Source organism: Dryobates pubescens, chromosome 1 (genome assembly GCF_014839835.1).
Source record: "Dryobates pubescens isolate bDryPub1 chromosome 1, bDryPub1.pri, whole genome shotgun sequence".
Lineage (NCBI taxonomy): Eukaryota > Metazoa > Chordata > Aves > Piciformes > Picidae > Dryobates > Dryobates pubescens.
This window is the reverse complement of record NC_071612.1, coordinates 15,756,146-15,900,324: the sequence shown is the minus strand read 5'-3', so window position 1 is coordinate 15,900,324 and position 144,179 is coordinate 15,756,146. Positions and strand designations below refer to the sequence as shown.

At 38.2% G+C, this 144,179-nt stretch overlaps 1 protein-coding gene across 1 annotated transcript; it reads right to left on the bottom strand.

Annotated features, from left to right (window-relative positions):
• Nucleotides 1–31,113: 31,113 nt before the first annotated feature.
• FAT1 (FAT atypical cadherin 1) lies at nucleotides 31,114–119,311 on the bottom strand. The gene is made up of 29 exons (XM_054161748.1): nucleotides 116,027–119,311; nucleotides 90,701–91,015; nucleotides 75,404–75,465; nucleotides 71,595–71,924; nucleotides 70,915–71,125; nucleotides 68,780–68,848; nucleotides 66,606–66,745; nucleotides 62,383–62,658; nucleotides 61,957–62,167; nucleotides 56,118–60,185; nucleotides 55,292–55,488; nucleotides 54,104–54,257; nucleotides 52,569–52,802; nucleotides 50,925–51,314; nucleotides 49,421–49,635; nucleotides 48,891–49,028; nucleotides 48,450–48,593; nucleotides 46,162–46,359; nucleotides 43,009–43,810; nucleotides 41,975–42,106; nucleotides 41,709–41,872; nucleotides 40,891–41,353; nucleotides 40,229–40,382; nucleotides 39,885–39,995; nucleotides 39,030–39,661; nucleotides 38,644–38,781; nucleotides 36,570–36,629; nucleotides 33,792–33,827; nucleotides 31,114–32,829 (listed from the first exon to the last, which is right to left on the bottom strand). Exons 1-29 carry the CDS (start codon nucleotides 119,292–119,294, stop codon nucleotides 32,201–32,203), a joined length of 13,941 nt encoding a protein of 4,646 aa, XP_054017723.1. The 5' UTR covers nucleotides 119,295–119,311; the 3' UTR covers nucleotides 31,114–32,200.
• Between the last annotated feature and the right edge of the window lie 24,868 nt (nucleotides 119,312–144,179).

The following is a 144,179-nucleotide window of genomic DNA, read 5'->3' as shown; positions in this document are numbered from 1 at the left end:
CCTGCTCTGGCAGGGGGGTTGGACTCAATGATCTCCAGCGGTCCCTTCCAACCCCAATCCTGTGATCCTGTGATTGATGTAGATTGTCCCAAATTATTAGCAGTGTAGTGAGTGACAAGCAAAGCTGCTAGACAGCTCACTCTGTGTTTACTGCATAGTTGTGTACTGAGGGGACAGAACTGTGACTGTCTTCTGCTTCCTCCAAGTCTGTGTTTAAAATGTTAATAGAGTAGAGATTTTCATGGCACTAGCATTTTATAGTGTTCTGACAACACATCAGAACTGCCATACATTCTGGACACAGTTCTAGACCCTGCCTTGTACATACCATTTACTTCCATTAACTGTAGAAGCTGAGAGAGTCTTGAAATTAAAATTCTGTTAAAAAAACCCAAACCTATCTGCACATTCAGATAGTCAATTGTTATTCGTTTCTCGTGAGGCTATTTCCTGTTTATATATGCTGTTACAGTGCTTCGTTACTTAGCAATCTCTGAAGTTCATACTGCTTCCAGTTTACCCATTACTCTAGCATCCTTGCTGTGCTAACCAAATGCAAGCTGTGTGCTTAATACTTCAGTCTGTATTACAATGAAGGAAACACCATATTCCTTTAACAGAATATGCAAAATGGTCAAAAATATGAGGGATTGTCTTCCTGGTTATATATATATTTTTATAGTCTTTGAATATTCTGCAGTCATGTTTATTTTAGTTTTTTTCTCAGAAGCAACTTTAGCACCTTTCAATATTCCTTTGTATTCTCTTCCATGACCGTTTTCTCAGAATGAATGAATGTTTTCTTTGGCTTTCCTTTTGTTTAAATATGGAGAAGAGAGGGAACATGTTTTGAATTGAAATCTCTGAACTGGAAAAGGACTACACAAAGACCTGAGTGCAGTAAAGCTTCAGGTATTAAAATCCAGTCAGTATGGTTCTTACCAAGTGTAGAAAGACAGAAAAATGCATACGAGCTCAAAGAGTGCACAGAGGAAGCTAACATGGAAATGATTGAAATGAATGGGAAGAACTGAGATTGATTGGCATGAAGCTAGATGAGAATGAGCCAGGAGTTGAGTAAGGTAGGGTAGGGTGATGAGTGTGAGGAAGAGAAGAGGTTAAAATACTTAGAGTGGGAAAACATAAGATCATTGTGTGTAGTCAATATTCTAGTTTTAGGCTGTTAATATTCTACCCAAGTCAGTGGAATATAACTTGACTGAAACAGTGATGACACAATTCCATGATGTAGTGCTTTGGACCACTTGACAATCAGCCCTTTTAGAAACGTGGAAACAGGCAATTAGAATTGATGTGAAAAGACTGAGACTTAATCTGACTTAAAATCATCCAGGGCAGTAGCAAGCATTGAGTGTTTTTTGATAATATAGAACCTCACAACAAAAAGAATCTGTAACATAATTGCTCTTAAAATTTATTCAGCAAATACAGACATTTTCTTCATCGAGAATATTTTCAGTAAAGCAAGAAAGAGACCTTTAAACAGTCTCATCTGTCTGCAGTGTTTCCTAAAACCTTTTCAGTCTTGCATCTACAAATAACAATTTATTTTCTTTTGGGTTGTTTTTTTTTCTCCTTTCTTTTGGGTCTTATTGTTCATTTGTTTCTGTTTGCCCTGACAAAGCTTTCTCAGTATTCTCAGTGATCCCAAAGTCCACAAATATGATGTTTTCCTCAAATGACTAAATGATAATCAGATCAGAGTTCCTTTAGAAAGGATTCAACATATTTAGTACGATTCAGTAATCAAACAGTGATTTCCTTTTTCAAGAGAATCCATTGCTCTTCAAAGAGACAAGTAACAGCTCTGAGGAATGTTTCCTGTGTGTGGAAAAGATGTGATACATGCAGGGGACAGAAGTGCTCTCTCTATTGTTGTTGTACCTGAATGTATACTTAGGAGACAAGGATGCATGAGGGGACATTTCTGCCTTCACAGCAAGGGCTTGGCATCTTTTCTCAAACTTCTAATCATGGCTGTATGGAAGTAGTTAATACTATTCTGGACATTTAAGAGGAGACTGTCTCATTGCGGGGTGGGGTGGGTGTATTTGGATAAAAGCTGTAGTGGTGATGTGAGCCCTCAAGAGTTTACTGGAGTCAATGGTCAGCACTACATCACTCTGTCATACGACAGGTAACATGAACTGCATCTTGTGATTCCACACATCCTATTCAGGGTCAATGATATTCATTGGGTCTGCTGATTTATGCATCCTCACAGCAAGATATGTGCATGGGTCTGTGCTTATCTAACAGGTAACATCTTGCAGCTTTATTTAGTATTTATGTTATCTCCCTGAACACATCCCCATTCTCCTGCTGAGAAATCCAGTTTGTTTGCCCAACTTTACCCCAGTCCTTGTGCTTAGCCAAGGAAGTTCTCTTCAGTTTTTAACCAGTCTCACCCTGAAATATAATTTCTGCACTTGCAGTTTTTCATTTCACTTCCATCCTTAAATCCTTAGCCTATGATGATAAGACAGAGGTGTTTATTAACTTGTGATCTCTGCTTCTTCAGAGGATACTGTTTCATGGTAATTATTCTCCTCTTCCAACAAATCTCTAGCTTTTGTACAGAAAAGATGAAAAAAAACCCAAACCCAAAACTCAACAATGTGTTGATCAGTGAGTCAATAAACAACACTCATGGTACACACAGTCACTAAGGGGATGCCATTTAAATGTATTTGCTTAGAAATTTCACACCAGTGATCCACAATTAACGCTTGAAAAAATATTTCTGGTTTTACTGAAACTGTTTTGTGTTCTAAAACAAAAGAATAAAGTGACAATATGCAAATCAAAACTGCCTGCAAAGACAGTATGTGTGGTAATGAAAGTGTCAAAAGTAATCTGAATATCTTTGCCCCTTGGGAATTGTGGTAGTTACCACAACCTGTATTTATTCTCACTATTTTTTTCTTAAGTACCCAATTAGTGTCTATTCATGAATGTGCTGCAGACTATTCACATGAGTATAATTACTTACAAAGCTTCCAGGCTAAGTTCTTATAAACTATTTTATTTAACATAAGAATTCATAATATTTGTAACTCAACCTGTGATATAATACTTAGTGATTCTTTTTATAGCTATAAAATTCTTTCAGAGCTCTTGAAAATATGCATGAACATTTCCTTCTCTCTCTGTGGAAAACCTCAAGTCAAAGATGGAAAAAAAAATAAGGAATTATGTAAATTGAGGAGACATAAACTGTTAACAGATATTTTCTTAATTGTTGTGGGTTTCAGCAAGTTAGGAGGTTTTCTCAGCTATGGGAGTTGCACGCCACTCATGCAGCTTCTTTGTTGAATACAATTGTAAAGAAATATCTAGATTACGATTTCACATAATCTTTGAGTAATTTACTTTACAACCCACTCCTCTTTTCTTTTTCCCTTTTTTTTTTATCCTTTTTTTTTTTTTTTTCCCTCCTGTCTAGTGTTCAGGATACCTGAATAAGTTTGGGCTTTGAAACTAAAATTCTGCAGTTTGCACTACTTTACTATTGTTACTGGACTCATTACACCTTGCTTGCTCTAATATACTTTAAATGCAAACTGTTGGGATTTGATTAACTTTAAGGCAGCCTTCTTAATTTTCCTTGTAATGCCATTCCATTTTCTTGGTTTTAATTTCATATTTTCATTTCATATTTTCTCACATTTGGAACGATACCCTTTTATTTCTAGATCTATAGCAAGAGAGAGATAATCATCTTTGGAAGTTATAACCAGAAAAAAAGAGGTGACAAATCTAGAAAGACACTCTCTCTAATCTCTGGATAATCTTCTAAACTGCAGTCCCAGCTTGACTGTATTCTGTTGAAGTCACTGACTTCAGAAAAACAGGCCTTCAGAAACATGTTTCATCTACTGCACGTTATACAGCCTGCACATCGTGCCACAAATAGTGGAGAGCAAACAATCTTATCTCCATATGTAACATGAAAGTTACAAGTCTTCATCACTTGCATTAGCCAAGGACATGGAAATAGCAACAGCAGAAAGTCAAAGTCATTAAGCATGGCAATATGTAAATTCTAGCAATAATTAAAGCCAAATTGAGCAATTAACACCTAAGTTTTGTCCAATAATTGATATTTTGCCTCAGACCTAATAATCTTTTGTTGACTTAGCTTTTGATTAACTGTAGTTTGACTGATTTTGTTCACTTCTATTAAGCCCATTTTCCATGGCAGCTTTTTAAAAATTAAGCATTATCATTTTTTTGTTTATTTAGAATCCTATTAGATGCAATTATTTTCAGGTTTTACTGATAACAATTACTACAAGTAAGTATTAAAATATTTTAAATTAAAATAGCTTTAGTTGCTTGGGGATTATAACAAAGAATGACGGCAGGCAAAATGTAATATGGGTAATTACGACTGACATGTAGATTATGCAGTATCACAGTAGATGCTGGCTCTGCCCTGTGTCACTGAGGAAAATAAACAGGCATCTCATGGTACAGTCTGAGAAATAAAATTAGTTCAAGCTTGGCACATATATAAACTTAGACGTAGAAAAGTCTAAGTCTAAGAAGAAAAGCCATGCTACTATATTTTTTTTACAGAGTAATAACAGAAGCAATAGGACAGGATAAGTGGAGAACATTTTGACCAGGCAGAGAATCCAAATGAGAGAGAAATGCCTTAGATGGAACTTATTTTAGAAGTAGAGGCCCACTTGACAAGGTATATAAGAAGTCCCTTGTTGTTGCCTGTGAAGTCACCGATGCACCCTTGAGTAAAAACAATATAGTAACAATTTAGAGAAAACAACTCCATCAAAGCTGTATTTTTTTTTTTCAGCAGCTAACCTGTTAATAAAGCACCTATCTATTTTTTTTACCAGAAAAGTTTGTTTGCTTTTTTTTCCATCATAGATAACAGACTTAGGAGAAATGCTAAGAAATTATCTGATTATCCTGTGAAGGATTCAGTCAGATTGATTCCTGACTTATTTTCTAACTTACTCTTCCTTTCAGGGATGGATGGATTTATTTCTCACACTATCCACAGGATGTTGATTATAATATTCCATTATCCTATAGCTGTGAAGATTTTCCTAAGATTTATGTTTGGTTTTGTTTGAAATTAAATGCAGACTCTGTTCAGAGCTAGTATTAAAAAATCAAGCCATTACATGAGCCATGAAACCTTAAGTGATCGTGGTTCCCCACAGATATGTTTTACTTCCCTGTGAGCTGTTCCCATCTTCCTTCTGTACCCCATGACACTCCAGGCAGGTCAAAGGCAGTGGAGTTTGTGGCTAAGCTACACATACAACTGTAGGGAAAGCAGGTATATTACAGTGAGCTGAGTGTCTTTATGTCTGCTGATACCATTCTAGCTTCTCTGTTGCTTAAAACTCATAGAACATGCCATTTTAATTGAAATTGGTCAATCAAGGAAGGGAGGTCATATCTGAGAGAGATGTAATGCAGAATTCCTTATTTTATAAGGAAATCAGGAGAAAAATTATCTGCAAGACCAGCTCCTTAATTACAGCATCTTATTATGATACAGAAACCAGGTCTGTGATACAGAAAGTTCAGGTCTTACTTCTAGCTTAAGGCACTCTCCATTGCTCGAGACAAATCATTTAGTGTCTGCATACCTTAGTTCTCTATCTGTAAAACTGAGATAATTATGAATTCTGTCTCACATTTCATATCTATTTTAGTTGTCAGCTTTTTAGGATAGACACAATCTCTTGCATTGTACTTAAATTGCAATTCAATGTAACTGGATCCTCTAAGCAATGCTTAGGTGCTCAGCAGGTGCCTTAGGCCTTTTTTAGGGCAATTTGGCAAAAGGGTGGGCAAATAGTGTAGCACATTCACTTTTTTCCTTTGGTCTACACAAATCACACCTGCATACCTTATGTTTTGGGGATATTTCTCAAATGGGCTGAGTGGTTGTGACTACTAACATTTAATTTTGACAAATAAGCTGGTCTGTAGCACTACACTGTAAGAGGTGAATGCCAGTGATTAGGAGTTGTAGTTATCGTTTGTGTGAAAGATAAGGAAACCATGCAGCTGTTAACAAGAAAGGAGATTTCCAAAGCTGCATTATGTTTTGTTTCTTTTTAATAATAAAGCATCAAACAAAAGAGACTAATGCATAACAAAACTTCAGTGGTATTGAACACCGAAGTTGATGCTAAACTCCAGGAGCCGTGACATCATACAAACATATCAGCCCCTAAACCCTTGTTTTTCTTATGTCTGTTCCACCTGAGTTATTTGATAAATGTTTACCATTCAGTCTTCTATATGAAATAAACTGGTGCTTTTCATCTGGTTGATGGATCAAAGCAATGTTCAAAGAAAAAAAACAACCCTTTTATTAGCTTTTTGTAGTTAATTCAGCTGACACAATAGGAAAGTAATAGAGCTGGAAAATGGCTTGCCCTTTCATCTTTGAGGTTACAGCTAGTGTGTGTGAGTGGTGGAATTATTACTAGTTTTAATTGGTCTGCAGAGAGATTTTCTTTTATGTATCTGGTGACCTAGCAATTTATTTGTGGACTAAATCCACTTAAATTAAACTTTGGAGACCAACTACCTGACTAATAAAGAAGTCAGACATAATAGTACTTAAAATGTTTTGAGACAATTGAATTTGCAGATATTTCATTATAACTGGAGAACTCTTGTGATTTTATGGGAGAACAAGTTATCTGAAAGCAAACACCACTTTCTTGCTCTTCCAATGGTATGGAATAAGTTGAGCACAATGCCTTTTTTTGTTTGTTTTATTTGGTTTTTTTGGGGGGGCAAAATATACTTAGTGGTTCATTTTGGTCAACTAAATTACCTTTTCTTGCTAATATATCTTGAGGAAATTGCCCAAACTACAGAAGGTAAAAATCTGGTTGCTGGGTAAGTCAAAGCTAAATAAAAACTTACAAAAGGACAAAACATTTGGAGATTTGTGTGGGGATTTTGGTTTGCCTTTTTTTTGGGAGGGGCGGGGGGGAGGTTGTGGTTGTGTGTGTGGTTTTGGTTGGAGTTTCTTTTTTGTGTCTTTTTTGTGTGTGTTTGTTTGGGTTTGAGTTTTTGTTGGTTTTGTTTGTTTGTTTTTCTGGGTGTGCCTTTTTCTGACAGCAGTTTGAAGAAGGTTATTTTGTTTGAGTCACAATTTTGAAGTAGTTTGTTACATTTTCATACGTGTTTGTATGTAATCTCTATGAAGTTCTTTCAGTGCAATTAACCAGCCCTTCTATTGATCTTAGAGGTCTTTTCCAGCCCAAATGATTCTATCATTCTCTGACTTTATTTTTGTCTTCAAGGTTTCTGGTGCTGGGGGCTTTTTCTTACATGAGGAAATGGATTGGCAGGTTGAACTCCCCTACAGAAATATATCCATCGCTGTGCCTGACATATAGATTTGTTACTTATGAAGAACCTGCTCTCCTACTATACAAGATGGATTATTTGTTTGTATCTCTTGCTTTGAGTCTTTTCAGAGTTAATCATTCAGGCCCTGGTCTCAGTAGTATTACTTGGGGTCAACATACACTTTATGATGATTTTTTTTTTTGGCAGTCACAAATTAACCCAGGTAAGAAAATGAACAACAAAAAAATGTTGTCTGTTATTATTACCTGTAACTGTCATAGAATCATAGAATCAATAAGGTTGGAAAAGACCTCAGAGATCATCAAGTGCAACCTGTCACCCAACACCTCATGCCTACTAGACCATGGCACCAAGTGCCACGTCCAATCCCCTCTTGAACACCTCCAGGGATGGCAACTCCACCACCTCCCTGGGCAGCATATTCCAACAGCTAACAACTCTCTCTGTGACGAACTTTCTCCTCACCTCAAGCCTAAACTTCCCATGGTACAGCTTGAGACTGTGTCCTCTCGTTCTGTCACTGGTTGCCTGGAAGAAGAGACCAAACCCCTCCTAGCTGCAACCACCTTTCAGGTAGTTGTAGACAGCAATAAGGTCTCCCCTGAGCTTCCTCTTCTCCAGGCTAAACAATCCCAGCTCCCTCAGCCTCTCCTTGTAGCGCTTGTGCTCAAGTCCTCTCCCCAGCCTCGTTGCCCTTCTCTGGACACGTTCAAGTGTCTCAATGTCTTTCTTAAATTAAGGGGCCCAGAACTGGACACAGTACTCAAGGCGTGGCATAACCAGTGCGGAGTACAGGGGCACAATGACTTCCCTGTTCCTGCTGGCCACACTATTCTTGATGCAGGCCAGGATGCCACTGGCCTTCTTGACCACCTGGGCACACTGTTGATACAGAGAAAAGATCTATTGTTAGTAAAAAGATATTAATTTTTGTCTTATCACTGAAATGAATTATTACCAGTTGAAGGGAGACATTTTTTTTATGTATATTCATGCTAAGGTATAACAACATTCAGTAAGTCAGGAGCTGAGATTTTCCTATTATTTATTATTATATCTTAATTTGGTATAGCTCTGTGGCATCTAAGTAAAACAAGTGTCAGGCTTAGTTCACTGTGCATTTGTCTTATGCACTGTTAGTAATCTTTTTGTCAGTGCTACTAATGCCTCAGGAATCCCTAAGAAAGTTCAGCATGTAGCACTGGACTACCTTAGTTTAGGGGCTGTCAGATTTTGTGATATTTAGAAAATTTTAAGGAGGAAAACAAAGAAACAGTGGAAATAGATTTGTAATTAGAATGGGTGGCTCATAAAATCCTTGGCACATTTATGAAAACCCTTATTTAATTGGTGTGCCTTTTTTGTGATTACAGGTATTTTTAGAGTAACAGAAAATTAAGTGCCGTTGATGTCACAGTGTTTATTCTTATCAGTGATTTTCATCCACTCTAATGTGATTTGTTCAAATGAAAATTCCTTCCCAAATTTGGCTGTCACCCTTTCAGTGATTACTAGAATAATTTTCAGATCTGTCTCACCCATTGCCACACTTTTACTTACAGAAAAATAAAGCTGTGAGCAGTAGCAGAAGAAAGAACATTTTTCTTATTTAAATATGTTTAAATCTGGAAGCCTGGGGTAAGTATAGTCTCCGTTCCCAATCTATCAAAGTCACAAAATACCAATAAATCTGATGGAATTGATCACTGCATCACAGAACTGGGGCTAAAACATGGGCGGCTCTTAAGGAAGAGAACAGCGACTTTCTCCTCCACTTCCTTCTCCCCATGTGGTTTTTGCAGACGTGGCAATCACTGTATGTAGGGTGCACTCCTACTGTGCAGTGCAGAAAGAGCAAATGGAAAACCGCCGAGAGAACAGTCAGGGCAAAATTGCTGTATTTTCCTTATAGACATACCCATTACTGATGAGTCCAGAGAGTATCTCTGCCTTATTTTGCTCTGTACGTAGGGGAGACAACCTAGATTTTTAGAGGACTGCCTAGGGGTGTCATGAACATATTTTCCCAGTATTTTAAGGCATATTCTGATGCTTGTTGATGAAATTTCACAGTTGGGGAAAACAACAACAAGAACAAGAAGAAGTAGTTAGTTTTTCTCATTGGGTCACCAGCTGCCTAATACCGCTGTGTGACTTTGTTCAGGTTAACCTGCATTTGCATGACCATGTTGGATGTGTGTCATTTCCTTTAACGAGCATGCATTGTGTGCTTCTGTTGCACAAATGGCTTGTTTCAGAGACAAGTTGGAGGAAGCAGCCTAGAAAATATGTTGTCGCTGAAGCGCAAGGTGAACTTCAGTGTAGCGGAATCAAAACTTATCATAAAGATGATAATATGTGTTTGCAGTCTGCTGAAAAAAAAAATAATAAAGAGTATGTAACATACTGTCTGCAGTGGGTAATACAGAAGACAGGGGGAGGAAGGGATATTTATTGATTTCTATATGTTCATTTTCTCCAAATTCCACTCTGAATTTAGGTAAAAAGAATAAAGCATGCATCCAAATATTGGAAGTATGCGTAGACTGAAGAGAAAGGGACCCTTAGGATTACACAGAGCAGTGTATGGAACCTGTCATTTGGAGACCTGGGTAAGAGGAGTCATTGTGGGAAAGGAGGTGGGAAGAGATCATACAAGCTGAGCTTGTTACTCCATGCACTAGAAGTGAATCAAATAATATGGGGGTTAGTTTTTCAAAGCAAAAGTTGGCACCTACTGCTGGTTTTCCTGTGCTGTAGAGTACATTTTGCCTTGCCTTGCCTTCCTTTTCCTTTTCCTTTTCCTTTTCCTTTTCCTTTTCCTTTTCCTTTTCCTTTTCCTTTTCCTTTTCCTTTTCCTTTTCCATTATATTATATTATATTATATTATATTATATTATATTATATTATATTATATTATATTATATTATATTATATTATATTATATTATATTATATTATATTATACGTGTCCAGAAAAGGGCAACAAGGTTGGTGAGGGGCTTGGAGCACAAGCCCTATGAGGAGAGATTGAGGGAGCTGGGGTTGCTTAGTCTGGAGAAGAGGAGACTGAGGGGTGACCTTATTGCTCTCTACAACTACCTGAAGGGGGGTTGTAGTGAGACGGAGGTTGGTCTCTTCTCCCAGGCAACCAGTACCAGAACAAGGGGACACAGTCTCAAGCTGTTTTACACAGAGAGAGTGATTGCCCACTGGAATGGGCTGCCTGAGGAGGTGGTGGGGTCGCCGTCGCTGGGGGTGTTCAGGGCGAGGCTTGACAGGATGCTTGGTCGTATGGTTTAGTTGATTGGGTAGTGTTGGATGATAGGTTGGACACGATGATCTCGAAGGTCTCTTCCAACCTGGTTAATTCTATTCTATATTATATTATATTATATTATATTATATTATATTATATTATATTATATTATATTATATTATATTATATTATATTATATTATATTATATTATATTATATTATTGCTCTTTACTTCAGAACTGGAAACTCTTGCCTTGCCTTGCTGTTCCTTCCTTTTCCTTCCCTTCTGGAAATTATTATGGAGACACTTTTCAAGGGTGACTCATGGTTTTTTTCTGTGTAATCCTCAAAGGGCAGCCATGGCTTCAAAACTGTCCTTTGGGAGATCAAGCAACATGAATGCACAGTATCTTCTTTGAGTATGACATTGGAAGTGAGAACTGAGTACAGTACACTGGGAGTAATATAGTGTATAGAGAATATTAAATGGGATTTGAAAGCACATTTTGGATATTAGACTCTAAATGTTAGGGGGTGGGGGGAAGGAAGAGGGAAGATTGCATATACATGGAGCCAAAAGTGTTTGCCCCTCTGATCAAAATCTTAACAATCTGGTCAAGTACAACAAAGATGTTATTAATCCAGCAAAATAGCTTAGTAGAATAATGAACTCTTGACTACATTAAGTTAAAGAGGTCTCCTTAATAGCAACTGTTATGCTAGAAAATTTACTAATATCAGCCCCTTGTCTCTGGTGGTATACTCATCTTTTTGATGGCCATTTGTATCTTACTGTTGATGGTGCAAGCATCTCTGAAGTAGAGGGGGTAGGGATGTCAGAGCAAATAATTTTTGCTGAAGTTCATTGTGTGAAGGACATGGGATGCAGGGAATTACCTCTTTTTAAGTCTTGGAGTCTGGCCTCTCACACTGATCTCACACAGTATTTCTGGTTCTCAAGCCAAAATGAGTCAGGCAACAAGCACTGATTACTGCACAACTGTGAAACCAAGATACAACCAGCTCAGCTCAAGGTACAGGAAAACCTGAGACCTTGCATTGAGTGTAAAGCCTGGGACCTTCCCTGGGTAATGGAGAGAACTGTTTTTGTGGAGCTGCAAAGGGGAGTTGTGGGATTTCATGTGAGCTCTGCAAGACCCCAAATTCCACACTCATATCCATGATATGATAGGTGTCTCCGAGCTCACACTGAAGCAGAATTTATTGTGCCCATGTTTGGTAAGGCCATCTGAGTTCTATATCAAGTTTTCTTGATCAATGCATGTTTTGCTCTTAAGAGACAAGCATAATTTTGATTCAAATCAGAGAACCTGTGTTGCCAGACACTTTGCTTGTGCTTCTGGGGAAGGTCTGTTCCTGTGGAAAACCTAGCTGCCAGAGCCTGACAGTTTTGCTGGAGTCATCTTGTTTTGCTGTATGGAGCTGATGGACAGATGAAATAGCCCAAGGGAGGTAAGTTCTCTTTTTATGGTACTTTCTGGTTGTCTAAGTTGGAGTGGCAGGTTGAAAAATCTGGAAAAGCTTTTTTCTCACATGCCATATCTCTTTATCAGGTGTCTTCTGTTTCCATTTGAAATCATTTTGACATGTAGTAATTTTCTTTTAAGAGGCAAATACCCTTTTCAAATTAGTATGGAAGAAGTAGTACTCAATGACTTAACAAAAGCTTCTTTCTCACTGCCTAGGCAAGATCCAGCTTTTCCTTTTCTCTTTTACTAATTTATGATTACTGCAGCATCTTCAGACTTGCCAGCTGTGGTATAAGTTTCTGCTGTGTTTGAATGAGCTCTGCAGACCTGCATAAAAATATGCTCAATAAAAGCAGGTACAAAAAAACCCTCAAAAGTAAGATGATTTTGGTAACTAGACTTTAAGGTGACCTTTTTGTGGATACTACTGCTGGGAGGATCTACTTGAGAGAGAATGGAAGCAGATGTGCTTTCAGAAATGTGCAATTCCTGTCATGCTGGAAGGGGTCAAATCTGCTGGGGCTGAAGATGTCTTAGAGACCCTGCCACAGCTTCATCAGGAGGACAGTTGTACTGATGTCAATATTGCAAGAGATGAGGTAGAAGAGGAGGGATATGCCTTGGACAGGTGCCATGTTCCCTTTGATCTTACTGCCTTTTCTGTTGTATTATTCCTGACATCTCTCATGTTGCTTTTGGTAATAGCAAATGAAGTAACAATACAGTTATTAGTTAATCTTCTGTTTGGATATTCATGACTTTAAGAGAAAGTAAATGTTCTTGGTATTAGTGTGAGAACCGTATTATGGCTTAATGGACACATTAAATGGACACACTGGGAACATGTGTCTTGCAACCTTGTATTCTAAATCCCTTCTTGCACTCTGGGAACTGAACAAGAAAGAAGTAGATTGCTGAGCTAGGAAAGAAAATCCAATGCTGTATAGGAGACAGTTTGAATTAGACACATTTATGTGTCTAATTGTTATAGTTATACATTTCTGAAATCCGGAAAGAGGAAAAAAGAGAAAAAGCAAACAAACAAACCCAAACAAAACCAAAATGAAACTCCCAAACAAACAAAAACCCAAACCAAATAAACAAATAAACAAAAACCAAGTGGCTGAATCAAGGGAAAAGACTTGGCTGCTTAAACTCAAGTAAACAGTAGAATCAGGGAAATAAACCTAGTATAAATATATATTTAATCAATAAGCCAGGCATTTTCCATCTCTTATTACTCTATATGTTATTACCCTTCCTTTTCCTCCAGTGCTCTAGAGGAAATTCTAAAGCATGACAGATGACCCTTAAAGCTTAGATCAATATGTACAACATCAGGCTCAAGAAAAATCTTTAAACTAGGCCCTAGCTTTATTGTGACATGTGCTATAAGAAACACAATTTCTATTGGAAAGGCTCTTTGTATGTTTCTCTCAAATTACCTTTTGTGTAACACAGTGTATGTGGTTATAGGCTACATGAATACTTTGAGGATATAGGTGTGTTTTTAAATGGACTATACCAGTACATATTTATTTTCAGATTGTGTGAAGTGCAAGAGCAGTCTTAACATTTATGAATGGCAGCTTGTAGTTACAAGAGTCCAAAACAACAAATAACTTGTGTCACCTTGTTTTTTAAATCCTGTTACCAAGGAAGTAAGGTTTTGTCCTCTGCTGAAATCGCTTGCCATGTAATAATTAGGTCTTGTAAGAAATAACCCAAACCCTATAAATATTTATAAAACATTGTGCCATTTAATTTATCTTGTAATACACTGAGTTCCTCCTGATAACTTGCAGAATTTCTAACACTCTGCAAAGCAGACATAAGCTAATTTGACTGCAGAATGAGAGGTGTCAATGTTCAGGTAACAGAGTGGTAGTGAGAACTGGGAGGGAAGGTTATCCAGGCCAGGTGCTCCTCAGTGAGAGGTATCAAACATAGCAAGTACAAACCTGAACCCTGTGAGGTTGATGTTGTTATTGTAACTGCTGCTCAGGTGGAGGATCTGCATGTCTAAAAAGATGGGCTACGTAGGCAGCAGCAGAAGTGAAAAGAGTCGGGTGAGGAAGGAAAAGATGTGGATGAATATGTTTGTGTGCTGGAAGGAATGAAGCCTGTGGGAGGCATCCAGATTATTTGTCTAGAGTACTTTAATGTCTTACTGTAGTTAAGTTTCTGCGTTAATGGAGCCTCATGTCACAGGACATGCATCTGTTAGCTTGCAAAGAGAATAGAAGTCCAATTTGACTATGGTGAAGCAACTGAGTTAAATACATAGAATAGAATAAACCAGGTTGGAAGAGACCTTCAAGATCATCGCGTCCAACCCATCAACCAATCCAACACCACCCAAGCAACTAACCCACGGCACCAGTCTAGATGGTGTGGTGAGCAGAGATAAATGTGATTGGCTTCCAGTCACAAGCAGTGTTCTGGGGGTTCAGTACTGCAACCTGTTCTCTTTAATATCTTTATTAATGATCTGGATGAGGATATTGAGTGCACCCTCACTAAGTTTGCAGATGACACCAAGCTGGGTGGCTGTGTTGATCTGCTGGAAGGTAGGGAAACTTCACAGTTGATCTGGACAGAAACAAGGTTAATTATATGAGGGTCAACAAGGCAATGTGCCAGGTGTTTAAGACAAGACTGGATGAGGCACTTAGTGCCATGGTCTAGTTGATTAGTTAGGGTTGGATGATCAGTTGGACTTGATGATCTTGGAGGTCTCTTCCAACCTGGTGGACTCTGTGAATTTTTTTTTTTCTTTTGTCCTGCACCTGGGTCACAACAACCCCATGACACTCTACAGACTTGGGGAATTGTGGTTGGAAAACCGCTACTTGGAAAGGGACGTGGGTGTTTTCGTTGATTGTCAACTGAATATGAGTCAGCAGTGTGCCTACGTGGCCAAGAAAGCCAGTGGCATCCTAACTTGTATTAGAACACTGTAGCCAGCAGGAACAGGGAGGTGATCATCTCCCTGTACTCAGCAGTGGTGAGACCACACCTCAAGTATTGTGTTCAGTTCTGGGCCCCTCACTATAGGAAGGATATTGAGGTGCTGGAGCATGTCCAGAGAAAGGCAACAAGGCCCAGAGAACTAGATCTATGAGGAATGTCTGAGGGAGCTGGGGTTGTTCATTTTAGAGAAGAGGAGGCTGAGGGGAGACCTCATCACTCTCTACAACTGCCTGAAGGGAGGTTGGAGTGAGGAAGGCGTCAAGCAACAGGACTACAGGAACGGTTTCAAGCTGTGCCAGGAGAGGTTTAGGCTGGATATTAGGAAGTAATTCTTGGCTCAAATGGTTGTCAAACATTGGAATGGTCTGCCCAGGGCAGTGGTGAATTCATTCTCCCTGGATTTGTGTGGATGTGGTGCTCGGGGACATGGTTTAGTGTTGACCTTGCAGTGCTGGGTTGAAGAATGGACTAGATGATCTTGAAGGTCTTTTCCAACCAAAGATATTTTGTGATTCTGTGATTTGAAGATGTTATGTCCAAGGAGGAAGAATGTCACAATGATCTCTCATTGGTCACAAATTAGAAGGAGGAAGGTGTGTTTGAAATAAGGTAGATGTAGCCTGGAAAAGAGAATACAATTTTTCTAAGCAGATATCTATGAAAAGTAAGAAAACAATTCCAAAACCTTTTTGAGTGAGTTACAGGGTGATAGCAATGTCTCACTGGTTTGTAGAGTGACACAAAACCAATGGTGATCTTTTTCAGGAAAAAATGTGAATTCTCTTTTTTTGCCCTCTAAACACCCTTGTTCATTTAGCCATTTCTACTCTTCTGCAGGTAACTCACAATCTGGCTTTGGGATATGGAGTGCTTGCTTTTTGTTGGTAAGCTCAACTGTCGTCTCACATGTACTCCTTGGTTTGATGTTGCAATGCTGAATGCTGTACAAGCACAAGGTAATGGAGAGGTGAGGGCAGCAGAGCCATTTTGTATTGGCTGGGACTGACTGTGTTACTCTAAATAGTGCAATATGTCACTATATTTGGCATCAGGAGGTCCCATGTGTTCTTGGTTGCACTTCCAGCCACATGCAGAGCTGGTTTTTTCTTTTGGGTTTTTTTGTTTGGTGGGTTGGTTTGGGATTTGGTGGGGCTTTTTTGTTTGGTTTGGTTTTGTGGTTGGTTTTTGTGTGTGTGTGTGTTGTGTTTGTTTAGGATTTTTGTTTGGTCCCTTAGAGGATTTTGTTGGTGGATTTGAGGAGTCCCTGAAAATGTAGCATCCATTTATCTTGTGCTCTCCTAGCATAGTGCTGTATCCTAGCATAGCTCTGTATCCTTTCATATAGAGGAGACCTTCTGGACACAATTTGACTGTAAGGAAGCTATATAACAACCAAAAGTTTAAGAAAAGGATGTTTTTCTGTACTTAATGTAGTTGTCCCTTGAAACTACATGCTATAAAGAGTGGGTCCTGCAGAAATGTCTCATATTTATGTCTTTATCAATTTAACTTTCAATATCAAAGTACCACAGTACATTAGAGGTTGGAAGGGACCTGAAGAGATCATCGGGTCCAACCCCCCTGCCAAAGCAGGATCACTTATGGTAGTCTGCACAGGAATGCATCCAGGTAGGTTTTGAAAGTCTCCAGAGAAGGAGATTCCACAACCTCTCTGGGCAGCCTGTTCCAGTGCTCTGTCACCCTCACTTGTCTTATTACTGTGCACCACCAAAAAGAGCTTGACACCCACTCCTCAGATATTTATACACATTTATTAAATCCCCTCTCAGCCTTCTCTTCTCGAGAATAAACAGCCCCAGGGATCTCAGTCTCTCTTCATTTGCCTGTATCTTACTACTGTAGCTTTTTCTCCACCTCCACTTTTGCATATACTTTTCAGGGTAATTTTTTCTGTGGATGTATTTGTTGTGCACTCTTAAGGTTGCTGTTTTGCCATACAGTAGTAACCAAATATTCTTTGCAACAGTACAGAGCATTAGGAATTACAGCAAAGAGTCAAAGAAACCCTGAGATGGCTTTCACCTCTCACTGAGCAATGCAGGGTATTTAAAACCCAACATGGACAAAGAAGCTATTACAGACCAAAAAAGAAAGACATCATACACACACACACACACACACAAAAGGCACGTATGGGGAGGAAAGAAAGCTCACAAATATTTCATGTGATATTTTATGTCTTCTAAATGAAGCAACAACTTCAGAGCATGTACTATAAAAATACTATGTTGTTTGCAACCATTAGATTTCTATTTCAGGGAAGCTGTTCAGCGTTTGATGTCATGTAGAACTGTAAAACTTATCTGGTGTGAAAGAAAATTTGTTGTTAAAACCAATGAACTGTGTGTTTTAGAAGATGAATCAGTCACAAGAGAGCAGATGTTAACACTTGTGAGGGTTATTTGCTGCCTGGCAGAGCTGGAAAGTAGTGAACTTTCAACTTGATTCTAAAAGTTGGCATACATGGCAATGAGCAAACAAGGACAAAGGGGAACAGTTCAAGATGGGGCACAATAAACAAGTAAACCTGTACATTGAAAAATATTATTACTGTTGACCTAAATTCATCTGAAGTAAATACAGGAATAGAATTTCTTTAACAAGCTAGATGATCCTAACAAGGGTATCTGCCAAAGGGAAAAAGGATGAATATTCGAGGACAATGTGGTGCTGTTTATTTTTCTGTGAAGACAGCAAATACATGGAAATCATAGAATCAGCAAGGTTGGAGAAGACCTCAAAGATCTTCAAGTCCAACCTGTCACCCAACACCTCATGCCTACTAGACCATGGCACCAAGTGCCACGTCCAATCCCCTCTTGAACACCTCCAGGGATGGCAACTCCACCACCTCCCTGGGCAGCATATTCCAACAGCTAACAACTCTCTCTGTGACGAACTTTCTCCTCACCTCGAGCCTAAACTTCCCATGGTACAGCTTGAGACTGTGTCCTCTCGTTCTGTCACTGGTTGCCTGGAAGAAGAGACCAAACCCCTCCTAGCTGCAACCACCTTTCAGGTAGTTGTAGACAGCAAAAAGGTCTCCCCTGAGCCTCCTCTTCTCCAGGCTAAACAATCCCAGCTCCCTCAGCCTCTCCTTGTAGCGCTTGTGCTCGAGTCCTCTCCCCAGCCTCGTTGCCCTTCTCTGGACACATTCAAGAGTCTCAATGTCTTTCTTAAATTGAGGGGCCCAGAACTGGACACAGGACTCAAGGTGTGGCCGGGCCAGTGCTGAGTACAGGGGCACAATGACTTCCCTGTTCCTGCTGGCCACACTATTCTCGATGCAGGCCACAGTGGTGAGAAGGATGTGTTCAACCTGGAGATTAACCAGGGTGGCAATTCAAACCCGTTCTCATGGTTGAAAGAAATATATAGAGGCTTTAGGCGAACTACAGGACATATATTTGGAAAGGAATTAATCTGTCTTATTCCAATATCAACTTTTGTTTCATTGTATGATTAATAAGGCAGAGAACTACATCTATGAGTTGCTTGTACAGAATCTGCTTCTTCACTTTTAAACCCTTCTAAGTGAAGCAACAAATCTAGTCCAACCCCCTTGCAGTGTGCAAGGAGATCCTCTACTAGATCAGGTTGCTCAGAACCCTGTCAAGCCTGACCTTGAATATCTTCAAGGATGGGGCCTCAACTACCTCCCTGGGCAACCTGTTCCAGTATTCCACTACCCTCATGGTAAAGAACTTCCTCCTAATGTTCAACCTGAATCTGTTCTTCTCTAAGTTTGAAGCCATTGTCCCTTGTCCTATCACTACAGGTCTTTGTAAATAGAATACATAGAATACATAGAATACATAGAATAAACCAGGTTGGAAGAGACCTTCAAGATCATCACATCCAACCCATCAACCAATCCAACACCACCTAAACAACTAATCCACGGCACCAAGCACCCCATCAAGTCTCCTCCTAAACACCTCCAATGACGGTGACTCCATCACCTCCCCCCGGCAGCCCATTCCAAAGGGCAATCACTCTCTCTGTATAGAACCTTTTCCTAACATCCAACCTAAACCTCCCCTGGTGGTTTCTCTCCATCCTTCTTGTAAGCCCCTTCAGGTACTGGAAGGCTGCTGTTAGGTCTCCCTGGAGTCAAGTCTTCTCCAGGCTGAACAACCCCAGTTCCCTCAGCCTGTCCTCCTAGGAGAGGTGTTCCAGCCCTCTGATCATTTCCATGGTCCTCCTCTAAACCTGCTCCATCAGGTCCATGTCCATCTTATGCTGAGCTGGACACACACAACTCCAGGTGAAGTCTCACCAGAGCAGAGCAAAGTGGCAGAATTCTCTCTCTCTATCTGCTGGCCACACTTCTTTTGATGCAGCCTAGCATGCAATTGGCCTTCTGGGCTGCAAGTGCACACTGTCTGCTCATGTCCAGCTTCTCATCCACCAAAACTCCCAAGTCGTTTTCCACAGGGCTGCTTCCTAATTCTAATTCCATTACTGAGAGTTTTCACTGGCTCAAATAAATCTAACTCAACAGCTGTTTGGTGTCAGTTTGCTTTTAATTTACTCCAAGAGAATTTTTGAATTTTAGCATGACCTCCCCTGCTGCTCAGGGTTGGCTTAGGATACCAGCTTGTGACAAAAAGCCTTTATTAATATGCTTTCCTGTTTAAGTCCTTGTTACCTCAGAGCAATAAGCACTAAGCACTAAGCACTGCCTCAGCTCTGCTGATGTCCAGTTCTCTAAAATGGGAGCAGGACTTCCTCTCTATAGCTGCACCGACATTGTATTGTTGTGTAAACAGCAAAATGAACTGAGGTTCAAACATAACAATGATCTGTAACTCTAGCTCTGGTAGTGTGTTGGGTATTTAGCTCATCTAAGCAACACTGAACACAGCCAGATGTATAAACCAAAAGGCTGTGTGCAGCTCCTTCAATCTGAGAGGCTGATAGCTCAGCTGTTCCTTAGCTGATAGTAAAAAGAGAATAGTATAGATATTTTTGAACTGATAGGTTCAACACAAGGAACCAGTCTGGTGTTGTGATCACACATTGAATGAGAAATCACAGTCATCTTGAAATCCATTCATATTTTAATTCTAGCTAGGAATAAATACATTTTAGATGTTTCAGAGAATATTTACAAATCAGCTTCAGACTGCAGTTCTCTCACTGTCATGCTGGTTTTGGTAAGATAAATAAAGGGAGCATAGCTCTAGGTGTGTCAGACCAGATCTATGCAGTGCTGGGTGATGAGCTCTCAGCTGTGCAGTCTGATGTCATCCTAAGATTTGAAACAGAGTTTTCCCTTGGGTGCCTTTCATCTGTCCAGTGTCATTCAGGTCAGATCCTGACTATGACTGCAACTGTCATGCACATTACTTTTAAGTCTTTATGTATTTGTTTTCCCTAGGGAAGAGTTTTCCTTGGTAATTTGTATACCAGGCAACCATGACAGTCTTGCTGTGTAATATCCAGTTTCACTAATTCAGGCTGGCATGCCATCTGCACTATTTAAAGGTCAGTTCAAGTGTTGTAATTCTGTGGCTTCTTAATAAGCAGCGTAGTAGCGCTGCACTGATCCTTGTTCCCCGGTAGCAGGAACTGTAATCCAAATCCTGTACCTAAAAAAAAGAAGGCATCCTCACCTGGAAGAAACCAAGATGTCTTATAGCTCAGGAGCTGCTACTACATTTCTCAACACTCAATTTCGTCTCTCTGATCTCATGAATTTTGCTTCATTGAGATGCATGCAGCGCTTTGCCAACTCGCTTGTCTTGTTTATAAGGGTTAACAGCGGCCCCTTGTGATCATAAAGGAAAGCTTTTGCCATTGAGGGTTTCCAAGTAAGCAGAGCAGGTTAAACAGGCTCCCAAGCTGCTGCTGTGGCATATGGCTAAATATGAACTCTGAAGGACAGCTCTGTTTGCTACCTGTAAGGTCTACATCTGATTTAGGGGCAACAGCTTTGGTCACAGTGAACAGCAAAAGGAACGACCAAATGATAGAGGAAACCTTGCAAATCTGTCTGAATGCAATGTCAGACCTCTAGCTTCTCCCCAGCATGCCGAGCACTTGCTGGGATGTACCCTGGAAAATAGCCTAGAGATAGAGTTAGGGAAGTGACAACAGACATAACTGGACTTCCAAAGGCCAGAAATGTGAGCAGAGGTATTACCTAGTGTCACAGAGAAAAGGCTGGGGAAGAAGTGACTGGCCAACAGTGAGTACTGTACTAGGGCACTGGCCTCCATGGTGTCTCAGCAAGAACTGAATTCTTAAAAAAAACTCTGAGACTCTTGCTGTGTTTTTTTATTGTTAGTTTTACCAGTCCAGTAGTGCACTTTGAAGGAGGGATATTTTTGTAGTGGTGAGATCAAAGGAAGATGATGTTGGAGAAAGGGTCCATCTTGCCAAGTGTGATAAATATTTCTCCATATACCATTCCTACGCCTGTGTGTTCTGAGCTGTATGAGATGCTTCTGAAATTTTCAGGAGGAAGCACCAGCAATCAATCGTGAAAGAACTGGAATTTGAAGGTAGGAAGGCCTCTGGGCTTGAGCATCAGTGTTAGAGTTGCCAATGTTTTCCAAACCTTTAGTGCCAGTACCATTGCATTGCCCTCTTTTGTGGCTGAATGGTGATCTGAATTTGTCACATCTTTCCTTTGAATGAACATGGAGATGAAAGGGAAAACTATTGGTGGAGGAAATCTTGTCATAACTGTATCTAACATAATATTTGTTGTTAGTTGAATAGGATTTATGCCTGGCTTTGCAAATCCTAATGACAAGAGACTTCACTGAAATAAGATTCATTTCTACTATGTAGTAATCCAAGTGCTCAGAAAGAATCTTGGGAGGGAGCAAACACTTCCTTTAACCTATAATATCCCCTGAAAGGGAAAACAACCATAATTCATCTTTATTTTATGCATTCTTCTAGTCTATATACTTTCAGATGCTGAATTGCTAACTTCAGGCTGTAGTGATGGATATCATCTTTATCTATTTTATTGGCCTTCTTAATGGTAACATTTAAAGTTAGTTGAAGGAAGGATACAAGAAGGAATAATTAGAGCTAACACTTGAAGTAGTAACAGATTTTAAATTACAACTAATACTTTGTTGCCTGCGACTTAAGGCACTTAAGAGTTGTCACTGCAAATTAACTGTCATAGTTTAAGCCTACCCAGTCAGCATTAAACAGCATGAAGCTGCTTGCTCAGTCCAACCCCCTCCAATGGGATGGGGAGGAAAAAATACAACAAAAGGCTCAGCCCTTGAGACAAAGGAGAGGGAGGGCTCACTTGCCAGTTATAGTCTCAGGCAGAAGACAGACTTGGGGAAACAAAATCAAATTAAACAAACCCACCACCAATTCACCCATTGAATCAGACCTGGACAGTGATAAGTAGAGGTAGATCTTAGATACACCTTCCCCCAACCACTCCTTTCTTCTTAGCCCAGCTCAGCTACCTCCTCCCTGCTAGTGGTGTGTAGGGGTTGGGGTCAGTCCCAGTCCATTTGTGTTGTGTCTACAGCTCCTTTCTCTTAAGTGGGAAAACGTCTCATGGTCCTCTGCTGTGGCAATGTAGCATCCATCCCTTGAGAGACAGTCCTGCACAAGCGTCTCCAAGCCGGCAGGGGTGCCTTCTCTGGGCTGCAATCCTCCCAGTGATGTATTGCTCCAGTGTGGGCCTCCCTCAGTCATGGCCTCCTTTGGGAACAATCATCTTCTTTAGCATGGGGTTCTTCATGAGCTGCAGGTGGAATTCTGCTCTAGTGTTCATCTTTAAGGGCAGCAAGGGGTCACCACAGGTTGAAGGAGAACAGCTGGTTCAATTCACCTCCTCCGCTCTTTCCTCACTAATCTCTGTATCCTCATAGTTGTATCTCCTGCTCCTGCCCCTCTACAAAACAAAAGAACTCACCCAACAGGTTTTTCTCCTCTTAAATATGTTATTTGCAGAGGTGCTGACTGGCTTAGCTGTGGCCAGACAGGACTCTAAATCATGGGGACTGGGGAGCTTAGGGGCTTGATTTGATAGGGGCTGAATTAATGAGGCGGGAATTACAAAAATACAGTTATCTTTACTTTCCTGACAACCCTGACCCAAAATTAGGTATAAAATTTATTTGATTATTTACAGGTTCTATTTGGTCATGAATTCTACCAGGATGCTTCTGGGCAACTTTAGTACAATTTAGAGAATTCAGAAAATGGAAAAGGCTAAGCCACAAAATAGCTTCATCCCACTTATAATCAGATGCAAGCCAGGACCTTGGGAAAGCTGATGAGAATGCCAGGTTGGACTCACGAGGATGGAGCCGGAATTTGGCTTTGGTCCCTAGATCTCTCATCAGTGGCAAGCTCCAGGAACTGCAGGTTTTATAATCCAATTTGTGGATAAGGCAGCACAATCCAAAGGGAAAGGACCCGCCAGAATCAAAGTGTCTGTAGACACGGCTGCCACAAGGAGAAACTCGTGAGCAGTGGCACTGCAAGAAAGCTGCAGGTTCCATGGCAGGCAGGGTTGCTCCACAGCAGGTAGGGTCTGGGGAGAAGCCAGGTCCAAGTGGAGCAAGCAAGATGAAGACAAGAGCAAGAGCAAGAGCAGGATCAAGATGATGGTGAGAGCCCCGACTGCTTTCTGGCCACTCTGTTTAAGGCATTTCTAGACAATGTGTCCAAGGCCAATGTATACTGGGTGTGAAGCACCCAACTTAATCATAGCTCCCAGACCCAGTGGACTCACCCCATGGGGAAGGAACCTCTGCCCTGGTGGGAAGAATGAGTGCTAATTACCTGTCCCCAGGAAATTTTGCACCTTGGAAGGCAATTTTGTGCCTTTGTCTTTCCCCATTCAAACCTGGGCTGATGGAGATGGGGTGAAGGGGTTTTGGAGCACACCATAACAGGGGCTTCTTGCAGGAGTCCCACCAATAGTGCCATACCCCTTCTAGACAAAACCCAAACACATTAACATATTGACAGATCTATGCAGGAATGTTCCTGTAGCAGTAGATATCTGCAAAGCTTTGTTCCTAGTGGAGGAAAACCCCCATATCTTCAATGTCATGTTGCCTCAGAAAAGTGTAGAGGGAATTTCATTACAGGACATAGCAGACAGTATTGCCATATAGTAACGTAAATGAAAAGCAATTTCAGAAATAGGGCAGTAAAAAATAACCTCCCTGGTTCAGCCACAAACTGAAAATTTCTTCCAGTACAGCTTCATGAAAGCTCCTGTATCTTGCCAAAATGAACACTAAGATAAACACAACCCCCAAACACCCTTGGGTCAAGAGAACTTTTAGTTCATCTTCAAAAGAAATAAGATGCCTTCCTTTATTCAACAACAACAACAAAAATAGTAAAGGAACAGAACTGAAATAATTCACAAAACCTGAGAAGGCACCAGTACAACTCCTCTACACCTTTACTCAGTGCTGCAAACCGCTAAAGCAATTTACCTTGGTAAAAGCTCTGCTTTACATAAAGGACTTTTTCCCCCCCTCCATTTTTCCCTGTCAAAGTCAGAGCTGGCTGCTGTGTCAACCTGTCTTTCAGAAAATACTCCTCTGGTTATCTTTGGGTGGTAATTTTAACATTTTTTTTTTTACCTGAACCTGAATTTCTGTCCCAGTTCCATAGCAATCTGGACGAAAGAAGGTTTTGTCCTCTGATGTTGACTACATTCCTAACGCCACAGTGCCCATGTGAGATCTGCTTTTACATTAGATAAGGCTGAGCCATTTGGATGAATGCTTTTGATTATGGTCATGTTGGCAGGTGCTCTTTTGTCTCTTACGTGTTGGAACAAAGGAAACATGAAAGGATTGCACAAAGAATTTAAAAATGCCCAGACTGGTGCTATATGATTCAACTCAGTTCTCATTTTACAAGCAGCAGACCAGGTTGTCTGGCTTGACAGTCCCAATTCACCTTCAGAAGTGTTGAGTCAGTGCTGTAGTGTCTGTGATACCATTTATGCTTATTCATTAAAATCACTCTGTTGTGTGATTTTCATGTTAAGACATTAGAAAGTGGTGGAACAACTTTTCCCACAGTGAACATAAATGCAGTGGGGAAAACATCTGTTAGTCTTGAACTCTTCAAGTTTTCTCTTATGTTCTGACCTTCCATTAGTTTTATAGAGTCTCTGGTGGAACTTTCTACTTTTAATGTGTTTTATGTGTGCAAACTATGTTTGTTGTGTGCAAGTTGTTCCTCAAACATTTTTTGGATAATCTTACTCTGCACTCCACTTGCCAGAGTTTGTTCCATCTTATTTTTCTCACTTCTGTACAATTTAAACCTTCTGCAGTTTATAGCCTTCCTTGTTTTGCTGTTGCATCATGCCAGTCTGTTTTGTCTTTCAAGTCTTATTGAGATAAATGGTGCAAGCTTGCCAATATGACATCTTGGTACAATCTGTGCTCCATGCTAAGGTTTGCCTTTTAGCTGCCTGCCTTAGCTCTCCATAAAAAGCTTGCTTGCTTTTGTGCCATTTGGATGTTTTTGATCATGGCAGTAAGATTCGGCTTTTGATGCTCCTACATCTTAAAATGAAACCCTTGTTAAATGCTATGTCTTCAACAGTGTTATTACTCACAGTGTACTGTGAAGGACAAGTTCAAGAGCTGCTTTTGCTGTTAGGGGTTCATGGTATGTTTTTATGTGGTGAAGGAGTCACTGGCAGGGCTGAGGTTGAAAGTTGTTATACGTCATGTGAGTGTGCATGAAATACCAACACAAATGGGGACTGGGCAGAGCATATGTACCCCACCCATTTTGAGGCAAGGTACTTACCTTATGGTAAATAAAGAGCACATTGGAAATGTGGACCAATTAAGATATTAATTGTTAATTACTCTGAAATGCTCTGATCATGAGAATGTTCCTTCTTAAATTGTCTCTTGTTCTTTGAGAATCTGTAGGTGTTTGGCTATTAATAGGTGCTGATGTGTCTAGCTATTCTGAATGACAAAGCCTGCTAAAGCACAGTATAGAAATGAGAGAAAAATCCTTTCCTGCTTAGGAAGGCTATCAAGGGGAGCCAAGAAAGGTTTGCTATCTCCAGAGTTAGATGAGACTAACTTGAGGAACACAGCTCTGCATCTAGGTCTTGGAAAAGCCTGCACACTGAGCAAGAATTAGCTCACACTAAATCAGAGGAAGCCTCTAGGCTACAAATTTAAGTGTCCAGAATACTTAAGATGTGACCTACTAAAAGACTTTTAAACCGTTATTAGAATTTATTTTCTTTGACTTAAAGCAGAACCTCTGTTTCATCTGCTCTCCAGTTTTAGTAGCTGTTTTCCCTCTGATTTTAAACATTTCTCACATTTTGCTTCTGTGCATGCCTGGCTCTGAGCTGATAAGTTGTTTTTTTTTGTGGTTGTTGTTGCTTGTGTGGGGTTGGTTTTGTTGCATTGTTTTTTCCTACTGATGCTGATTTGCTGTTCTTGTTTTTGTTTCTTTGTGCATCTTTTGTTTTAATCTTTTCCTGCTGCCCAGGTTAGTTGGCTCTCTGGCTTCCTCAGCATGAACTCTCTGGGTAATCGGTGAAAGATCTATGTTTGAACACTTAAAGCCTCTAATCTAACTCAGGCAAAGTAAGCTTTGTTCTCCCACTTTCTAGGTGTTTCTGAACAGCTACACTGAGTTTTTGGAACTCTGAAATTTCAGTGGGACAGAACAGTGTTTGGCTTTAAAACAAAAAAAGCTTGATACACACAATCAAGCTCCAATTATCAGGCTAATTATATTTTTAGCTTTTTCCTCTGTGAGTTGAGGTATTTTTCCCCTGCCATGAAACTCAAAGCAGAAGTTTTAATTACCTTCATGGTCATTGGAAAGTATTGTTTAAACAGGAGGAATTTACTGTCAGTACTTTGAGGTCACCAGAAAAAAAAGACAGAAAATTAGAAAAGAGAAACTTTTTGATGCAGGAGCACAGTTTTTCGATGTGTATTTCTGCAGAGCTAAAGGCAAGCTCTAAGAGCAATTCATCCTGCTTAGCATGTTTTCCAATTGGCACCCTGGGGATTAATGCTATCATGACTCATTCACATAATTGGGCTTCTCAGTGGTTATCCTCATACTGAAGATTTCTACTCCAAACATACAAGAAAAGAAACAGAGAAATGATCATTTGCAGCAAAAAGTTTAGAAAGGCATATGGCTCAGCTTTACCTCTAGATGAAATTCTTGTTAGAATGATCATACCTTGTTCTTGCTGACAAGGTTTACTGGCCTTGATTCTTGTGTGACTGCTGCAAATGCTCAACGTTGTGTGTGAAGTTTTGCATTCCTCTTGTGATTGGAATGCTTCCATAGATCAGATTTAGCAGTGGATGTTGGACATTGTTAATCAATAAGCTTCTGTTTATCAGCAAGTTCAGAAATTTACTTATGTAAGGGAAAAAGCTTTCTCTTAAAATTTTGTCTCTAAGATCAAAGCAGAGAGCTTTGCAGCTGTACTCGGTATTGTGCTGGACTCCAGATTTTTCTCCCCCAGTCCAGCTCTGGCAGACTGAGTAATGTTGCCAAAATTAATGTCTGCTTCAATGGTTTAATGGGGACTTCATATTTTTAAGTTTTATGAAGGCTTGCATGGGCTTGAAAGCTGTTTAATGATAAAAATTGGCAAGAGCTATGAAAAGAAACTGAGGCACCCATCTCTTGGCTATCTTGACTTTGGTGCATGAAGTGTGTGTAAAGCTTTGTAGTGAAGTGTGTAGAACCCTTGTGTGGAGGCTTCATGCACCTTAGTGCTGCAGTTAGATGCTAATGTATGGTGTGCAGAGCTGTGATCTGCCCAGAGCTTGTGAATACTAAGTCAGGAGCCAGTCTGGGCACCTTGGTGAGCTGTGCTTATTTGGCACGGGTCTTTGCCTGCAGGCAGACGTCAGCCATCTGACCCCTGACAGAGCATGAACTAATCTCTGCAACTTCTTTACAGAGAGATTCAAGGTGGAGCATTCCTTCTTCCTCCTCTACCCCAATAAAATGGTGGATGTCATGTCTTACAGGTAGAGACTGCTTTGGAAATAATTCCTCTAGCAAGTTGCTTTCCAGCAGCATCAACCAGGACCCCTGCTCCTCCAGATCCACATAATCTCACTTCCTCTTCTTCCCTTAGTTACATGAGTTGATCAGAGCTTCTCAGACCTCTACAAGGAGTCATAGGAGGCACAATCACAACAGACCCAGAACAAACATCTGGATATTCCCCAACTGACCACCCAGCACAGGAGCTCCAGACCTGGAGGTGTTCAAAGCCAGGCTGGATGAGGTCTTGTGCAAGCTGGTCCAGGGGGAAGGTTTCCCTGCCTATTGCAGGATTGGACCTAGTTATCTTTATGGTCCCTTCCAACCAAAACCATTCAGTGATTCAGATATATATCCCTAGGGCAGTACAGCAGCTCTCCTCAGTCTTGGTTGCCTGGGACAGTCTTTGTTTTGTGGAGACAAGGGGTAAAGTAGGGAAAAGTGGAAAAAAGATCTAAATAAATATCCTTAAAGGAGAGGCCAAACCCTGGTACTCTCTGGCCATGTTCCTTCTTGCAAGTCTATGCCTCTAACCTGGCTGGAGTAAATACTGACCAAAAGGTTTATAGGATTACCTGTTGTTGTTTGTACCTCAAATACTATTAACCAGATAGAACTGCAGTTTGTTCTCTGCTCCAAGGCAAAATTATGTTTCATATGCTCCAAAGAAAATGTAGGCAGGACAGAACAGCAATGAGCTTGACTCAAATCTACTCAATAAAACTTAAAATTCTACTAGCTCCTATGTAGTTTGATACAGAAAGAAAATAATCACTTTCACATTCTCATGGATGAGTAAGACAAGGAGTTAGCTAGAGTCCAGCAGAGGAACCTCTTTCATATGCGAGGCTGACAGAACTGAGACTATTCAGTCTGGGAGAGAAAGCTCAGTGGGGAACTTTCTGATGTTGATAAATACCTTGTGTAGATGTAAAGAAGACAGGCTTTGCTCAGTGGTGCCCTGTAGCAGGACAAGAAGCAAAGGGCACAAATCAAACTACATGAAACTACACCAGAACATAAAACTCTTACTGTGCACACTGGAACAGGTTGCCCAGAGAGGTTTTAGTCTTTGAAGACAGTCACGAGACGCCTTCCAACCTTAAGTGTTCTGTGAATCACAACACATATACCAGGTCCTCAAAAGCTGAGAAATGAAGTTTGTCTTTATCTTTAGCCACTTAAAAATCTGAACAAGGAGCTAGGTAAAGAATTAACTGTCATTGTGAGGACCTGCATGCATGACTTCTCTGAAATTCCCTATTTTAAAATCCATGGCTCAATGCAAGTCCTCTGAGCAATGCTTTTGAATTTCTTGGACTACTACTGAATCAAAGGGAGTATTACCAGAGTATTAACTGAATTAAAAATGTCACCAACTTGCTCGTGTGTTGTTGTAGCTCATTGTAGGTAATCAGGTTTAACTGCACTTACTGGACTCGAATTAGGTGATAATAGCTCCCCGTGCTTCTACAAAGGGAGCATTTGTTTAACAGGATCTTCATTTACCCACCAACTGCAAGGCTGTTGCAGAGTTGAAACTGCATGTTGTTTCCCTAAGAAACTGCTATGATGCCCTCTTCTGCTGTGAAGTACAACCTGGGTATTGCACTCTACCTAGCAGCACAGTTCTTGAGAGGAACAAAAAAAAGAAAGGCTATTCTGATACTTTTGCCATACGGTTTTCTTAAGCTGACTTGGGAGTCTGTTTGCAAAACATCCTTTTCAGGATGATGTTCTGTGTTAGACTTCAGGTCACATAGTACAAGTAAATGTATACTTAAGTGTTGGTATTACTGTCCCTCACACTTCTCCTTTTTAAAATGTTTTCAGACCTTTCTGCTGTAAATCAGTGAAGTAAGAAAATAAGTTTGTAGGGCAGGCTTTCATCTCTACCCAGAGTTCTTACCAACTGAGAAATGATGCAAGTCTGTGCAGCATCTTTTACTTGATGAATTCTGATGTTCATTCCTACTGAGAAGCAGATATTAAGAAATGTTGAGAAGAACTGTCACTAAGCTTAACCCTCAGAGCTCAAGATGGATTTTATTAGGATCACTGCTTAGAGTGCATGATAACCTTTCCTCAGAGTTCTGTAAAATTCTTTTAAAGCTATTAAATATGATGTTAACCTGGGCCCAAGGTACAAAAGGCACTTCATTATCAGAATGAACATTGCAGCTTACAGCCAGAACATGGTTTTAAACCAATTGATTTTAGCTGTTTAACATACGTAATGAGATTCTGTATGTAGGCAAGTTAACACAGAGGAATGTCTCTTGGCTCTGTCCTGTAATTCATCTATTTCTATTATACAGCTGCCAGGCTGAGAGTTGCTCCATTTTGTGCACTCCAAGTACAGGTGAGAAAGCCTGGGCTTAGCTCTCATGCCTGAGAGAACCTAGTATTGTACCTTTCCAGGCTACATTAACAATTCACTAGGGTGAGAGGAAATCCATTCTGAACTCATGTCCCTCATGCAACAGGCAGATGACAGCTACCTTATTCCTTCAGCTTACCATCAGGGCAAACATATGCTCAAGAACTTTGTTAGAGGCTTTATTCTTTACTATCCAGAAAAGCAGCTGTGTAATACACAGGCAAGCTGTATTCTACCCTAACTTCTTCAAGGTAAACGAGTGTGAACTTCATGCAAAGAACTGTAACTGAAATACAACTGCGTAAAACCCCACTGTAGTCATCACAAACTCAGAAAGTGGCACAGAAATTGCGTGATGGAAGTGCACAATCAAGGGACATCTCTTCATATAAAAACAACTGTTCAGGTGATTAAGAAAGGAAGAAACTACTTTAAAGATCTTGGGGATTTTCTGTATATATTTGGGGGACTTCAGAAAAAGTACTCAGTAATTTACATAGCTGATATTAGATGGTTAAAGAAAAATGCAAACTACCGAGAAGGCTACTGAAGTTTGATACCCATCAATCTTTATTCATACTGGCCCAATTAACTTTTTAAAACACCATTAAGTAGACACACACTGCCATCTAGTTGAGCATCTCTAACATAGCTGCAGTTTGATTTCTGAGGAGAGGAAAATGTGTTGCTTGGAGCAAGTAACTTAATACAGTACAAAACATATACAGATTTAAAAATGCTGCACTGAATGCTTTGTCAATTGTATATTATATAATAGAGATACACAGAGCAAAGCTAAGGTATTTTATTAATAATTTATTGTCAGTAAGAAAGACTGGCTAATGGTAATTCTCAGTAAAAACCTTTACAAGACCATTGGATCACAAATATACAGACACTATAAAAACTGTGTCATGGTGGTTTTGGTTCTAAACTGGTATGTAGAGGGTCCCCAACACACTTTCCAAGAAGGGAAAAATGTTTACAGTTCTAAAATACAGCAACCCATTTAAGACATTTCCATGTAGCTGACCCAGAAAAACATTAGACCTAACCTATGTACAACTGGAACTGTGAGAGCATGTTGTTGTTTTCTTTTTAATAATGAAATGTCAAACCTTAGTTTCTGGGGGAATACATACAGTGAGGCCCTGATTATAAGAAGTCAGGGTGCTAGTTTTTAATGGCACACTAACATCACTAGTTTCAGTGGAAAACAAACTCACAAAATATCTACAAAATCTAATTAAAACTATTAAAATCAAAACTGTACATAAAATTTACAAAAAGTAGCAGAAAATTAATGGCATTAGAACTATATAAATATATGCATCATGCTAACATGGAGAAGTGGTGCGTGATTTCTTTTTTAACATAGACAATGTAAGTACAAAAAGGATGCTCAGAAATGGCACAGCCAATGGAAGTCTTGGAACTGTCCAATTACAGTAGGTCAGGAAATGGAAATAGGCTGATTGAGTGGAAAGGAACTGCATGATCCAATGCTGCCATGCCAGTTTAGCTCACTGAAAAAAAAACCCCACTCCCTGTGGCTGAGGAAATAAAAGAAAAATAAAATAAAAAAGCTCTTGAAAGTTGTTCTAGAATTTTGATAAAGTTTGTTAGAGTCCAGGCACTTTTGTTGCGTGTGTCAGACTTCTGTATGTTGCTGAGAATCAAGTGGAGGAATTTTCACATGGGCATCAAAGTGACCATCATCTCCACTCTCGTAGTCGCTCATCATGACTTCAGACTCCATTTCACAGCATGCTGACACATCAGAGCATGAAGCTGTGGAAGCATACACAGACATGGACATGTTGTCTACAGTGGGTGCTTCAAAGTCTCTATTATACCCTAATGTGTAAGGAGCGTAAGGTTCTCTGTAGCTGCTGTTGACACCACTGGTTGTGGTTTGAGGTTCTGACATATCTGCAGGATAGTGATGGGGAAGATACTGATTAAGATTGAATCTCTGCCTGCTTCTTGTAGAAGAACCCAAGCTACCTACGGCTGGCATGTCTCTGGGTGGCTGTATTGACTCAAACTGGTCGCTGTATTCTGGTGGTAATGGTGGAAGCTCATCAGGTGCAGGGAAGTCATCAGGTGGAGGTGGGAAATCACTTTCTATGTCATAACCGCCAGGGTAATAGTCTGTATCAATGGCATTTGGATCGGTGTAGAGGGGAGCTGACTCCTCAACCACTTCATAATTTGGATACTCTTGGATACCTGGCAACTGAACGCTTGGCATCCAGTCTGATGTATCCCAGTGATAACCTGAAAAGGTATTGTTAAAAAAAAAAAGAGTAGTATTAGTATCTTGTCTTCAAGTCAGTCTGAACTGAAAAGTCAACACAGATATTAAGACAATGCAACCATTGTGATTAGGACACTACTTGTTAATTGGAAAGCAGTTTGTCCCAGTTCCACAAAAGACATTCAACACAACTTTACGTTATGCCATGCATTAGATATTGCATCATTCACACTTGAACTTCTAACATTTTCTCAGACATCTCACCTAACATGGGAACAGCTGTAGGTCACCTATGGAGTGTGCTGTCACAATACATAATGGTATAGAATTGCACAGAATAGTATAGAATGCAAAGAACCAACAGCCTCCCTGGTGCTGCTAAATTATTAATCTCAATTAATTGCAGTTAGGGTGGTAACAGCTGCCTGTTTTCCTTAAGAATATATTTGGCCTATACAGACTGCGCTTTTCTTACATAAAAGGAGTAATTTCTAATTGGCAAAGTATCCAAACCACTTAAAGTGACTTTACCCCTTCAATGAAATACAAAGTTAATTTCAAAGTTAATTTCACAAAATGCTGTTAGCTCTACAGGCACTGCCACACCTCTGATAAAAATGTTTCACTATTAGTAGAGACATTCCACATTCAAACACAAGAACAAACCAGGAAAATCAAACTCAATCATGCAAAAAATGACCGAACTCGATCTGCTCTTGCAAACTCCCCTTGAATAAGTTTGCATTTATCTGCTGGAAACTAGATGCAAGCCTAACCTCATTAAAAAAAAAAACCAACCCAAACTGTTTTTCCTCATCTGAACATCAAAAAATAAAATAATACAGAATTGTAATAAGGTGCAAATCTAGTAAAGAATAATCACTGCAGACAAATGCACAGCAAGCAACAGTGAGTCTGTGTTAAAACCAAGTATTAACAGAAATATTTTGGTGAACACCAATGAACTGCATGCAGAAGTCACCTCTTGAATTGCTGAGGTCAGGAACAGCAAAAGATTCTTTAGGTGGCAGAATGAGAAGAAAAAGGAGAAAACATCTGTAGTTAGGAATCAAACAGTAGAACCAATGTGAAGACAAACAATGACTGTGACTATGATGGTGATGCTGCCTTTGTCCAGTTTACTTAGCAGTACTGAAGTTGGTATTTTTTCTCGTGGGCTGGTCTTTTGTTAGACTTGAACTGTCAAATAGCTACTGTGTTAAAGTAGCTTGGGACATGGCAGTGTAATGGCAAAATCTTTACTAATTTGCCAAAATCCTCCTATCAGTACATTTAGGATTTCTGCTTAAAAAGGTAAGAAGACTTGGTCTGATTTTTTTCTTTCCCTGTATCCCCCCTCCCCTTGTTTTTCAATACAGGGCTGCATCTATTAGGACCTATACTTTCAAGTATCGCATGCAAAGATGGGAATTCTCCCTTTAGTATCCAGCTTCCATGCACTAAGAAACCTGCTTCCCTTTGAACAGCAGTTCCAACAACTCATCAGCTCAGCAGAGAACTGCTCTGTATTATCTGACAAATTTTAACCCTTTTTCTCTTCAGGAATCTGTATTTCCTATTCAGGTCTGCTTGGACAGGTGATACCTATTCTAATACTGGAATCTTCTCTTAAGTATATTTACTTTTACCTATTCTCGGAAGACTGGAGGGATACAGGTTGAGTCTCAGGGAGGATTTCTACCCCCCCTTGTATTTTATTTTTTTTTTAAGCTTGCCTAGCCCAGACAAGAAAAATACTGTTCATGCTAAAAGAGATATCAAATCTGAGACTCTCAAAATATTGCTGGCCTTATCTCCAGGAGAAGGTTCTGATGACCAATATACTCAGAAGATGGCATTCTTCATTTTTCTAGGGAAACTGCGTGCAAGACTAAAACTAATAGGCAGACTGTGGTCTTACGACTTAGAGCACTTTTACCAAGGAATAGGGACATCTCAGTCCTGGCCTCTTATGAGGAAAAAAAGGATCCTTTAACATAAAATATTATCACAAAATAGACAGGGATGTTTCCATCTCTCCATATGACAATCTCCTAGACTGAAGCTGTATTTCTTCTTGCACTTGATCTGTACAGAGCTACAACCTTCCCTGAGGACCAATGCAGAGAACACAGGCCTACAACTGTCCTGGGATGAGACTAGTTACAGTTCATACTTCAGGATACCTGTTGGACAGAAACTCTTTGAGAGACTAAAGGGAAAGACCATCTGTCCCAGAACTTGACTTTGCTGACAGCTTGAGTAAGGATCTCTGCTGTGCTTGAAATGGCACTTCCCTGAGTGTGCTCAGAAGCAGAACTCTTTACCTAAGATGCCTTCAAAGAAGGAATGATTAAGAGTAGAAACTTCCAAGTGTTATGAAGTAGCTGAGCAAGACATCTTTCATCTTCCTACAAATCTTCTGCAATCTGTGAAACATTTGTATTTACCTTACAGCGATACTAAACCATCAAGCACGACTTTCAACTTTGACTTGAGAGCTACACATATAATTTCTAGCTTCTACCAGTTAGTATCTCAGAGAAAAACTGAACTGAGTTATTAAATACTTCCTCTTATAGATTTTGCCTTCTAGTCTCATAACTCTCCCTTTCCAAAGCACTGTGCATTAGTTTTTTAGCACTGAGGACTACAGTCTATAGGTGCACATTAATGAAATACTCTCATGTAATTAGAAGTCTCTTAATTTGTCTACTTTTTCTGGTGTGTCTGCATACATTAGACTTTAAATATTTATTTATTTTGTTTGGTTACTATAATTAATTTTATAGTCTTAATTACTTGCATCTAACTGGAACTTTAAGGATTAAATAAATTAAGAGCAATTTGAGATTTTTCAATAGCTGCAAAAGAATATAAATATCTATTTAGATGTGGCACTTGGTGCCATGGTTTAGCAGTCATGAGGTGTTGGGTGACAGGTTGGACTTGATGATCTTTGAGGTCTCTTCCAACCTTATTGATTCTGTGATTCTGTGAATTAGAATTTGTATAGACTCACTGGCACCTTTATTACTAGTATTATTTTGCCACGAGTTTGTGTTCTCCAGCGAGCCAGTTTTTAAATGTTAGCAGAAAAGAAATTAATTTCCATTTCAAATGTCTACTTCACCTCTTGTTAACTTCCAAATACCACACATATTAATCTATGCACGTGTGTGTATATACATCCAAAACACACTTTTTAGATACTGATGTAAGGCTGAGTAGTAACTTACTACTTAAACTGATAGAGATGCGTATGCCTGTACCCCTCAGCTGCACACTAGAAATCATTTTTGTTCTGTTAAAAAGACAGACTGATCTGAAGATCAAGGAAGTGAGTACTGGTATCAGACTACCTCTATTCTGTGCATCTGGGCAAGACGACAACAGATGTGGGTGGCAGAAGAAGAAAAAGTGAGGGCTGCTGTTTTTTCCATCTACAGTAGTATGTATAATTGCCTTTGATGCTGTCCCAGTTCTGCTGGAAGCTTTAGTGTAAATATTTTCAGAAGAGTAAGCACCATGATTAATTGTTTACAGCAAGAATTTTTTTGGCACCTGTCCACAGCGTAGCTACAGCATACACATGAAAATATGAACAGATATACAATACGAATTTATTCTTCGCTAAAACTTATCACAAAGTCCAAGTAAGTAATTTTACAACTCCCATCTGCTAAGGCTATATGACTAGCAGGAAAACGTGCATTATTCTGCTAAAGCAGTAAGTAAGTATGAAAATGTGTATATATACCTTCGTTTTCCACCGAGTCAACAACAGCATTGACAAGGTGTATTACAGTCACTACGGAAGCTTGTAAAAGGTATAAAAGGAGCAAATTAAAACAAACCTATAGTTAGTATCACTTTAAACAGCACACAGATATAAAAAAAACCAAGCAAACACAACACTATAAAAATGCAGTTCATTAATATTTTATAAAGCAAGATTATTAGTGTGTATATACACACACATTTAATCTCCATCTAGAAAGCGACTGAATGCAATACATAAAATACATCTTTAAGCCTGAATTTTAGTCTTGATAAACATGGAAAACATCCCTGAAGCAAATACTGCATGAGCACAAAGATGCTGTAGTTGTGCTAGAATTTCTGATGTTACCTAAACATACCATTTGGATAATACTTCATGTAGACAGCAATAATCTCGGCTTTTCTAAAAGCTTGTGTTGGGTGAATTAAGCAGTATTGCATTAGGCTTCCCCTTTTAAGCTGCATGCTACTTTTTATTTTCCCTCTCAGTGAGGAAAAAAAAAAAAAAAATCACTGAAATGGGCTACAATATTAGAATATAAAAAGTATCTACTGAAAACTTCTGTTGACCTACTTAAGTTGTGTGTGAACAGTGGTATGACAGTAGGAACACCAAATTAAAGTTGTGACATTCTCGTTTATAAAGAACCAAAATTAATATGCAGTTATGTCTTCCCTCTCCCAAGATACTTTTGGAAGAGAGAAGGATTACTCTTGTAGGGTAGGATGAAGTAAGCACATGCAACTTGCTTGCATGGCTCAGGGATTAAATACCAAACTAATAAATTCGAAATCTGCCAAAAAGGAAGGGAGGAAACAACAATATCTGTGATGCTACAGCTACTTCTCTTAAAACAATGTATTAGCGAGTAATCAATACATGACATGAAATGTGAGTTAAGAATATATGAAACATATAGGGTGGAGAGAGGGGAGAACATTTACTGCACAACACTTAATGCCACAAGAAGAAACTTGAAAGTTGATAAAAGGTCTACTGATAAATTAATGAGTACTGTACGCATACCATTTTACTTTCACCAATAATTAACACAGATTTTTCTTTTCATACTGTTAAGAACAGACCACTCCACTTCATTTAGAAGTAGAATATTCTTTATTCCTATGCTAAAGGAATTTAAAATTTTTACCACACAGAGACAGAAGCAGAAGTTGGAATAAAGAGTTAAAACATCGTAGGTGAGTGAATTGAGATAACTGTCCAATCAGTTTGAAATGTTTCTGAATAAACAGATGCATTTGTATCAACTATAAAAGCATCTCTCATCAGAATGGAAAAGCAGAAGACTTCCAATTAGTAATAATAAACTTCACAAATACGTATGTTCATTATATTTTGATGGACTGGAGTCACGATCAAAGTATTTCTATATTGGCTTTTTTCAACATATGATTTTTTTTATTAATTCATTTTAATCATGGTGAAAGCCAAATATACTCTTCTACTATAGCAAAATTCCTTTTTGTGCAGCTTCCTTCTTTACTAAAGTAATCAAACTTACAAGCAGTCCCTTAAACTCTGCTTTCACTCAGAACTGATCTGATCCATATGGGGGCTGAGGTCGCAGCAAGAAAAAGAGAAGGAAACAAATGAAACTGTAATACCATAAAGATTTTTTTACCGAGAGCTAAATGTCAAAGTGAAAGTCATATTTGTGCAGAGGCCATTAAAAAAATTCACTCTATTTTTGTATAAGGTGATAACTAGTGATTACCGAGAAGAGTTTCTCAAATATGAACACACTTTCAACAGTTTTTAAACACAAGGCTATGAACACCTCACGCTGCGTTTTTATGGTTGATATTCTAACAGAATGATTATGTAATTTTGAAGTAACTAACACAAGGTGTAAGACAAGCAAAACACTTAACATATCTGGGTCTTTACATAAGCAAATACAGATATATATTAAATAACCTATTATTTAATATATATTTGATATATCTAAGTCCTATATTTGAGAAATTTAGATGCAGAGACTGAAAAAATGAATGTAAGTGGCAACACAAAATTACTGTATTTTACATACCATTGTCATCACATGATTCAGACTGGAAGGAGCTGAGAGACTGGACCTCAGACATGCTTTCTCTAGCACTATAAGGATGGGAGTTCTTTTCATCCAGAGGCTTTTTTGAAAGGCAGGGGTCAAGATCTACTACTTTGGCTAAAAGAGAAAGTTTCAAGTGAGACGATTAATAGATTCTAGATTAAAGAATCAATTAAATCTGAAGCTGAGATCTACGTGGTTTTACAAAACTTAATAAAGCACGAAGCCTGATCAGACTCATAACTCAGCAAAGTCATAATGCCTTCTGTATCCTAAAAGGCACAGACAGAAGCTTTGTACTCATATTAAAATTGTACCAGCACACACATTTAATAGAAAGGTAATAAAATAAGAACATTTCTTACTGTCATAGTCAAAATCCCAGCTGGGTTTTTGTATTGAATCGCTGTCTGAGGGAGAGTTGGAGGGAGGTGGAGGTGGCAAATTTGGTGCTACACTGCAAACAGCTACAGCTTTCCGGTGACCATGTACAGAATCTGGGTTAAAAGTGCTGAACTCTGGGTGCTCGGGAATAGCAGACCCCTCAAAAGAATTCCTGTCAAGGTTGTTCCTAGAGTCACTTGGAATGCTTGGAGTGTATGAAATGGGACGAACGGGAACCTGTGGTGGAATGTCAGAATAGATGTTCTTGTTCAGTTTTGCATCAAAATACGGTCTTTGCAGGAAAGCTGTTGTGGCTCCCAGCTGCTTGTCTTCAGGTTCTGGTTGCTGCTTCTTTTTTCTATTTATCACTTTGCGGCAAACAACAAAAATCACAACTAACAAAAATATTCCTGCGATGAAAACAATAATCCCAATCACTTCAGCTAAGCCAATATTCCAAGATGTTGAAACGTATTTGTTAAGAACAATGTCTGTGCAGTGTTTTCCTCCAAATCCATGGCTACAATTGCAGTGATATGAACCGTAAGTATTTTCACAAAGGGCACCGTTAAGACATGGGTTTTCTATGCATTCATCAACATCAGCCAGGCACCTACCAGAAACAGAGCAGAGCAATGATGGTTACTTTTACATCAGTAGTCTTTCTTGTAGTCTTGTTTCCAACAGCTCTAGTTATGTTTAATATACAGTACTGTGTACTACCAGGCAATTTGCTATTTTATCGACATTCCAGATTTCAACCAGTTTGAACTGTTAAATGTTAGTTAAGAAAACAAAACAAAACAAACAATCACTATGTGTGCAACACTGCCTACCTTTCTCCACGAAAACCTGCTTCACACTCACAAACAGGTCCATCCAAACTGTCAATACATTTGCCACTGTTTTTACAAGGATTGTCTTTGCAATATGGACCCAGCTGGCACCTGCAAAGACAAAAAAGTGGGGGAGAAGGGAAGCATGAACGAACCGTACTGCAAGTGAGTACATAGTGTGGGGATTCAGGGCTGTAACATAAGGGGCTGGCATTAACTTCAACTAACCCCTGTAGTTTTCAGAATCTAAGCTTCAAGTAGAAAACAGATAAAGAAAGAAAACTGTTACACTTATTGCTTATTCTCTCAGGGCTTCATTAGTACGATAAACCACACAAACCTACCTTTGTCCTGTGTATTGTCCTCGGCACTGGCAGATAAAATCGTCACTGACAGGGATGCAAGTTCCACCATAAAGGCAGGGGTTGGAAGCACAGGGGTTGACACTTACATCACAGTGAGTTCCCATAAACAAAGGTGCACACTTGCAGTAGTAACCTGAAATCAAATATACAGTCTCTAAAATACATACATGGCTTTACTGAATTTAAGATAAAATCCTGCCTGCCCACCTCTGGATATAAGATAAAATCCTCCCTCCCCACCTACCTGTTTGAAAAGAAATGATGGGAAAAAATAGAAATATTCTTATTGCAAGATGAATAATAAGTTTTTTTCCTGAATATGACTGAAGGACAACTTCCATTTCTCTCACAAAACTCAAGCTTGTCACAGTAATTTCAGAATTTTTGAAGGAAGGTTAAAGGAGGCAAATAAGAGGATGGACCCCAGCTGCAGACAGTATAGACCTTTCCTGGTGGATTTTGTCTACTCCATACTAGAAGGAACTAAGTCTAGAACACAGCCTTCCTATCTGCTCAACAATTAGCCTTGTACAGCTCTCTGGGAAAGCAAGACTTATTCACTGAGTTGTTTTGTCCTTTGAGGCAGGGAAGTGGAAAAGCAGTTTTGAAACCTGAAAGAAGAAGAATATAGTATGGCTTACCTCCATTCGACAGTGCATTGCAGATGCCTCCATTCTGACATGGGCTGCTTGAACAACCTTCTGTGGTAGTCAGCAAGCATCCAGGGGTCACATCTACAGATTCTTCCATGTGTGCATAATTTCGTGGCTTACTATTTAGAGGCAGCTCTTGTCCATTAAGTACAATAGAATCCATACAGCCTCTAAAACCATTGCTAACTTGAGGACTTCTACCATGTCTCGTACCTTGCTGCCGAATATGGCCACCAAAAAACACATGATTATCTAGGTTTAGTGTCCTAAGCGTACCAGGAGCAGTACCAGATGCAGTATGTACCCTATCCAGAACAAGTCGTGCATAATTTCCATCCACTTCAAGAGATACTGAATGCCACTGGCCATCGTTTATCTGAATGCTCTGCACAGAGACGATCCCAGGTCCACTGCCACAATCAAATTTATATTGCAGCCTTCCATGGTGAATCTACAGGGGAAAGACACAATGTCAACAAACGGTCTGCCCTTTCATCTTGTGCTTTAAGGGACTTTTCCTGTATGGACTTGATGAATATTACAAACAAATGAATTTAAAGTTGTTATTGAAAAGATAATTCAGGTGGGTTTGGTGTGTTTGTGGTTTTTAATTTTAACTAATTAATCTAATTCCTTCTACACATTAAAAAAAAAAATCCTGTACACATTTCATCACCCAAGGGTATGGCAAAACATACTCTGAGGTCAATTCTCAATTCTAGTAATTCTACAAAGATGTTATGATTCAATCTTTTATTCTGACATAAAAAAATGAGGGGAGAGAGATGCACTAGACTTTAACATACCTCTAAGATACTGTAGTCTGTTCCTCGAGCATACATAACAACTGCATGAGCAGAGTAAGTTCTAAGCCTCATTGTCAGTTTCATTTCCTCTTTGTTCTCATTTTCCATGAGACGGTATTTCACATAGCTGCTCCCAGTAAATGTCACAGCAGAGCTAGCTGATGCTGAGGAATATAGAAAAGCATAAAATGTGTTAAACACAGGACTGGAATCAAATTAGTATGTAGAAAGTCATATAGTTTTATGCAGAGATTTTAATTTCTTACCAGGACACTGTCCAGTTTTACTGTCTTGGCAAACACAGGTGTATTTTCCTTCCTTTGGATCTCCTAAACATTTGGTACCCTCAGGACACGGGTTTCCTTCACACACATTATTCACCAGGGGGCACTTCCCTTCTGTAAACCAAAATACATTATGGTGGTAAGGGACACTTCAGTACAGTAGTTGAAAGTAACCTAAATTATGTTCCTAACAAACATACAAGGAAGTGAGGTAGTTATGGGACATGACTGGCACAAACACAGACCAGGCAAACGGCACATATAGTGCGTGATATTCATAGCTATCTAACTCAATCCAATTGGTAAAATTTGAAAACTCATGTTGTAGTTCAGAGTTTACCATTACTATCATACACCATAAAACCCAACATGTAGATATTAAACATGGATGAAGTAGAGAGCAGGAGAAGAGTGCATCAAATACAGACTGGAACAAGAATTAAATATTTCCTTAAGAAGTGCAAGTTTACTCAACAATCTCAGCAGTGTTTGTTTTCCTCAGAGCTAAAGATAAATCAGTCTTCTGTTATAAATCTGTATGCTTGAATGTGTCTTACTGATTATTCATTTCCCACTTCACCCTGTCATTCCCAGCAAAGTATGGGGACTATCTGGGCTATTACTCTAAGCAGAAACAAGTATTCTGGTACTTTGGAAGAACCCACCTTTGTGCACACAGGACTGAAAATGGCTAGCAATTTAGAGCAGGCAACAACAAAAAGAACTTTTTTCATAAAATGGAAAATGAAGGTGTAAAAAAACCCAAATGAACAACACCCCTGCCCCCCATCCATATATACATTAAAAAAACCAAAGTCTCCTCCATAAGCTTGTACAATGTGATCTCTTACAATGAGATAATAATTACTCCTTACTCTGATTAGACAAATGGTGCAGTGAGGACAGGACATTCTTAAACTTGTCTTACAGTATGATATTTGTTCCCTATGAATTATGGCTGTTCAAAACTAGAACAATCTTTTCAAGAATGTAATTTTCCTTACTGCTTTTCTTACCTTTACAAAGACAAACTGCTGTTCTGTGATGACGAGGAGTGACGAAACTCAACCTGGCTGTGCTGTGGGTTGACATGATGTTCTCATCCACTGTTACTTTTTCTTCACAAAACTTCAAAGGGCAATCTAGGCCTGCACAAAGCTTATGGAAAACATCGATTATCTGGACACCTAAAATCTCCTCTAGGTCAGGCACAGAAGAGTTTATCTTGTGGAGCAAAATTCTCATTGGCTGCTGAGAGCTACTAGACTTTTCGATATTCAGGAGGACATCAAGATTTGAAGGAGGATCAGAAGGCTGCAAACTAATAATCTGGATGTCGTTTCTCCTCACGCCCAAGATGTTTCTTAACGCTCTCTGGAAATTGCGCCAGTAATCACCGATGAATTCTTCAGGGGCAAGGTTTGCAAAGCGTATAGCAATGCTGTGATTTAGCATATCTTGTGTGATTTGTCTGATGTGCACGGTAATGTCAGCTGCAGCTGTAAATTTTCCATCTGTAACACTGACATTTAGGAGGTACTGACCTACATCTAACCTTTTATGTGCTATAAGTTTGCCACCTGTACTGGAAACAGAGAATAAGGATTCCATTTTGGGGTCCAGACTGTATGTCAAAGTATCATAAACGTCTTGATCAGTTGCATGAATTTTTCCGATGACACCACCTGAATATTCTTCCCCGAAGGCTGTGATAAAGATTTCAAGAGGCAGAATTGCTGGAGAATAAATGCTTTCCTCAATAACTCTAATATCAATGTAAGTCAAAGATGACAATGGTGGTTTTCCATTATCTGCCACCTAAAGGAAGGTGAAGATAAGAGTTAGACTTTTGCTTTATCTCAAATTCTATTGTAGATACTTGTACTTTATAAAGCAGTTGTATTAAAAAAAAAAAAAGTGTCTACAGGAAGATTCTTTATGTAGATTTCATAACACAGGTACTGACATGACAATTGTCCTGACATGACAATTAAAAAGGCTTTTTTGTAAGAGCAGGTAAACACCAACATGTTTTCACTTCTAAGAAGAAATGGTTACAGTGTTTTTAATACCTGGCAATGCAAAGAAGTTACTAACACTTCTAGCAAATACAGAGGAAAGGCACAATAGCTGATTTCAGACAGCAGATGGTGCTTGAAGCTTTTGTATTTCAACTATAAAAACATTACAAACTTGAAATGAGTCATGCGCTAGAAATTTACAACATGCTTCACCGCAGTGATTAGGAAGTGGTCTTGCAGGCAGTCTAAATGCAATATGCCAGACAATACTTCCAAAAGAAAACAATATACATAAAAAAATTACAATTATGTTGTCTTTCAAGATTTGTTATCATGGAGACAAAAATAGCCCACCTGTAGTGGTGTTTGCTTCAGATAATTGAGGGAACTATCTTTTACAGAATCAGCATAGCTCAATTTTAAAGCTTTTCTAAACACCACACACCCTGTCCTCCATCCCTCTTTGACAAAAGCATACAGTGTTGTTGTATGAAGAAGAGATAAAAAGAGTAGAAAAGGGAGAAATGACAATTGCCTTGGGTTTTCTCATTCTGTTCCTCCATTCTTGTTTCCCATGTAACTTTTACCCAGACCTGGAAGTTTCCCAGTTACTGAAAGTGAGACTAAAGAACTGGAGAGATGTGAAAGGACAGAGAGTATACACAGGGCTCCAACAGTAGAAGATAACCTGCATTGTTTAGAAGATTTCACAATAGTTTTACAGTGACTACAGGTAGTTAGTACATTTTGAAGACCTGTGCAGAGAAGCAGCTTTTGATTTTTCATACAAATTAAAGCACAAGAGGAAAATCTTATCTGTGGGTGAGCACACAATTGTAGCATTTTTAAAGGGTAACGTGTGTCTCAAAGCATGTCTTCAACAGTTAACTCCAAAATAAAGGCATGGCTAGAAACTTGCCCTCTAGTTACCCGAACATAAATAACAAGGCAGAGAGCTGAAGTTGGCAAAGTTTTGTTTTGCCTAGATTTCTGCCCAGAAACAAGACAGGCAGTTTAGCTATAGAAGAAATACCCACAGGAAACAAGAAAGGCCTTAAAACAGGCAGGCAAGCAAAATTGTAACAAATGGGCAGCAACCAGGAAAGAAGAGCCCCAGGAGAAATGATTTTTCAATAGTGCAGATATTTAAAAATCTGCTGTGGTTTTAAACTAAAGCATGCAGAGTGTGGCACAAAAAATCTCCATGACTCATAGCTGAAGATTTCAAACACTAATGCTGGGAGACATTTGTTAATGGATAATCTATTTCCTCTGGAGAGAGGGAAAGCAAATGTGAGTGGCATGCACACACAGGCTGCTGTTGGGGGCAAAAAGAATTCCTTTATTTCTATTAAAACCACAAAAGTAAAAGTTTCACGGTGGTAGTGGGTGTGGGGTGTGTATGGGAGAGGTTGTATGTGGGTGTTTTGGTTTGTTTTGTTTTTTTTTCCATTTGAACTGTGCTTGTAACATCAGAAGATCTCTGCCTCAGCAATACATTCAGAAAGCAACCAAGGTAAAAGCTGTAAATGCTGACAAGCATACCAGTAAAGGTCAGTTAAATGAAAATTATTATCAAGAGCTCATACACAGCCATTAACTTGAGCTGTGACACAGAAGTGCAGAAACTGTAGTCAGGTATCTGAAGTACAGACTGCCTGTCCACAAGCATCCTACAGCTTCAAAAATGGAAGAACTGCATGATTCCACCCAGGAGTCTCATGCTTAAGGAAATGAAGGCACATTAGGAAGGGCCAAAGGTACAGCTAAATCACGAAATGTGACAGACTGTACAGTGCACATAGAACACGCATGACTGCCTGTGTATACATTGATAGGAATATACACAATGTCAACAAGCTGTGCTGACAGGTCTCTGTTGCCTGATTTTCCAGCATCCCACATGAAAGGCAAAGGGCTTATCAAGTCCACTTAATCAGTTAACATTTCACTTACACCTTACCCTTACTGTGAATTTCATTAAGCTGACTGTTAAACCTGCGTAGATTTCCACTTAAGCCAACAGACTATCTCTGAGGATGTTAATGACTACTTGGTGTGTCAGGATCTTGTCACAAAAGTAAGAAGTTAAAAATGATGGATTTGTCACACTAATAATGCAAGACAATGAGAGATAGCACATCCTACCTTAACATGAAGTAAATAGTGATCCCTCACTTTGCGCTTCAGACTAGCAGTTGTGGTCAGTACTCCCTGCTGGTTAATTTGGAAAGTGTTCTCTTCATTTCCACTCAGGATGGTGAAGACAAAAGGAGGGCCATTGTGAGAAGAATCCTTGTCTGTTACCACTAGCTGGAGCACACTAAATCCAATAGGCTTATTTTCCTACAAACACATAATAAAATGACTTCTGTGTTGTTATAATTGAGGCTGTAACCTGATGATTTATTTTTTCACAATAGAAAAAAAAAATCAAATTACTGTCAAACCATTTACTTGATATGAGAGAAATCAGAATGACAATATTGTTAAAGGAAAAATACCACCTTCTGAGAATAATGAAAAGAGTAAAAGGAGAAAGGCAGTACATTTTAAAACTGTCATATTTTTGAAAGTAGCTCAGCCTTGAACCTTTACATTTTCCACTTTTGGTCTGAATTAACATTACTGTAGATTAATAACCAAGTCATCAAAGATTTCAAATTTAGCTAAAACATCTGTCTTTGTTGAGACTACTAGAGAAACACACCACCCCATCTGACTCTGTGTCCCTAATTAGTGCTCTCACTACAGTTGTGGTTGCTACAGCCAGAGTCTGGTCAAAATATGAAATCCAGATTTTAAAATTTGCCTTATAAAATCCCTCCAAGTTTGCATCATGTAGATGCCTGAGGTTTCACAGACACTTAAACACTGTGCTTTATCATGTATCTGATACACAAACACCTTGTCTAATGCTTGTAGCAACTCCCCCAGAATACTCATGCTATACTGTATTGAACAGATATATATACCAAAGTGCAAAAAAACCCAAACCTAAGTATAAGTGTTACTATGAAGTATAAAAAATATAAAATTCTATCCTTTCACAGCTGCAAAAGCTCCTAAAAACAAGCATAAAATTTGTCCTTGAAAGAGTAGGTCAGTTATCAGATATAGCCCCTGAAGCTTTTCTGCCCCCCTTCAGAGAAACAGACAAGGATCGTCACTTAAAAATACAAATATTTACACTGGGAGATCTAAAGTAATTTGATTTTCATTACAGCTAAGCACATTTCTAACTGTCCCCTAATATGTCTATTTTAAATACATCAGCAAATGCACACCAGCATTCTTGGGCAACTCCTCCAACCTCTTCTCTGCTACCCTTAATACTGGGACAGACTGATATAAATGACTATAAGACACAAGGTCTTCATTTTTAATTTAGAGAAACATTACAGGCCTTGTCTATATAGTCTGTCATTTTAGGGGATACATTAATAACATTCATTCCAAGAAAGAATGTACCTGGGGAGCAAAATACCTTTAACAGAACACACACACAAAAAAAATTGTTGGAGAACAAAAGAAGAGGAAGAAAAAGTTAGATCAAGGACTTGCATACTCTGTATATGTTGGGTAGAGACAAATGACTTTGTCCTCTTTCAGAAGGCTACTTCTACAAATCATATACATGGCCTCCAAACAGAAGTGGTATGTTAGGATGGCACAGTGCACCAGATAACACTGCCTAATCCCCACTTGTCGATTGTACAAGGCTAGGCATCATCAACAGCAAAACAATCCATTTATGCTACCCAACAGGCTTTTACACAGTTCCTTTATTTCCTTTCATTTGTTCTCCGCTGGATAAGGAAGATGCTGCCTCCCTCTTTGCTTTAGCAAAGTTTTACGAATCAGGCAAGTACATGCCACCCATTTAAGAATCTGGCCCACTACTACCATCTTAAGGTGCAAAATGAATTAAAAGATTGGTATGCAGCAACATGAAATATTACTCTTGTTTGAACTGCTTCTGATCCCAAAGGAGGCCAATAGGAATTAAGTGTTGCACATGTCACACTACTTCACAGTAGTAAGTACCTAAAGTATCTTTTCCTAAGCAGTACTCCTAAGATTAAAAAGAAATAGCAAAATTTTTATGTATTTTAACCTATCTATGTGATGGTAAGAATGCTATAAACAAACATAAATGCTCTGTATAATATATACGCACATGCACACACACGAAGGATGTGAAAAAGGAACACAGTCAACTTGCAATCTAAATTTCTAAACAGGCTGCATAATAGGAGTTTTGTAGCCCTTAACACTTATTCAGGTAAGCAGTCTTACTGACAACCTTAATAACTACAAATACAGGAAAACAGAACTGAAGCATTAAGGTTATCACAGCTTGCAGAATTTTTTCAAGACACAAGTTAACACTCCAATAATGTTACTGATTTGACTACTTCACTCTCTGTATTTACCTGGATGATAACACTATAGTTTCCTTTTGAGAATACTGGAGGATTGTCATTTACATCAGAGATATCAATATTAACTGTGGTTGTGTTAACTCTAGGTGAATTTCCATTATCTGAAGCTTGAACTGTCAAGGTATATCCTGAAATCTAAGAAATAATAAAACCAAAAATAAGTTTCAAACATTCACTAGGGAGCAAAAAGTAATAAATTCAGGTTTCAAGGCAGACACATTTTAATGCAAACACCTAGTAAAGCTTGCCTTCCTATATTGAATCCTTTCTCTCCTTTCCCACCCCCCACAAGCACTAACATAAATAGATGCTTTTACTTTATTGCAGCTTTATTAATTTTGAAACACAACATGGAGATTTACAAATATAGTTTAAAACAGTGGCCATCAATTACATATATCTAAATTAATCCCAACTGCATCAAAAACTTACCTTTTCTCTGTCTAGAAGTTTAGTCACTTTAATTTCACCCTTTGTAGGGTCAATTGTAAAAGGGTTTCCCTGATTGCCATCAACAATTGTGTAGTGAATGCGATTGTTTGAAGGTCCATCAACATCATCTGCCATAACCTAAGGGACATTACAGTCTCATTTAATACAAGTTGAAATAGACTTATCATACTTCAGATACCTTCAGGATGAGTTTAGGTACAGTAGCTTTGGTTTAACATATCCAAGTTCTCAGGAAAAATGTCATTCAAATAGAAAATACCAAACAGCACTTAAGTTCTTAAATTTCTTCGGAAAAAGAAGCCATGCTCTTGTAAGGGTAGCACAAATACATCACAAAATATCATCCACTCACTATCTCAAGTACCTAGGTCTGAAACTTCTTCAAAATAAATTTTCAATTCACTCAATGGCAAACTCATCTACTCATTTATGTCCTGTTTTTGACTTCAACACCAAAAGCACGATTGTCATGAGAGAGTATTTCAAAGTAAAAAAATCACCATACATACTGTAATGACTGATTGTTCAAGCACAGCATCTTCACTGATTACTGCAGTGTAAGTGTCCTGGCTAAACACTGGAGTATTGTCATTGATATCTGTTACATTAATATTCACTGTTACAACATCACTTAATGAAGGTGTGCCTCCATCTGTGGCTTCCACTGTCAAGTAGTACTCATGAGAACTTTCATAATCCAAGCTCTCAATGACAAAAATGGCTCCTAGGGAAGAAAAAAACCAACACAGCACATCATACAGGCTCTGCTATTACTGTAGCATAGTGAAACTTTTGATTTTGGTCTGACAAATATTCAGCTTTTTAAGAGCTTGATTTGTGGAGCTGCAGCTACATAGTGAAATGGTCAGGTTTTACACATAGAAGTTAAAAGTTGAGAAGTTCCTGCTATTATTACAGAAGACTCCTGCTTTAAAAAATTCCCTTTTCCTAATTTGCAATTAAAATCAACCAAAACTATGACATGACCTTTAACTTGGCTTTCCTCACAACCAGCATTAATGTGAGGCATGGAGTATTCAGAAGTTGTAAAGGAAGTATTGGACCATGGATTTTTGACTGATAGCTATATCTGAGTTAAAGTTTCTAACCAACCAGTTAAGATAGAGCAGTCCCTAACATCCACACTGACTTGCTGCTAGGAGAGTGTTTTCCTCGAACCTTTTTCCTCCTTTCAAGCATATGAAGAAGTTAAACTGACAAAGTACTTCTATGCCATAGTACCAGCATGCAAACTGGAAAAAGCAGCTGGAGGAATTATCATTTCAATTACACTAGTGTAATTAATTACTATGAACTTCTGAGTAGAAATCTCAAACTTTACCAGAAATTAACTCTAGGAAAAGAACTACATAAGAACACAAAACTAGAATTGTGGTGTACATTGACTTTTAAACAAAGAATAAGGAAAAATCACTCCACATAACCTAAATGCTTCCATAGACTAAACCTGACTAATACACAGGTCTAAAGCCTCCACTGTCATGCTAGATATGTAACTAAACAGAATATTTCAACTTCTCTTTAATGCCACATTAAAACTCCTCTAGACTTACAGTCTCTGTGGACCAATGAGTAGTTTTCTCAATTAGTTTAATTTCTGATTTTTCTTTTACCAAGTCTGGCCACTCAGCTTTTGTAAAAAGCCTACTATATTTCAATCATTACAGATCTGTATCCTTGCAGCCCCTCTTTCTGTAAGGCAATGAATATTCCAGCTAGGAAACTCTTGCTTTCACCAGCTAAATGAATCTAACCAAACAGTAATAAATAGCAGCAACAAATAAAGATCTCATTCTACATTGTACTGCATTCTGCTGGCAAGCACGTTGGTTAAAAAAAAAATAAAAATAGGTGAACAAGTAGTAGCACTGGCTTTACAACCAGGATGATGCAAACAGATTATACATAACCTGTTTGGTTGAATTCCTGTAGAACACAGCATAGTACTGTGCTCGTTTTGCCTGAGGTATATTCACAGTTGTAATCTGTTACCTGTTGTTGAGTCGATGCTGAATTTTCCATGTTCATTCCCACTGACTATTGAGTATGTGATTTCAGCATTGGCTTCTATGTCCCTGCTTGCAGCGTAGATCTGGAGGACTTCCGTTCCAACCAAAATGTCCTCTGATACACTTGCACTATACTCCCTATGCTCAAATACAGGTGGATTGTCATTTATATCCAAAACAGAAACTATAAGACTACTTGTTGAAGACAATCTTCTAGGTAAACCTTCATCTACAGCCTTCAAAGTTAGAGTGTACACAGCTTGTAATTCCCGATCCAAAGGCTTCTCCAAACGAATGATTCCAGAGAATTCATCAACAGAGAACTGGCCCTCGGCAGAGCTCACCAGTGAATAATGGATTTTACGGTTCATTCCTGCATTTTGAAACAATTGCAAAGTATGAAGATGATGTTAAAACACATCAATGGAGTAAGGGATCTGATAGCTATAGAAATAAAACATGCATGCTAAATATTGTCATTCATGCTAAATTTCAGCAGGAGTTAAGGGTTCCTGTAAAGGGCAGGATGATTTCCCAAAAGATGCAATCTTATTCAAAAATAAAGCTAACACTTAACTGCACCAATTTTCTGCCAGATGAAAAACATGAAGCATGGTCCTGCTTCAGTCACAGTAGTAGCTAATATGAAACAATTAGTAATACAGCTCTAACTTTAGAGTATCTGCTTAGCAGACTTAGAAATAACACTGGAGAACATAGGAGAGTTAGGCTGCATTAAATAACTACACCAAATACTAGTAAGTTTGTATAAGAACCATGTCCAAAAACTACCAGAACATAATTTCTGGCAACCTTTCTGTTATAAAACAAACCAAGCCACCTAATTTTGTGGCCAAGTATATTCGCTCCTCCTGAACCTCAGACTAGTGAAGTATGAAAACATCTGTTTTGTTACCTTTCAATTTAGCAACCTAGCTTTATCACAGCAGAAAGCAGCTTGGTTATTTCATGAGACAGGGTAACTATTAGTTAATACCATTTGTTTAATAATTGATGACATATGGAAATTGTAATTTTAAAAAAACTTATGCTGTTTTCCATACAACAAAGTCTAAGAACACTTTCTAATATAATTTTCAGTTTGTGTTCACTTGAATACCTGTAACTGAAGAGTGTAAATAAAGAGACAGCAAAAAATCTTAACAGGATAGCATATATAGAAAGGTACAATCAACCAGGGTTTTCTTTATGGTGTGGTCATTGATGGCTAGTCTAAGAAGCACACATTCAAAGTCTATGAATACACATTTACTCGAGTTGACATGGCTTGATATTCCCTTTACTTACACCAGAAGTAAAAGGATGGCCCTAACACATCACAACATGAATAGCCGATCATGCTAAAAATATCCTGGACTTTGCCTCACTGCCCTCCTCTTTTTAGCTGATACACAAAGGGGCTATCTTCCAAGCTACTCAAGTAAACATGGAAGTCAGGTGTTACATGATTTAGTAGACCTAAATATATCTTTCAGGAGTGCAATCCTGAGTGGTATTGAACACCTGTCAGCTCTACTGAAAGACTTAACACCTCTCAGGATAAGACTACATAAACATTACTGTAACTTTGAGACCTCTGTGAAAGTATCAGTCAAACAATGCATACCTGCATCTGCATCTGTTGCCTGCACTCTTGTCAAAAGGGTTTTAGGCTCTGTGTTTTCAAATACTGTAATGGTGTAAGGATCAGCTGTAAACTCTGGGGCATTATCATTCACATCTTCCAGAGTTAGAATAATATTAGCTTGGCAGAATCTTCCTCCTCCATCTGTGGCCTTCACTAGCAGATAATACACTGCTTGCTGCTCACGATCAAGTGGCATTAATGTTTTCAGTTCACCTACAGACCAAATAGCATAAGAAAGTTAATCCAAGTTGCAAGACTCTTAATGTGTTTTCCTCCAAAATACTTGTACACAGAGAACCTAAACAACAACCTTGTTTTTGATGACAATTTCATCAGTGGCTAATTCAAAAGCTGCACTGGACTAACGAGCTCCCCTTCAGATAAAACATGTCAGTGGCCTGTCTTTTCTGCTTTAAATACTAAAATTCTCTGCCCCCGCCCTTTTTTTTAAGCCTCTGAAACAGAAATGGGCTGAAGAAAAACTACCAGATGGTGCAGAAAGACAGAGGGTGTATACGTATGCACAAATCCACACGGTGTTCTGTAAAGAAAATTAAACCATCAGTACTCTGGCTTTAAAGAAATGTAAAGTAAAATCCATGTATGGACTCCTGGACTATTTATGTTCCTTCCACAACTACTGAGCTCTAACATTTCATGAACGAACACAGCTATTTACACTGTCAAATAGAACTTGCTTCTACAGACAAACTAACACATACTTTCTTTCCAACATCAAAAAAATCATGACAGGCACAATGTATAGTCACTGTCTCCTTTTAACCAATTCAAAAAAGCACACAGGTGACATCCAAGAAAGAAAATCCTTCTCTTTTATTTTGCTGATGAAGTATTTTATTCTTCTTCTCCATATTTCCACTATAAGCTTGTATTTATCTTAATGTTTTCCTATATTGTTTATTATTCCATACATACTGCTTGTCCATTGCAATCCATAAAGCACAGGATTCTGGCATCTGCTTTACACTCTATTATAATCCAAAACACAGCAATGCCATGAAAACCTAAAAGTCAGGCAAGTGCACTGTGTTTATATAATGCTTCAAATAAACCTGAGCACACTTCTAGTGTTTACTACAGAAAGGAAATTTTAGCCCCATCTAACCTCATGCTATTTAATATGCTAAACCAAATAGTGGCAAAGAGAATTTGAATAATGAATTTTTCTGTTATAAACCATTATTGCTGCGACTACAACAATGAATATAAAATGTACAAAATTTATAGCATACTTTTACTCCAGCCAGTTCAGTGTGGAAGCTTCTGGCTCCAGGACAATTACCCTATTTACTCCTTAGTTCTTTATATATTAAAATACTTTTTACCTGAGTTCTATTCAGCAAATTATTTGTGTAGTAGAAAATCACAGTTATATAATAAACCAACCCTTAATGGAAAGTTTAAAATACTGACATTTATGTATATCTTAATGCAGCAGTAAAATACTGTTAGAAAATGAGATGATGACTGGCATTTTACGGAAGTATTATCACCTGTGTCTGGAGAGAGTCTGAATTTTTCTGCTCCTGTGCCATGCAGCGTGTAAGTGATCTCTGCATTGGAACGAATATCTGCATCTGTAGCAGATACCTGCGTTATCAGCTTGCCAGGAAGGGCATCCTCGGGAACAGAATCAGTGTATAAAACCTGCAAGATTTTAAAGTTAAATCGAAAATCTAAACACGTGAAGAAAGCAGAACTTGGGAGAGGGGAAAGGAAGAAGAAATGGCAGGTAAGGTAATATCCTCTTTGAATTTTTGGTTACATATGAAGTGAACCAGAGGATGAAATACCTGAAAAGTACTCGTGATTTTCTAATTTGTTATTCAAAAACATAATTAATAGCGAAAACATAGGGACTGCCTAGGTAAGAACTCCAAACACTTGTAATTGATTTACTGATAATTAAATGCAATCCCAAAATCCAAGTTACAAATTTGTGGTAATTGGGAGTTTTAATTCCTTTAGTAACTCTTGTTTTCTATGTCTTAATCAGCTGAGAAAAAACAATACCCACTTTTATATCATGCCATTACAAAAAAAAAGTTTCTATTTTAAATTAAAAACTAGGACAAAAGCCCCCTGAATTTAAAGCTTATGCATGACAGACATGCAAAAAAACCCCACACCCTGATGCTGGGAGTTTTGTACGATTCTTTTTCATGGTGGGTTTTTTTTTTTTTTTTCCAGACTATCAAATCTAGTAAGGTAAATGGCTTTGTAACAACAAAATATTTAGGGATTACGGATTTCTGGTGCTATTGCGTGCACCTGCACAATAATATTCCAGTCGTTTCAACTCTTTGATCACAGGAAATGCATAAATACATCAACTACGGGATGGTGTACTGTCTTCTTGAAGATTTTGTTTCTTTCAGAAAATAGATCATATAAACTATTATGGCTGCAGCTTAAACCAGTTCCTTTTGGAAAAGTATACATTAACACAGAAGAAATGTACTACAATTCTTCTCATACTCTTCAAATATCCATTGAGTGTTAAAATTACATCAATGAATTGTCTTTGGATTTTGATTTAAGAAAACTGTTCATGAAATAACTTTTCTTCAACAGCATTCTATCTTAATAGGAGTATCTATCTCCTGAGAAGTAATTTCAGAGAAAATTTAGATTTTATATATAGAAGAGGCTAGACATGGAAGACACAAGATTATGCTAACCTTTTCGCAAACAGGGCTGTTATCATTAGCATCAAGGACTTTAACTTCCACCACAGCTTTAGTTGCAAAGGTCCCATCAGTAGCTGTAATATTTAGAAAGTAATTATCCTTTTCTTCCCTGTCCAGAGGTTTTTTGACATAGACCTTCCATTCATTCTGTATATTTTCAATTGCAAACTGTCCCAAGGGATCACCTCCTGAAATAGAAAAAGAAACATTTAAAGATAAAATTTAAAGACAAGAAAGAGACTGCTAGTATCACTCTATCAATATTATGTTATAGCTAAGTGAAAAAAAAAATGTAAATGCAAGTAAGCAGACATCCACTATGGCTTTACTTGAAAATAACTTCATTTTTCAGGTATAAATAGTAAGTAGATGTCATACAACAAATTTAGCTGCAGCCAATAGAAGCTATAAAAATCAGTGTATAAATCCATGTAGCATTACTGATAACATCACGTCAAGACATGCTAAGTAACAAGAAACAATGATATACTCTGTTGAAAATTAATAAGCCTTCTTTTGTGAAATTTGTTTGTTCTTTGACTGTATCACTAATTGAAGTGTAAGTATATATTTAAAATAAAATTTGAAGTATAAGCAACAAAACTTAGGAAAACATTTTAAGTGAGCCACGCAGGAGACAAAGACTTGTTTTCTTAAATTAATTTTTTCCCCCTTGTGCTTTTAAGACACACAAATTCTCTCTTTGTAACTCTACAGTTTTCAAGTACTTCTCAATAATTTGAAAGATGAAGCTCTGCCTCACATAATTCCAGGAACACTCAAATGACTACACTGACATTAGTCAAATAAGATTTACCTGTAATGTAATACAAGACTTGTCTATTGGCTTCCTCTGTATCAGCATCAGTTGTACTCAAGATAGCAATTACTCCACCAGGAGGGTCATCTTCACTGACTGTTCCTTTATAGATCTCTGCAGTAAAGCGTGGAGGATTGTCATTCACATCTGTAACTCTAACTTCAACCACAGCTGTAGAAGACAGTTGAAGTTTTTCGCCCCGATCAGATGCAACCACGGTGATTGTGTATTTGTCACGTTTCTCATGATCGAGTTCTTTGAGAGTGGTAATCCAGCCGCTTTCCAAGTTTATGGCAAAAGACTCTAGAACATCCAGTTCTTGAGAGGGATCCAAGCTGTAACCAACCTGCCCATTGAGTCCTGAATCTAAGTCAGCTCCTTTAACCTGGATGACTCTTGTTCCAGATGGCATGTTTTCTACAATAAATGCTTCATATGGATTGGACTCAAAAACTGGTTTGTTATCATTTGCATCTTTTACCTGAATGCTTACCTCTACTGAGGAAACAACATTATAATCTTCATTTGCGTACTGTGCCTGAACTGAAAACTGGTACCATTTAGTTGTTTCATGATCAAGATTCTTCCCAAGTTTCAACTGCCCAGTCTGTTGGTCAATCACAAAAAAATCATCTCTGTTGCTTTCAGGAGTGTTCCCTTTAATCAGGCTATATACTAAAGTCTGATTATGCTCTGCTTTGATAACATCTATCTCAGTTCCAATTGGAATGTCCTCAGAAACTGTGTAAGAATAAAATGGCTCTGGAAATTTTGGAAGAGTCACTTCTGGAGGGAGTATTCTAGCATAGACAGGAACAACTGACTGCTTTTTGGGAGAGCCACCATCTACTGCTCTAACAAAAAAGCTCAGAAACTCATTTTCTAAACCAATCAAGCTTTCTTTTGTAGTAATTATACCAGATGATGAATCAATTTCTAAATTCTCTTTAACATTTTCAGACTCTGCTTCAATAGCATAGGTGATGTCTGCATTGGTACCCTCATCAGCATCAGATGCCCAGACTTTAATGACAGAAGTACCTCGTGGAACATCAGATCCAATATTTACTTTATACTCTGTTGCTCGGAACTGAGGAGCATTATCATTGTCATCTGTAAGGATAACGTTAACAGTACAGAAAGCAACTTTTCCTCCTGAGTCTTTTGCCATTAAACTAACGGCAATGACTTTTTCTGCATGTGTTTCGCGGTCAAGGTTTTCGGAGGTAAATATCTGCCCTCTCTCATTAGTATAAAATCTGTCTTTGGCGAAGTCATTCACAATGTGGTAAGTGACGTGGCCATATGTACCAGAATCTTCATCTGTTGCCTTAACTTCAGTCACTAAAGTATGCAATGGAGCATTTTCAGCGAGTTCAACCTCATATTCATTCTGGCTGAAAACAGGACTGTGCATATTGGCACTGGTCACAGTAATATGAACTTGGGCTGAGCTTCTGAAGACCCCATCAGAAACAGAGACATTAAGATTATAATGTGACTTTAGTGTCTGTCTCCGTAGGTTTGAGGTGGAGATAATGCCAGTTTTGCTATTAATTACAAAATTCTTTTGGTCATTGCCAGTCAAAATGGAGTACTCCAGCTTGTCAACATCTGAACTATCTGCATCTGAGGCTTGCAAACACGTTACAAAGTGCCCTCGGGGAGCCAGTTCACTAATTTTAGCTTCATAAAGCAATTGGTTAAAAATAGGAGGGTTATCATTGAGATCAGTTACATCAACAGTTACAGTAGTATCACTGCTCAAGGGCAGCATGCCACCATCTATAGCCCTTATTAATAACTGGTGTTGTTTAATTTGTTCGTAATCTAAAGTTCTTGCTGTAGTAACAAGTCCAGTGCTGCTATCTATGTGGAAGTAGTCATGACTTCCACTATCATCCTCAACCAAGTGGTAGGAAATCCCCCTGTTTGTTCCAGAGTCAGCATCTGTAGCGCTCACTTGTACAACAGATGTCCCAACAACAGATGCCTCAGAAAGGGTTGCAGCGTAAGACTGCTCTGAAAACACAGGAGGATTGTCATTGATGTCTTCCACTATTATGTCTACAAACACGTCAGCATGTGCCCCAGTTAAGGAATCTGTTGCTCTAATACTCAGTTTGTAGGCTGGATGAGACTCAAAGTCAAGAGGGGCAACAACATTTAAAACTCCAGTGTTGAAGTTGACAGTGAACTGATTGAAAGGATCTCCATCTATGATGCTGTAAAACACCTTAAGTCCTTCTGGGCTGTTGGCTTGTATGTGGACCACAGGGCTATGGAGCTGAATGTTTTCTGGAATCTCTGCACTGTAGAAAGGCTTTTCAAAAATGGGCATAACTTTACTCATTACTGTAATTGGGACTACAACTTCAGCAGAGAAAGCAGGGTCTCCTCCATCTCTTGCCACTACTGTGACCAGATAGTCCTTATTTAAAGTGTCTGGTTCGAACGATTTCTTCAGTGAGATTTCACCAGTGGGATCAATTTGGAAATGTTCATAATGTTCTTTGAGATAGTAATGGACCTCTCCATTTCTGCCTGTATCTTTATCTACTGCAGTGACACGCTGAATAACCTGGCCAACTTCAGAGTCTACTTTAACAACAGCATAATATGGAAGATGGACAAAAAAAGGAGCATTATCATTTACATCTTCCACTGTGACTTTAACTACGATGTGAGCAACAACTGAAGGTTTGTATTCCTCTGTCACTTCTATGACCACATCAAAAGATTCTTGCTGTTCACGATCAAATGGTATTCCTGTTGTTGAAAGGACTCCTGAAGTTGGGCTTATTTTAAATCTGTTGTCTGGATTTAGAATATGGTAAAACAATGGCTCATTTATTTGATTCCCTATAGCAGTAACAACAGCTATTGTTTTTGCCTCTGTGGAATTCTCCTGCACTGTTGCAGAGTAAGAACTCTGTGTGAACTTCAGCTGGCTTGCTTTGCTTTCTTTCACATTAATTTTCACAGATGTGGTGCTTGCAAATCTGCCATCAGATGCTCTCACTGTTAATTCATACCTGCTTCTTAGCTGAGTTGTATTTTGTACCGTTATATCTCCAGTCTTGGGATCTATGGAAAATTTTTCTCCGATGTTGCCTTCAATAATGGAATAAATTAATTGTGAAAAAACACCTGAATCAGCATCAGTGGCATTTACGCTGACGACTTTCACACCTTTATAGGTTGGAACCAAAACAGATGCCTCATACAACTCTCTTGAAAACACCGGAGGGCAGTCATTGATGTCAACTACATAAATAGTAACATTAGCTGCATATTCTGCATATAAACGTGGGATCCCTGCATCATGCACTTGCACTGAAAAGTGGAAAATATTTGTCTCCTCATAGTCGAGACTCATTACTGTCCAAATGGCACCAGTGCTCGAATCGATGGCAAAATACTTACGGACAGATGGTTCAACAATTTGATAAACAAGCAAAGCATTAGATTCTTTATCAGCATCTGTAGCTTGAATTACTAATGGGATATTCTTGTCAGTCAGAACCACACTGTTAATTGAAGCTGATTCACTGATGAGTCCTGTATATTCAGCCTGCACAAAAACTGGTGCATTGTCATTCTCATCCCGGAGATGTACCAAAACTGTTGTGTTAGTGGAAAAGCCAGCCATGTTTGTTCCTTGCACAGTTAGTGTGTAACTAGGCAAGGTTTCAAAATCAAGTATCTTCTGAGAAATAATGACACCTGAGTTTGGGTTGATAGCGAAGGCATCACCTGTATTACCATCTTTTATTTCATAAACTACAGAAGACTGACTGGATGCTGTAACCATTCCAACAAAACTGCCAATGCTAGCATTTTCACTGATTTCCGTAGAATACTCTTTGGCTGTGAATTTTGGTGAGGCGTTATCAGAAACTGTAACAAAAATATGCACAGAGGTCACTTCACTCATTGGAGGATCTCCTTTATCTGTAGCTTTCACCATCAGGTTATATTCTTCTTGGTTGCTACGATCTAATTCCTTTGCAATTTTAATCATACCCAAAACGGGATCTATAGAGAATGCATTTCCAATATTCCCTGAGAAGAAAAAGAGAAGTACTTAAGAAAGAGATATACAGAATTTAAAGGATGATTGCTGATTAAGATATATACTAAAAGAGAGCACATAGTGAGAACACAGGGAATATTAAAGTTTCTTAGTTTTGTTCAACAAACATTTGTTAGCCTCTCTGTAAAGTTTTCTGTAATCAAGAATTAGCACTACATCTGTTTACTTTTGGAAACACTACATAGAGCATACTTAGCAAAGCCATCCAATCCTTGAAATAAATGCAAAAAAACCCTGCTTAATTTTCCACTAAAAAAACCTTTAAGATAACAAGGATTTGGCAAGTTTCAACATTATAAGTTATGTATTTTCTTCAAATTATCTTTGTCACTGAACTCCTAAGTCAACTTAAATATTTACCAAAGCTGAAACAAAATTATATTCAGAAGGTAACAACTGTGCAATACAAGTTACATCTTATGATATAAAATAACCATGCTGCTCAGGGCAGGGGTAGGGGGGAAGTGTTTTAATCTTAATTGCTTATATGCAAGTACTGTTTAAATAAATCTCTGCTTCAAAATTTTATTTTATTTTTAATTAGACCAATAGTTGTCTCTCATAACTTCCTGTTAACACATAGCCAAGTCATTCCCTGTGATACTATTAAAAAATACTACCTGCTGAGGGTTACCAGCTAACATTAGATAAGCTCGTTTTCTTTATATTTTCAAATATATAGCTGAACTCACTATATACAGTATTTGTACACACACTAAATACCCTAAGATACAACATTTTACTTCCTTAGTAAACTACACTACTAAAGCCATGTTCTCACCATGGAAAAAATTCATTAAAAACTTCTGAGTTATGCACACAAGTAGGCAAGAGGGTTGTTTTTTTTTGTGGATTTTTTTTTTTCCAATGGAGGCTCTAAACACAGCGGCATTCTTAGAATATCCCATTACAAATCTAAGCAGCCATTACAAACATTTAAGGAATGTTCCTTCCATATACTTAGAACATTAGTTATAATGCTTTAACCACCCAGTACATCACAGTCCTGTAAAACAAACCTAAGAAAGTTTTAGATTTACTCCTACAAAATCTAGGGGAACAGGGTGTAAATTCATTCTAGACACCAGACAAACATTTTTTTCTTGCCATGCTTTGGCACTCATAAAACAGGCACTACTGAAATAGGAAAGACATTAGTGTACTGCTTAGTAAGAAAGTCCTATTTCTACAAATAACAGAGAATACATATATATAGTTATGAGACACTTAAATACATTCTTCCTCTTTAGTAATCAGTTTCACTTGAATACAGCATTAAAAGTATGGTATTGTATCAAAACAACACTTTGTAGTGTGGGAAGCACAGCAAAATATTTACAGTAAATTCCTATGCTTCACAAGGCAACTTAGGTCAAATAAAAAGCAGCATTTCCATGTATCACCTTGCATGCAACACTAACTGAATAACATTTTGCCTGCTATTCTCTTTAGCATACAGTTTCTTCTGATTGTTACTGTGCTATTTATTTTAAATTACTTTCTCCGTTGAAAGTAGTATTGTACAGAGGTAATGACATCTAAATATTTTTTTCTCGTCATAGTGTCTAAATAGTGCAGGACCTTGGTAATGGCAGAGTTGCATCTAGAATTAATGGAATTTTGGTTCAAAACTCACTTCCATCATATATACTTGCAACAATATACCTTGTTTTTTTTCCACATGTCTACAGTTGAAATAAGGTTTCAAAACAAATGGAAGATGTAAGAAAGTCAATATACCTGATTCAATAGAGTACACAATTTCTGCATTTTTTCCTTTATCCTTATCTAATGCTGTAACCTGGAGCACTGCTGATCCAACAGCTGCTGACTCATACACCCGTCCCTCATAGGAAGAGCTGGTGAACCATGGAGCATGATCGTTTGTGTCACTGACATTAATGATGATTCTAGCATAGTTGCGCTTTACAGGGACATCTTGATCTCGAACCTGAAACAGTTAGCATATTACTAGGACTAGCACTGTTATTTCATTAGTTCATTAAATATTAGTAATAATTCAGGGTTCAATCTGTTCTAGTCACAGACAAACACTGAATACAAATTAAACATACAAATAAATGTTTGAATTAAGGGGACATATTAAAAAGACATTAAAAATACATGTTTGTTATTGACCGCAGAAGAAATGTTGTGTTTATTTACCATTACTGTGAGAATGTGCTGGTTCATGCTTTCATGATCCAGTTTTTCTGTAGTATAAAGAGAGCCAGTTCCAGGGTCCAGGCGAAATTTTTTAAGACTGATGGGATCAGTGCTGCCCTGCATAGTGTAAATCAGTTTGTTCTTCTCATCTCTGTCTGTGGCAGTGATTTGCAGAATTTCTGTCTCTGGCATGATGTCTTCAGGTATAACAACTTCGTATTTTGCAGCAGAAAACTGAGGCCTGTGATTATTTGTATCTATAACTTTGATATACACCTGAAATGATACAATGGGAAGAAAAAAGCATCTATTATATTTCGGAAACAGAGATGGAAAAGGGTATTTCATTAAATATCAGACTAAATACTGAAATAATGCCACATGAAGACAATTTTTTTCCCCCAAGCAGTGCAACAGATTTAAGAGGTGTAGAGAAAAATCTGACTAATCTCCAACCTGCCTCACCTTCCTCTAAAAAAAAAAATAATCATCTGGAACTAAAGAAAGTTGACTTAGTTTGCAAGGCTATACAAGAGCTCTCAGAGCTAAGTGAGAGCAATGCAACCTGTATAGACAGAAAACAAAGCAGCTCAGGATTATTAAGGGGAAAGACTTGAAACCTAATAATTTTTTGACATGTGAAAACTAAATTTGCATAGGAATGCGCTGATTCCTAAGAAGTTACAGAGGAGATGTATGCCATTAACAAAATAAACATGGTGATTCTATGGATTTTATTTGGAATTTAAAATCTTCTCCTCTCTCGCCTCTTGACATGCTTTTAGTCATTTTCATAAACAAAAAGTTGTATTATCCACAGGTAACTGAATCCCAGTTCTAAAATGTTTCTCTGGAGCAGTGTGCAGATCGCAAGGAGAAATGCATACTTAATCAGTGAAGAATATTCTATCCTTCATTCCCAAAGCATAACATCCACTTAAATTTTGCATAAACAAGATTAAATATTCTGCAACAGCACAACAATAGATAAAATACTGCAATTCACTTCAAAGCATCTTAAGTATTACTTCCAGTGAAAAAAATTTGACACAGGAATGACTGGAAGTGGCTACAGCTAGAAACAGGCATTTTATATTTCCTTTTTGCTTTCCTCCAAAAAGCAACTCAATAGTTCAACCATTGCTGCTTACAGCCTGTGAATAACCTTTTCTATTTCAAGCCAAGAACCACTATACAACAAAAGTGTAAGTACAGTGATTTGACTTTTTCCAGTGATATTCTTTCCTAGTGTGACACTGGTCATTTCTAGTATCATCCGTCAACCACCACCACTGTAGGCCTGGAATTTGTTTGTCCTTGTTTTGCATCATGCATTTGGCATTTAGATGTATGCAAAATTCTAATAGCCTCCACGCCTACTGCTGCTGTATTTTTCAAAAAAGCTATTTAACTGAAGTCCTGAAAGAGTCAAATACTCTACACATGTTAATGGCCTGAGGCCAGCAAATGCCTCCTAGTTTAAAGTCAGATTCATACGCTGCTTTTACACAATAAGATTTTAGTTTCTTGTCTCTCCTCCCCAGTGTCTTCAAAATGTAATTTCCCGTTTTAAATTAAACATAAAATTACTTAATCTGCTGCTCATCAAGGTCTGTTAAATTGTTTACTGTTATTTCCAATGTTTACAGTAATTGGTTTGTAAGCTAAAAGCTGTGTATGGCAAATTGTTGTTCCTAACGTATGTGCTCAGTATTCAGAATTTCCTTTGCCTGTGACTCCATTTCAACTGTTTACCAGCTTTTAGAACAACTCAACAACACAGCAACATTCAAACTTTAATCATTATTATTTCAGTGGTAACAGAATTTACATGCTGGCAGCACCTTCAATGTGGATTTAAGATCAACATTCTTAATTCCCCTGAAGTTAAGCCTCATCTGAAATGTATCTTCTTAATGACAGTCCTGAAGTATATCTTAACAGATCAGTCCACTTGGGTGGGCCAAGAATTATGGGGGAGATAGAGAATCAGTTAAAATCAGGAATTTGTTCATACACCAGCAGTTTCAGAGGTTGAACTAATCTATGCTCCCCGATCTATAGACCACAGTAACCCGAGACTCAATCAGCAACAGAATAATTTGGGCTTATCCCAGAAGCAGGGGAAAAAAAGAAGACAATGCAAAGGAAGTCTTTGTGTTCACTTGTAACAGAAACCATAACCTCTGCTCCTGCCAACTCTAGCTAAGAAGGGACAGAAAATCATACAAAAAGCAATCATAGAAATAAGAGAGAAATTTGAGACGGCTACTTCAACTCTCCTGCAGAAAATTGCTGTGGTACATGTTTGTAATGTTCCCTAAGCTTTAGAAAAAGCTAAAATAATGCATTAGAGAAACTGGACAAAAGCTAGACTGTACACGTTCAAGAAGAATGAATCGCATAACCCAGAGGAAGAGAAGGAGTGAGGGTTAAAGCATTTTTGTGACCTTCCAGTTCTTGGTTGTTCTAGAAGACAAAGCATATCATGGTTAAACTGTGACAGCTCAGGACGCCTGCATAAATTCAGCACTGGATAAAATATTTACAGTCGCTGAGAGCTCATATTCAGCCTTTACCAGTCCCCAGGCTATCCCAACAAACTCTGCATGGTGACATTTTTTACTGCATTCTTGGGGGTGGGGGAAGCGTGTGTGGAAAGCCTCTTGCTGTCTTTCTGAATTTCCTGGCAAAAGGAATTCTTTTTCAGTTGGATTTGTGTTTCTTCTAATTATTTTCAAACTATTTCACACCTTCTCTTTAGAATTCTGTAATTAGTAGAAATAAATCTGCTCAAAATTACAACTAGGCAATTAAATTAATAAGAAGATTCTCCAGACTTTTTATATGGTGGTTATCAGCACCAGAAGCAATAGCAACATGGCTATGACAGCAGCAAGTTCTGATGTGGGGACATGTCATGTTTGGAGATTCATGCTCTAGAATGTCACTCACAATGGTCACTGCTAAAGGAAAAGGGAGCTCTTCAAGAGAACTGCTAACCTTTCATTCTTCTGCTATTGATTTTAGTCTATTTGCCCTATCAAGCCCCCAGACATGCAGACAGGTCAATAAAGATTCCATCTCAAATATTAAACATTGACAAGAAACATTTTTCCCTCTGGCCAAAATGAGGAAGACAATATTTATGACATTAGAAAAGATGGTAGAAAAACATACATATTGCACAGAAGCTGAAGAAAAAATTGCATTTGTAACATAGATTTCCATGTACAGATGAAACTCAATTATTGCTCTTTGAGCTCCTGAGGGGCAGGGTCAATGACAGGGGTAGGTAACAGATATGTAACTGTCCCAATCATGTCCTTTCTATTTGAAAGAAAAGCAGAGTACCTCGAAGCTTACAGCTCCAATCACACTAACCTCAGCTAAACATTACTTCCAAATATATTCAGGTTCTGGGCTGGAGAAGGAAACTAGACAGGAAAAACTGGAGGACTATACATCATAACCTACTTTACTATGAGTTATTCCCAGTAGTTTCACAAAAGGCTTCTGCCTTGAAGAGAACTTACTAGATCAAATGCAAAGAATTGCCACCACCATTGAGCCTTAGTAAAGAGGTAATCTGAAAAAATGGGTTTGTCTGAGATTGTTGATTTGGAGAATGTTTGGCAATCTCTGCCACCACTGAGGGGAAAAGAAAGAACTTAAAAGGAAAGAAAATACACAGAGATGTTATCATCTAAACTTTTGTTTCTGCATGCATACCATGTAGAAGAAGCAGTTCAGTTTCATAAAACAATACTTGGACATTGTACAATTTGTCATTGACAGATCTTGGGGGACAACAACACGGACATACCAAGCAACCTTGCAGCGGTGGTCTTTCAAATTTAAAGCAAGGTAATCATATTACTCAGTGAATTGAGGGGAGCTGGATAAAGGATGGTAGTTCAGGTAAGCAGTATTTATGCTTTTCTTGTAAATCATGCATGGAAGTGCTTAGTTTGCTTTCATTTACTAATGTAGAAACATGATCTAACTTAAAAGTTGCTGATTCAGACACGCCATAGCATAGTAACCTTCCACGTGGACCAGCGAACAACATGGTTCTAAAAATATCAGAATCCACTTCCATTTTAGACAGAGTCTCTATGACCAGGACAAAAAAAAAAACAGTAAGGAAAAAAATGCAACACTCAACCCACCCCATAGCTACCATTTCTTTCTTCTGTAAGTGCTTCATTAGAATTCATTACCTGAGTACTGATAGATCGGGTTCCATCTGTTGCCTCTACTGTCAAGTTGTAATTTGATTTCTGTTCTGCATCCAGAGGTCTAGCAACAATGATAGTTCCAGTGCCCTTGTCCACATCAAATCGACTGTCATAGTTGCCACCTTGTTCAGGAAATTGGGAAAGGGAGAAGTTCACAAAACATAGCACTGCTCCAATGTTTTCATGTATGACCATGTTCTGTCTCCAGATGCTTAATGAGGGTGGAAATATATACACATATATATATATATATATACACACATTTATTTTAAACTCTTGTGTTTTGGTTTTTGTTGTTTGTTGGTTTTTTTCCTGGTAATGTGACATGCTGTTACTTACAGATATTTAAAACTGATTAGGTTTGAATGAAGCTGATTTGCCTGGCTCATGGAAAAGTCAGCAGGTTAGTTTTTAACAAGTTTCTCTAGATTTTTAAAATCAGAATTTGAAGATTCCAAATAGCAGGAAACTGAGAATTATGAGGTGAAATGTGCAAGTTTATTTTGTGCAGGCTAATTAGCAAAAATCGTACTTTCTATCAAAATAAACCTAAGTCCCAAATCAGACATACGGTCAAATTTTTGTCTTTTGGATCAGAGTACAAATTTATGTACTCTGATTTGTATGGTACAGGAAAGATTGAAAAAGTGCCTCCAGATGACTCTCATCTCAACACTATTTAAAAAATTCACTGTCTTACTCCTAATGAGATAAGCAAGACTGATCTGAGTGCTAAATGTTTAAATGCCCGTGTTTAAGTATGGCCAAACTCTCTTTCTGAAGCAAATTATCTTAAGTTCCCTTGAGAAACTTTCAAATTACTCTTTGAAGTATAGTAAAATAAATGTGTAGATCAATAGTTACATTTAGTCGTTTAAACATTTAATTTATCATCATCATGTCACCTCGAGCAGATTGTCATGAGAATACAAAGTCTATTAAGTTCAAATATTGTTAGCAGTGATAAATACTGCCATTTAACTACAATTGTTTTAGACCTCTCAATAAGCTGAGTAAAATGAAGGAATCAATTTTTATTTGGTCAAGCCAGTGAAATAGCAAACAAATTTCTCCTACCTACGTGCACGTGTTTTTCAAATTATATTTTACAAAGACAGCACTCGGAGATCATCTGAGTGCCTCTTTATCTTGCCTTTTTTTCTTTTAGAAGCATTTTGACATGCTGTTTTGGAAATCACTAAATGCCTTTCATGAGAAGCCAAGGCTAGAAGTGAGAGGGCAAAATTCAAAAAGTTGCGAATTCATACCGAATCAAAAAAAGAAGAGCGAATACCGAGATGGGGCCCCCTTCACATATCAAAAGGACTTCACCTTTAGAATGTTCCACTGCATGACAGACATATCAGTTCAGGAATGACAGGATGGATTCTGCTTCACTGGATTTCAGATATTTGATAATGACAAGGATAATGTAATTTTTCCAGTTTCACTGAAAATCAACAACTCTTACTGGCCCAGCAGCAGTTTCAGAATCATATGAATGAATGTATCCATTCATACTTTTTACCAGTGTCCATGGGGTTTTTGTTTATTTGGCTTTTTGTTATTTTTGTTTGGTTAATTGGTTTATTTGTTTAACAAATGTACAAGAAATTTTTTTAATGGGCTTTGTGTAGAGTGTCACTTTCAGAAGGTGAGTCTCCAGCTTTTCTTTTATAGCCAGTTACCTTTCTTTTACCTGGCATGCAATGCCATTTTCTCAGATGGCTCCATGAAGTCATTGCCATTTTAAGGTGTGTATGTACAAATCTGTTCACTTGGTTTCTCTGACACAAGGGTATACTCTAACCTCTCGGTTTCCCCCCCCCCCATTATCAAGGAACTCATAAGGACATTTTTTTTTTCCAAGTAGCGGCAATATCTGTAATCCACTGAAGCAGAACTCGACCCAAACTTCTGCAGCCGGTACACTGAAAGTGTAACAGCAACAGTTTTGGCCAAAGCCAAAACTGGATGCTCTGAATTGATGCTGTATAAATGTAATGATGACAAAACAAAACAAAAACGAACCTGTCACAAATGCAACTGTGAGCACTTTGATTTCCGAAGGGTTAATTAAATAAATATTTTATAAATGTACGCTTTCATTTCAGATCTCATAATCTGGTAATAAATTATGTGATCTCAGCAGATACCTTCTGCTGTACAGTTCAGGTCACAAGCCATCTGAAAGATGTAAAATACTTCACTAGCAAGCTTGTCTCCTGGCTCAGCCAAAAAGAAAGAAAGCATGGAAAGCAAGCACAGAACACAAAGGAAAGCTGTCAATCAAATTAATTCATGCTATTAGAAACAGTAAAAGAGGGCAGTAAAGTGACCACCTGTAAAAGTAGCTGCTAACTTCACAACATGATCACATATCAAACTTTCCAAAACACTTTTACTAGGAAATCAGTCAAAACAGAATTGCTCATTTTACAATACATGGATAAGTTCTGCTCTTTCCTCTTGGAGTTTTCTGTAAATGTCTTTCTAAAAATATCAGGAAAAGTTGGGGGGGTGGGTGGTGGTGTTAAGCATACAATAAAAATTCTGTAATTGTCCAAAAACTGTATTGCATGCTTGGAAAGAGCAAATCAAAATAATACTATCATCGGAATTCTATTCAGATGTAGACAGTGTTCAGAGTGCACAGCAGTTGAAGCAAACTCAAAAGGACAATAGAGAAGTACATCCCCAATCTAATAAATAAATTTTGCTCATAAAAGACCCCAGGAAACATTATTGTTGTACTCTGTGGAAACTTACAAGACCTCTGAGGCTTTTTCTATCTGCTCTCTTTCATCTCTATGAACCACTCACCTTGTCCTGACACTATCCTTTTCTTAACCTTAATAAATGTTTCTGTTTGCTGTTGACCGGATAACCCTGCTTGAATTGGAACACATGGAGCCTTCTATCCTGCTTACTTCACCTATTTTTACATTTTTTACTTTTCTACTCCCATGTCTATGTGTGTGTATGTTTGGCAGAACAGCAGAAGAGTAGCCTCAGCTCCAAAAGGTTTCTAAATGCAGAGCTCTGACCTTATGAACTCCACTTATTCTACACAGTTGCAAACATCTCTGGCTGCTTGGTTGTCTAAGTGTAAACTATGATCACTTTGGACAGGAAACAAATTCTTTCCCCCTCCCCCCAAATGTATTAGGAAGAACATTATATATATATAGTGATGTATTATAATGATTATCAATACCATCACATGTGAAGCATGTATTTAGGGAAGAATTGTATCTGTTCTCATGTGCTTGGAAGTTTTCTGAGACCACCTTCAAGTGGAATTTGTATATTCCTGTTGCATGTATTAGTTTTACAAACTTCAACTGTTGCTGTTCTCAGCATCCCTTAGGATACAGACTATAGCAAGCCAGACCTTTAAAATAATCACCTTTTAAAGAAATAATGCAAAAAATACTTTCCCCAACAACTCAACATCATAATAATGGAAAAATTTTCAGTAGTAACCAAGGTTAAAAGGGTCCTTCTCTCTCTCATGAATGTGGCAGAAAAATCCCAATCTGATAGGGCTATTTTAAGACCAGAAACAGTTCACTACACGGTACCTCTCCTGAAACAAGGCTGTGCTATTCTTCTTGACTAAATCTGGTAACCCATAACTTGCTTTTACTATTGGCTATACACTGAACACTGTGTATTTCCAGTGCTCATAGGTCTAATGAGTAGGTATAAAAAGTACTACTTGTTTTGTCACCACAGCACAGTCATATTAGTGAGCAGAATCCCCCTTTCAATGGTAGAGGCTAAGGTATGATATAGTACTAAGAACAGATACAGGAAGAAGGTTGCTGCAGTTAGGAATATTGCAAGCTTTTGTCTTAGTACTGAATCGAGGGACAGCAAACTAAGAAGCAGCCCACAGAACAAGAAATCAATGTGAACAACATCATCTCTTTGTGTGTACTATCCTGATTTGCAGAAAACTGGCATTTTATTTCTTTCCCTATCCTACAGTCTGAGATTGATTTGGTTAGCTTTAATGTCACTGACACAACATTTAGAAGTAATTTCTGAAACTTTAACACAAGCAGATATTTTGCAATGCCATTTTAATCTTTGGTATATGGTGGCATAGATAAAAAGATGTAATTCTGATTTATAATGAAATAAAGAAAAAAATACGCAGCTGCACAACACCAAAATCTTGCATTCTTTAGAAGAGCTACTAAGAAACCAAGCTGCAGTGAGTCCTCCACTATCTCAGACTGCATGCATTTGTTTCTAATAATAAAAGCCCTTAAGGTATCCTTACCCGTTATGTCAAACCAAAGTGGTGTTCCAAGAGGTTCAACAGCTATTACACCAATCATGTGAGCAACTGGGTCACTTTCCATCACCGTGAAAGAAAAAAATGATTCCTCAAAATAAATGGGCTCTGTGGGTGGGACAGGCTTTGGAATCCATTCAATGTGAAGTCGCGTAGTTGATGATTTTTGTGGACGGCCATTATCTACAGCTTTAATCTGTGAAACAGAGACATCTTTTAGGACACAGGACCACATAAATCATTATGTCACATAAAGGCAAAAGTAGCAATAAGCTCCAAGCGTGTTTGCTTGTGTGAGATACATTCAGAAAGGTTAAGTGTCTCTCAAAGTGCCACTTGCCCTTCATGGGCTACAAATGATCACAGCATAGACTGTTACCATAAACTCACTTTTATTTTGCTTTCTTCCTGAAAGAGAATCAAGCTAACTGCTCATGTTCCCTCATAATGCTCTGGAAACAACAGCAGTTTCTTGATTCAAACATCTGAAATCATCCTCAAAAAAACTCAACAAAACAAACTAAACCTACAAAACATCTTCTGGATTTGTTGAAGCTTTCTTCTTTCAGATACTGCACTCATCTGCCACCGACTGAATGAGAAGTGATGAAAACAGTGACAAAAGAACACTTCATGTATTAATGACATTAAAGAGTTTGACTCACTGAAAGGATATCGTAGTCCCTCGCTGCAGAAAATTTCTTTGATGAAACCACTCCAGTTTTTGGTTCAATAAAGAATTTGCCATGTTCATCGCCATCTTCAATGCTGTAAGAGATCTCTGCATTGGGGCCTTCATCTTTATCTGTAGCAATAACTCGATAGATTGGCTCTCTCCTAGCAGCTCTCTCTCGTTCTGGCTTACCACGCTCTGGAAGCTGGATTTTGTAGAACTTCTGCAGGAACTGAGGCTTATTGTCATTCTCATCTAAGACCTTCACGATCACCCGTGCAATTGTTGACTTTGCAGGGATACCGTTGTCTGTTACTGTTACCTGTTTGTATTAAAAAAAGATAGGGTTAGCACTCAACCCAAACAATCCTTCCAATGACACTCTTAAAAGCAGATTTTCTTGCAACTGCCTAGGACAACTGTAATTATCAGCTTGCTTTTCCATTTATTTGATTTTACACCTCTGAAGATGCAATTCATAATAATATAAGAATACCTTAATTCTTCCCTATTTAGTCACTCGTTGCATCTATAGCAAATTGAAAAACAGATGCTGATGATTCCTGCAACAGCTCAGTTAGCAGAAGAGCTAAAGAATCAGGCCTATTGTCTTCTGGTTGTACTCTACCATCCACAGAAAAGCTAATAGGCTCAGACAGATGCTAGGCATTTTCAAAGGAGACTTCAGTTGCTATTACATAAAACATTTAAATAAACACAAATTCCTTACTGATAACAGTATTACCTGACTTCTGCCAGTTTAGCTAAAGCTCCTTTTCTGAAGGGGATGTTTTCCAAAACACTGGCATTAAAGACACAAGGAATAATAATTGGTAAAGACACTTTTGTTGTTTGTCAGTCTTTCATGTTATTTTCATTACTTTCTCTTTGCTGTTGGTTTCAATCTTTGTCTCTCCCATTTTAGGGACAACTTTATGATAGAGAGCAGCACTGCTTCTCAGCCTTTCTATGATGTTCTTTTCTTTTTTTCATTCCTCCTTTTTTTTTTTTTCCTTCCCCATCCTACAATAATCTCTCTGTAAGTGTTCAGCGCCAGGCTGGGTGGGGATTTGAGCAACCTGATCTAGAGGAAGGTGTCCCTGCCAGTGGCACAGGAGTTGAAACGAGAAAATCTTTGAAGTCCCATCCAATCCAAATCACTCCATGATTTCATTCTGATCAGTACTTTTTTTTTCCTCATATATTTCAGGAAATAAGGAAATGAAAATGAAACATGGCATGAATTGAAAACATGAAAGAAATGAAATAATAAGATTAAACACAAAACACAGTAAATATAGCATTAAATTCAAATACTCATGTTCATCTCTACAGATGGTAGGATTTCCACATATATGACTATCTGTTCCCTTTAGAAGTTTTAGTGAAACATCAGCACATAACTTTCAGTTTGGGAAAAAAAAAATAAAATCTCCCCCAAAACACATCCCAAAACAGGAAATATCAAGGGGTACAGAACAACTTGTCTGGTAACAGAACTGGCACTGCTCCGAGCCAAGCAGAAAAAAAAAAGGCAATCTGAGGAAAATTTAGTCTGATTTTAATATAGTATCAGTTCTGATGGCATTACTGACATAACAAACAGAATACTGATATGAGAGAATAACATGAAGGTAACCTAAAATAATTGCATTTAAAAAGTGCCAGTTGGCACTCAAAATAGTTACAAGTTGGGGAAAAAAGAATGTGGCATATTAATTACTATTATGTAAGCAGGAGTGCAATCAAGGATCAAATTTAATAGAAAACAAGGAATAAACCCACCAACCCATCTGGTCAACATTTCAATGCTCGATTAATTAGCCAGATGCTCAGCACTTGGCTCATAACATTGCCTACCATTCTGTGCATTTCTGGGGTTTTTTCAAACCTATTTTAAGGTTGTAAACACAAAAATTAAAAAAAAAAACAACAAAAACACTACTACTTTGGGCAGTACTGTCTGTCACTATTGCTCTGTAGTTAAAAGAGTTTTTTCATTGAATACTTTGCATACTTTTATTTAAAAATGGGATTTGAACTGAAAGAAGAATGAAGAAGATAAACGATACCAGCAGGCAAAAGATGATATTCTAAAGAGCCATCAACTTGATCTTCATAGAGAATGCTGCAAGAAGAGGGTTTAAGTACCATCATGTGATACTGTAACCTTCTAAAAAAAAAAAACTTTCTGAATCCTGTGTGTTATCTAGCTGTAACTTAAGGTTAAATTAGCAGGCATGACTGCTAGCAAGGCAGCTCCCCGTAACATTACACTGCTAGCGTGATCTCTGGCATAAGTTTTGGCACATTACCTAGCTGCAGCCTTGAAGTTCACACTGATCAGACATCATTCTCAACAGACAACTTGGACACGGCCACCATGTTCCAGGGGTAAAATATAAGCAATGAAAGCTATTCTGTAACAAGTGACTTTGGGATCAGAGAATGATTCACATCTCATTTTATTTACTGCATAAATCTAGTACAAAAGGCAGCATAATATGCATAAAAATTATAAGATGCCCGTGTTAGCACCTTTACACAAAGCATGGATCAAGAAGTAAGATATAACTGACATGAAGAGCTTTAGAAAAATTACACAATCAGATTTAAGGGGGGAAATTTAAAAAGATAATAATGACTTTACAATTTAGAAGAATAATGTCTAGTACTAAATCACGTTTGCCACTTAATTAACTTTGCTGTTACTACTACTAAAAACACACTGCAGAGGATATTCCACTCTATTGCTACTTAGAGTTATTTCTAAAGCTGATACAGAAATTAAAATAATAAGACAACTTTGGTCCAACAGTTGCATTAATCCAGGTTGTAATGCACTAAAAAGACAGAAAAGGGCCAAGACTGCTCCAGGAAGACTGTATAGTGAAGTTGTGCAAGCCTTCAAGTCAGTGCAGTCCTTGCATTCCTATTAGAAAACCTCTCTACAGATTTCGCAAGTTCAGAGTTAAGTCCAGACTTGATTCTCTAGCTTTAGCTTTGCTCATTTTGCAGTCTTATCTATCATCCAGGAGCAGAGGCACAATAAACATTCCAGACAAATCTTAGTATGTAAATTATACCACTGTGAATATTCAGTCTTCATCACAGATAAGGTACAAAATTGTCACACTGCACAATGACATTGTGAAACTGGAAAACTTAGCTATCTATGTGGGGTTTTTCTCCATGTTGTTTGAGAGAGAATTAAAATATCCATTACATAAATTCCAGATGATGTAGTTAAATAACACAATAATGCCACAAATTTCATGCTTTTGGAATCCAACTCTGTAACATGTATATTGCAACCCATCTATTTATGTGATTGACAAATATGATATGCAGAAAAATCTACTCACAACTGTTTGCATTCTCAATGTTAAAAAGAGATTCTGCACTTCTTTTTCAGAGATCTGTGTTCAGTAAAAGGCAAGTAAAATAGCTATTTGAATATTTAAACAGGAAGACTCGAAAAACCAGAGAAATCTCACTCCTTTCAACAATCATGCCTTTGTACTTCTTGAAAGAAATCTTTATTTACAGATATAAAAACAAAAAGTTGCCTATCTTAACTCTTTTCTCAGAGTAAAGTCCAACACAGGTTTTATGAGAGAGAGAGTTTTCTGCATTGCAAAATAATGAACACAGAAGCCAATTACTTCCACAATACAGCACTCTATGAAATTCACTGCTCTAAGTTCTTCATAGAGCAATCAAGTATGGTAAAACTTAACTCTCTGTAAAAGAGCAATAAACAGAGTCACTCCTTTTCAGAGTACTAAAGATATTATTTACCTCCAGTATGTGTTCTCCCTGCTGCTCTCGATCTAGTTTTCTAGATGTGGTTGTAATTAGACCTGTAAACATAAAAGTATAATTAATCAGACTGTTCAAGAAAATAATATGAATTAAAATTTGGTTAAACCAGTGGTTACTGATATACTCAGTTTCTTCTTAGGCGGTCTCTTCTGTTTTTTTGCAGAACTTAAGCTTTCATGAAAGGGAGGGGTAAAGGGTTTCCAATCCTTAAGGGTCATGAATACAAGCTTTGCATTCTGAAGGTTAAGCTGTTGTAGCCCTTAAGACAGACACAGCTCAATTTCCCAACACATCTGTACATGTCCTGCTTCTGAGAAGGGATGTATATAATTCCCTCACATGAAGTAGTTTTCAAAGGGTTTACATATACCTTATTCAAAGGTGTTTACATGTTATTTGAATAATTATCAATCTCATCAGGAGAAATATCTCTTTGTATTTTTATTAATAGTAACAGAAAATGAATGGCCAGAAGAGATGCCACAGTGACGGCAACCAGAGCAGTTTGTATGTTGGGTTGATTTGGAAATGACAAGAAGTCAAACAATTGCTGCTGGCAATAGCAAAGAAAGAGCACAGGTCTTTGATGCGCAATGTTAGATTTTGTTGCAAGAGTTTAATACAACTTTGATGCAAGATTAGGAAAGCATAATGAGTTTTGCTTTAAATGAAGAATATCAAAGAGTAAGAGGTGACAAGACAACAGTGAAATCAAAACACAAAAGGATCTTACTTGGATTAATTCCCCCTAAGAGCAGATTCAAAATTTTAACTATTGAGTTTCATGAAAAGTGAACTCAGTCAATTCACAGTTATAGTTGAATGGCTTGGTATGTTGTGGGTTAACCATGCCATGGATTCAGACACAAGATTACTTGGTTTCTTTGTTCAGGTTGACCCACAAACACCATTGCTGTGTTCACATGACACTGAGCCTGTGCTCAATAGACCCAGCTCAGATTTTCCTGGAAAAAACCCAAGATTTGGATCTGTCCAACTTCAGACACTGGCCAAAGCCTCCCATATCCTCTGCATTAGAAATCTAGCATGTATTAGATACAGAAGACACTGCAATGTCCTCAGACCTTTTACCCAGTTTTTTACAGTGACAAGAAAGTACTGCCATTTTGATCCTTAATTGTCAAACTGAAAAACAGGGATGCAATTACCTAATCAAGGACAAAACAGCAATCAAAACACAGGCTGCACACTTCATGTATTTTTTTTTTAATTATAGTATAAGCTTTTTGTGAATAAGTCCTCTTATAGGCAAAATTAATATCCATTTATCAGGTTTCCAAGGTTAATCTGCTACAATAAAAAAGCCTTAAATTTCGTCTCAGTTCATAAAAAATAGAGCGTGAAAGTGAGAAGAGCAATAAGGATTTCAATTTTACTTCAAAGAGAAAGGCCAACTGAAATGGAATTGTATACTACCAGTGCATAGGTGCCCAGTACTGCTGTCAAAATAAAATTGTAGTCTATGTATACTAACAAAATAGCCTGTATTGAGGAACAAAACCTATATAACACAGTATTACAGCTGTCAAATGTTCAAATAACTGTTCTTCAAAAAATGAATTGTGGAAATAATGGCTGTTTCAATTACATTCAAATCTGCATTTGTTTTTCCAGCACTTTGGCTTGCCATTGTATCAAATCCATTGTATGCCTTGTATTCTAGACAAAGATCTATCATATTCTACCTACTTTACAGTTTTACAACATATAGAAGATAGGGGTATTATTGTTAGGATACATCTTTTGGTATTATGAAGTAATTGCCCTTAGTTACAAAGAAAATGGGAACAAAAGTAAAAACCAAACAAATAAAAAGAATGACAACTCTATTAATGTCCTTGAGGTAATGTACTCCCATAGAGATTACAGAGCTGTGAACAATGACAAGTGAAAATATTTACTGTCACATATTCTAAATAAAGCTTTCTCCTAATATCCTGGCTAAGGCTGGTCATGCCACACCTTTCTTTTCACATGCTCTATGGGGAATAGCATAGAGCTGTTAACTGGATGTGGACAAATGGCAGAGCTAATGCCTCACCTGCTTCCTCCTGAGCAAAGGGACTTGTAGGTGAATGCAAGAAACATAAGCTTTCCTAAATACCTCTTTCTACTGAGTACCTCCTGAGAAAGCCACCAATAGCCCTCACATGAAGCATTAATCCTCTGAGACTCACCACAGTTACAAGAAAAAACGGTAGGATTCAGCATAGCCACTAAAGGATTTAGGTGTTGTAACTAGCTTAAGGATGGGGAATATCCCAAAAAGCACAGGCAGAATAAAGTAATTCCAGTGGAAATATCTCATTATGCTTTTATTTTTCTGAATATTCAATACACAGTGTACACCCTCTGACAACAGTAGGCTACACTTCTCACAATATCTGCAAGTAGAGAATTGCTAATTCCTAAGAGCAGAAAGATGGCACCTTACAATAGTTTTCTATACACTTTTTCCTCATCAAGAACCATTAAGAATGGAGCAACCAGTAACAAATGCCAATTAATACCTGGGGGGGTGTGGGCTTAAGAAACAAACAAGCAAAAAAAAAAAAATCACAAATGCTTTCACCGCCAGCATTCCAGACAGAATTCTGCCATGGACTACTCTAGATACTACCTTTTGTTAAAAGAAGTCTAATTTCAGGTATTAGTTCTGTTAATGAAGCTGGTCAACAAAACTCAAATGGATAAGCAGAAAAATAACCAGTAAGAACAAAATATATATTCTTTGGTCTGTTAAAACTTCCATTCTTTTCAACCAATCATGCCACACTCCTGTTAAAACACTTCAGACCAATAACAGAAGGGTTTAGTTTTCACCATATATATCCTGTATATTCAGCAGAAACTAATGCCAACAAAGGAAATGTAACACTTCTGGATTTAGAATCACATACACATGCATGACATTCTTTTTATTTAACTCTTTACTGCTAGCCATGTTCCTAAGTGAAAATTTAGCTCCAGTGAAGTGTTTCACTACAACTGAAGACTGTAAAAAGTAAGATTACAGCAATTGTGAAGTTCTTCTGTGCTTGTTTTTTTTTTTTCTCTCAAGTTTATCTATATTATAATGCTTCATTATAGCATGCTTAATGATGCACTGACGGATTTTGTGAGTTGTAAAAGAGCTTCTCTGAATTAAGGTGGTGATAATAAACTCAAGAGTTCCTATGCAGAGTGGCTTTTGTGACTGCACATTAAGAAGGTTGTGGAGAATCTTTGGAGCTCATGTAAATCAGCTCCCTGCAGTAAGAGCCACCAGTCTGCTCTTTTATGGAAAATGCAAGTTCTCTAGCTTTTTAGACTGAGCTCCCTCTCTTTTCTGTAACAAGAGATCTCCTTGCTGTGCCTTTCCCTCTTCACAAATAAATGAATAACCACATTTCTGCACACGCCATGTCCAGATAGAAGTGGAAAGTAAAAGATTAATTAATTTCTGAAGAAGTCTATAACATAATCATAGTTTTCAAATCCTTATCATCAGGTGGGGAGAATCTTTTCACTAATGAATGAGAGAAATGACAGCTTGTGTGAGAAATTGAGTTCATTGTGACAATGAACTCATTTTTGAAGGGAAACTGGCTTATAGAGCATAATTTTGCAGTTACAATTTCATGTTTTCCTTCTGCTTCCTCTTATCAACCCCCTACTCACACACACAAAGAAAACAATAGGAATAATAAGTTGTAGTAATTCACAGCTCTGTTATTCCACCTGGAAATCAATGCACACTATGACTAGATGGGGTAAAGCATCCTTGAGAAAGCACAAATTTATAACAAACGTTTCTAAGCTAATCATGAGCAAATGGTATCTATAGCAAATTGGTGCAATTTTCCTATTCAGTAACGATTTTAAACTTCACCTCAGCAAAAATATTTTCATAACAGGAGCTTAATAATTTAGAAAGACTTTGGATAAACCACAGCTGTTCTGCCTCACTAGCTGGAGAGGTACTATAATGAACTGAAAGTAATTGTAAAAATCCATAACAAAATTAAAAGAAGCCAACCACACACCAGGTAACAAATACAATTGTATTCTCCCTTCCTTTCTCCTTTGAGTTACATCCTGGGGATATCTGCTGTCTATCTGAGGCCTACTGAAAAAACAAAATAGTTACAACTGTTTTCAAAGAAAATTTACTTCAGATTTCTATTTTAAACAGTATTAAAACAAACAGACAAAACCACAACTACAGAATTCAACTAGGTAAATATAAATAAACCTGCTACATTTGGAACAGAAAATAGCACAAGGGAGCTGACATTAGCAGAAATTTATTTTATCCCTTATAAGAGCTTTCATCTCTGTGCCCAGTTACACAATGTTATCTCCGTATCTGAAAAACAACACAACTATAACTTTGATTCAATTGAAATGGCTGTCTCTTTTAAAACACTAAGTGGGCACCATGTTAAGAAAGTTAATATTGATTCCATGCTGTTAGCTTTCTTTATGGCATGGGTGATCTCAGTGAAGAAAGAAATACTGTGAAGGCAGTTAGTGACAAGCCATGGAGCTTTTCCCCACCTCTACTCCCATGTCTACCCCACTGGAAGTCATCCTCCCCCATTCTCTCTGGCCTAAATTAGGACCCAGCATAACCTACACTCCACCAGTATTGCAGAAAAAGTAGTCTTTGCAAGAAGACAAGGAAGGGTCAAAATTTGTATCTTCCTGTGTATACATCATGCCTTCCCTACTGCAGGCATACCTATAAATAAGTTTAATCAGTTACAGTATTTTAAATCAACAACTTCAACAGATACAAGACACTGGAATTAAATGTAAGGGAGATAGCATTTTGTTGATGAGATTTTTGTTTTCTTTGTTAAACATAAAACATAACCAGTCCACAGAAATGGTTTCTCTGGACTGCATTAGTGCAACTCGATCAGTTTACTTAGAATGTATTATTAAGATCTCATTCCCCTACTTCAACCTCAGAAATTACTAATTAGTAATGAATTATCTTGTTACTTTCTTCACAAGGTCTTAATATAGGAAGAGATGAAGGAAGTATGGATTTTATATTCCCATGTGGCTATGCGGCTGTAATGATAATCCAGTTTGACTACTGCGTAACTCAACAGTGGGCAAATTACAGTATGCATTCTGTAAGGCAAAGACCAATTATGTCTCTCCAAGTGATAAAAATGCTGTCATACCTCAGGGGAGGATTTCCACATACTCATCGTCATTTAGAAAATATAAAGTAGTCTTCCCTTTTACATAAAATTATATGTATTTCTTTTGTCTGACTAAGAAGCCCACAGGAATCAGCAGTCCTCCTCATGAAAGTACTTAGTGTGATCAAGTCATGTCTCAGACATCTCTGACAATACAGTGAGCATAAAGTCTCACAGTCAGGAAGTTTCTTATTACACTGTTTTGAACTGCTTCCAGTTTCTCAATACTTTCTGGAATATGGACCAAATGACTGATAAGGACAATAATCCATGATTATTTCATCACTGCCACAGAAAAATTTATTTTGTTTTAGTCTCCCTTTCAACTGATTTTAAGTTAACTATCATTTACACCTAACTTATGTTATAATCAGTTACCACCAGAAAAGGCCCTCATTTACTTTCCAGCGAAGTTCAGATAATCTTTTTGACAAGACTGTAGTCAAATCTTGTCTTCTATATAAGCCAAGACAAGGCTTCACAACCAATGTAAATAAACAGATTAATTAAAACAGGTCAATGAAAAGTAATAGTAGAGGTATTCGAGAAGAGATTTCAGCTTTGCAGCTGACAAAATATAAACTCTCTGTCTTACCAGTCACATATAAATACTGACTATAAGCTTGACAGCGTGCCATTGTAATGTGTCACCATGAATGCAGACTGCTGAGTTAAACAAGTAAGATCATAGTCCTACCTATCATACTGCTTTCTGCATATCACAAAGGAACCGAACAGCTTTAGTTGACAGTCCTATAGAGTTCCTTAGCCATTTGACTTGCTTTTTCATTTCTAAACTCTTCCTTGCCCTGAACACCTTAACAGCTCTCCATAAAACCAGTAACAGAATTGTTATGAGTAATTTTTAAGTGCTGAAAATAAGATTGTAAACATGTAATCCCAAAAGAAACTAGCAATATCATTTAGAATCACATTAAATGGCTTCAAATGCCTCTTCTGCTCAAGTAAAACACTTTGATGCCATTTCTGTTTCTTTTCAATAAGGACTATAAAAAGGATACCACTTTTTAAGAAAAACCCGAGAGCCCAGGTTCCTCTTTCCACTCTCATAGCTGAATATTCTAACCATTAGCTACAGTTATGTTATTGCTCACTTGTTCACTCTGTCCTCTTGAATCTCACCTTTATTTGCCATACAGTTGTTAAAGTAGAGCAAACACCACTTCTGTCTAGCACAGCTTTCAGTCTGTGGCTTAACAGACTTTTCTAGGCAGTTTAACTCCACTTGTGTGGGAAGCAGTTCTCCACTTCATGTATGAACTTTTCAATCAGTGTATTCCACAAAAATGAGTTGCACTCTCCAATAAAGAGATAGTTCTAGAAAACTTGAAAGGGTATTGCAGTACAGTGTGCTGAAATCGGTGCTCCCTGTATGTTAAGTAGAGCATGGTTACACACATCCAGTGCAGTTTTTGCAGCTTTGGTGCCTTTCCCTATTCAATTCCCATGTGTAGCACTCAGGCAAAAGCTAGCAAGACATTTCCACAGTGAACAGGCACCTAGACGAACTCCACACTGAAAGATCTAAAATGCTTTACAGAACTGCATGCTCCACTTGCTTTTCAGATCATATTTTGCTTTTATTTATTTATTCCTGGTTTCAGATGCTGATGCATATGCTGTGGATCTCATCCACAAAAAAATAAAAACCACAACCATTTTTGGCACATTTATCTCAGCTGGGTAAATATCTTGCCCTTTGAATGGTACTTTATGAAAAGTAAAGCAGTAACTGAGATCTTAGTCCTACTCAAATCAGAACTGCCTCAAATAAGCGGTAACTGGCTTAATCCATAGGGACATGCTTTTGTCAGCACTTTAGAGATTTATTGGTACAGGAATATCAGTGTTTATGAATTTGTTACTTGTTGCCATGACAGACAGCTTTGTAATAAAGGGTCAAAAAGTAAGTTACTTAATCCTATGGCTGATATTTCATACCATCAGTCACTATGTTAATAACTAACCAGGCAATTTAACTACACAATCCCACTACTACAAAGTGTAAGTGCAAAGTGCACATCTGAAGTCAAGAGTCACTTTCCTGAACTATTTTAACAGCATCCAGATAAAGACCTGGAATTTGCAGTTCAGAGTACTCATGAATCATCATCGTTATTGCAAACCGGAAAAGAAAAAAGGCAAGTAACCCGCCAAAATCTATTTAAAGATATGGTACAGGGAAGAAATGCCACAAACAACTAAGTCACCCAATCCAATAAATACTGCAGAGCTTCAATTCCAAGCACAGTATAATTTGTGTTTAGTGATGGTATCATCATACAAAGCTGTTCAAATATATCTCACTCTAATTACTCACAGAATACATTATTTTCAGTCTGGATTTAAGGTGACAGCAGTATACCTGCTTCTGAGTAACTCTCTTACTAGTAAAACTATTTGGGGAATACTGAAAATAAATATATAAATAACACCCACCTACACTAGACAAAACAACCCTAAGTCTAACTGTAATTCATATGTAGAGAGATAAAATAATAAAAAATTGCTACTAATAATACAAATAGATCTAAAAATTTTGAATAGAAGTAAAACCCAAGTATGAATATTGAAAGGAAGCTAGTAAGTGAATGAACTTTAATCTTACTATCAACAGTACTCTATAAATTTTTGTTATCTCTTTGCTTACCATGCAAAAATACTCTTGCCTTCAGCACCACCTGGTATACTAAAGCCACACCAATTCAAAGCTCAAATGCCTTTAGCAATTAACTCTAAGTAACCTGATCTTTGTCACTCACCTTTATTATCCTATTTTGAGAAATATAATCCTTAATAATTAAGTACAAAATCATTGCCATAAAATCTCACATCATCTTGAAAGATGTTCATTATTTTAGCATATCTAAGACTTTATCTAGGCAAAGACAAATGAGACCACCCACTGGATCTAGAAGTGCACAGGTTACACCAGCACAAAACCAAAGCCTTTCATACTTAGACGTAGTTAGTAATTACTTTACACCACTGTACTAGTAACTGATGCCACCAAAAAAACAACAAAAGAAAGCAAAGGAGTAAGCAACCACACAAAATATATCTCAATACTAAAAATATTCATTTTATTCTGGATAGAATTATTAATTCATGAAAGAAAATCATCCGGGAAAGTCATGGTGTTTTATCTAGCTAATGTTACATTTTAATAACTTTTCACATTTTGACATTTTAACTGATTCTCAGATAATATATATGAACCTAGCTATCAGATTGTTGTGGACCAAATCCATTCACTCCAGCATTTAAAGATATGGCTTATAAAAGGGGGAAATTAACCTTCCAAACGTTAATCACTGAATTTTGTGTGTGTTTTTATGTGGTTTATTCATTTCACTATTTGTTTATTAATCTCAACAATGAAGATTCCCTTAAGAAAGCTGATCATTTGCAAGAGATGGTTGGTCTTTCTTTGTCACCTTCAGAACTGGCCATCCAATTTGAAAAGAGAGCTTTCTAAATTTGAAAACATAGAATTTATCTCCTTAAAAAGCCAAATGGAAGTGTATTGCTATTGTTGAAAGTTTTTTAAAGTCTTGAAAGAGATGAATTAAAAAAAGTGATTTGCCAGAGGATTTTTCAATATTTATCACAGCACTGACACGGGTTGTAGAAGTTTTTCTCTTCTGAAGGAAATGCTGCAAGAACTTAGAGTAGCATGCCAGAAAAAGCACCACATGATTGAGCACTATGAATAGAAACAACTCTTTCTTTTTTTTTTAAAGAACTGCCTTATTCTAGTGTTCTCTATATATGGATAAGCGAATTAGAGATTAGCACTTTGAGACATTTCTTGGAATTTTCTTTAGCTATTCAGTTATATCTTTCACATGAAAGTAAAGTCAAAGCAGCAGTGTAACAAATCTGTTAGATATAATTGTCCTTATTATCGTCTCTACTTTGATGTTAAGAATGGTTTGTGGATGATGTATGCATTTACACAAGTACAGAGACAGGTGATCAAATGACACTAAGAATATCAGGATATTTCCAATACAATTACATGCTTTCTTCTGAGGCCCTTTAGATGTACGGGGATACATCTAAATCCTAAAATATTAGCTTTTAAGTGAGAATTTGGAAATTTATACAATACTGTTGCCTTCCTCCCCCTTTTGTTTTAACTTTGTATTGTTTCCTACATTTACAAGGCAGAATACTACTAGAACAAGTCTTGAATGCACTTGTCTTTTATTTGCTAAATTAAAGGGAACTGCTTTTGTAACTGAACCAAACATAAAGACCTCCATGCAACACTAATGACAGAGATGATCACATAAACTGTTGCCAAAGGTCTTGTCTCAGCTGGAAAAGAATCTTATAGCCAAATCTTAGTTAGCCTTTAACTTTGACTCCACTGTGAATTTTCAGTTAGAAAAATTGTATTACATAGCAATGCTGTATTTTTTGCAGGGACTGCTCTTTTGTTTTCACCAGTCAAAATTCAAGCCAAGCTAGATGTTAATCAGGATGCTAATTCTAAGTAATCATCTCTTAATAGGAAATTAGCTAATGCTAATGTTATATACACAAACTCCATTAAATCACACTACTCAGAGAGCAGATCAAAGAAAGACCGGTATCTATGAAGGTGGTGCTATGCAAGCATCTCATAACAGTATCTGATCACGATTTCTTCCTTAGACAGAATTCTAATTTTGCACATTATAAATTCCATCTCAAAAAAAACATGATATAGAGGGAATCTGTCTCCCATCGCCACTGAAAATTGAAAGAAAACCACCCTTTCTTTTGAATTCCTGCCAATCAGCACAGATCATGCAGAGCAAGACCTGAAGTTAAGTAGTTCCAGGGACAGAAAAAACAAGGGAGTGACTGCTGTGCTTTCCATTCATTTTCCCAGTTCTTACCATTTCTCTTTTTCCAAAGAGATGTAAGAAAATAATTTTTAAAGCCCTTAATCTACCACCTTTTAAAAGAAATTATCTCTATAAAATGCTTGCAAATATTTTTTTTTTAAAATAGCTGTCTATATTATAGCAAATTACCTTTTCAAGTGCTAAATCTCTAACTACTATATAGAGAATGGATGTGAAGATGTTATTCAAAATTTCACCAGTATGAACTCGAGTTCCAAAGAAGGTTGAAAAACACTAGTCTAACAGCACTTTAAGTTTTTTAAAAAGAAAATAGAAGTAGCTTTTTGCAGAATTAAAGTCTCTTTCCAAATACACACCTGTACAAAGTAACCCACTCCGGTTTTAGAAATTTAACAAACATTTGGGTTAATTCTGGTCACATTTTCAGTAAAGAAAAGGAAATTATCTGCTCTAGAGACAGTGTGATCAAATACTTCATTTTCTCTGCACGTGACAAGTAAACAGTTGGGTACATGGAAGCTGCTACATGGACTTCAAGTTGTGTGACATGAATAAACAGTAACTGAGCCTGGCATTGTTTTCCAGCTACAGAAGTAACATGAACAATTTTAGTTGTTTGGATCTCCATTCAACTTCAAATATTAGTGTGCAATGTAGCAATATTGGTTTTATTCAAGTCTTAAAACATTAGGGTCAACTGGGATTAAAACCCACAAGTAGTTAAACAACAAAGATTTCCTTTGTTCAAATGAAGCCAATTCTACTGTGCGGTCACTGGCCCTTCACTTCCTCACTAAGTAATTCTCCAGTGTTATCGGAAACCCATGGAAGTTGTTTGCAGCTGTACCCATTTCCTATTTCACTTCAGTCTCCAAATCAGAAACACATAAACACACAAAGATGCCGCTTTAAAGGTTACAAAGAGTGTAAAATGATAAAAATCATGCAAAGTAGGTGACTTACCCATGAGCTATTAGCATTTTGTAACTTCACAAAGCTCTAATGATTAGTACAGACTAACAGACAGCAATAGACTCAGTGTCAGCAAAATTTGAATCTTGCTGTTTGATAGAACAAACTGTTTTGGGATTGCTTATATAAAAATGCCTTTAAATCAGCACTTATTTTGAAGGTTGAAGTTAACTTTCTAATATGCATCTTGAGGTGTAGCATAATTTATGAAGCCAAACCTGACACAATCTTGAATTGCCACACGATCAATGTAGTCTAAGTATTTTCAAAAAACAGATTTAGCAAAAAAGAGCATAAGAAAAAAAAGGCAAAAAGTTATGCCAAATAATATTAAATCCTAGACAAATTTATCTTAAGATTTAGTCACACAAACTAGGTAATTCCAAAGTAAGCCTTGACTATATTGCATGGGTGCATTAAAATGTACATCCTCAAGCCTAACTGGGAGCAAAAGATATGATATGCTCTGAAATGGGCAATTACTCAATGCATCTCTTGGAATTCCCTACATAAGAAAGGCCTTAACTAAATAGACTAACTCCTACACTGCAGGATTACCAATTTATTCAAAGGAATGTCCATGGCTCTCTCCTGATAATACCCAAGTACTTCATAAATATGAATGAATATCTCCTCACAATACATCCAAGCAATTAGCTCATGCAATTATTTCTGTTCTATACCTACAGAACTTAAGTATGAACAAAATAAAACACAGATATCTTGGTTTGGAGCCTATAAAATTCTAGAAATTAGCTACTTCCAGAGAACAGAAAGCAGTATTTTACTTGACGGAGGTTATTGCTATTTAGAATCCTTATTACTACTATGTGTGGGAGTCCAGGCCATGGACAAGAATACCATAATGTTACATTCTTTAAAAGAGAGAAAAAGATGGGTCCTTGACATGGAAAGGAGGCAATAACAATCTCAGCTGAAATACATTTTTACCACTCATCATACATTTTAAGAATCCCAACGCTTGTCTTAACTTGGACTGAATGCCATCACTCTTCATTAGGCCTTGGGGTGCACAGCAGCCCCAGCCCAAAGTAGCAAATGTAGCACTCTACTAACTTGTGTTACTGTCAACATTACAATGGGATACAGTTAAGGACTTGATTCATATTCAATCCCTAGCTCCCCTTTGGCTGGAAGGGAAACATGAGGCCCCATGAAGGTTTCTCTTCCTCTGACAAACAGCTTACAGTGCAATAGCCTCACAAGGTCCAACAAGGGGAACATACCTCCACAAGCAAACAAGAGGATTTGAGCTCACTAATTCTAGTCAAATATACTTTTTAGCTGAGCCCTCTTTTAATTAATTGAGGGAGATTAAAAGACAGTTATTGTTGTACTGTATTTTAAGTTTTTTTCAGCTCCTTAACATCTCAATCCTAGTGAAGGTGCTTTCATGCCAAGTCAGATCTATTCAGGTGAAATGTATTTGATTTCTAACAGAAGAGAAACTTGGGAAATTGCAAAGCTGATAACCTCAGTCAAAACTCATCTTGACCACATTAGCACCTATTGCAGAATCACAGTTTTAAACTCAGTGTGTACAGGAAAAACATGATAGCCCATTAGATCGCATGAAATTCCAATGTTCTGTATAATAGGAAGACAAGATATATGAGCTAGCTATTGAATATCCATTGAACTTATTTGAGTGCATTCTGGAAACAGAACAGAAACCAGCCAAAAGAGGTTTTCTTTCTCTTCTAGAGCTTTCCCTCCTGTCTGTCTATTATGTCTACCTAGCCATACAAGTTTAACTGCAACAGTTAAAAATATCAGGAGTAGATAAATTCATTGTCTATAGTTGGGGAAAAAAAGTGTAAAAAAGTTGAATATAGATCAGGACATTCTTCTCAGTGCTTCTATTCTACAGCCTCTTTTCCCACCTCCCACACACAGAGCTGAGAAGGACTCTGGACCACACAGCTTGCATCTACAGCATGCATGCTACAATAAAGGCAGGTTAGAAACTTTCCTGACAGAAAATCTTTATTCACTTTCTATTAAGTGCTCCTTATCACTTCACCATCTAGTGTGTTGAGCTACCTCAAGCTCTCTTTCTAACATAAATGAGATCAACAGTAAACTACTGATGAAGAAAACTACAACCTCAGTCTGAAGACAAGTCACAATCTCCTGCTGCCCTAATTCTTCTATCCATTAAATAAAGATGCTGCTTCATCACAAAATTTATGAAAGGGAGACATGCAAGGGTCTTTTTTTGAAACAAAGTTTGGAAAATACTGCATAATGATACAGAAGGCAGGGAGAAATAGGAAAAGACAGGAAGAAAGAGGAAGAGAATATGAGCTACAGAAAAAACAGGAAAACACCAACCAAAAATAACTGGACAATTACATAGTAAAGATAAATGAACATAGGTTCACTTGCAATGTAAGCACTGCAGTCACTCAGTTCTTTCCACCCAATTTACAGGCAATTTCACTCCTACTTTTGCAGTATCAGTGACTGACATGACAAGGAATCTGAAACTAGCAGGCAAACAGTACTTTTCAAAAACAGAAAGGGCGAGGAAGTAGACAGAAGAGTGGAGTGTTTTCGCTTTTGTATCCTGTGTAATACAAACAGAAATGAAGCACACACAGCTAATGCATTCACTTTAGAAAACTATGTGGTTGAATTTTCTTCTTTTACATGTTGGGCTGCCTGTGTTCTAAACCAAACACTTCTGTACATACAGTATTTACAAACAGGCTTTAATTGTGCTACAGATCTTCTGTTGCTTTAACTATTTCCCATGTCCCTCTAGGCAACGTCTTCACTAGCAGATGCAGCAGATGCTGACAAAGAAGTTATTGTCAGAAATAACCCAAATAACATACCTGTGTTTGCACTCAGAGTTTTGCTGACACAGCAATTACAGCTGATACAGCACTGAAGTCTTTCATGCCCTGAGCTGAAACAACTAGGAAACAGAATGAAGGCCACAGTGTCAATCCAGCCTTCTAAACACATTTTTCATCCTATTTTTTCTTTTTTACATCCCCAGAAAGTCCCAACATGAATGAGCAGGAGCTAAATGAATAAGGCTTCTGTTGTTCCCTTCTACTTACTGAGTTTGTTACAGCCTACAGTCACTCTCTACATCACCAAAGTACTTCTAGTCTAAAAATCTCCAGATTCTGAGAAGAAATTTCTGGTTGAGTGCATCAGAAATATCTCCTGTGTACTATTACCTCAATATAATATATAAAAAGCTAAGCTACACCCAACCTAGAAAAATATTATTTAACTAAAACCAAACCCTTCTTTACCATTTGGAAAGATCTCTGGAAAAAACTTAACAGCGTATGAACTATTTTCTCTATATTCATTCAGAAGTAAAGGATGGTAGGCAACTTTTACACTGCTTTTAAAATTGCAGTGTAGCTTCAGTTAAAATGGATTGTTTTATTTGTTTCTTGCTCCTCTGCCCCATACACATTTCAGTATTTGTAATTCAAAGCTACTAAAAGTTCATTCATTTCTTTTATTTATAATTTACTCTTAATATGTCTTTACTGAGGCTTCCCAAACAACCACTGAAGGACCACATGGCAACAACACCTGCAAATTATCTTTCAAGTCTTGCTTTTCTTACAAAACCAAGTTACTTACAAAGATAGCCCCTTCTGATCATGTGGCAAGTAAGCTTAAAGGTAATAAATGGCTTGCTTTGCCTAGACAAACACTACCTAGATGAAAAACTAAAATACAAATGCCCACCCCTCCCCAAAAATAAGAAACCACAAACAAACAAGCCAAACAAAGCCAAAACAAAAACCAGACATGCTTAACAAAAAGCTTGTGCATGAAAACTGGAAGAGAGATTGCTAGAAATAGCTTGGATCGAACTAATCTAAAATATGTATTTTTGCTGTATGTTTACTGCACTACAACAGCAAACAGACATTGACAATTCTAGAGTGGAATTACTCTGAAGCAAACCTTACCAAAACATTAATGATGTGGATGTCAAAATACTCTGAACTAACTGCTTCACTCTCAAATTCTCTTCTACTTGTTTGTATGACTTAGTAATACTGACACAGCCCAAGATACCAGGTTAACTATTGTGAAACTATGGTTACAATGTTAAACTAAAGATCTAGATTTTCCCTGGTTTATTTACACAAATGTGTTCATTCATTGGTATGTAAAATAAAATGCTGTATTGTACTTACCAGTTTTGGGGTTTATTGAAAAGAATCCCTGTGGATTTCCACTTGTAATCTTGTAGGTTAATTTTTCACTTGAGCTAGAATCTGGATCAAATGCCTCAATCTGAATGACAGATACATCTTTAGGTGAGTTTTCCATGACCTCTGGGTAATAAACTGGTTCTGTGGTCTGAGGAGCATTATCATTGACATCCCCAACCTCTATGTAGATCTCAATGAAAGATGATAAAGGCACAACGCCTTGGTCTGTTGCATAAACAGTTAACCAGTAATGTGAAGTAGTCTCACGATCCAGGCGATCTGCAGTCTCAATGATACCTGTTTAAGAAAGATAAACAGAAAATCAGTAACTCTGTAAATATGCAGATGTGTTTAAAAACTAAGTAAGCAATGCTTAAAGAAATCAACAACAAAAAGTATAAATTCAAAATAACTGACACTGATTCTGCAATTTGTGTTACATACACAAATGCATTGAGGCTAGCCTGAAGCCACAGAAATTACTACAACGGTTTTCAGCAATTACGCATTACAGATATTAAAACAATATATTACTTAATTTCCTTTCCAACATCCTTTGAGATTTATCAGACCAATTAGCACTATTCATAAAAGCTATTTTGCCTAAAAGATTAAATATAATGATTAATTCACAATCTTTTGGGACTTGAATGACCCTCTATACTCATCACTGATCATGGTGAATTTTATACTAAGCTATCAGACTTAGATGCTCTTAAACTGTTTATCGTTACTCATATTAATGAGCAGCTACTTAAATGGGAAACATTCTTATCTATGTGACTAAATGAATTATTTAACTGAATTTTCTTAATGTGCTTTTTTGGGTTCACAGAGAAATTACACAGGGAAGAAAATAAAAGCCACACCTGAAGCTAATCTTTGTGGCATTAGGACCAACAAGTAGCTTCCATTACTCTGGCAATGGAAAATAATACTTAGCTCAATTTTACACACATAGAATGAATTATCACTTAAGGAACAGCTATACAATTCACAAACTTAGTAATAAAAAATTGTCTGCTGAATCTACAGGAGCTTATCTGAGCCAGAACTAAAAGTTTTTAGCCACTGTCAAGGAAATACAGATCCATGTTTTTTATGGGCAGTTTACTCTCTAGGTACAGTAGGGCACGTATGTGTCAAAAGGTATGTGATGTGTTCTAACCTATATGATGAGGGATGAGTATTAAAGGGATTTGTGAAGACATGGCATAATAAAACTTTTCACTTTCCTTTTCCTGCTCTAGATCCTCTTAAAAGTTGTCTGATGCAAGGTTATTTTCTAAACAAATGAAAATCATACTGATCTACACCAAGACGAGGGACAGAGCAAACCCTGGTAGCCATTTCTGTGGAAATCTTGAAGGGCTTTATTATGAATCTCATTGTTTGTTATACTGACACACAACAGACCTAATCGGGACCAGAGGGGAGATGAGTCAAACTATCACAGTGACAAGTGGTTTTGGACTCCGGGCACACCCACACAACGTGGCTATGTGTGATGTGGCCCTTCTCCTGAGCTCATTTACTCTACACAACATACTATACAGCCCCAGTAAAATAGGACTTTGATAAAACTACGTCACTGTGCTTTTACAGCAGTTCTTCAGGGAGGGAATCAAGTATCATTGCTTTGACACACTCCAGACACTTTAATGCACTACACCAGCTGAGCAAAATGATATAAATATCAAGGAATTACTCATTTATTCATTACTTTCTTTGCCTTGTGGGAAGCTGCATAAAGGTCTGATGATGATCATTTGAAATTTTAAGACATCAGTATGATCACTTCAGAAGGACTGGAGAGGATAGCATCTAATGCTTAGATCTGCAAAATACCATATAAGCATTTTCAAGCCACACAGAACTACCACCAGATGTCAGTGTGGAAACTGGTTTTAAATAGTGCCAAAGGATTCTGAACTGGAATATAAAGAAGGGCACTGCAATTTGAAAGTAAACATGCATTACATATAGTCTATAAAAGTATTTTTAAAATCAAAATGGTGGCTTTATAATTTCCCTATTTTTGTTAGTTGGTTATTTTGAGGAACGTCATAAAAAAACTGAATCAAGGTGTTAATTTTGAGGTTAGTGGCATTTTACATTTCCAGTCCTTTCAGCTCAGTATTTATGTTTCATTTGATGGTAGTTTTATTATTAAAAAATAAAAATTAAAAATCCTGCATAGTCACTAGATTTCTGCTGTGGTTCCCTACATAGCTCCTGACTGTTAATGTACATAAATTTGCTCTTTGAAATGGCCACACAGCAATCAGATATCTGGATTCTATGTTTGTAACTCACATCACACCTTTTGCACCTCTCTACTTCAGCCAGGAGACTTGTTTGGAGTAAATAAAGCCATTAATTACTGTAACCTCAGCTTTTCAACCTAAATGCTGTATGTGGCACGCAAGCTCTTTGCCTTAAGTCTGGATAGACTACGTGTGTGCTTTGAAAAATTATGTAGAGACTTCATGTCCTACCAAACACAAGACTGGGCTTTATTAATTCCCTTTTACAAGGCTTCCAGCAATACTGGTGCGTTTGTGATCCATGCAGCACACAGTGGGCAGGCTTATGTGCTGAACTGAGCAATTGCTATAATTTTACACCTGTCCTGCTTTCTTATCAGCAGCTACATCAGAAGTGGCAGACTAATTTTAAGATAGCCTTGCCTGATTTTAAAGAAACACAAAAAGAGACTCTTGTAATGGAGCTCACTTCCTGCAAGCTGCTCAGCTGGCATTTACAAATTTTGCCACCTTCGTTATCAAAGCCTATGTCAAGGAAAAAGACGACTGAACCTGCATTTTCTGTGTGTGTTCTCAGCTCACAAGTGTCTACTCTCTTCAGTCCCATACTTCAAAGGATGAAGGGGGGCGGAAAAGTACCACATCAAAACAACAGTAACAACCATCTCAAAAAGTATGTAAAAAGATTACAGAAGAGTGACTAACAGTCTGATACAGTGCACATGCAGATTTATTTTTGGCTACTTTTTAATTTCAAATTAGGCCTGCATGTGACATTGTTGTATATTTTACACTGACTTGCAGAAATTTTGGTGAAAGGCTCATCTGACCACTGAACGTGTCATGTGACACAGTTGTTTACCCAACAGGGTAGCTCTGATTTTCAGAATGTCTGAAATTTTCTACAGGGTCACCCTCATGCTAAGTGTGCATTAGTCAAAGTAACATGACATCTCATTCACTGAAATGATTTTTCACTTTTCTCATGTATCTCACTCAACAGATCATGAATTGTGTATGTGCTGTTTATAATTCTAGACTGAAATAGAAATAATCTAGGAAAATGATTTTATGATCGGTCAGACATGCAAAAATTTCTGTTTAACACCAATTAACAGATTAATTCCTGAATGAACGTTTCCCAGAGCCATAAAGGGTACTAAAAAAGCCCATGTACCCCCACTTACAGTTTAAAATAGATAGAATAGGCAGGCACATATCCAAGTTGAAAAATGTGTTAGAGAAGCATCACACCGAAGTGGATTGCTTATACAATATTAAAAATGAAGACTCAAAATAAAATTCCTCCAGTATAAAAGCTTACTTTTACTCCTTGGAACACTGAGTGGGGTAGAAGAAAGACCACAACACCCAGCTCTCCATCACTTAAAGCTACAGGCATGGGGAGGGAAGGAATGACTGATCTATTAATGTGACTCAACTTTCTTCCTGTTGTTTTCACTTGGCAAATACCAATACAGTACACAAGACAGGGGTTACGATGAAGCTCTGACTATCAAATCCTGCATTTCTTTGGTTCTGCATCAGCACTTATGTCACAAAACAATCAACACTAAACTCACACAACTAGATGGGAGTACTTGGGGTTCCCCCCACCTTTAACAATGACTGTACAATCTGACCTTAGATCAGTAACTGCAAACCACCACCCTTTTCTCATTACTCTACTTGAAATTGCTCCTGCATCTGCAAGTTTAACACTAAATCTTTCTTGACTTTGCTTGCGAGAACACTAATAGCTTTTCCTTTAATATGCAACAATAATGAACACAGATGCATGTAAACTTCAGTAGTCTACTATCCCTTCTAAAAAACACAAGCCCAAGAAGAGAATTTAACAAAGCTTTTTTTTTTTTTTTTTTTTTTTTTTAAACAAAAATATCCACGGCTCTCCTACTAAATCACAGTTCTAGAAGCAGTCCTTAAAGTACCATTGCCTGATGGTCCAATTTTCTGTAGTGGCCTACTTTACATATTAGGGCAGCATCATATGTTATGCTGTCTGAATGCCAGTGGTTGTAGAGTTCATAAATTCACTGACTTCTAGTTCCAGTGGTTCTCAAGACAGTGGAGAAAAAAAATATACAATAACTCATATATCAAAGACAAGTAATAAAACAATCTAAGCAGGAGTTAACTTGTGTTCATCTCACCATCTGCTCAATCCATCACTAATATGGTGATCAGTATCATCAGCTTCAACAGTGTGTTTTGACACCAAGGAAGTGTTTTCATTTTTTTCTTCAAGTGGTGCAAAGCACATTTAGGGAGTATAGTTTAAGTGCTTCCATTTTATCTTTCATGTTGTAAAAGCTCAATCTATGCTCTAACTCTTCTCCCATTCACAGAAAAATCTTTAATCAGCAATTTTCCCATTCATTCTATACATGGAGGCAATCTGGTAATTTAAACTTTTACAAACCAATTGCTTTTTATGTGCAAGAAAAGTGGAAAAATCTTCCACAGAGCACCACTAAAGAATCTTTAGCATGTATGGCAATCTCAAAGACTTGTAAATATTATTGTTCAAAATATATGGTGAAGTCAAGATTACAGAAACATTTTTCACTTGGCTGGATATGTAATGTTGAAGCCTTTCAGGTGGTCAAGATAAAAAGATTCATATGCAGTTACTAACCACCAGAGCAAAATAGAAAAGAGCTCTGATAAAATGTTCCTCAGTAATCTGAAAGAGGACATCAGAGCTGATTTTACAATGTTCAGACATCTGAAATTTTAAACAATATCATTCCCACTTCACAGAATCAACCAGGTTGGAAGAGACTTCCAAGATCATCAAGTCCAACTGATCACTCAACCCTGACTGATCAACTAGATTATGGCACTAAGTGCCTCATCCAGTCATTTCTTAAACACTTCCAGGGACTTAGACCCCACCACCTCCCTGGGTAGCCCATTTCACAGGCCGATCACCCTTTCTGTGGAAAAACTTCTTTCTAAGATGAAGCTTAAACTTCCCCTGCACAGCTTGAGACTGTGTCCTTCTGTTGCTGGATGCCTGACAGAAGAGACCAACCTTCTCCTGGCTACAACCACCCTTCAGGTAGTTGTAGATGGAAACAAGGTCTTGATCCAATAGGACTTTTCTACCAAATTATTTATTTAAAGGCAAAAGTCCTAAGTAAATGCTATAGAACAGAATTTGGACAGAACTCAATACAGAAGAATAGCTGGTTTATGAATACAGCAACTGAGGTAAAATCAGAATGTTAACCCCACTCTTGGTAAGAACCAACACTACTTCCAATTTAAATCCCACAATCCAAGTCACTACAACCAAAGTCACTCCTAAAACAAAAATAAACATATAAATCCACTTCAAGTCTGACAGCCTTACACAGTCCAATTCTATCTCATTAACAAATGTTCAAACTATAATGCTCCCAATTCCCAGGGATGATCCTCCTTAAGTGTGCTTATCCATGAGAACTCTCATTAACAATATTAACAATTCTGTAATGGAAATCAAAACCTGCAATCATTTCTCAGCAAAGCATGAAAATGCAGTTTAGCAGAATTTGCTCTCAGAGTGACGTTTTAAACAAAGAGAAATCCCTGGCTTGGAACATGGTGTTTGAAATCTGATTACAAACCTAATTAATCTAAATTCTAATAAGCTGGGCAAATCAAAAAGCTTCTTCAGCTGCCATTTTTTTTTTTTTAAGAAAAAAAAAAAGGCAGTGTTCTCAGAACAGCATGAACAGAGGGTTTGATCAAATACGACCTTCAATGAACAACCAACCAAAATCAAAGTTTTGAAAGCAAGTGGATTAGAACTGTTAAACACAGAGGCATGTGGTCCCTCAGTGGCACTAGTCTGCCAACATGCCACCACAGACTGGAATTTTGCCTTGAATTCTAAACAAACAGTAAGTCACTGTGGTGTAAACTACCACTAACGTCTATGCAATCTTTTGAATTTAAAATAAAACTGGAGGAAATGCTCAGCCCATACTGCAGTTCACTACTTGAATCTAGACAGGCTGCACAGATTTCCCATAAAGTTATTAATATTTATGAAATCAGTCTTTCATGTGGACAGGGGTCTACAGAACCCTAACTCCCAGAATTTGTACAGATTTTCTGGCCAAATTACATTTGTTGTTGTTAAAGAATCACATCTTTCTTGTTGATTAGTGGTTTGGTTGGCTGGTTTGGGTCCTTTTGGGTTTAAGTAAAATATTACTGAGTATACTACTGTCATACTTGGACTTCTAACATTAAGCACTTTGGAACAGTTTTAAGTTTGCTACTAAAATCTCCACACTTGCATGACCAGAATATTCTATTCTATTCTAATTTAAAATAGGATCTGATCTAAACCATACTTTGCCTTTTGATGCAAGTTAATGACAGCCTAGTTCTTCAATACTATCCAGGTTGAACACAGATGATTTCCCTGGCAGATTTCTTCCTATTTTCTGATATGGTCTATTTTTGCCTTTTCTGAAATACATCCCCTTCCTCAGATTATTACCTGCCATGACATGATAAGCATTTTCCTGAGATTAATAAATACAAAGGCTACGGGATGGCTGACAGGATTACAAAACAAAACAAAACAAAAACCCAGGAAAGAGCATCCGGCACAGAAGATGCAGTACTTGACTGCTTCTCTGCAGTCTCCAGAGACCTCAAAAAGGAACACATCCATACTCTTTTGGCCTCCTTTTCCCCTTGAGTAGCTTTCAGAGGCACAGCAAAATTAGGACAGTTGGCAAGTGCAATCCTGTGTGTTATGCATGGGGGGTTTTTTGCAGCTTTTTTCCCCTCCACTTTATGCTTTCTATCATAGTAAGAGAAAGCAAGGTGATTTAGAAAAAAAGAAAAGGCAATTTATTAATAGTTATGGCACTCACCCACGTAAGATAAAACAGACTACAGCAGACTACACCCATCTGTAGTATGCAGTATAAATTGTGATTCTCTTTCTAATTGTGACCAGTGTCATAGCTGAGATTCTTTCCACTTTTAGAGCAATTACTAACAAACCCAAAAAAACTAAACAAACAAACAAACAACTAATGAAAACAACAACAACAAAAATTCTCTAGCCAATTTATCTGTATTTCTGATAATAACTTCTCCCCCCTACCCCCCTCCTTCGTAATTTCTGGCCACCACTGTAGTCTGAGATTGGGAAATGCCTTGAAGCAGCAGCCAAATACAGCCAACACTAAACACAAAGAGTTCTATAAAGTGAAGACTTTGAAACCACCTGTTGAATTCTCAGCAAAAAAAAAATTCTTTCTTTCCCTGAGTCTGCTGGGCTACTGTAACTTCGACCTCTACCAAGCATCAATGCTAAGAGAAAGCTTAGCCTTAATCTTGCAGTTCTTCTAAAATATCATCCAACAATAACGTCAACCAAATTTAATATTATTGAATCATTCAAGTAATAGCCAATTGGTAAAACCAAAACAAAGGCAGTACAGTATCATGCCAGTCTTTACACAAGCCAACTATCCTTATGCACTGAAGATTTCAAGTATGTCCTGCCACAGGGACAAGGACCTGTTCGGCACTTAAAATGTCAGTTGAAAAGAGGAAAATCTCCATCCTGTGAACTCCTTGAAACAATCTCCTTCTAAAGAAGGAATGGAATGAGTTTCCTTTTGCAGAAGTGAAATGTCAGCTCATCCATTCTATAAACAGGGCAGAATGCCAAGAGAGGCACTGTACTCTGTCTCTTGAAATACTAAAGACCTGCAGCAGGCAGCATAAAGTATATACAATCCCTCTTTTAAGAGAACTAATATTTCTGATAAATAAAATCAAGCTGGAGAAGTGTTAGCCTACCTTACTTTTATCACTTAAGCACTTTGAGCAGGAGACATTATGTGTTTACACCTTCATGAATCAAAGTGCAACAGCCACCCACAGAAATATGAGTTGCTCTTCAATTCCATAGGAATTTAAAGCTTATCACTGACAATGCAAGCTCCTCAGCAGAATTCTTGCATCTCGAGATTTACACAGACTAAATTGGACTGTTTCAGAATATAAGTAATCCTTGGTTGCAGCCCTGAAGGTGAGCAGAGTTTTAGCAGCTATTGCTAGAATCCCACATGAACAAGGTGTTCACTGCTCTTCTCTCTGCTCTAGAAGCATTAATTAGGCACAGCTGTAACCTAGCAACAAATCATCAATATTACATTTTGCATAACTCACGAAGAATTCAAATTACTTGTTTGCAAACACGTCTGAGGAATATACGAATGTGCATAACTACTAATTCAATCTAGTTTGAAATAGTTTCATTGATTCTTTTGGACTATTCCAGGATTCTTCTGTTTTGCCTGAATAAAGCTGAATCTTAAATTAACAGATTCTGATTTATTTTGTTAAACAATCTGGTGACTTTACCTTTTACGTGCATCCTGATTAACTGTACTTTAAAACCTCCCACAAATAAACCTACCAAAAAAAGCCCACAACCTTAAAAAAATTCTACAAATTACACTTGCAGACTATGGAGTTAAGACTTTCACATGCACCCAGAATTCTGTATTCTGCATTTACAGAATACAGAATTAACCAGGCTGGAAAAGACCTTCGAGATCATCAAGTTCAACCTATCACCCAGCACCAGATAATCATCTAACATTTGTCATTAATATAAATATTCCTTCGAACAGTCACAGCTTTTCACATATTTCAATTTTCTATTTCAGCAAGTACAGTGGTCTTAATCCACATATATATATATTAATAAATGTCTTTCGAAGAAAGGCGATACAAAACCTGAATTTTACAATTTCTGCTTCAGAGAACATTCACAATAATTTCTCTCTGAAGAAGCAAAGAGGAAAAAAAACCCTGAAAGTAAGCTGAAAGTAACACATTGGAATTACAAATCCTTTCTAAGCATTTACGAAGACAGATGCCCAGAAAATGGAATTAAATTTTATTTATAGCTCCTTAAAATAACATGCTGTATACATTTCAAGTTGTGCGCTGTGTACTACCAGCTGAGAAATCATGCTTAGACAGGTTAAGGGGAATGCAACTTCTGTTGCTGTTTCAATAACAAATTGTTCATTTCCTAACAAATCAAGGCCTAGAAAGTTTCCAGTAACATCATTTTAAGTATCAGCACCATTTTCATCAGGTGGTCAAACTGCAGTGAATTTGCACAAGTTCTTTCACTAGTAAATGCCATTTCACCATGCAGTCATAAGACCTTCAAACACATCAAGTCCATCACTGCTTGCTCTCTTTCCATGGACTACCTATTGCAAGCTCTGAGAGATGGAAGAACAACATCACTACAGAGCAGGTGTGATTTCTGGACTACACAAAACCTTTAACAGCATATAGGAACCATCATCATGAGAACAGGTTTGAGATTTTAACTAAAACAAACACAAACTGAACAAAGTAAAACCTCAGTCATAATAAAATGATGTCTTATATATGAAATTTAACTTCATTGAACTGTCTAGATGTAGTGAAATATACACCCAAACCCAATTTTGTACCAATACCTTAAGTAAATCTGGTATGAGTACAGGCTTTCAAAACCCACCAAACTCTATAAAATAACCTACTTTATTTGAAATTAAACAATTTCTGCATATGACACTAATGGAACAACAGAAAATATGGAGAAACAATCAGACACCATCAATGTCCACTTAAATCTGGCAGATTCACTTTTGGTAATTAATAGAAATTGCCAATGCAGTCATAGTAAAACACTGTCTTGGGGCAAAAACATGGCATCCAGAAAGTCCCAGCATGTGGTTAAATTGGACTTTGACATAAAACTTAAAACACAGAACAGCTTATGCATCATTTTTGGTCTGTGAACAGATGGCAGTACTGTGAATTGTGTCCAAGGGGAGGGAGAGAAAGGGTCGCCATTGATCTTTGCTACATGCAGCTTATAAACAAGGAAGATACAAACAGATTTGAAGAAATCTGAAATTGTTAACAGGTAAGAGCATCTGTCACTTAAGCATCTAGAGATGTCTTTACTATCTGTAGAGATAGTACAGACACCTAGAAGCAATGATGTGCATAGTTAAAGCTTCACACCAGACCACATTTTAAAACATTGAGAAAACAGGTTCTGCATGTATTAGTTAAATGTGTAAACAAAAGGAAATATGGGGCAAAAGAAAGAATTGTAAATAATTTGACCCAGTAATATTTTGACTTCCAGCTTCTGCCACACTGCTCTCTGCATATTTATACAAACTCACATCAAATTAGTGGAAATCACAGTGTTTAGACAATTTATAAAAGAAAAAAGTTCTGAAAACATGTTTTTTAAATTGTCTACATAAAAGAGTATGCCCAGAAATTACAATTCAGTAGTAGGTAGTCTAGGCTAAAAGTAGTAAATCTGCTAAGGTACACAAAGACTGTGAATCTGCTTTCAGGAAGTCAGGAGGTGGGGGTTGGGAAGGGGGAAGTTTTGCAATTAGAAGATCCCCGATGGGGTTGCCTTAGAACTCAAATGATTACTTCCAGTTCAGAAAATCTTTTGGGACAATGGCAGACAGCTCCCATTGTCAGCTTCATTTACGGTTATTTTAATAGCTCCAGCTTATTTCTGTCAGCTAGGCTGCTTGTATGTCAAGCTTTTGGACAGGCAATATAATTGCTATACAGAGGAACAGTACAATGTTGCTAAAGCTCGATATGGAGACATAAAAACCCCCTGATGAGTACACATTAGGGAAATGAAATGTTAACTTCTATGCCAATAGGAAAAAATTATTGTAATACAACCACATATGATCTACATTTCTTTGAAGAGCACGTAAAGCGGTCTTTGCTGTTCAGTACTCAGTCGTGATTTGATTTCATTCAATCATACTGAAAAAAACATGACTGCACTACTACATCAGCATTACATCAGGTTTATAAAATATCAGTGAAAACAGACTAAACAGCCAGCAGGTTCTGGGCCACGTACATGGGCACTCAGTGTCCACAGAAGCAGCGCCTCTTACAAGAGCAAGGTTTGCAGGATCTGACACAAATCATTGCTCCAATAATCAATCTCCTTACTTAGAACAGATTTTATCTACACAAAGACACAACTGGTTTCTACATCCCCAGAAGTATAACTGCACAGTATCACAAAACTATGCATCAGTATTTTTGGGATAATATTGTTACAGAATTTAATTGCCTTTAATTCCTACCCTCTTACTACAGTTTCATGACAACAGAAAATGTCTTCTGAACTGTAGGTAATTCACAAACAAGTGAAGGGTTCTACAGGTCTGCTGCTTGTTTAATTCTGAACATCAGTGATACACAAATTTATTTATACATTGCACAAGTGTAAGACATGCAAAGGATTAATGTTTGTGTTAACTTCATTAATGCTTAGAAGAATTTCTTACATACACACACACAAAGGAACATGTATATATGCTCTTTAGTACTCTGGCTTTACCCCACAAAATCACTCCCTGTCAGTCTTCCTTTTTCTAAGGAATTGTTGACAAAGTCAGTGGTTTTATTACCACTCTTATAATTTAACTGAGAAATGGAAAGCTTCTGAAGGGGAAATTCCTCTGCAAATGGCTCCCGGAATTTCAAAACTAACTGGAGTTGACAGATTAACCTAGACTCCCCTTAGGCAGAAGGGAAGAGGCTACAAGGAAAATAATGAGACGCATGGGAAGTCAATTATGCACAAGAGCAACACATTTAATTGTACAGAAACTGGTTACTTGATGCAGAAGGATGTAGATGTTTAGACCTCTGCAAATTACTAAAATAACTGGACAGTTCTACAACAAGTACACTCACTCCCCTGCCCCCATAAATCTCAATGTTTAATGACTGTCTCAATAAAAAAAATGTTCTATGTGTCCCAAGAATCTTTTTCCTGCACACAAAGCTTTTCTTTTTAGAGTCCCTTTTTGGTTACAGTTTGAAAAACTGCAGCTTACTTTCTATTACTTCTACAAAAGCTACTTGCTGAAGGTCCAGCAAGTTCAACAGAGCAGTGGGAGCAACACTGGCTCATTACTAAACCACGCACAAAAGATTCTCATTTAGCACATGCATATCCTTCATTCTGATTTGTGTTTTGGACTACTACAATTGTCCTTAAGCTTAAGTCTCCAGACTGTTTTCAGTTGCAGAAACTGCTGACTAACAATGACAGTTCCCAGACCAGCTCAGCTCTGAGCAAGAAAAGATACTGACACCAAAAGTAAGAAGCATGTCGAGGAATACTAGGAATCAGGCTATTACTGCTGTTCATGTTACTGTACCAGGCAGCTATAAACACCACAGCACTTAATTACCGTCACCAGAAATGCTGCCCCTGGGCAGATTTAGGTGTACCTGTGGATATGCAAGTGCTAGGAGAACAAAGCAAGTCAGTGAAGTCATGAGACTGAAGTATCTGATGCATCAAAAGACATTTTGAGCCTTGTTCTGACAAAGTCTGATATTATTAACCTACAAAGTATCTGTTCATATAATCAAACTATTTTTATTGATGCATCCAGAGGGGATTCCACACTCATTGGTACTTGCTATATTATTTGCCTTTGTGTACAAAACAAAATAATCAAAATGCCATATAAAGAAACATCCATGAACTTGTTTGTTTCTGATTAAAAACTTCAGGACATGAGAGTCATGAGGGCAAGGAACTTTGGAATTAAAAATCCTTGTTCATTCTCTCTGGTTAAGATAACTGTATGAATTAAATGAGAAATACTCCATTTACAAGAATTTTTTTACATGCACACTGAAGAATCAACACTTAACATCTAAAAAGGAGACCTGCAACTAGAAAACTAGAAATTACTTACTGGATGTCAAGCATATATTTGTGTGTGCCCTGAATGCTTGTTAGGACATGGATTCAGTAATTTTCACATAATGGATATCTGCCTACACAGTTTTCCAGATTAAAAAAAATTGACTAAAAGTAGCAGAAATTAATACAAGTTAACAGATTTAAGAAAGGAAAATCTATACATTTAATTTGCTCTTTATTTACTGCTTAATAGTAGATGCTGAAGTATTTGGATAAACAGACCAAAGAGCTTCTCCGTTAGAATTTCCACTGGAAACCTCTTACTCATTCCCCATAGAAATTCCCTTCTTTTTTTTTTTTTCCCCTTTTTCCTTCAGTGAAAGAGAATGAGTGATGTGAATAACTTGCTGCCAAACAAGAAGTTTAATTGTCATGGAGCCATAACAAAACTACATCAACTCTGTCTACATTAGTACTCTTGGTGTAAGTGAGAGAACACTATGATATTGTAGGTAACTAGTAGACTGCTTCAGCACAAAATGGATTTTGCTCCTGAACCTCTAAAGACTTTTTTTACTTAAGAACTTCACAGAATCTGCAGTGACTAGAAGGGTAGTTGTACCAGGTGACCTTCTCAAATCTGTGCATGACTATTCTCAACAATATATTCTCAAATGCTGACCACTCTTCTGTTTAACTAGTTTGAAGAACTCAATTTTAAAAGGATTTTTTGACCATTCCCGAAATTACAGACATACTACACCATGCATTTTTTATTCCATTTCCCCCCGTTCCCCTCCTCATTATCACATACTGGATCAATAGTCACTCCAAATCCATAATCTGCAGTAATCTCATTCTCATTGTAATCATCACTCCTTCACCTTCTTATTTAATAAAGCACCTAAAAACTGACATGACACTTGGGTCAATGACAACCTGACAACTCATCTTTCACTAACAATTTTTGAACCTTCTCCCACTCTTCTCCCCTACCTTATCAGTATCTAGGAAAATTCAAGTCAGTCCAGCTTTTCCCTATGCAATTTCATCACTCAGCATGTACATTTTTAAGAAAGCTAATTAAAAAGTGCAAGCAAGTCCTAAGATTTCCAAGTCCTTGATCTCTGAGCTTCTGGAGTTAACACACAAAACTCCATTCAGAAAGCTGATTAGGAATGATGGGGACTATGACCTGCTTCAGGTTTTATTTTATCACTGTTTTTTTAGGGGTTCTCTTGAGCCATGTTTTCTCCCTACCAATTCACAAAGTAATCCACTTCTACACAAGCTGCCATCTCTTTAACATGGTCTGGACAAACCCAGACAACACAAAATATTACTGTACTAGATAGTATGGAAACACAAATGTATAACCAGGCACCATTTTTTCTTTTTCTGAATAATATGCTAAAATTGGTATTGTAATACTTTCAAAGTGAACTATGACACCAGACTTCTTATGCAAAGACATAGTCATCTTTCCTTTCCTCCCTGAAGTAATTAACATTCCTTGCACAGGCAGCTGGACATTTGTTAATCATTAACTGTTTGTGTAATAAAGACTGGGAGATAAACCTTTGGCCATTCCTCACAATGGTACACCCCCCAAAAAAATATCTTTAAGAGCAAGTATTTAGTGATTAGTGTAAAATAATTCACAGTAACAAAACCCTTGTTGTATTATCCTAGCACATTCAATATTTTCTGAAAACGTGGTTTTGTGAACAAGACTTTCCATGTTCAAACCAAAGTAGTTATCTCAGGAATTCAATCAATAAAACCCAACATTTTTAACTTCAGCAGAAAGTAAGAGGTGTTTTTTAAAAAGATGAACTATGTTGTTAATCTCTTGGATAGTAAAATAATACATACTACTAGAATTGCAACACCAAATATAATAGAGGCATAACCAATGCACACATTCCAGTCTTATCTAGAATCACTTTGATTCACTCTACCTTGCTTTCATTACAGGAAGGGCACAGCAAGGGCATTCCTCTCGGATCAAACAGAAAATTCCACAGACAGAAGTTTCCACATGTCTGATTCGTTGCAGATTAAACCCTTATCATTAGACAGCAATCTCTAATTTTCATAGAGACAGGATATACCCTGTCATGGTAAATCTACAGGCAAAGATTCAGGGGTGGGGAGCGGGGGAAAAAAATAATCTGTAGAATAGAGACGTATTCCCCATGAAAGTGCTATGCACATCACCCTCACAGCTTTGGAGAACGAAGAGACAAGGTACCAGCATTAAAGATCACACACATAATTCCATTCATACATTTCTGTGTACTGCAAATTTTTCAAGCTGAATCACCCAACTTCCTCTCCATGCATAAATACAGCCAGGAACTACAGGTAACACATATGAAAAGTCTATATTCATTTTCAGTAAATTATGCTACCAAAAATCTTCATTTCTTTACCCACATAACTGGAACAGTTCTGCAATTCTCAGGTACATTTACCAGTAACACTAAAATTAGAAGGCTATTCTGTAACTATACTTCTAACATTTTGAAATTTTTAATATAATAATCTTTTAATCCTTATGTGCTGTACAGAACATGAATAAGCACACTTTGATCAGTGACTTCAAAACCAAAACTCAGAAATTTCATTTTTTTCAGGCAGTTTCACACTTCCTGCATCAGCAAAATAAAAATGGCCTTTTGTGTAAATACCCAGACTGATGAATTTAAGTAACATGCAGATATTGGAAGCAATCCATGTCAGCAAGAATTATACTAAGTAGAAGATTAGGTAATAAAGCAATGCGACTAATGAATTTTCTGTGTGAAAACCTTCCCTGTCATATAGGCAGATATTCAAACCTGCACAGTTGCAGAACTCAGAGTTGAAAGAACTATTAATGATGAGCACTACTGGTAGGTAAAGACAATTTAAATCCACTAGCTCAGCAGCTTGCTCTTTAGCTCCAATGCCTAACAAAATCATGCAACTCTTCGTAAGAATTATCATTGTATTGATTTATCTCCATTTACAAATAATTTAAAATTAAACAGAAGCAGCTACTAGAAGCATGGATGGAATACAAAGAGTTTGGGGATACCTAATTTCTGAATAAAGAAATTACTTGTTGCAGCCCTGTTGTTAGATTCTTTGGGCACTTATATTTTCCCCCCAGATCTCTCCTTGACGACACTGAAATGCTAGAGATACTCTTTCGCTGAGCCACACAGAGACTTGTGAATTGAAAATTCATGTTTGGTCACATTCAGATGACCAGTGTAATCAAGTCACAGATGCAGTAAGAATGATAAGAAGATTACAAAATGGACCTGCAAAACCTTAGCTTCAGCAAAGCCTAAAGTATTCTGAAATCCAAGTTCTAAAGCTGCAACTAACTGCATGTTCTAAGTTGTGGAAGTTTGCCAAATACTTATGTAGGTTTGTCCTTTGTTAAATATGTCCAAATGCTGTATGATTGAAGTTTAAAATCTTCAAAGAAAAGAATAAACTTTATGCAATTATTTCAAGCTCCCCTCTTTTGACCTTAATATGTACTTCAAAAGCTAAGCAGATGCTTAGTAGGAAATAAATCCCTAACTCAACAGATGTACCAACAGTGATATGGCAAGATGCACCTTCCACAGCTTTTGGTAACCCTTCTCTTTTATTATTCCTCTGCTCACAAGTACTTTTCAAGTCAAAGAGAGGCCTAGGCAAATTAATAGGCCCTTAATATGTACTGTATTGTCTGAATTGATCGCTGTTTATAAGGTAATCTTTGGGACTGCATGTGGCTCAGCTTCAGTTCACCTCCTACAGAGACACAGCCCCCAGGCACCTCTGTTTTCATCAGGCCAAGTAATAACCAAATCAACACCTTTCACAACAAAACAATCCTTTACTTTCAAGCACCCTGCAGAAGAGGAGGGGAGCCTCAGCTTCTGTACAGGATCTCTTTTTGGCAGCTAAGGTGATGTTTTACTCAGCAGGATACCTAAGAAAACTCTCAAACTACTTTGGAAGATCTCCCTGCCAACAGCAAAACACGTGATGAATAGTATGTCTAAAACTAATTCAGCTTTTTCCAGAGACATCTTCTATGAGCTACATTAACAACCCAATAGCACTTTGCAGTTACCCTCACAAATGCAAATTACATGGTTTCCTTCTAGACTAAGAAAGATAATCAGCTATCTTCAGGCTGCTCAGGACCTTGGTTCAAACTCAGGCCTCCTTAGCCTCAGCCAAACTGAAACTCGGAATTATCTCCAAATGCCAGGAATTCTCTCTAAATGCTCTAGCACATTTGATATACCTGAAAAGAAACACTAATGCAGCAGCAGCATCCCACAGGTTAACCCAGTGGCACCATCAGTTCCAGACATTAGCCTGAATATAGCACCCCAAGTACAGAAGTGCGAACTGCAAACTGTAGTGAAGACCAGATGGTCCCTGACAGGTTAACCAGGTAACCTCTGAATTTGAGCACTTGTATGCACATGACTAAATTCAGGTGTCAGGCAGCCAGGCAATCAGAATTAGCAATAAAGCGAATAACATGCTCCCGGAAGTCAGTCATCTCCTAGGAAAAAAGTTTTCTTGATTTTCTTTTGGATAACAGCAAATCTAGGACCTGTCCTCAGTCTCATTGATAGTGGGTCTCTAGCTCTTACCTTTTTCATTCAACTGACACAAATTGTGCTGAACTGGGTCTGTACTTCTTAACTGATTTTTTTTTTTTTAGTTTCTTTTAGTACTAGAGGGGTTCTAAAGATACAACAGTTATTCTTTATAAGCTGCAGCTACAGATATTTGTACTGTCTCATGAAAGAGTATCTATGTGCCAAATGCCTCATTTTTAAAACCATAACAAATCGGTGGAAAATGTATTTTAGTTGCATGAAATTTTAAGCAAATGTTTTCTAAAGTGAAATTATTACTCAATTTAGGCACAGTTAATTTTTGTTAGCTTTTTTTTTTCCTCCACAGTGGTCCAAGTTTGACTCAACGCTACTGAAAAAAATGCCATAAAACTAGAATGAAATCCTTCCTCTGTCAGCTTCTCCCTCATTTTCAGCATCATACTGGACACACTCAAGCCCACTGTATGCTTGACTATCACAAAACTTGTGGTAGGGAAGAGAAATCATGTGATGAACACTTTAAAAAAACAGGTTATTGTGGTTGGGCAGGCATGGTATTCATTACTGTCACAACAAAAACCTTGTTCTGGTGGACTCTGGAGAAGTTTGGTAAAGACTCTTCTGCCAAGGATTCACAGAACTGCTGATGGGAATTGAAACAGGTATATCCTGTCTCCCATTCACATCAATTCAAGTTGTTTTTCTAAATTCAATACCAATGGGAGGAAATATCTAGGCACAGCATAAAATAAATATGCCAGTAGAAAAAAAAACCTACCACAACACTGAATGTATATCAGCACCAATGTTTCTTTCCAGAGCACTTCACTTGCTACCTTTCTTTAAAATACTGTATTATTTTTAATAATCTGTCCTCACAGAGAAAGCAAAGGGAATAATTATTTCTGTATCCCTGATTAAACTATTTCTTCTTTCCAGAATAAGAACAGCTGTATTTATGTTATTGTTTAAGAGAGATGAAGATAGGATATCTTGAACAGGTATGTTCCAAACATTTCTCAGAAAAAATACACAACCAAAACCTCAACACACACCTTTATCCTGATATGCACAAAAAACGCATCTCAAATTCTGAAACCCTTTCTTGAATTCCTTTAAGAGCTTTAATTATAAACTATTCAAACAAGTAAAAAACATTTGTCCTTCTATTATTTTCCAAGCAAGTAACAAGTTTAACAATCTGTGCTTGGATTACAGGCTCTGACCTAGAATTCCAATCCAGATATCAGTGTGGCAATTGACTGTTCAATTTCAGAATTCAAGTCTACTGGTTAAAAAAATTCCACTCTGCTGGCTAGAACTTCATTCAAACCTCCCATGTATGTATCAGAATCTGGCTATAACTCCCTAACTGAAGTGCTAATGCAGCCTCTCATTGAAAATATTAGCTTCCCAAATTTGCATTCACTGGTTTAAGAACTTTTACTTGGAATTACAGAACCTAGGAACCATTTTACATTTTTTTTGGTTGGGTACTGAGGGGGTGGGGGGTTGGGAGGAGGGGTGTGAGTGTGTTTTTGTTGTTGTCATCTTCCCATTTAACTCTTGATCTTTAACTGGCCAAAATACACAATGAAATATAATGTCAAAACTTATGTTCCAATGAGACTGTATCTGCAGACAGAAGCTAAGTAGGAAAAGTTTTTGTCACAACCCCTGTAAACAAGCCAAGTCTCAGCGCATCTCCTCCTCACAGCCTATTATATTAAATCCACAAGGAATATTCTTTCCTATCAACATCACCTAATCAATTAGTTTTGAATTTAAACAGCTTTCTCACAAAAATATTTGCTCAACTTTTTTTTTTTCTGTTAACAGTTTTCAGCAACCAATAATCTGACAGATCAGAAAAGACTCAGAATAAACACAGAACACAGACAGCATATGGTTTGACTGCAACATGTTTGAAATATGCATCATAGAAAAATATAAATTATTAGGAATCTGTTTGTTTCCTGCCTAAAGGTACAGGAGTTGTTAGGACAGATGCATGACACTTGGCTTCTGTTCCAGACAACACTGCTGATTTAATAGCTATCCAACAGGTACTTAAGTGTTCTGTTCCACTGGTGATCATAGTATTTAATCGTTGTCTGTCTTAATATTAAAACTCAACAGCTGTGAGTGCTGAAATGATTTGGAAAGCTCAAAAACCAAAGATCACTGAACAAACAGAATATGAAGCTACCTCATATATATAAATGCTAATCATATTCTGCACCCTAGTCAGTGCAGTAGCCAGAAATAAATATTACCACAACAAAATGCTAACATGTTTATTATGTATTAGTAGTGCTCTGTAACTTTTGTATTTGGTACTTTGCTTTACATTGTTAAAATCATATTCATTCTCCTTAATGAATTACTGTCTTCCCAGTTGGAAATTATTCTAGTTGTATCGAAAATAGTGTCTCATAGCAATTAAACTTCAATGATGGTATTTTATGCACAGAGAGATAGTGCAATAAAGCGTATTTTCTTTCACATGCCCCTGTTAACATCATTGGGTTTTTTCCACTTGCTCCTTCACAATTCTTTTACAAGATACATCCCATCGTTGCAAGGTGACACTTGAAAACTCTGTGATTCCAAAGGAAGACTACACAAAGGGTTACAAACCACATCTGATTAAGAACTTCCCAAACAAAAAATAAGCAGAAACCGGCAAACTATTAGCAGAAAGCATCATGCATGTACTCTTATTCTTTCTTACGCTAGCAAAGACAGCATATAGGATAGACAGAACTTTGCTCTAATAAAGACATAACTTTGTGTTTTAAGTCAGCAAATTAGCTTAATCACCTTAAAACTTTGTTCTTATTGTTAGAAAATAATTATTGTTGTTCTGTCGCACTCTACCTAAGAACTGGACAGGACAGGAAGACTCCTGGTAACAAATAACTGTATTACTGAATTAAACATGAGTAATACGAGTTATATCATGCATGAAGTTCAGACTGCCACATAATTCTTAACACCATTCTGGAACAAAGTTATGCACTGGAAAATATGTTCAGTTGCAGAAATTTAGAAATGCCTGCTGGTAGCCTTGGAAGCTGACTAGCTGCAAAGTTTGTAATAGCAGTGTTTGCAAAATTCACTGTGGTTTATTAAAAGTTGAAAAATCCCAACCTGTCATCAGGGGAAACCTTACTGAATAGGGCTCACAAATAACAACCTGCATCTGGGTGTACAAGGGATGCAAATCTAACCACACTACTACAGAACCAGACACCATAGAATTAATGATGCTTGAAACTTTTGCAGAAACTGTGTTTCCGAACATCAGCTTGCAGCACGGGCTCCTATCTTCTATAAACATCGCAATGAGACCTTTCTTAAGCTAAATAACCCAGAGCATCTACACTCCCAAATTCTGCTGTCTCTCTCAGCTGTCTAAAACCAAAAGGCAATCCTGAAATACGACAAAAAGCAGTTCTTAGTAATTAGCCAGAAGCACTGGTACCTCAAGAAAAGGAGCTGTCTACTTCACAAAACTTCTTTAGAGAATGCCAGAGACTGAACAAAACTAGTAATGGTTCTCATTTTCATATTTTTACACTGTAAATCAGTATGGAGACTTGCTCACCATGCACTTGTGCTCCCAGGACAGTCTCACATGCAGCCCAGTGGGCAACACTGAATGGCCTTGCTCAACTGCAGAACTGAAGTAGTACTGAGAGTTCTTCCGAATACCTTTTTTGCGTAACAGAGCTTCCATCTTTCCTTTCACCTTTGAGGAGTGTAGATATTTAATGGGACAAAGAAGGAAGAGCTTTTGGTATTGCCTTAGTCCCACACAGATTGTGTTTAGGTGTTCCTCCAGCAATTGTTTTAACCATGCATAGAGCTCTTCTAAACAGCAGTGGCAGCATGGTATTGACATGATTTATCCTGCTTTTATTGCTCAGTGCTAACAGGACTTAGATTGTACATGTGGGATTTTTTTGTGCCACACTGGGATCTGTATCAACACAATGCATTCTATCACTAATACATCCCAATCTGCTCAAATCTTTATCATTTTTTTTGAGAAAATATTTTACACCTGCTTCACTAGGCATTTTATATAGCCAGCTGCTGATCTAAATTTGGAGACTTCAGTCTAGGTCACACAAAAAGTTACCTTAAATTCCAAATTCTGAATGCCCAGACACCTAAAGGATAAATACATTACTCTCTTCTATAAATTCACTGCACAGAAATCTTGTTTTAACATTTCCCCCCTTACAGTAATACACCCAGAGTCTTCATTTCTTCTATAATTTTATCTCTGTACAGTAACAGTCACAAGGCACCATTAATACTTCTGAGTCATTATATACTGAGCGATGATCTCTGATCTTTCCCTTACTCGCTTGGCTTCCAGTTAACAATTTATTAGCTGGAGATAGCACGAGGCCAAAACTCAAAATAATCTTGTTAGTACCATTTATTTTCTTTAGTCATACTTTTAATCTGTATAACTTCCTGGGGAAATGAGCTTCATGACTTTATTATACTCCATGTGAAAATACTTCCTTTTAGGTTGGTTTCTGTTCACTGAGTATAACCTATTTCTCACATTGCAAAAGACAGACTGATATGAGAAAGTTGATACAGAAACTACTGCAATTTTATAGACTTTGGTCAACCTGTTCTCCTCCTTTTCTTACCATTGATGTCTTTTCAACCTAAAGAATATCACATGAAAGCTAAAACAACACTGACTACCAAAATTCACCCCTAAAGTATTTTTGAAAAGCATCAGAGAAATTAGGCAGCAAAGTAATCAAAGCAATTCCTGAGTTCAGAAGTATGGGTGCATTTGGGCTCCCTGTTAAAAACTTACTTCTAATGATTCGGGTGAGACTATAGAAGACAGAATCTATGAAAATGAAAACCAGCTGACCTAAACCAAAGGCAAGTCATAAAAAAAAAAAAAGTACTGAAGAGTTAGTGGCAAAGGTATTTTTTGGAAAATTGCAGAATTACTGGTACAAATATAAAACCCTAATATGATTTCCTACCTTCCAAAGTGTAAAATTCAAAACCCCACTAACACAGAAGAGATAACCTGAAGGCCAGCAAAAATTCCATGCATGGAGATAGCCATTTGATGTTTCTACCATCACCAATCATCTACTCTTTCTGCAAATGTGATGGTTGGCCTAAGAAGAAAGGTACAAAAATACCTGCCTTAGCCACCAAATAGTTAAGTGTTGACTCAAATAACTTCCTAATTCAGTTTATCCATCTTTGAACTGAAAGTGTAGTATGATGCTTTCAAAGACAGCAGGAAGCAACATGTAGCTCAGGGGTGAAGTCAGATAAGCCCTTTAGCAAGCTGAAAAAGTTGCGTGCAAAATCTCCTCTTTCACAGTCTTTAATGTGCTTGCTTGGCTAATTATCAGTCTGCTCCCTACATCAAGGCCAGTCCATTTTGAAAAACATGACACATATTCAGATACTGCAGCATAAAGAGTGCATTCTGTAATAATTCCTGCAGTTTGTTAGCAAATAAACCCAACACAAAAGCACTGAGATAAAATTTAAACTATTTAAGCGTGTTCTTTCCTTGGTGCCTTCAGATCAACATTTGGCAGAAAACACACCTACCAAACACAAATACATGCTTTTTTCCCCCCATGAGGGTGTCTTAAGCAGAATTTGTTCACTAAGATGAAAAACTTGCAACTCCTCTTCGCCACCACTCCTGCCCCAACAAATCCCTCTGCCTTTTACTCCTGAGGAACTGTGAACACTAGACACCAGATAAGAATAAAGACATGCCTCTCCCTTTGCCTTGAAAATACAGAGCCACTGTCCTGGACAAGATTATTAAATAGAAGCTGGCTTTGCCCCAAGTTCCACCAACTTTGCGAATCTGCCAGATGAAAAGGAACTTACTTAAACTCACACCAACTCTTCAGTAAAGCAAACTAGCCTTGTGCCAAAAAGAGAATGCAGACACTACACGCAGACAATGAATTCTGCCACAGCAGTAGTATTACAAAAATGTGTACCTGTCCACATACACATAAAATAGGCATGCATGTACATATTGCTGTCAAAATAAATATATTTCTTCACTCTTTCATTTTTATTACCGTTATCTGTCACTTGCACAATAAACTGGCAAACTTAAGACTCATTCTGTAGGATAACTAGATTCTAAGATTCACAGATTCACAGAATAGCAAGTTGGAAGGAACCTCAAGGATCATCTAGTCCATCCTTTCAGGGTAAGAATATAGTTTAAATGAGATGGCCCAGAACCCTGTCAAGCTGAGCCTTGAAACTGTCTAATGTAGGGGAATCCAGCACCTCCCTCAGGAATTTATTCCAATTTTTTCTGGCATCCAGTCCAAATCTCCCCAGTAGCAACTTGCATCCACTATCCCCTGTCTTTTACCATGTGACTCTTTGTAAAAAGGGAGTCTCCCTCTGTCATGCATAGTAAACTTGAATGTATTTATGTCAAAAGAAAGATGCAATGGTACACGAATAGTCTGCAGGTATACACACAAAAAATAAAACCACTAGCTCTCAGAAAGTACTCCATTTTACAGTTTTAGAAAAGCTGTTCCATAATTTAACTATGCTTTTTGTTAAAAGCAAAGAGAAACAATGTTATATTTCAAGCTCTACAGGTGTTTTTTTAACCCACAAACTTAATAACTGACTTTCTATAGAAGAAAAAATATTGCCTGTAACAGTTTGTTCATCTAAACCTTGAAGTGGTGGTTTAAGTCTGTATTACCCACGTTCACAATTGTAGGAAGCATACAGGACACACAGAGTAGCCACTGAATGAATCAGATATGATTGCTATTTTTTTATTCTCAGTTGCAAGGTTTTTTTCCTCTAAGACATCAATCACATGTCACAATTTACTAACATGTAACCCATAGCCTTATTTTGCTCATCAATTTATAGTAAGGACCTTATTAGCATAGTATCAATGCTCTATCTTTATCAGAGACATACAGGAATGGGAACCTGCACAGATGCCAAACCAAAATTCAAGTCAGCACTAGTGTTTTACTGAAACTGTAATTTATGTTTCCTCTGAATACATGACACTAGAATAACTCTGTTGCTCATCAATTTATGCCTTATTAATGAAATAAATCAACAGATCAGCCTGCTTCATTTATGTGGGTTTTTAAAGCCTGTGTTTGTTTGCTCCGACAGAAGCCCTTACACAAAGAAGGCAGTGCTTACTAGCTTACAGATGGGCACCTTTATCAACTCTCAAAAATGACATCCAAAACCACCTGTATGGCAGCACACCTACACATACTTCTAGTAAAAAAACAGGAAGAGTGTCATCACACGAAGATTTAGAAGCATGAAAATCTCTGCAGAAAGCAGTTTGCTGCCTTAGCTTCACAGTCCTACTGTCCACAAGCTGAAAGTACTCCCATGAGGCAGACCTTCTTTTTATATCAATAGTCTTTTTTTTTGCATATGATCTCACTAAAGTGACAGGCAGAACTATATACATACTGGTGACATCTTTTTGTACTGACAGTAGTATCTGCATCAGCAGTGACAATGCCACTTCTCTTTATCTCTTTGCTGGCATATGACTTTATTTAAATATAAAAATCACAGAAAGCCACCTTACCTTTTTCTTCATCTATTCGAAAAACTCCTAGACCAGATCCATCTCTGATAGAATATCTGATCTCCCCATCTCGTCCCGCGTCTTCATCATAAGCAGATACTGTCATTACCGAGGAGCCAACAGGAGCATCTTCTTTTATAAAGCCTTTATCTGCAAATATAGAGAACCGTGGAGGGTGCAAGTTTTCATTGACATCAACTATCTCAACCTCAACATAACAGGTAGAGGACAATGAAACGGGCTTTCCTTTGTCCTTGGCACGCACAGTCAAGTTATAAAGTTGTTTCTTTTCATAATCCAGACTTTGTACAATACGTATTGCTCCACTTAGCTTGTCAACATCGAAGGTGCCATCTCCACTGTCCAAAAGACTGTATCGTACTTGACTTGATTGGCCTAAATCAGGGTCATAGGCTTCTAGCCATGTAATAATAGTTCCCTCAGGAAGATCTTCTCGAATTTTCACATGGTAATTTGAAGGAATAAATTTAGGAGGATTGTCGTTGATATCTTCTACAGACACTTTCAGAGTGACTGTTGAAAATAACTGAGGTTCTTCAGTAGGCTGGTCCCTAGCCTCTATTTTCAAGAAATAGACATGCTGTTCTTCACGGTCCAGAACTCCTACAACTTTCACAACTCCTGTCACAGCATTAATAGTGAACTTGTCTGTATCTGTAAGAAGAGAGTATTTCACTTCACCATTAGCTGCCAAATCTTTATCAGTAGCTTCAATTTGAATTATTTCACTGTTTGGCTCTTTGTTTTCACTCACTTCAACAAAATAGCTGTCTTGCAAGAACTTTGGTGAATTGTCATTAGCATCCAAAATCATTACATCTAAAAGGCGCCAGGCAGACTTCTGTGGTATTCCAAGATCATAGACAGTAATATTTAGAGTATATTTATCTTTTGCTTCTCGGTCAAGGGGAGATAAAATTTTCAGCATTCCTCTTTCCATATCAACAATGAAACTACTATCTTCATTACCTCCAGAAATAACATACACTAGCTTTCCATTGAAGCCAGTATCAGGATCAGTAGCATTCATAAGTATTATGCTGGAGCCCACAGGCTGATCTTCTCTTATCTCAATGCTACTGGGGAGAGTACTTCTAAATTGAGGTGCATGCATATTCACAGAATGAGTGTCAAAGAAAACATCCTCGACTTCTCCATGACTGTGCAATTTGTTTGCTTGTAAGAGCTTCTCTGCAAGCATTTTGGCAACACCAGTTTCTTCACATTGCAAGCTGACTGGTTTGCGGCTGGTAGCTACAGTTATGTTGATATACAACGGTTTTGCAAAGTTTTCTCCATCTGTAGCTGTAATTTTCAAACTGTGAAAAGACATTTTAGCACCTAGACCATCTACCAGCGACTGTTTGAGTGAAAGTACTCCAGAATTTGGATTTAGACTAAATAAATCCAGTTCATTTCCAGATTCAATTTGGTATCTCACCAACTGCAGCTCATCAGCATCAATAGCAGATACAGTTGTTATTTGTTCTCCAACACCAAGATCTCGAGGGATTGTTCCCTCACAATTTATTTTCTCAAAAAGTGGTATATTGTCATTCACATTATTTAAAATAATAGTAACAGGGACTTCAACTTCTCGACGATATGGTATACCCCAGTCAGAAGCTCGAATCCTTAAATTGTAAACTCTTGGCATCAATTCATAATCTAAGTCTTCTGAGGTACTAATAATCCCACTGAAATGGTTAATCACAAATGGCAAAGGATTTAAATTTGCAATGCTATAGGTCACATAACCATTCTCCCCTTCATCAAGGTCTTTTGCACTTACTCTCATGACACTTGTACCTACTGGCACATTCTCATTGAAAGTGGCTTTATAGGATGTCTGAGTAAATTCAGGAGGGTTACTGTTCATACCTAGTACCTTAATTAATACTTTTGCAGAAGCTCTTCTGTCACTTGACACAACTTCAAGTTCAAAATGGGATGCATATTGTGCTTTTATGGGTTCCAAAGTGGTAATAAGACCAGTGTCTGGATTTAAACTGAATTTTGCTTTGCCTGGTGTATTTTTAAATAGATATTTCACATGTGGGTAACTAGGCAGAGCTTTCACCATTATCACAGGTGTGTTTGGGGGAGCAAATTCACTTATTTCAGCTCTATATATCTCTTTTTCAAATCTGACAGGGCCAGCCTTAAGTTGTGGTGAAGTCACATGAACAACTTTTACAGAAGAAAACTGTGGGGGATTTCCTTTATCTTTAGCCTGAAGGGTAAGATTATATCCAAAAGGGTGGCTCTCCCAGTCAATGTGACCAATGGCTTTTATTTTGTATTCTTTACCTCCTGGAACAGACCTCACTGTTTTGAACTGTTGAAGTGGATCACCTGCAACAATACTTAATGATGCTATTTCCCCATTTGAACCCTGATCATTGTCCTCTACAGTTACAATCGCGTAAGTGGGATCTTTGTCTGATTCTGATGGAGTCAGAGTAACTACTGTAATAACAGGGGTATATTCATTTGCTTGCTCTATGTGAACGGTTAGTTTTGCCATACTGCTTATGCCACTGCTGCCATACAGCTTCAGCCCACGGTCCACTGCAAGAATTTCCATCTCATAAAGCTTAGTGTCTGAGTAGTCGAGTTTACCAGTTAGAACTACAACTCCACTGGTTGGGTGTATAGCAAACATATCCGTTCTTTCTTTAAAGCTATAGTAGAACTCTCCATTTGTTCCTATATCTGCATCTGTTGCACTGACTCTTGCGATGCTGGTCCTTATTGCTGTGTTTTCAGGCAAAGAAACGCTGTAAGATGTTGGAGAAAACAAAGGCCGCAAGTCATTCGTATCCAGTACTTGTATCCTGACCTTCGTGCGTGTTTCAGCATTTGTATTTTTTTCCACTGCTTTAACTGTCAGCATATAGTGGTCTTTTACCTCTCTGTTAAGGATAGCTGTGTTTCCTCCCTTGGTCCGTATTCTCAAAAAGCAAAAGTTTCCAAGAACGTATTCTTCAGCTTTGAACAAGTTCTCATTGTCACCAGAAATAATTTTGTATCTTAGGTCCCATAATGGATTTGTAATGTAAATGCCCATTTTCACTGGATGCCCGACATAAGTCTTGGCTGCAGAATTCTCATACACAGTGGCATTATACTGTACTTGTGTAAACTGCATTGGTGGAGCATGATGTGGCCTTTGATTTCCTTCACAGTTTCCAAAATGCTGCACCAGCAGCATCAGCAGCAACAGCATAGTCAAGTATCTTCCCATGGCAGCAATTACAAAGGAACCCTGAAACAAGAGAGAGATATGTTACAACTTATGACTATTCAAATATTACTCAAATAACCTTGATCTTCATCTTAAAATTCATGGGGAAAGAAAATGAGAAGTTACACATCTAGGACCATCTTCATCTGGGTTTGTAGCAACAGTCTTTGCTCCTGAGTCTCACAGGATAACAGATCAAAGCTTCACAATACTTACACAACAAGCCCAAACCTTCAACAAAATTTTGCAGGAAAGATTTCTTTCCAGCATGTAGAAAGCAATATAGCTTTAACTCAATTACTGTGATTAAGGAGCACACATTCTTTCTTTCATGTTTCCTGGTTTATCCTAAATGTTTTTCCCTTATCCTCTCCTTTAGCATATTCTTCCCTGGCCAGTTTATCATATAAGTCATACTAATTCCTAATCATACTAATTACCAGCTGTAGCCTTCTTTCATTCTTCCTGATCTTTTCTCCCATATTTTGGCCCTAGTTTGTCCTCACTGTATCACTGCTTATCAACCTCAACACTAGTTCTGTTTGTCGCAGCTCAAAAGGTATCACATTGTATCGTCTCCTTCCTCCACTCACATTATCTCTTAGTTATTTCCCTCTCCCCTAATTCCTGCTTGCTCAGGTACACAGGTGAAAGATCACATTGGCTGAAACTTCATGGACTGTCTCTGACAGCCAGAAAACTTTAGAACAAATTAATCTACTTGTATGAACACTTCACTCAAAAAGTTGAGAAGCAGCTAATTTAGTCATAGCTGTCAACGATTTTGAGAAGAGGAGGATTTAAGACTCAGATATACACAAACTACAGGAAATACCAGAGAGCAGTAATGAAAATGTCGCTACCATCTTTTTAAAAGACACACTTTTTTTTTCACCAAATCTAGCAATTAAGCTACATGACTAACCATGACTAAGCCATAACCATAACAATCAATAAAAGGTTAATTAGCAAATACTAAAATATGTATGAGCTTTTAAAAGTAAGTCACAATCTGGAACCACTGCTTACAAGGTCTTAACACTGGATGAAGACTGCGCTGGTTAAGACTGAAAGTGAGGGTAGGGTTGGAACAGCCACCTGAAATGGTTAACAATATTATTCTTCCCATACCCACTTTTTCCCATGCTATGTAACTTCTTGTGGGAATAAATGGGCACTTAAGTCTCCAGGGCTTCATTTCCCTTAACATACTGCCAAGCAAATGAACATTTTCATAGGAGACAAAAACCACAAAACAAAAACAAAACAAGCAGAAAGCAAGAAAACTCCCAAACCAACCAGAATCCTGCAATAAATTATATCTGTACTCCCAAAGTTCTGAACAATTGAAGGGGTCACTAGACTATCCTAAGAGACATGTTAATCAATGATTACATAATTTTAAAAATAATCAATAGAACTAGATTCTTTTACCCCATCTTGCTGGAACTTTGGAAGCTGTCTAGTACCAAAAACTACTTGATACAGATCTTTCCCTCTTTTCTCCCTCTGCTACACAAGGACTAAGATTTGGTTTAAAATATTTTATGCTTCAGTCCAAAACCTAGCTTCACCTCTGATTCCATGGCACCCTGTAACTCACTACCTATACTTGTGTTTGCCAACAAGCTGCTGTACTGTATTGTATTTATTATTTAACACATCGTACCTGTCTGTATATTTTATCATTTGCTCCTCACATCTCAGTCCCACAGACAACATGCACTGCACTATGATGCAATAGACTATATTAAGATATCTAAACTCCTCACTAAAACTCGAAGTTGAACAAGTGTGCAGGGTTTCCTATTACCTATTTTTCTTCTGTTCTATAATAATTTAAGCACTTGCTGCTTTTCCTCAATAACTTCCAAGTGGAGTTTACTCAGAACTGGTAACTGGCAGCCTATCATTATTACAGGCAATGATGCAACTACCATCAAGAGAATCCAGACCTCAGCAGCAACTTCTGAAGTTTGCTGAGTCATAATCAAGACCGTTAAAGAGTATCCTTCAACTGAACAGTTCACCACATTGGATAAAAACAAGTTAGCAATTTCTGTCACGTGACACTTTTTTCCAATTTATAGAGCTACTAAAAAAATGTTAATCTGGAATTATCCAAAATTTAAACAATATAATCTTGATATGTATCTAAAGTAATAAACAAATGCCAGTTAGAAAAGACACTTAACTACTAAGGGCAAGTATGAAAGTGTTAAGATAAAGTGATAATGTGTTAGATATAAACTCATGTAAATGGCTCATTTACAGTACGCCAGAATGACTAAATTTCAGAAACACTTTAGCCACAGGCTGCACTTTGAACTCCTAATTTTTCTCTTATCTTTGGAATACGAATGGTTTAGAATTTTCTGCCTCCATTTTCAACACATAAAGCAACTGATTAACACAACACCATAGAACTAGATTTACAGGAAGTGTACACCATATTTATTCCGAAAAGCTACTTTCAAACAAAGTTTGTTTTCCTATTTGAAATTCTTATTCAGATTTTTTTTTTAATTTATATGTATATCCAAGTAATTTTTATTTAGATAGATATTCAGCACTGGGATATGTAAGATAACATTGTAACTAAGCAGTAAAACTAACAAAAATATTAACACACCAACATCAGTGATGTAATTTGCATGTGGGAAAAATGCTTAGAAATACAAACTACCTTTACATTAAAAGTCTAAGAACATGCAAAATTTTGGGGCTAGTAAACCTCAAAATGGGTAACTTACAAATAAAGATGACTTGGATATGACAGCACAGGACTGTGTCTCTTAGCAGGATGTTTACCATGTCTAGGCTTCAAAGTCTGTAGTTTGAGGTTTGAAAGTTTCAAGCATCAAATACAGAACTTAGCAAAAGGCAATCTCAATACCAAGTAAGCCAACAAAGAAGAAAAGAGACAAAATAAGCTTATCTTCTACATAATGTGTCAACGGGGAGCATATAGTGAGAGATTTACTCACTCAGTAATCATCCTCACTCTCAAGTTAAAAGTAGAAAAAGAACCTAAAGCAGGCCACGTAGCCCAAGTCACGCTGAGCCTTAGTCCCACTGCTACTCCTTCTCTACACGTAACATCTGCCAGCTAAGTCCAGAAGGACCTACTGTAAGACTAAGCTACATCATTTACATTAGCAGAATGAGACTGTGAGCATGGCCTGCTACACTGCTCCAGGGACACATCAGGGAGCATTCTGAAAACCGAGAGAGATTTCTCTAGTGCTTTTCTACAATGTTTATCCACTAAAATCTTTCACTAACTTTTAACAAATACAGTGGAGGCTTCCCTCCATATGTGTGCCAGCTCTTTAAATTTGTAATGTTAATAACACTAGAACATCTATGCTGATCAAAACACCACCTATTTAAAGGTCAGTTTCAATCAGCATGTGTGACTGATGCCATTTGACACAAATGCACTGTGGAAAGTTACCACTGCAGTAACTAAACAGTTATGACAGGGCTCCTATTGCAGAAGTCTCTGAAAGACCGTGTGATTTTGTAGGCTGTACTAACTGTAGTTGCAGCTACTTTTTCAACTGCTTAGAAGAAATTATTTATGTATGTATTATTATGTATTTGCCCGGGGGGGGGGGGGGGGGGGGGGGGGGGGGAGGGGTTTATATCACATTTCATTGTTTCAACATGCTCAAGTTTCCTACCAAAAAATCTTAACAGTGTACTTTGCTTTTCTGGGAGGGAAGGTGTCTGTCTATTTTGGTATTCAGAAAATTAACACATGATGAAAGCATATGGCAACGTCACCTTAGTAAAGCTGGCAAGTTATTAAAAAAAATGTACATTGTTGCAGAGATTTACATAACAGCTTCAACTGGTGACTAAAGTCCAGTAAGTTTTATGCTTCTATCCTCTACATTGAGTTAATCTCATGAGATACTTTGATTTATGCTTTCAAGATCTTTGCTGTTAGAATGAAAATGCAGCAGCTGCTATCAAACAGCACAGAAAGATTCTCAATCAGGAGTGAAGTTTCAGATCAAAAATTCTGACTCTTTATCTGTATGGAAGTTACATACCAGTGTATCTAATACTGAACTCACCAGCTGTGCAAGAAAAACCAGACTTCTGACTGCTGTGAATGAAAGAGTTTGATTGAAATTTAGCATGGTATCTTAAACTTTGTGACAACAAAAATAGCTTTACTGCACTTGCACTCAGTTTTAAACTTAAAAAACCCATAACTAAGTCTTTGAGAGTTCAAAGGGATTTTACACGCTGACAGAATTTATAACTTAGCCATAATAAAGGGTTTTTTTGCATGCTGTTACAAAAAAAACAGAAGACTATCCTACCACTAGGCCATCTACTAAAACTCACCTTTCAGTCTCCTAAGTGTGAGATTTTAGTATTTCACAGAGAACAAAAAAGAAAAACTTCAACTCTGAAAACTTCATTTTTGAGTAAGGTATTCTAGTCACTAAATAACTGACTATTCCCACGGGGTTAGATAAGTAAATACGAAATGCAAGTCTATTACACAGCGTTATTTTCTTTCACAGAAAAACAGAAGTGGTACTACAGGTAAATACTTCCTATGCGGCTGCCTAAGAACAACTTGCATGTAAGTAGTCTAAACCGCAGGAGATCCTGACGTTACAAAGCAGCATTTTTTAATTTATTAATCCGTTCCGCAAAAAAACCAACCAAACAAAAAAACTTTACTATAGGGTAAGGCACACCGTCATTTATTGCCAAGAAAATAAAAAGTGCACCTTTCAATCACAGAATTTTTTCTTTCATCTGCCGTAAAGAGGAAGGAAAAACACCAGCATAAGCCGGCTGATGCTTTCAGCCGGGATCTCCCAGAGAGCCGCTGCTGCGTCCTTGCGGGCGCTGCCCTTTATCCTTCGGAGGAATCCGGAGAGGAACGCAACGAGGGACGCGGCGTTGAAGTGCAAACAAAGGAAAAAAAAGTCGCCCCCAAGGTATCGGCTAGCAGCGATCCGCCCCTGCCGGCTCACCGGGGAATTCAGCCTACAACGGCCCATCAGACACTTCCGAACACACCTCGCCTCCGGGCAAAACACCTCCGCCACCCCTTCTCCTCCACGTAACTTATAACCAACCTGCCGGCTCAACTCCTGCGGGCTCTTATAGAGCGGGGCCGCGGCTCCAGCCCCATCGGCCACCGTAAGTCGCGGGGAGGGCAGCGGAGCGCCAGGGCCGCCACCCCGGCCCGGCGCCGAGGGGGGATGAAGGGCAGATGGGCGCCGCTCCCCAGCCGCTTCACGCGGGGTCCCTTGGCACGAGGCGGTCGCTCACACAGTGCCTCCGGGCAGCTTCGCCGTGCTCTCGGCCTCGCCTCAGAGCCAAAACTTCCCGAGGAGGGGCGTGCTGCCCCCTCACCGCACCAACGGTACCTGCTCTGCACCCCGCCACCAAAACTTCTCCCAACTCTCGCAGCTAGCCCGAAACGGCCCAACCCAGCCTAGTGCACTCCGCCGCACCTCACCTCTCCTTGGCTCGGCTCACGGCTGCCAGGGCGCGGACCGGGGCCGGCCCCGCATGGTGCCCGCCGAGCTTGGCCCCCTTTCTTCCCCGGCTACCAGCGCGCCTCGCCGGGGACCCTCCGCCCCCTACAAGACGCTGCGCCCCCCACTGCCGTATTCCTCCGCGGCGCCGGACGGCCGCCCCTCCGGAACTCGTTTTTGCGGCGCTCCGCGGGCGCGGGAGCGGCAGTGGCAGCCCAGGCACCGCGGCCCGCCTCCCCGCTCAGGCCCCAGCCCCGCCATGGAAGGACTAAACACAGAGAGGGGGAGAGGGGCGGGGGTAACGAACTTCGGCACAAACCGTCCCTCCCGGCGGCCCGGCGCTCACGGGGAGGCCAGAGGGGCCGGGATGTGGAGGCACTCTTCGTCTTCACCGGGCTCGCTCCGTTCTAGCCCGACCGAGGAGGCAGGGATGGGGATGGTGGTCTGGAAACCCGGGCGACTTCGCGTGTGGCAAAACCCTCTCTCGGAGAGACTACTCGAAAACTTCAGAAAGCTGCTGCCGAGGGGTATCTTACAGGGATGGCGTGAGAGACAGAGCCCACGGGAACGGGTGGTCTTCGATGGTGGGGCTTTGTCGTCCGAGCAGCGGGTACCTGGGACAAGCCCCTCGGTTCCCTCTAGCAGCGCGGAGTGCCCTACGGCGACCGCAGCGCCCAGGCGGCTGCTTCCTCCTCCACGTTCTGGCGAGCGGGAAGAGAAGGGGACAGCCAAACTGTCGCCCCCGGGCCGCGCCGCCGGGCTTGGCCTCAAGCCTCCCAGTCTTGAGCTGGGCGAGCCGCCGCTTAATGGCCGTGCAGGGGGAGGTCTCCCAGCAGAGGCCAAAACCGATGGACGGCTACCGCGGGGCTCTGCCACTGTTTCAAGAAGAAGCGCAGTCCCCCGCGCCGGGAAAAGCAGCCTCGAGGGATGCGTGTGAGAGGCCAGAGATCGCCGGATGAGCGACGACCTTCCAGCCTGGGGAAAGCAGTACGGTGTACCTCGGGCGTTGAAGCGCCCTGCGGGAGTCTCTGTGAATGGCTATCAGCCAGCCCAGCGTTAAAAATTCATACTCGGCAACAGCCCTCTTAGGACTCCCTGCTCATTAATAAGTGATCACGCTTAATAACGATCAAACGTTTGCCCGGGGAATCCCAACCCCAGACTCACTGCGCAGCTCGGCTGCCGGCGGGGGCGCGTTTTACAGCGCATTAGCCCCACCACGTCTTTTATTAGCCACATAAATAAAGCTGGCTGTGCGGGGGGCCTCCCGGAACCACAGTTCCATGCTGCAGATCAGAAGAAACCGACCACTCCAGAAAGCGCTGGCTCTCGGGTTCACCCGCGCTGGAAGGCTACGCTGTGCGGTGTCCCCCGCAGTGTCCGCGTCCCCTCCCGGGGCTGTCCCGGCAGCCCCCGCCCCAGGCAGTTGGCCGCCCCGCGGTGGCGGCGGCGCAATTCCGCGGCGACCGGGCAGGGGGCGCCGCGCCACAGCACACGGGAGTCCAGGCACGGCGCCGGCGGCCAGCCCGGGCTCAGCCGAGCCCAGCCGAGCGCAGCCCAGCGGGTAGCCCACAGTGCCAAGCCCAGACCCGGCTGCAGAAGGTTGGGCCGGGGAAGCTGCGTGTCCCTCTCCCGTGAAGGTGGCGGCAGAACTCGGGGTGCTTTCAGGAAGGCATACCTTTGGATAAATGCATATATATATATATATGTATGTATGTATATATGTGTGTGTATGTGTATATATATGTATGTATATATATATGTATATATACACACACGCTTTCATAGAGAAACATACAGACACTGCACAAACTACGGGATGAAGCGAAGACCTGAGTATTTCCGATAACGCAACAAACCAGAGCACCAAAACTCTCATGGGAATAATTTCTTCAAGCACCCTGCTGATAATAAACTCATTAAACAAAAGAACTCACCAGACCAGCTGGACTCAGCGCTCTTCTCCCAAAGTCCGCTCCAGCTCAGTTCATACCCGCACGGTTCCTCTCCCCTCCTTTTTTCTGTCCTTCTGAGAAACGACGAGCAATGTCCCGGTGCCCACACACCTCTAGAGAGTCAACTCCACCGCGGCCCCGGCGCTCAGCGCGGTCCCTGCGCGCAGCAAGTGCGGCGCCCGACCCCATCTCCACAGCGCGGCATGTCGGCTCCGACCCATCCGCTGCTTTACACTTGAACGAGGGTGGGAAGGAAAAATAGAAGGAGAGGGGAGGAAGAACAATATATATTTTTTAAAAAATGAAAAAGAAAATAAAAGGGAAAAAAAAATTAAGTCGGCGAAAAGGACGGAGAGATCCAACTTTCTTAAGACATGTCCAGGCAAAGAACGGGCAGAGTTGAGGAGTTGCAGTAGCGAAGAGAGGCAGTGGGGAAGCTGCGCCGGATCGTCAATTCCCTCCCTCCCTCTTTCCCCCGCCTCCCTCTTTCCCTCCTTCCCGTCTTCTTTCTCACTCCGTCCGTCCCCCTTGGACCCTGCTCCCAGCAGCACCACCCACTGCTTCTCCTCACCGCTGCAGCGGCAGCAGCGGCAGCAGCGGCACGTTGCTTTCCGCAGCGCTCCGCGCCGCACGGCGCCGCTGCCGCGCACTTGGGCCACGGCTGCCCGCCCGCAGGTAAAGTGAAGCGCCCTGCAGCCTCCACCACGGCCGCCTCCGGTTAGCGACTCTGCCACCGCAGCGCTGCTCGTCTCGGCGGGATGCCGCTACCCTCGCTGCACGGCTGCGGGCGAAAGCGCCGCACGGCTCCTTCTCGGCAGAGCACAGCCGACTCCAGGCTCCCACTCTCCCCCAGCCACTTTAAGACTAGAATAGTTCTCTTTTTTTTTTTTACCTTTTTTTTTTTTTTTAAAATATATTTATATTATCATATTTTTATTTTCTTTTTTTCCCCCCTCTCTTTTTCTTCAGAGGAGCCGTAATTTTCAAGTCACAGCAAAGGGTTCTGTCCTCCCCTCTCCCCCCCAAAAAAAACCCTCAACCAACCAAAAAAACCACCAACCAACCAAAAAAAAAGCAACCCCACACAACAAAAAACACCCACACCAAAAAGGCAAAATGGCAGCATATTTATGCTGTGGTTCTCCAACATTCAAAGTAACCCCTAAACAATTACTTTTCCTTCACAAACTTGGGGAAAAGTGGCACTGCTAAGTGGCAGGAATCAGCTTAAAGCAGAGGCCCGAGTAGTTTGTGAATGGTGTTTATAAAATGTAGGGGAAACTACAGAAACTGCTTTAAAAGGTATTTACCTGAGCACAACACTAAATTTGTAAAGCATGTCAAGATTCTCAGAAGGTAAAAGAGTCTTTTATGACATTATTTATCCCAAAGGACCTTAAAGTCATGGCCTTCCTCCATCAAACTGACTTCTGATGACATTGGATCATTATTTCCTGTAATACATGCCACTAAAACATACCAGCCAAGCGAGCATGCAGTTCTACATTCTGTATTAAGAAGAGCAGATACAAACTGCAGTATATAAATACTAAGTATATTTCTGAATAAGGCTTACAGGACAATTCAGCCTGAGAGTGATCACTTTGAATGAACCTGTTTGTAAAATTTAATGTTAAAATTCTCTGGCCTTTTGAATTTCCACAGCAGACATAGCTGATTGATTTACTTAGCATCACAGAGTTACTTTTTGAACACCCTAAATGCAATTATACTAAGTTTTTATCCAAGTGCCACTGTGCCAAATGATCTTTCCTTCTGTAAAAACTGCTTCAAAGTGATCTTTATAAAGTAAATAGAAAATAGAATTCCAGAGAGAATCGAAAAGGGGAACACTTTAAAGGCATTATAGTTAACATCTAGAAACAAATGTAAACCACACTTCTATTCAGTACAGTTGCAAATATTTTAATAATTTTGGAATATATAATTTGCTGTCGTTCAAATTCCTGACTGTGTTGTGGTTGACTGCTATGTAAAGAAAGAATAGAGCAGCAGATTGTTTAAACTTTTGTCAAAACTTTGATTCTCAATGCCTGGAGAATGCACTAACCTATAAATGGGACAGGAGCATCTCTCAAAAGTTGCTGGTAAAGATAACAAAAAAGCAGGGGCTTCTGATTTGAATTTCCTGCTATACCCATGCTGTGCTGACAGTAAGTACTTTAGATGAGGAATAAAGGGATATGCTGTCACTCTTCAACAGTGGGTAAAGGTGCTTAGCACTTCAGATAAAGTGTTGGAGCCAAGATGTCCAGTCAAGTGTTCATAAGTCCTCTTGATACACATAGTTTTACCCCCTAAAACAGGTTTCTGCTAACATCATGAATAAAATGGACAAAATTATTATGATAGTTACTGGGTATTGAATTTTTATTTCATGTTCTCACTACTCTTTGATTTTTGTTCTTGAATATAGTGTCAATGAAACTGTTATAATCATAGAATCATAGAACCAATAAGGTTGGAAAAGACCTCAAAGATCATCAAGTCCAACCTGTCACCCAAGACCTCATGACTACTAAACCATGGCACCAAGTGCCACATCCAGTCCCCTCTTGAACCCCACTGTTGACTGTCATATTTAAAGATTAATCTTCCCAGGTTATCTTTTTGATAAGTTATCCTAAATAAAATTAATATATTCTGTTGCGTTTTGCTAACCTATAGGCAAGATACAAAAGAGAATACTTGAAATCACACCTCAGTGCCCAGGGCATCAAGCTTTGTTCTGAAAAACTTCCAGTCTTATAGCCATTGTAGTAAAATACATTTGGTGGTCCCTGTCATATGTTAAAATATCCTTGTTCTTATGATACTGTCTAAGCTGAAACAAGATTTGTCTTAGACGGAAAAAAAAAAAATCTCTGAACTGGATAGTTTTCTTTGTTTTCTTTTAAGGGAAATATGGATCCTTCAACTTTGGAATCTGGCATGACTGCCAGCAAGCAATTGTATTAGAGAACTCTTGTCATAAAATAATAGGACAATCAGCAATTACATTCCCATATAATCAGCTTCATCATTATCTCCATGTAAGACATTATGGCACTAAAACTCTCAGCAATGTTCCTCAAAACCTAGCCTCACAGATCTCAGCTCTTGTTTGATATGTATTTAACAAATAGCAGCTGATAGATCAACTGGGTGAGTAAATAGATAGGAAGGAAAGACTGAAGTCAAGTGTCCTTCAGAGAAATTTTCCTACTACCAGTCCTGGGTATGCACATGCAGAATGATACCTCAAGTACTTTGGTCTGATCTCTCAGTTCTCATTTCAGAACAGAGAAGTTAATTTCAAATTGTGGCTGCATAAAGCTTTAAAGATCGAAACTGGCACTTTGAATTGCACCAGCTCAGAGATGGCAAAGGTGAGGATAATTATGGCTTGGTCTCTATGAGGGTGAAACATTTAAAATTGCTACACCAAGTTCAGCTTCAAAAAAAACACACTTCTGAACACAATAGCCTATGACTCAGGGGCAATCAAGGGCCCATAAACATTGAGCCTCTGTGGCAGAGGGCAAATATATCTTTCCAGTAATGGGGTCAGACACCATTTCAAGCAAGTTGTCTGTCAGTTAAATATGAACTGATCTGACATTGGGTTTACAGTAAGAATGAAATTCTTTACAGTACAAAAAGCTAGCACATAGTCTGTATCCTATCTGAACTGCATTTACACATGGAGAAGGAGGCTGATTAGCAGAAGCTCTGCTCTAGCCGTTCTCCTTTTCCTCATCTGGCCTCAATGTCTTATGACAGCACTCCAGGAAGAGATCCTCAGCATTTTATTTAGTTGTAGCCTTGGGAAACCAAACCAAACCAAACCAAACCAAACCAAACCAAACCAAACCAAACCAAACCAACTCCCAAACAGTTGGAAATCATCCTCTCCATGACCTACACTCAAGGATGTATAGTCCTTTACCACTGTATTTTGTTTCCTCTCTTGGAAGTGCAGACCAGGGCAAGAAAGAAACAGTTCAACCTAATTGTCTGTTCTTGTCTACTCTTTGCAAATTTAGGTTGAACCGCAGCTGTCCACTTCTCTCCCTCTACCCCCTTTAGAAAGGAAAAGGGGGACATTTTGTATGAGATACACATTTGAGAGAGTGCTGCCATTTTTCTATCCAAACCAAACTTCTGCAAAACCTCAAAAAAAAAAAAAAAGCTTTAGGATTGCCTTCACATGTATCTCTTTATCTAACAGAATTTGAGCAAGAGTATTTAACTTTTCATGGTTTCATTATTTTTATTGACTTTCTTTTACCCTAGAGAATTCTGACTGTGTAAAATATCACTGACTATTTGATTAGGTACCCTTTCACACTGTTTTTCAAAGCAGCAATGTCAAAATAATAGTGGCATATCAGCATTGGTATAATGAAATGCTAAACAATCTCATCTGCTATTGTGTGCCCTGTGAACCTAAAGAGGAGTTTATTGAAGTGACTCAATCATTAAACCTAGAAGCTACAGCCATTTGTGGATATGTGTTAAATATGCACATTTGATTCTATGATTTGCAACAGTAAAGAAAACCTGGGGTAATTCTACAGAGGAATAAAATGAAAACATACTTAAAAGATTATTTCATGTCTCTATGTACAAATAATTCGTCAGGTACTAATAGGGGGAGGACACTCAAATACTTGAATAGCTATTTTCTAAGCCTTTAAACTGAGGTAGTTGATATGGAAAAGACTGACTTTTTAAAAAAGTTTGGGTTTGTGTTTTTTTCCAAGCAGCAAGAGTGAGAAATACATTCTCTAAACAGAAGTAAGCTAGAAAGCCTCAATTTACAATATTTTGATCTTACAGATTACCACCATGTATGACAACTTCAGAGAAGCATTTTAGTTTCACTTCAGAAATAAGATGCTTTTCCACATCACAGTTTTCTTCACCAGCCTCTCTCAGGCTGAGGCTAGTCAAAGAGATTAAATCCACATAATAAATAAGAACAGTAAAAAAATTACATAAGTTTTCTTTTAAGGCATTTATCCTACTTTGTCATACTGGCAAACTGGAACAGAACCAGCTGCAGCGTTATGGACAAGACTGTTACTCTGATTAAATGTTTGGATTGAAATTAGGGTAATGGCTTGTGCCAGTGCATCCTAAACAAAAGTGAAATGTCCCACTTACCTTCAACATTCCCTGGGGTGGAATGATAATGCTATGGATGGAGGTCTGAAGGAATTTTTGTCTTGTCTGGCTCAGTAAGGTAGGGTAAGTCTGCTCTTCTGTTAGGTGTTGCTGTTTTCCAACTGAGTGGTGCTTGAACTGTGCTATCAAGTTCAAAAGCACAGAGCTGAAGGCAGAAAGACATCAGTTCACAGTCTCATGCCTATAGCATGAAGAGCTCTTTTAAAAAATTAAAGGTTATTTGAAGAGTTCAAAAAGGTCAGAAAAGGACTAGGCTATCCTGGTGATTGGACTTTTTTATTATTTTTTTTTTAATTGGTTTTAAAGCTGTAAAGGCTGGTATTTTGTTGTAAATCACCAATTTAACACTTGAGTTAGGAACAGGATTTCCAGACTCACCAGTGCAAAGACTTTGGCATATTGCAGGAGAAAAAGAGGTGAAAGACATCTGCTTGTCGCAGGGTCTTAAAACTCCTGTTTTCTTCAGTTGGCTCTTCAGCTGTAAATTTAGTAATTTGAAGCTTAGGGCTTTCAAAAATTAAAAGGCTAGAGTCCAGATGGTGTTAATAGAAATGTAGTGCTTAAAGACAGTGATAAACTTTGAACTAAACTTCCTTGGGTTAGAGTAGTTGGAATTATCTGTCTGGATTCCATTAATCCTGGAGATAGTATGAGTTCACAAAATTAAAGTTTTAAGAGCTCAGGTGACACTGGTATTGCATAGGCCTGAACAAAGTAAAACAAGTGCTGGTGTTAAAAAACTGTGTTCTGTTTTAGTAAGGTACTGCTCCTTTTTGTTCTAAAACTTGTTCTAAAGCTAGAATTAGAGTTTGAAGAAGTGCAGAGAAGAGTAGAGAGCCCCAGGGACTGTGGTACTCATAAGCATCAAGAATAAGGTATGTCTCTGTGTAAACCATGGATTTGCTTAGTGTTCATGGACTGGTGGGCCATTTTTAATTTAGCTTAGGATGATTAATGTTGGAATTTAATACTCCAAATGTCTTCAAACTTCTTCAGGTCATAAAGATGAAGGAAAGGCATAGGTCTCTGCTGCAACCAAGTCATATCCCTTTTATTGTGGTCATCAGGCCTTTAATAAAGACTAGGTTTAGACTTACCGCTTATAAATCTATAACATTAAAATATAATTATCATGTAAGTCTAGAACTCATTTGAGTTCAGTGTACTGTAGGACTCGAAGAGATTTTAATTGAGCTAGTCTCTACAATGTCATAAACTTCATGTTTGTTTTGTGTGTGTGTGTGTGTTTGTTTTATTTATTTATTTAAAATATTTTTTTAGAGGTATTTCATATTCCTCCAGTTCCAATTAATCTTAAGTTATGGTTTGGTTTGGGATTTGCAGATACAACTAGCTAAAAATGGAGAAGACTTCAGAATTCTAAAAAGCTGATAGAAGAAAAGATATTTTCTATCATCACAAAGGCTCAAAAGTTTTTTCTGTATTATGGAATACTATACTTAGTCCTGCTGCTATTATTAATCCAGATTTACAGCTACATTTAGGGTCTTAAAAAATGAATAATAGAGAACCTAATGCTTGTCTATATGCTGCAGAGCTCTTCAAGGTTTAGTCTCCTCTGTGTGTGAAGTATTACTCTTTTACTGTGGGCTCAGAGCCCTCAGATTTCATCAGAATTCCTGATCTTTACTTATGGTTTTATCCCATTTTACTAGCACCAGCATTAATTTCTGATTAACCTTTATGTACATGTATCCAGCTTCTGGAATTCAATATATTTGGGAATATTATTTCAACCAATAGAAGAGAGGACTCCTGTCACTAGACATTCCCATCCTGTATGACATCTTGTCTACTGTAAACTGAGTTGCCTGATCCAGAAGGAGTGCATATATGAAAAAGCCCTTTCTTCATTATCATATCATGTATTTTATTAATCAAAATCCAATTTATATAAATGAAAATAATCTGAGTTCAGTGAATGCCTGTTGGGTATTGCAAATGCCTGAATACCTGAGTAACAAACAGAAGGTGCTCATCATGACGAGAAGTCACCTTCTTTTAGTGATTTAGTTCAAGCACACAGTCATAGCAAAGAAATGAGAGTCTCTGCTTTAAGAAGAGTGTGCTGGAAGGAGCAGAGAGCTGTTGCAGAGCTGTCTGCCAGAGAGAATGGAAAGGGCGCAGAGGGCAGGGAAAGACTCATTTATTAATGCTTTATTTGTTTGCTTTCTTACCTCATTACCGTGGTTTTTTCCCCATTTAAGAAGTCAAGTCACCTACTTTAAAAGTAAGTAAAATATAATTTTCCTGTATTTGAAGCAATTTACTATCCTTTTTGGAGGCTCAATGTAGGACAAATGTCTTGGTGTATCCATGCCATCTGATCTGGGTTTCCCTTGCAGTCCTTCTCACAAACTGTGATTATTTTTAAATTTTTTTTAAAAAATTTGTGTTATCAAAACATTTCCAAATAAAAGTATAAATGTTCAGCATAAAGCTTATCTTCTTGTTCTCATTCTCCCTTGTGTTCTGTGTTACTGAATGGGATTTGACAACTGTCTTTTTCTCTCCCTCTTTCAGCACTTAAAAAGTTCTGTTTCTCTTTCATTATAGAGAGTATGGTCTGCTGCCTTCTTTAATCCTATTTTGCATGTTCTGTATTTTAAACAACTAAATCATTAAAAGCCTCTCAGAGTGTCTAAGATCAACATAACATGCCATCCTTCATAATAAAGCTATGTCATATTTAAGCTCTAATTTCTATACTCTCTCTAGTACTCTGTATCGTTTTTAGTACTGCTTTGGCACATCAGAAAGGGTTTTTACTATGTAAATTAGCCAAATAATGAACATTGTGGAAGTCTTCATTCAGACCAATATTGTAGCACTCTGAATGCGTGAAAAAATTCCCTTATAAATGGGATCACATAAAGGTCAATGTCTGTAAAATAAAAGCACATATCAAAATAGGATCTAAGTAAGAATCAATACCAATATAGCCCATTTTTACATCATAAGCATATATAAATGTGTCAGTCACAAGAAATATATTGTGTCCTTTTCTGTGTGTAATTGCAACATCATTGCTTACCTGCAGTAAGTTATAGAGCATGCCTTCAGGCATGAGTTGCCCTTAAAATAAAATTGTACTGTATTATTATTTTATATTGACAATCTTTATAAAGCTAGTGTCTCAGAAGCTGAAGCTGTATAATAAAACTTGTATGCCACCTAGGCTCACGTCCTAACCAGTTTCAAATTCAGAAAATCTTACCCTTACTTTAGTTCAAAATAAACAGAAAGACAGATCTGCAAAGAAGGTCTTACACAAGGAGCAGAAAGAAGAAAGACAAAGTAGATTGAGGAGGTAGAGTGGTTAGAGTTCAATAGATGATACATGAGAAAGAAAGAAGGAAATATTCTAACACAGAAAAGGTACTATGTGAGATACAGAGGTGATATTCAGTTAAGATGTTCCAGCTTCTATTTTACCTGGCAATTTTTACATGTTTCATGCAGATTTTTCAGCTAGACAGCGTTGTTAGATCTACTTGTATCTTGAAAGCTGATGTAGCCAGTAGTAAATACTTCTACTGACTCATTGATCTATATGCATCTAGCATAGATGGATTTTTTCAGGCTCATGGATAGAATTTTAGATACATTATTCAAGGCTGTTGAATCAAAGACCCTATCAGGCCCATTACAATATTATGAATAAATAATAGTGCTGCACAAAAACTTGAATAAAGAGCATTTCAGTGTGTATTTTACCCAGACCAAACTGATTAATTAATACCCACAGGAAAATGTATTTCAGTTAATCAACGACAGTCTAGTAGAAGAGAACAATGAGGAAAGAGATTGCTTTGAATTTGACATTTCCAAGGCATTGTAGCAAATGAAATAATTTTGAAGAAAGATTAATCTTATTCCATATTTTTCTTGGCATATTATTTGCATTTTCTCTCTTCCCTTCCCCTCCCCTTCCCCCCTTTTTAACAAGTTTTAAGGGTATTTCTGCCAATGTCTGTCTCACAGCTTCTCTGTGTACTTGCCATTCCATGGCTGTAATAAGAATCATGATTTGAGTACATGACGGAAGGATTGCTTTGATGATAACTCCTTCTCTGTTCTCAAGTTATTGACTTTTCTCTCTGCTCAGCATTCTCTCCTATTACTGTTACCACAGTAAGTGCTCCACTGAACCTTCATTTGAACTTTTGCTGAAAATCTAGCAGAATGTCTTATATAGTGTTTCTTCAGCATAAATAAAAGACCTTTCTGTTTCAGGAGGTCTTGGGTTTGAAATTTTTGTCCCATAAATGCAGTGAATCTGAATAATGGTTTAACCATTTTTCTGCTGTATAAGCCATCACTCACTTTTTCATACTTGATATTATCAAGACATTATTCAAGTTAAATGATTGTAAGGGAAGAATGTGTTGAGCTAGAAACATCTTTACACCAGCATTTTTAATTTATGACTCACGGAAACCCAGAAAAGGAAATGCCAGAATTTATGCCCTGTACTTTCCTGTCCGGATTTAGGTATGTCAGGGTATCAAAAGCAATTGAGTGACTGTATCTCACAAAGTCACTACCATCACTCATAATCCCTCGTGAAATGAAAGTAAAAAGCGGACTGAAAAAGACTCACTGCTTTCACACCAATTAACTGAATTTGCATATTCAGTAAGTAACTATGCTTGAGGAGCAGGAAATAAGTTTTTTACTCAACTTCTTGAAATATTCTGTCTCCTTCTGGGATGTCAGGCAGAAGTTATATTATGTGAAACTGTATTTTGGTATATGAGTCTTGCTTGACTTAAACATTCAAATATATGGTTAAACTAAGTGTTTAGTCTGGTGACAATTACTGTGTGACTATCTAATTACATAAATAAAAGTACCTATTAAAATTATTTTGTTTCTAGCCTTCTTTCTGATGAAAATGGGATTTTTCAATCAGGTAGGCTCATTGACAAAAGACTCTGTGTAATGAAATTGCAGTGGCTATAAGAGAGCATTACTTGATTGTGTTAACTGTCTTTGTCCTTCTCAAAATACTGCTTCCTTCAATTTTAATGAAAATATTTTTTCCCAGAGTATCTCCACACACAGAGAGCTATATTTCTTTTGTATTTTTTCAAATGGTGTTCTAACTGCAAAGATCACTGCACAGAAGAATAAAAGCTCTGACCATGAAAGAGTTTTCTGCATTTTGATGAAATATCAAATATGAAAGTTAAATTGCCTGTATCTTACCAAGCATCATAGGGTACTTTAGAGTTTAGTGGAAACAAATAATTACAGAGTAAAAAGGTTATCTGAGATGATGGATGCTCAGGGGAGTGAGAATGGATTTTTCACTGCCAGGTCATTGGCTTGAAGCTGACCCATTTCAGTAGAAACTGAATGTCGTTACCTTCTGGTAGCTCACCTCTGGCTGTAAGAAATTTGTTTGTGAACTGATCTAGTTCTGTGTAGATCTATGTTTAGGACTTAAAGTTTCAGAAGATAAAATGGGATACTTCTGGAGACTTTATCACAGGAATAACATTTTCTCTGAAAATGCAAATAAGTGGGTAATAGCAACATAGGGAAGCCTGTATCGTGTGCATCAAGTGCTTGAGTTTCTCAGACTATTTGCAGATTACTGCAGACACTAATTCTTCTTTCTAAAAGATGTGTGGTTAAATGAGGGGAAATTCTGTAACTACCACTGAGAAAACTGCTTTCCTAAGCAAAATCTAGTGTAAGAAATTGTTGCACAATTGAACCCTCAGCAAAATTCAAGATTAAAAAATGTTTACAATAACCTTAAGCTGCATAAAAAAATACATTCTGGGTTTTGGTTAAAATACATTCAGGAAAAATGTTACACACAATCCCAATAAAAATATTTTCAAGATGTATCTGTTAAGAGGACACCTTTCAGATTTGCAGTTATGAATGAGGCAATTATTAAAAAAGGAACAGAGCCAATGAGTGTTTTTTTTTTTTAACTGCTTTTTACCTTTGGTTAAGATCTTGAAATATTTCTTCAAGCTGATCTGTGCAATACGGCTGTAAGTGAGACCTCCATAGTTTATTTATGTGTACATTTCATTCTGCTATTAAGTAAACATTTTGTTTGGCTTGTATTGTATTGTATCTATATGCTAAGGCATGCTTAACACACATATGCTACTCCCACTTAAAGTAGAAGTGTCAGGAATGCAGGAATGCTTTGGGATGTGTTGTTGTTGTTGCTGTTCGCAGAATCGCAGAATCACCAAGGTTGGAAGAGACCTCAAAGTTCATCAAGTCCAACCTGTCACCCAAGACCTCATGACTAAACCATGGCACCAAGTGCCATGTCAAATCCCCTCTTGAACACCTCCAGGGATGGTGACTCCACCACCTCCCTGGGCAGCACATTCCAATGGCTAGCGACTCTCAGTGAAGAACTTTCTCCTCACCTCAAACCTAAACTTCCCCTGGTGCAGCTTGAGACTGTGTCCTCTTGTTTTGGTGCTGGTTGCCTGGGAGAAGAGATCAACCCCCTCCTGGCTACAACCTCCCTTCAGGTAGTTGTAGACAGCAATAAGGTCTCCCCTGAGCCTCCTCTTCTCCAGGCTAAACAATCCCAGCTCCTTCAGCCTCTCCTCATGGGACTTGTGCTCGAGGCCTCTCCCCAGCCTCGTTGCCCTTCTCTGGACACGTTCAAGAGTCTCAATGTCCCTCTTAAACTGAGGGGCCCAGAACTGGACCCAGTACTAAAGATGTGGCCTAACCAGTGCTGAATACAGGGGCACAATGACTTCCCTGCTCCTGCTGGCCACACTATACTTGATGCATGCCAGGATGCCATTGGCCTTCTTGGCCACCTGGGCACACTGCTGGCTCATGTTCAGCTTGCTGTCAATCAGCACCCCCAGCTTCCTTTCTGTTTGGCAGCTCTCCAGCCACTCTGACCTCAGCCTGTAGCTTTGCATGGGGTTGCCGTGGCCAAAGTGCAGCACCCAGCACTTGGATTTGTTAAATGTCATCTTGTTGGACTCTGCCCATCTGTCCAGTCGGTCAAGGTCCCTCTGCAGAGCCCTTTTACACTCTAACAGATCAATACCTGCTCCCAACTTGGTGTCATCTGCAAATTTGCTGATGACTGACTTAGTCCCCTCATCCAGATCATCAATGAAGATATTTAAGGGGATGGGGCCCAGAACTGATCCCTGTTGCTGTTGGTTTTCTTGGTTTTAGTTGTTGTTTTTTTTAAATACTCCCCAACTCTGTTTGCTTTCTTTGTCTTTTTAATTTATTTCCCCCCCTCCCCAAAACTACAGAAAATTAAGACTACTTTCTTCACTGTTTGTTTAAATGCACCCGGCTTCTTGGTCAAATTCACAACACCTGTTACCTCTTCTGTTCTGTGTCATGAATTCTGCTCAACAAAGACAAATAAATCTTTGAAGCATATTATTGTTGCTATCATCAAGTATTGCTACAAATAGAGTGCAGATGCTTTCACCCCCGATTGTTTTCAGTTTCTATGTACATAATAAAAAATTCCTGCTCCAAAGCTTTCAAAATGTTTGTGTTTATAAGTTAAATAGTTAAAAAATGGTGACAAGAAGTATTCAGAAGCAGTGAGAGTGTACTGGTCAGCTAGAGAGGGCTGCCCAGGCAGGTGGTGGAGTCACCAACCCTGGAGGTGTTCAAGAGGAGACTGGACGTGGCACTTGGTGCCATGGTCTAGTCATGTGGTCTGTGGTTACAGGTTGGACTTGATGATCCTTGAGGTCTCTTCCAGTCTTGGTGATACTGTGATACTGAAGTATCACTGTCAGAAAACTAAGTGTTGTCAGGGTTACTGTAAACAAGGTAGACTTGAGGTGGTTGAGGCCCCATCCCTGGAGGTGTTTAAGACCAGGCTGGATGAGGCTCTGGCCAGACTGATCTAGTGTGTGGTGCCCCTGCCCATGGCAGGGGGGTTGGAACTAGATGATCCTTGTGGTCCCTTCCAACCCTGACTGATAATATGATACTACTATGACTTTTGGGGCTGGTTAAGAAGGATTTTAAGTAGTTATTTTGAATACATTTAAAAGAGAGCCTGACACAATGGGCTTACTAGATATTTTAATAATTGAATGATTTATGTCCTTAAGCTACTTATTTGAAGAATATTAGGATGTCCTTTGAAGTAATTTTCCATGGGGTGTGCTGTTTATTTCCAGATGGCAATATGAGAATGTTTGTGCAAGTAAGATGTTAAACAGAACTTGCTAAAAGTCTTGTGTCATAAAGTGCTAAAAATGATTCCTCCATGATTTCCTCCATGTTTCTGTCATTAAGGTGTATAAATAACTTATGAGAGGTGAACTGAGAGGAATAAAACACCAGAGTGCTGGTGAGGAAAGCTTTGCAACTGACTTCAAGAATACAAATATTTTTGTTCACGGTAGGTGACACAAGAAACAAGGACAAGGTTTAGTTGCTGTTGCTGTGATGCTCAGTGTCAGTGTCTCCATAAGAAAAGAAGTTATTGGTAAGGATTAACTGGTCAGCCTAGGTAGATCTGTGGATAATTTACTCTGTGTAAGCAGTTTTCATCTGGTTCATGTAATCACATCTGGGTTGGTAAACTCTATCTGCTTTCAAAAACTGCTTTCTTTTTGATTGTGGACAATATGAACAACAAACCTCTCAATATATTGACAAGCCCAGTTCCAGAGGGTTTATTTAATTGTCTCCCATGGCATTGTTCTTTCTGGATCCGTGGCCATGAAACACACTTCTGTGGTGCTCTCAGAATCCAGATGAGCTGATCATGTTACAAAACTCCAGAATGTTTTTAGGGAACATGTAGGATAGAAGAAGGTTACCTGGACAAGGAAAGCTCACATTTTGGGTATTTCATTTATCTGAATGTAAATAGAAAGACTTAAGAACTAAACTTTTAAATTAATTGGCTAATTAGATTTTAAAAAATGCTGTTCAGTAGCATACTGTTGGGTGGCAACTTTTAGCTTCATTTTCTTGCAGAAGTAAATTTAAAAGTACAGCAGTTATTCTTTTAGCATAAGTCATTTTAGCATGGAACTGTTGTAAACAATTGCTCTATCTCAAAATCCAGTTCTAAGAGTCTATGTAGCTACTGTCTCACATTATCATATAGCAGCTGTTTACTTCACAACTTCAATACATTTCTTTTTATAATAGCCCTTTGTACCTTTGTAGTTAGAAGGTTTTAGTGTATTCATTTCATACCTGAGGAAGAGAAACACAAAGGAGAGCTTTCATTAACATGCTCAAGACCCATTTTTAAATTACTTTGATGCCAAAGTCTCATAGAGTACTATTGATATTCAGGCACCTTAGAGCCATATTTTAAATTGTTAGTTGTGAAATATTGAGGCATCAAAAATAGGTCAGCAAAGTCAGAATAACAATAATTAGCATTTTATATGAGACAGTGTCACAACCAGCTGCATATTGTTATATTTAGCTGTTACTTCTGGTGCTATAACTCATTCTGAACAGTAGCAACTGTGGTGACTGGATCAACTCTTAAAGCTGAAAGCAGGTCAGAATGAACCTGGTGAATGGATTCAAATGAAATTTTTCACTCTCAAGCCTTAGAAAGGCATAAACCCATCATTTAGGAGGGTAATGTGCTTTTGCATTGTAATAACATGCTGATCATTTACGGTTCAGGGATAGAAGACTTAAAAGCAACGACCGGAGAGCAAAAAACCACTCCCATTAGCCATCTAAGGACCTGTATCTCAAGATACAGCTACCCAATAATTATTCCATATTAACCACTACGGATTTTTTTAAGATGTTGTTAAAATGTTCATGAAATAATAATATTTGCATGGGAAAAAATGCAAGCTTGCAGGTTGATCAAATTTAGCTATATTATAAAAGACCTTAAAGAGATTTAGTGGATTAATTCTTATTGTTACCAATTTAAGGTAATATCAAGTACCACTCATGATGTAACTTAAAAAGGAAATACACAATTATAGCAACTAAACTGGGTTACCTCAACATGCAACTGCAATTGCCTATATCTTAGCTCCTAGCTATCTAAGATAGTAGGAATTGGCGTTCAAAGGTAATTTGTGTGACACAAAATGCAGTTAAATGCTTTTGGGTGTTTTCAGAAGTGCCATAGAAAGTTAAGCACTTACCTCATTCAAAATGGTGAGCTACCACTGAGGTCATCTATCCACATATGGAAACGACATTAGGCACTAAACACATTCACAGATTGCAAGGATAATAAAAATATTAGTGTGAAATAATTCAGTGGTTCTTGTGAGTCTGCAGACAGGCTGAAATTAGTGCCTCTGCAGAGTGTTAACTATTTAATCATTGGCTGGATAGTAGAAGAAAGAAAGAGAGAACAATTTTATGGTAGACTATGAAATTTATGAATGTTCTGTTAAATATCAAAGCAGCGCTTCTGGCTGAAAGAAATTCCCAAGTGTTGAAAGAGTGTTCAGGAGAAATATCTTGATGTGCTTACCTTATATTAAACTTCCTCCCTAGGCAAGAATCACACAGAATCACACGGTCTCCAAGTGGTTGAGGTCATATATTTTAAAGGGACTTGAGGTCACATAGTTTAATTGTCCTGCTCATGCAGTGTCAGCTACAGGTGTTTTCCCAGGAATGTGTCCAGTTGAATTTTGAATATCTACAAGGATGGAGACTCCATGACCTCTCTGGGCAACCTGTACCAGTGTTGATCCTCACAGTAAAAAAGTGTTTCTTATGTTCAGAGGGAATTTCAGACGTTTTACTTTGTGCCACTGCCTTTTGTGCTGTCACTGGGCACCACTGAGAGGAGTCAGGATCGTTCATCTCCTTCTTCCCTCTCATAAGATTTCTATACATGTTGATAAGATGCCCTTGAACCTTCTCTTCTCCAGGCAGAACAGTTCCATCTCTCAATGTCTCCTCATACGAGGAGTGTCCGGGTCATTAATGAATGTATTAAACAACAGTGGCCCTAGCATCAAGCTCAGGTATACATTGACTTGCCTCTAGTTGGATTCCAGAGCCCAGCTGCATGGCTGCTACCTGATTTTAATATTCTTGCCTGGGCATCTCTGTTGTCCATGGTTAAAGCGCAAGATACTGGGATAGATAGGGCTGTTATGACCATTCTTCTTCTAGTAACTAAGGTAGAAAGAGATTCTGCTTAAAGTACAGTTTTAGGACTGTCTGCCCTCTCAAACATACTCCCAGGCCTGGAAAGCAAGAACAGCAATGAAGGCATTTTCTGTAATCATATTCCAAACATAATGAGAAGCACTTGGAGAAATATGCCCTTGACGTGGTTTTGAAAACAGGTGGGACAGCAATAAAGTTGTGATGTTTTAAGTTTCTTGGCAATAGCAAGCCAGTTCCCAGCTCCCATCCCCAACCCTAAATTACATGAATATCCTATTATTTAATATTCATGCTCAGCACCTTTGTCCTTTAAATGGTCTTGACATCCTAATCCATGGACTAAGACCACAGAAATAAATGTACATTCTTCTGAATTACATAGAATACATAGAATACATAGAATAAAACAGGTTGGAAGAGACCTTCAGGATCATCGCGTCCAACCCATCAACCAATCCAACACCACCCAAACAACTAACCCATGGCACCAAGCACCCCGTCAAGTCTTCTCCTGAAAACCTCCAATGATGGCGACTCCACCACCTCCCCAGGCAGCCCATTCCAATGTGCAATCACTCTCTCTGTATAGAACTTTTTCCTAACATCTAGCCTGAACCTCCCTGGCGCAGCCTGAGACTGTGTCCACTTGTCCTGGTACTGGCTGCCTGGGAGAAGAGACCAACATCCGTCTGTCTACAACCTCCCTTCAGGTAGTTGTAGAGAGTAATAAGGTCACCCCTCAGTCTCCTCTTCTCCAGGCTAAGCAACCCCAGCTCCCTTAGCCTCTCCTCGTAGGGCTTGTATTCCAAACCCCTCACCAACTTTGTTGCTCTTCTCTGGACTCGTTCCAGCAAGTCAACATCCTTCCTAAACTGAGGGGCCCAGAACTGGACACAGTACTGGAGGTGCGGCCTAACCAGTGCAGTGTACAGGGGCAGAATGACCTCCCTGCTCCTGCTGGCCACACTGTTCCTGATGCAGGCCAGGATGCCATCGGCCCTCTTGGCCGCCTGGGCACACTGCAGGCTCATGTTCAGTCTACCGTCAACCAACACCCCCAGGTCCCTCTATGCCTGGCTGTTCTCCAG

What these genes read in the sequence shown, in the direction of transcription:
- FAT1 (XM_054161748.1), bottom strand. Translation starts at nt 119,294, where the DNA reads ATGGGAAGATACTTGACTATGCTGTTGCTGCTGATGCTGCTGGTGCAG. An exon ending in ACTTTGGTTTGACATAACGG is followed by an intron (nt 68,849 to 70,914) that starts GTAAGGATACCT and finishes TGGCTGAGCCAG; the next exon opens with GAGACAAGCTTGCTAGTGAA. An exon ending in CAGACTACAGTATCTTAGAG is followed by an intron (nt 41,354 to 41,708) that starts GTATGTTAAAGT and finishes TTTCCCCTGTAG; the next exon opens with ATTCACCATGGAAGGCTGCA.